This window comes from Panthera uncia (assembly GCF_023721935.1).
Source record: "Panthera uncia isolate 11264 chromosome A1 unlocalized genomic scaffold, Puncia_PCG_1.0 HiC_scaffold_17, whole genome shotgun sequence".
NCBI classification, from domain to species: Eukaryota; Metazoa; Chordata; class Mammalia; order Carnivora; family Felidae; genus Panthera; species Panthera uncia.
In genome coordinates, this window is record NW_026057577.1 from 111,995,323 (window position 1) to 112,127,695 (window position 132,373).

Sequence of the window (132,373 nt, forward strand, 5' to 3'; positions counted from 1 at the left end):
TATTTTATTTTATTTTATTTTATTTTATTTTATTTTATTTTATTTTAGAAGAGCTTAATCACCAATGCCAGGTGGTGCAGTGTTTACATCAGACAGATGCTGAGGAAAGTGTGTTGGTCTTACAATCCCAGAGCTGGTTGGTGGCAGTAGAAAAGCCAGCTCCGAGTCTTAAGAGTTTGGATTTTTTATTTTCTTCCACCTGATCACACTGCTTCCCTTATGTGGTTAAAATTATTCCACAGGTCCTTAAATCTAGTGAGAAAGGTAGCAGAGAGAGGCCGATAGTGAAGGGAGCCATGTCGGCAAATCCAGGGCAGTTATCCCCATGCAGATGTGCGTGTGGTCAGCAGAGGAAGTGTAGGGGTGAGGCGCTGCTTTCCAAGCACAGCTTTGATGTCCGCTGAGAGATATTGAGGCCGAATTACTAACTGTCCCTCCTTGATAGGACTTTCCCTGGAGCCCAGGTGGGAGGCTGTGCAAGAAAAGAGATGATTCTGCAGCCTGAGTTTCCCTCTGTTCCAGACTGTCTTGTTTCTTTAAAGGCTTCGCTAAAGGAACATCATTCTCTCCCACAGTTTGGATCCCCGCATAACCTGCTGGGGAAGAGTAAACAGTAATTAGTTATATAAAGTGACAGAAAAGATACAGATACAAATTAGTGAAGGAAGATGAAGGCACAAATGTATCATTATGCAGGAGGAGCAACCATCCCACCTTTCAGAGCTCTGCTGGGAGGAAAAGTCTGGAAAAGGTGGGTTCAGCCCACCCCATCAGAATCTTGATGATGTTCTGCAAACCCACACCCGCCACCCAGCTCGCTCCCATCCCCAGTGCCTCAAAGCATCCCTGCCCTGTACCAAGCCCATCTGCTGTGATATAACCAAGTTAGAGCTCCTGTCCCACATCCACCACTGCCTTGCTCTGTGACCTGAAACCAGTCACCTGTCTTTTCTAAACTTCAGTTTCCTCATTCTCAAGGGAAAGAAGTAGCACCAGACCATTTCCAGCTTTCTTCTACCTCTGCTATCTTACACAACTATAAATGCCTTTAAGAAGATCTTGCTCTCCATGCCACAAAATCAACTTTGGGTTATTCGCTCACGGTCAAGTATAATCTACTGCTGACAGCTGGGGAAATTACACTTGAGCCATAATGCAAAGATGGCAAACTCCGATGTTTCCAGGGATCAGGGAGGTAGCATAAATTTCTGAAGCAGGCAGGTGTGACATAATAGAGAACAGTGTGGGTGTCGGGGAGCTGGAGAGTGTCTGCTTACCCAAAGGCATTCATGTGCAAATGTTTCATAAACACGGTGCTGAACAAACAAAAAGTTTTCTGGGGCTGGATTTGGGCCAGGAGTCACTAGTGTGGAGCCCCTGAAAAAAGAGAGGGAAAATTAGTGGCGGAATTTCAGGCATCAGTCCCAGGAGGTTTAAGAGGATTGGGGCAGCAGGGAGTGAAGAGGTGAGAGAGGGAAGGGCATACTACAGTCAGTGATCATTTGCTACCTCATCCTGCATTCATCTGACTTTCTAGACAGGTGGCCTCGGATAGATTTTGCCTCCAACTTCACCCCCTGTACGTTGACTGAATCCAGTCAATTTGGATCTTGAAGTCCTGACTTCACTTTCCTCCCGTTTCACAAGAAGGGAGTAGAGCACCTTTGTTCCAAAAATCTCATCTGCATTTTATATTCTATGAAGCTAAATAGTAAATGGCTTCAGGATTCATGCTTTCATTCTATTCAACATAAAGGTCCAAGCATAGCTCACAGATGAAGATTGCTTAGAGACCTCCAATTCTGGAGTTTAACGCATTATTTAATGTTTGGCAAATATTTATTGGGTGCTGGTTCTGGTTCCAGACACCGTTCTGGCCTCTGGAATGCAGCAGAGAGCAAAGCAGACAAGATCTCTACTTTTACCCAGACCAAGCATGTGAGAAGACAAAAAAAAAGTAAGATCATTTCAAAATGGCAGCTTAAGAGCAGTATCTTTAAGGGATGGTCAAAAAAGTGGCATTCACATTGAGACCTAAAGAAGGAAAGAATGCCACCCCAATAAAACTAGGGAGAAAGAGCAACCAGACAGAGGGGCCGGCTAGTGTGAAAGTCCTAAAACAGGAAACAGTTTGACAAGCTTGAGGAATTACAATCAAGACCACAGTTAATGGAACATAGAATGAGAGGGAGTGTAGGCATCGAAGGCAACACAGGGATCAGATTCTGTTTTCCGTCATCGTGGTAGGCAGCAAGCCATGCCTTGTGATGATGTATAAAAGTTTAACTCTGGGAGGATCTGGATATAGACAAAAGATCAACGCAAGTTTAACTCTGAGAGGATCTGGATATAGACAAGAGATGAATGCAAGTTTAACTCTGGGAGGATCTGGATATAGACAAGAGAGCAACGCAAGTTTAACTCTGGGAGGATCTGGATATAGACAAAAGATCAACGCAGTAGGATTCAGCAGACTTGAGTTCTTCTCTGACATCTGCCAGTAACTGCTCTGCGATTAGGTCAGTCTGCCAGTCGCTTTGCCTCTCTGTGCTCCAGTTTTGTCCTCTGCAAAATGACATGGTCATAGCAGATACACTTGGGAAGGAATACCCTCACTGGAATATAAGCACTATGAGAACGGGCATCTCTTTCACTGACATATCTACAGTGACTAGGACTGTAGTTTGACATTCAATAAATATCTGCTGGATAAACGAGCCATTTTTCTGGCTTTAAGACTCTATGGTTTTGAGGCAATCTTTGATGAAAATTGATTGGTCTTGTTTTGATAATTGTACCTTCCACAGCAATCTAAGATATAAAGTTGTGAGTATAATGCATGTTATTGGCTGACCGATTCGATTGGCTCTGCATATACCTTCTGGCTGTACATTGGATAATAATAAAATAATTTCAGAATAGATTCCTGGATTTAACCAGGCTTCCATATACTGAAGGCTTGCAATGTGCCTGGTACCATTATAAGCATGTTATATGCATTATTTTATTTAATCTTAAAATAATCCTGTGAGTTGGGAAGATTGGCATAGAAGGTCAGTAATATCAGGGATCTATGTTCCTTCCAGCTTTCCATTTGTTGTCCTTTATGTCTGGCTGTTATTGCTGCAGACATCATATTCAAGTTCAAGGGCAAGAAAGGAGAAGGGATGAAGCCAATAATGCCCATCGTTTTGTTCAGGAAAGCAAAAACCTTCCTCAGCCCCCTGGCTGACTTCTCTGCTTGTTGGTCAAAATTGTATCTTGATGGGGTGCCTGGGTGGCTCGGTCGGTTGAGCGTCCGACTTCGGCTCAGGTCATGATCTCGTGGTTTGTGAGTTTGAGCCCCACGTTGGGCTCTGTGCTGACAGCTCAGAGCCTGGAACCTGCTTTGGATTCTGTGTCTTCCCTCTCTCTCTGCCCCTCCTCTGCTCACACTCTGTCTCTCTCTGTCTCTCAATAATAAACGTTAAAAATTTTTTTTTAAAAAATTGTATCTTGTCACCCCTAGCAACAGTTGGAAAAGGCAGCAGCCTCATGGAGCAGGGCAGATTGGTACCCCGAAAAAACTGAGGTTCTGCCCACCCAGGAAGGAGAGGTTGACAATAGGGAAGGTGGCTGTCAGTGTCTACAGTCTCTGTGTAGAGCAGCCTGGCCATCAAATTAAGACAGAGAATCTTTGCTTGCTTGCTAGTAATTTTAAGCTCTGATGAGTTATTTTCACTTTGTAATTATTTATTTGGGTTTTTACATAGATGCGCGCGCGCACACACACACACACACACACACACACACACACCCACACACACAATGAAGAACCTAATCAGCAAGCAATGCTTTGAGGACTATAAACCAAATGCCAGGTGGAGCCATTTATTGGAAAGCATGTGCCCCATCTAGTCCTGATTCTGCCACCATCTTATGACTTTAAGAAAATCTTTTCCTCAGTTTTTTCGTTGGTAAAGTGGAGAATTTGAACCAGATGCAATCTAAAGTCTCTTTGAGCACCATCGTCTGCTGACCTTATTTATGTTGATTATGGATTGACATTTGAAAAGAATGAAGGGTGTTCAATAGGCACAAAATGTTTTATATGCTCTTAGAAGATTTGAGAGAGCTTTCAAATACTACTTGTCCCCACTGAAAGTTGGGTACGGTGCGGTGAAAAGCTTTAAAGTAAATAACAAGTAAAATTAGATAAAGGGCATTGTATAACCAGAAAACAAAGATCAAATACAAATGTGAAAAGGGATGCATTTTACTCAAGGAGCACAAGTTCCACCATCAACCTGGTGTTAAGAGACTGAAAGCTTGTAGATTCTGGTGTGGGCAGTCCCAGGACTGGAACTTCAACAACAGCTCTCCCTGGGGTATTAAAAGAGGTAGCCAAAAAAAAAAAAAAAAAAAAAAAAAATGGCCAAGCATCTTCCCAGGGAACAGTGGCTCCTCAGAAATGCTTTGCAAGGTGCTCAGCATCTCCCTGGTCTTTGCGTGGCGCACGTGAAGAGTGGAGGCGTGGCAGGTGCTATAGTAGGCTTTGGGGTTCTCCTTTCTCTTATAAAAGCGACAGCGGTGGTGCTGTATTCATGAATTTTCAGCCTGTGCCAGATCCTGTGACAGCTGCTTTATAGATATCATCTCTAAGCCTCAGTCTCTTCACCTATAAAATGTGGTAATGGTAGCCTTTGCCTCATTTTTCTCATAGAATGAATAATTATTGGGGGCCTAATCAACAGCAGTCACCCAGAGAGTTTCTCTACCAGTCTCATTTCAAAAGGGCTCCTTCTAAAATGAAGTAGTGAAAACATGGAGCCTAATCCTCAGGATAGTCAGTACTTGGAAGCTTTTTATCACTGTTCCTTTGTATCCAACTGATTTTTCTTACCCAGTGAGCACCAGGGTCCCTGATATGCCCGAAGCTCGTGGAGCCAGACTGGGTTGCTGTGAGTGGCAGAATTTTAAGATGCCCTCCGAGATGCCCTGCTCTCTGGAGTACACACTCCTCCTATGTACTCAATGGAACACTTAATCCAGGTGCTTCTGTGAAGGCTTTTGCGGACATGATTATGGTCCCCAGTCAGCTGACCTGGAAATAGGGAGATTACCCAGGGAGGCCTGACCCAAACACATGAGCCCTTTAAATCGGGGTCTAGAGGTAAGAGGCAGGCGAGTTGGAGATTTGAAGCGTTAGAGGACTTTTGATGCGAGAGGGAAAATCCCTGCTGGTTTTGAAGACAGGCGTGGCATGGAGTGTGGGCAGTCTCTAGGAGCTGATGGCAGGGAGGAATGGGGGCCTCGTCCTTCTACTGCAGAGATCTGAATTCTGTTAACAAGCACGGGTGCTTGAAGGAGAACCCAGAGCTCCCAAAGAGACAAGCAGTAAGCACTGCTTACATCCTGCTTTCAGCCTGTGAGATCCTCCTGAGCTGAGAACTCAGTCACACCATGCCTAGATTTCTGATCTGCCAGACTGTGGGCTGAGGAATAGGTGTTTTTAGCCATTCAGTATGAAGTGGTTTGTTACTTTGCTTTGGAAAACTGACACGCTTGTCTTGGGGTGCATGAGTAGCCTGTGGCAAAGCTAGGATTTGAACTCCGGCCTGGGCTAACTTCAAAGCTTTTGTCCTAGGTCTCCCTTATGCCGGGGAATTATGCAATTTCCAAAGTTTTTATTAGGCAAGAAATAGATACCTTAAATTGCTAAGTGCAAGTATAAAATGCACCCAAATGATGTGGTGAATTAGGAGTAAATGCTCAGAACTATGAGAAAATAAATCACTTGAAATATTCGGTAACATAAAATGTTACTAAAATGAACATGAGAAAGGAAGGTTGGCCATGCCCATGCCTCTAGGTTTAAAGAAAGAATGGTGACATACAAATACTTAAGTGTATTTCTCTAGTTGCCAAGTTAACTTGGCCTAGAATCTGGATAAATAGAACTTGGTGTGCAGGAACCAGAAGACTGGACATCACCATGGGTTCTACAGCGTTTTTGAAGGGTCATTGACTTCTTCTTCTTTTTTTAATGTTTGTTTATTTCTGAGAGAGACAGACAGAGTGCAAGTGGGGGGAGGGCAGAGAGAGACAGGGAGACAGAATCTGAAGCAGCTCCAGGCTCTGAGCTGTCAGCACAGAGCCCAACACTGGGCTTAAGCTCATGGACCATGAGATCATGACCTGAGCCAAAGTCAGACGCTTAACCCACTGAGCCACCAGGCACCCCAAAGGGCAAGTGATTTCTAAAGGTTAGCACAATTAGCAGAACTGGGCAAAAGAACAGCATGATTCTTCTATGGAAGGGCCATGAATTGGGCTTGGTGTACAGATGCCTTCATAAAGACCCTTCCTCATAAGGCATAGACTATAGCTATAAATAATAATAACAAAAGGCATAGACTGTAGCTATAAAGAATAATAATTATTATTATTACCAAGGGCTAACTATGTGCCAGAAACCTCTTTAACGGCTTTACAACAATTTCTTTATCAAATAATCCTAAGACGTTGGTCCTTAGGATTATCTCTTTTTCAAAGAGGAGAAACCCAAAACATGGAAAACAGGAATAATTTGCCCGGGGTAAATAGTAAGCATTAACTGGAACTGAGGCATGTCTCAAAAGGCTATTTGCTTAGTTATTATACCTTTCTCCCTGGGGACAAAAATGCTACATTTCTAGGAAAATCTGTTTTTGTTAATTAGGGAGGTACAGTTATGTGGCCAAGATGGGATGTTATATAAAAGTATACACATTATCACTTATATGAAAAGTTCAAACTTGTTCAAACTATGCTCTATATGTTGAGTAGAAAAGAAGTCATAACAGTAGATACTTCTGGAGTGTGCTGGGCATTAGGTGTTGGGTAGTAGTCAAAGTGAGTTTTAGGTTTATTTGAAATGTTTGATTTTTTTTTTTTCTAGAGTACTTACAATGTATTATGAAGTAGGTCAAACCAACAAAATAGCACGTAGTATAATGGAACAAATTTCCATGTACCATCATCCAGCTTAGGAAAAGAGCATGACAAATACAGTTGACTCCTCCAGGTTCACCCCCACAGAAGTAATTGCCTCCCGGGATTTAGAGTCTGTTATCCCCATGCATTTCTTTATACTTTTTAGTACATAAACGTGCATTCCCAAATAATACCAATCATTAATGTGTTAGTAAAACATTAATATGTTTCATGTTTTTAAGTTTACCTAAATTGTATACTTTGTATATTATTTTACAACTTGCTTTTTGAAAACTCAGCGTTATATGTGCACAACGGATCAATAGTGATGTGTTTAGCTTAATTTTTTTCACTCCTGCAGAGTAGGCTACTTTATGACTATAGTTTATTTTTTGATTCTCATGTTGTTGAACACTTAGGTAATTTCCAGTGTTTTGCGATTACAGAATACTATGTTGCCTTGGGTATCTGTACCTATCTAGGTTGCCTTGACGTTCTTTAGGTTCTGTACCTAGGTGTGGTTTGCAGGGCGTAAACACCTTGGCTTTACTAGGTAAGTTCATAAGAAGGCCCAATTGTTCCAGATCTCTGTCAACACATGTCAGGTCAGATATTAATTAGTGCTAATCCAACTTTGTTAACTGAAGAATGTGTTCATGTTTCACCCATGTGATTAGAAAGAGAAAGAAGGAGGAGGAAAGAGAGAGCCAGAGACAGAGGGAGCGAGAAGGGGGGAGAGAGAAGAAAGAAATTGGACATCAGGTACAGGAGAAAAAAGGAATCCAGTTGCTGAACTAGTGCGTAACTTTGGTGTTTGGATAGGGCCAAAGTGGAGTCACGGGCAGACTGAGTTGAGGTTTAGACCTCTGTGTAATTGACCAAGGGTTACTTACCTTTCCTTTTTTTAAGGGCAGTACTAACCCCAGCACTGGAGGTAGAGAAGAGCCTGCCGTGGCTCCAAATTGGTAAGAAGAGACAAATAGAGGCAGGAAATGGAGGAGATGCACCTAGAATCTCTTCTCTTGAGCCACAGTTCCATCAGCCAGTCAGCCATTATATCTACAGATGATTTGGCTCATTTTCTAGGGTGCTTGGTGATTAACTCTCACATGGACAAACTCATTAGTTATCCTATAATGCCTGCTTTCTCTTGGGATGTCGTGATCAGCTCCACTCTGGGGACATTTTAACAGTAGAAACCAGAGACCATTATTTTATCTCACTTGGTGATTTATGAAAAATAAAATGAATTCTGTGGTGGGTGGAAATGTGACTTAATGTAGAATGTCAAAGATAAATAATTTCCGTGAGAACACAAGAAGTTCCATCAATTGCAGGACTCATGGTCTCTCAAGCCCAACATTTCATCATCAGCTCTAGCAATGGGGAAGCGTTGGTGGGATGCTGAGGTGGTTCCTTCCCCATTATGTCAACTTTGATAGATTAGAAAGTCAGCTTGGGGCACATACCCATTCAGGTACTTTCCTGGGCACCACATATATAGATCTACTTAGATAAGAGTGAGCAAATGAAATTAATCTTTTTGAATCTGTGTTTCCTTATCTGAAAGTATTGATTATAATAATAATAATCCCGATCTCTCTGAATTATGTGGATTAAACAAGAATAGCCAGGGAAGCATTTGCCAACTGAAGGCTGAATTCAGTTGTTGATTTAAAAAAAAATTTTTTTTTTAATATTTATTTCTTTTTGAGAGACAGAGAGGGAAAGAGACAGATCATGAGTGGGGGAGGAGCCAAGAGAGAGATAGAGAGAGAGAGAGAGAGAGAGAGAGAGAGAGAGAGAAAGAGGGAGGGAGACACAGAAACCAAAGCAGGCTCCAGGCTCTGAGCTGTCAGCACAGAGCCCAATGGGACTCAAATTTACAAACAGTGAGATCATGACCTCAGCCGAAGTAGGAGGCTCAACAGGCTGAGCCACCCAGGCGCCCCTCAGATGTTGATTTTTGAAATCTATCGTGAGAGAGTGTGTGTGTGTGTGTGTGTGTGTGTGTGTGTGTGTGTGACAGTGTTTAGTGCATATTTGCCTTTTCTCAGATGTTTTATCTATCACTGATAGATAATCAGTGATGCTGATCTGATTAGCATCTGGCTAATGCTAATGAGCTTGGGTGAATAGCAAATCATTTTCCCTCCAACCCTTTGCTGTTCTGTCTGTAGTGGAAGAGGGGGCTGCTAGTCAGGTTCTGGTTTTATAAAGAAATATTGGAAGCTCTACATATCTTGCTCCCGGGTTTCTCCCAGAGGAAATCCTTTGCTTTGCTTTCTGTTTGATTGATCTGATCATTGTCTGTCCTCAGGGAGAGAGATAATGCAATTGACTCTGTGTGTGTGTGTGTGTGTGTGTGTGTGTAAGAGAAGCAGTGATGGAACAGTAACAGTCAGCCCATGTTTTGGTCTGTTTTCTTTGAATAAAATTCACCCTGATGCTTGGCCATTTAACTGGTTTGAGAACTAGTTCTTTCTCTCTAAAATCTGGCTGCACTTAGTGAAGGGTTCCACAGCGCCAAGTTCTGTGTCTTTCGGCTCAGTAAGGGATCCATGTAGAAACTTAGAATTGTGGCTTTCTCACTGTTCCTCTCGTCTCTTAGATAAAGGAATAGCTTTCGTGGTGTCCTTGACCCATAGCCCTCTAACCTTTTCTATTTTTCTTTCTTTTTTTAATGAAAAAATAGGAACTTTATTGGATGTTCTTACACATAATGCTATGTTAGCGTTTTTTTTTTTTTTCTTACTGATGCACAACGTTAGGTTACATTCAGATGTACAACCCAGCGACTCGACAAGTCTTCTAACCTTTCCTTGTACCCCTCTGGGCTTGGGGAGCTCACTCCATCGTGAGGTCTGCAAGGCAGTTCTGGAGCTTCCGGCAGGAATGAAAAGTACCATTTAAATGACACAGTGTCTCAGCTGGATCCATGAGGAATGCCATTGATTACGGTGCTGCTTGTGGTTTTCGTTGTGCTGCTGTCCTCCTTCTGGGCACATTGTAGGTTTAAGTATCCTACCTACCTTATGGCTGGATGGGGCCATGTGACTAATACTGGCTAATGAGTTGTTGAGTGGAAGTGACATCAGTCACTTGAAAGGCAGGAGCATTTCATTCCCAGTTTGTGACATACCTGTGCACCCTCCCCCTCCCCAAGTTCTCTTTCCCTTTGGCCTGGCAACTGGCAACATCTAAAATGGTGGTTACTCAAGACTACACTGTATGTTAAATAGCTTGAAAATAAATTGAAAAATAAAAAAGAAACATACTAACTAATCACCATGCTTGGACTATGTCTATCTTGGTTCAAACAAACTACAAATAAAAGAAGAAGATAATGATGATGTGTAGGCGAATCATGAAAATGCAGACATTGATTGGGTATTTAATGATGGAAAAGAATGTTGATTTGGGGGGCTGTGATGAAGGCATTATAATTACATAGGAGAATGATATTAAAGTATCTGAAGATGAAATAAAAGAAATAAAAGAAATAAATAAGAATAAAACGGTAGCCACTCCATCAGTCTGGGTTCGTGAGTGAACATAATGAGAAGAGCCTCCCTGACTACCCATGATGGATATGCTAAGTGAGTGAGAATAAACCTTTCGTCTCATAAACTACTGAAGATTAGAGGTTGTTTGTTACCAGAGTGTATTCTAGCCCATTCTGACTGACACAATGATGACTGAGAACCCATTCTCAGAAACCTTCTCCATACAGCCTTTCAACTCTACAAGTGGACTGAATTTGTGAAATGAGAAGTAAAGTATTTTGTTATTTTCTTTTTGTTAGAGTTGAATTCTACTTTCCAATATTTCCCTTCAGTCGACCCAGTCACACTCTTAAGAGCTACATGGAGGTGTTTCAAAGATTGGAGTTAGCTATCCCAGCACCTCTGGGCCCCTTAGCCTGTAGGTTGAAATCTCCATTTCCTCAACTGCTCTACTGGTGATGCAGGGATTAATTCAGAGGGCTTTTTTTTATTCTGGTTAACTCTATCTAGATATTTTTGAGTGTTTGTAGATAATCATTATCCAGGACAATTCTCAGGGTATCCTTAGACTTTTAGAAACTTTAGCATCCATATCTTTCAGATCCCATAAACTGGCTAAGGTGTGCCTCGTTAGGGTGCAGGATAGTGGAAAAGGTTTAATTTGGATCAATGGACTGAATATCCTGAGAGAATCAAAGAATTGCTGGGGTCAGAGTGCTCACGAGATGAGTTTTAAAAATAGGAAATGGTTGAAGGCACCTGAGTGGCTCGGCCAGTTGAGCATCCAACTCTTGATTTTGGTTCAGGTCATGATCCCAGGGTTGTGGGATTGAGCCCTGCATCAGGCTCTGTACTGAGCGGGGAGCCTGCTTGGGATTCTCTCTCTCTCTCTCTCTCTCTCTCTCTCTCTCCCCCTCCCTCCCTATGCCCCTCTCCTGCTTGCACGCGCTCTAAAATAATAAATAAATAAACAAATAAATAAATAAAAATAAATAAATAAAATTTTAAAAAAGATAGGAAATGGTTGGAAAGTGAGATATTTGAAAGCACAATTGTTGGGGGTGATAGTTATTGGTAATGAAAAGTTCAAGGAGTCAACCTTGGCGTGAATAACTGAGGAAGTATAGAACACCAGCTCACTGGAGGAGAGCAGGTTTAGGGACCCGTAAGGCCCAAAGGAGTTTTCAGAACATTTTTTCGGAGATAAATATTTATTGTCATCTTTATTCCAGATTACCTGTTTTAACTTTTAGTCTATCCTTATAAGTTATACCACTGGTTATTAAATTTTCTTTCACATCTTAGAACATTCCTCATAGGTACGTTGTACATCACGGGTTCTGGAATGAGGGACACCTTAGTTGAAATCCTGGATTTACTGCTTGCTAGTTATGTGACTTTGGGAATGTCAGTTCAAATCTTTGAGCCTCAGTGTTTTCATCTGAAAATTGGATACAGCAGTAGCACCTGTCTCCATAGGCTCGTTGTGACAACAGAAGGAATGAATGCTTCAAAAACAGTATTCTTTCTGGCACGTGGCAGCACTCAGATAATGACAGCTATTTTTTAGCCCATTATTATTATAGCAGAGAGGCCAAGGAGGCCTGACGGATTGGAAAGCTGCCACAGTCAACCCTAAGGGGATACCCTAATTACATTATATTACATTACATTACATTACCTTACGTATTGCAGCCTAGCATTTATTTTCAAGCTAACCACAACATTAATTTTCTTTCTCAGCAGTTTCTAGGGCATAGAAGCATTTCTACTCCATAAATTATTACGAGAAGGAATAACACGCAAACACAGACACAGACACACACACACACACACACCCAGAATTCCACAAACCCGATTTGCAAACCTTGTCAAATTAGATATTCATAAGATAATGAAATACAGCTTTTCATGGAAGATCTGAATTATAGCTGTTAAAATCCTTCTGGGCTGTGAATGAGAAAAGCTTAAAACTAGAGCAGATCTTTCTAGTTCTCTTGATAGAGTAGTAGTATGCTGCCTCTGCCTCTGCTCAGCTATTTCCAACCTTTGACCTTCACTGATCTTTACCTGTGTATGTCCAGGATTGGTAAATCAGGAGCACTTCAGTGCATTCATCTGAGACAAGACAGCTGAAGTTCAAGAAGAGAAAGCAGCCAAGCTCTTGAAAGTTAACTCTACTTTTTTTAGACCAGTAATTCGCAATCCTATCAGATCAACCACTACCCTGCCCTTTTTAAATAACCATTTTGTCATACCCTTGACTATGCTGAAATGAAATCCACGACTGTATATAATCTATACACAATTTTGCAAATTAACCACATAATGCCTTAACTGGAATACAGAAGAGCAATAAAACAAAAGTGATTTATGATAAGAGAATATGTATTTCATTATGTAAATGCTCAGGCTCGTTTATAGTAGAAAATATAATCAAGCAGTCAGATACCTGCACTTGTGTGTTAAATCACCAAGATTGTAGCAACTACCAACAGAGCCCAGGACAGGCGTGTTGTGTTGGCCATGAGTGGCATTGCTGTTGGTGACATACAGAGAATACTTGTTCTGAACAAAACGAAAGCATAATCTTCCCTTCATTTAGTGTATATAAGTTAACATGCAAGAAAGTATTTGTGTTTATGTGTCAAAGTAGTTAAGTTCTAGATTAGGTGGTCCTAAACAAAATTTTCACTTATACAAATGGCTGGTAGGACATTCTAAAATCATGGAGAATGGAGAATGATTTCTTTTTTTTTTTTTTTTTTAATGTTTATTTATTTTTGACAGAGAGAGAGAGAGCACGAGCAGGGGAGGGGGCAGAGAGAGAGGGAGACACAGAATGCGAAGCAGGCTCCAGGCTCTGAGCTGTCAACCCAGAGCCCGACACGGGGCTTGAACTCACAGACTGCGAGATCATGACCTGAGCCGAAGTCGGACGCTCAACCAGCTGAGCCACCCAGGCACCCCACAATGATTTCTTTTTTAATGAGAGATTGTCCCTCATAATGTCACCCATCCCCCGCCTGAAAGCCTTAGTGCTCCTCAAACAAACCACAGTCTCATGCCCCACAAAATCTCTCCCACGGCTTCTCTGGGGTGGTAACTCTTTTACTGAGAACTATGTTCTAGATAAGTTGACTGAAGCACCTGCAAGGAAAGGCTCTTAAACTCCCACAGCCAAAGGTCATCCTCAAAAACAAACAACAGAGAAACAAACAAGCCCCCTGAACTATAGTTGTCCTTCTACACATCAGACATGTGAAAATTCAACTCCGATCAGGTCACCACCTGTGCCACTGTTCTTAAAACAGTTGTGACACCCCCCCCCCCCCACTGAAGTCATCATGCAGACCTAAATACTTGGCCCAGCCTCCAGCCCCCTCTCAACGTGACCCTTTTGGCCTCATCTACTGGTGCCTCTCTGGGTCCCTACGTTCCAGTCATGTTGGTCTTCCTTCACCTGCTGGAGTCAACGGTGTCACTCTCACTCCTGCACACCCGGCCCAGGGTCCTGACATTCCCTGCCTTGTTTTCAGTCACCTTCCGTTCCTTTTTTAAATCACAGCTCAGTTATCACTCCCCGAGGAAAGCGTCTTCTGATCTCCCACCGGGGTTAACACTGCTGTGTTATAAATATAAATAATGTGTACCTCTTCTTACAGCTTCCACGACAACTGTAATTTTACCTACATGCAGTTACTGAATTCGTGTCGACTCCAGTAGTTTCTGAGCTTCCCTGGGGGAAGGAGCCATGCTTCCTTCCTCTCCCTTCTCAGCGACTGAAATAGGACAGATCCTCAAATATTCTGTTGGAGCGCATACGCAAGTGACTGAGTAGACAGAGGGATGGTTGAACGAACAGGTGAACACACATATGCCTAGAGCTAAGCTGGCATTCCTTGGCAAGGCACCGTTGAGTCAGTGAGTTTATTTGTTTTCTAGTGAGAACGAAGCTCCCACCCAACTGCTGGGAGAAGTTAATGCTCTCATGTATGACCTGCCTGGCAGGAGCAGTGCTTTAACCTTCCAGCGTGAAGCAACAGAGTTGTGAGTTTGTAGGAGTGTAAGAGAAGATCGGGTTCACGGGAGGAGGAGTATCCTTTGTCTTCAGTTGAACCAGTAATACATAAACATGTTATTGTAGTTTAAAATTCCAATAATGCCCCAAGTGGAAAAGTCTCCCGGTACCCTCCCCCTCCCTGCCCAAAGTATTTTTGGTTAACAGTTGGTTGTACACTCTAATGGCCATAATCTCTGAATTTGTATATATGCACACATCTCTCTCCTTCTGTTTTCGTTTTCCTTCAGACTCTTGTGGTATCATATCATATGTATTGGTCTACGAATTTTCACTTAACCACGCATCTGGTAGATACTATTTTGTTGGTATTTCATTTATGATTTCATTGTTTATATGTGAAATGATTTATGAGTGTGTATATATTTTTTATTTTAAAAATAAAATATAACAAATGTAGCAAAAGCTACTGAAAAAAAATAAAAGCACCTGTGTGCCTGTGACCCAACTTAAGGTATAAATTACAATCCAAATGTCCTCCTGATAAAATAGCTACCCCTTCCTGCCCCCACCCCACAGTCATTGCCCTGGTTCCTGAGCGTCAACTCAATACATGTCTTTACTTTTCATTACATGTATGTGCATTCCTTCTTATTCTTTTTAACATCTGCATACACTTAAGGGTATCAAAGTGCTGTGATTGAATTAATCATTCCCAGAATGGTGGACATTTATACTGTTTTCACGTGTTCGTTCTTTATTTTAAATTATTTTTTAAGTTTTTTTTTTTTTTATACTTATTTTGAGAGAGAGAGCAGGCAGGGGAGAGGCAGAGACAGAGGGGAGAGAGAGAATCCCAAGCAGGCTCCACACTGTCAACGCAGAGCCCAATGCAGGGCTCGAACTCTAGAACCATGAGATCATGACCTGAGCCGAAATCAAAAGTTGGATGCTGAACCACCTGAGCCACCCGGACGCCCTCCAAGTGTTCCTTATTCACACACAGTGCAGCAACTCACGTTTTTTCTACACCTAAGCTAGTGTTCAAGCATTTCCCTAGAATAGATACGTGAGAAATGTGTATTCAGAATTTTCAAAGATTTTGCCAGAGTAGCACCCACAAAGCTTTGCCAGTGTATCTTCCCACAGCGAGTCCTGTGAGTGCCCTTTGGACACATCCGTAGCAGCTCAAATGATTGAAAGCTTAGTGTTTTCCCAATCTGATGGGTGAAAATTATGTCTCATCATTTTACATGACATTTTCCTAACAACATATATTTGCTGAATAGAGTTGTCCTCCCTTAACTGGGGGGGGGGGTGCATTCCAAGACCCCAGGTGGATGTCTGAAATCGTGGATAATGCCATACCCTATATAGACTATGTTTTTCCTGTATGTACCTACCTATGATAAAGTTTAATTTATACATTAGGTACAGCCAGAAGTTAATAACAATAACTAAAAATAAAATCGAACAATTACAACAATATACTGTAATAAAATGCATGTGAATGTGGCCTTCCTTTCTCAAAATATCCTATTGTACTGCGCTCGCTCTCCTTATGATGATGCTGAGATGGTAAAACGCCTACACGATGGGATGAAGTCGGGTAAATGACGTCAGCATTGTGATGCAGCATTAGCTACTATTGTCCTATGACCATGTGTCAGAAAGACGGTCATCTGCTCCTAGACTGCCACTGCCTGCAGGTAGCTATAACCACAGAAAGTGAAGCCGTGGGTTAAGAGGGGATGACAGTTCCTACTGTGTGCCAAGAAAACAGATAAAATCTCTGCTTTCATGGTGCTTACAATCTCTTGATGAGGAGGCAGTCAACAGACGTCAAAAAAAAAAAGGGAACATACAATATGTTAGATAAATGCTATGAAGAAAAATAAAGCAGTGGAAGGAATCTGAGAATGCCAGGGTATGTTACGTCAGTTAGGATGGTCAGGAAAGCCCTCTTTGATGAGGCTGCTTTGAGTAGAGACCTAATTGAAGGCAAGGAGGAAACCCAGTGGCTATCTGGGGGTGAGCTTCTGGGAAGAAAACACAGCAGGTGCAAAGTTCAGAGTGCACTTGACATATTTAAGAAATAGCGAGGGGCGCCTGGGTGGCTCAGTAGGTTAAGCGCCCGATTTCAGCTCAGGTCATGGTCTCACTGTTCATGGGTTTGAGCCCCGCATCGGGCTCTGTGCTGATAGCTCAGAGCCCGGAGCCTGCTTCGGATTCTGTGTCTCTCTCTCTCTCTGCCCCTGCCTGGTTCGCACTCTGTCTCTCAAAAATAAATAAATGTTAATAAAATAAAATACACTTAAAAAAAAAAAGAAATAGCGAGAAGGCTCTTATGAGGAGGTCATGGTAGCAACTTCAGCTGTCTTTCATGGGCTGGGAAGCTATTGACGAATTTTGGACTGGGCAGGGAGCACACACCGTCTGCTTAAGTATCAGAGCTATAACTCTGGCTTTTGTGTAGAAAATAGGCCATAGCGGCTGGGGAATCAAAGACGAGAGTGTATTGCAAGAGACTATGTTAAAGATGGTGGTGGCTTGGACTGGATATTAGTGGTACCACTGATGAGAAGTGGTCAGATGCGGGAGGAAATTGTACACACCCAAACATCATGGAAGAGGGGAGGAAAATTCATAAAAAGCATTAAAGTTATTCCTTGTTTATGGCAGCCTCAGGTAGATGGGCAAACGCGGAGAACGAATCTCTTCCTTTAAGGAAAGCTGCACAGCTTATAAACTACATATGCAGTTAATAACTCTTTTTAAATTAAGCACACATTGGTAAGTTTCAGAATTGGCTGGGGAAATAATACTTGTGGAGTCAATTTACTTATCAAGGCAATTTTATGGGCAAAGCTAGTTTACACATTTGGTGTGGAAAACTGAGAAGTCGCAGAAAAGTATAAAGAAGTAATTCAAGTTTTTCTAGAGTGTCATTATCTAGAGATAACTATGTTATATATGTACATAACTTAAACGTACGGGTTATATATAATACGGTATATATTATTACATGTATAAATATTAGGTACTGTATGTGGATCATTTACCTGTACATGTATGTGGCTACATGTGTTTGTATTTCACATCTACTTACCAGGCTTGCATTTGAATGTTACTCCACAGAATTCAGGTGTACAAAATGCCACATTTCTTCGAATCTCTACATTAGTTAACTTTTTTTTTTTTTTTTTTGACGTTTATTCATTTTGAGACAGAGAGAGACAGAGCATGAAGGGGGGAGGGGCAGAGAGAGAAGGAGACACAGAATCGGAAGCAGGCTCCAGGCTCTGAGCCATCAGCCCAGAGCCCGACGCGGGGCTCGAACTCACGGATTGCGAGATCGTGACCTGAGCTGAAGTCGGACGCTTAACCGACTGCGCCACCCAGGCGCCCCTACATTAGTTAACTTTTTAATGAACCCTTCAGGGCGGACCTCAAGGGGAAATTCAATCTCAGACATTTCGTGTACGTCTTCTCTCCGGGCCAAGCTGGGCCTTTCGCATTTCAGTGGGCCTTTCGCATTTCACCACCGCCAGGATAACTGTCTACCTGTACCGGTCCCTGGAAGGCAGAAGGCCTCGTTGCTTCTATGTGAACCTTGACACTGGGGTCTTTGATCCTAGTGGTTTGTCTCCGCGGGTGCTGAGCGGGACTGCTGTGTTCCTTCTTGCTGTTTGGAGTCTGCAAACCTCCCTCTTTCTTAGTTGGCTGTTTCTGCCTTTCGGTCAGGTGATTATGCTCTGGTGCCAGAAGCTTCTGCCTTCAGCCCTGCACCTTGAAAAACCCATAACCAGTGTTGCCAATAAAACACAAATTTTCGTTATCTTACTGGGAGAGAGGAGGAACATAATCGCTCATTCCTACTAGTCTTTTTTTGTGGTTTTAAGAAATCAGTCACAAGTTAATCTCTCAGTAGTTATTTTTCTGGACCCATATGTAAACACATTTTTATAGAAAATTGAACTCGTGCTTTGCTGCTTCATACCTGCTTTTAGCACTGAACAGTGTTTATGAGAGCTTTCCCCTGTCATTAAATATTCTTTTCAAACTCAGATTATCATGGCCATGTAAATACTAAGTAAATAAGAAATTGTTTATGTAACTGATACCTAAATTTAGATGTTTAGGTTGGTTCCAATTTTCCCAATTATAAGCAATATGATCGTGAGTCATAATATACCTATGTCTTTAGGAGCAGCTCTAATAATGTATTTTTTTAGGATGAAATTTTAGAAGTGGGATGATTGGAGCATGAATTTTTTGAGGCTCTTTCTGCATTTGTCTATAAGCATAGTCTGGACGTGTATTTATGAACTGTAGGACAGTTCTCAGGCTTGCCAGCTTAGAATGGCAAGCAGTCGTCTTTAAGCGAACTTACGTTATAGGATTCTGTTCTAGGGATGCCTGCTACCATCCAGGTAGAGAATCCGGGTGACCCCCCAGTTTACTCTCCGCCTGCCTTCCCCTTCCCCATCACTCCCCACCTACTCTTAGGGACTGCCTGACAGGGTGCTTAGGTGTGAGTGGGCGTGCACGTGATGGTGGGCTTGAATGCAGAGTCTTTCTCGCCCGCCAAGATATTAGCTACCCTTGACTCCCTTTACTCTTGTGGCAGCTCGATATGCCCCCAGACTCTTGTATTTGCACACCACCTTCCAAACTCCATCCCCGTTCCTGTGAGCTTTCCGCAGATTTTCTTCCTTCTTTGCCCTATCACATCTGCTTTTCTCCTAGCTGTGTCTGGAAAAATTCCAGTGTATTCTTACTCATTATCACTTTTCTCTGGACTGTATTTTTAGTTGTTATTTCAACAGCCCCCAGCCAAATTACAGCATTTTGTCATAACGATCAGTCATCGACCAGGCCGCGTGTCTGGCTGTGCGGAGTTAGAGGACCCAGATACGTGTGAATGTCATGTGTGTATATTTGAAATAAACAGAAGAGATAAATAATAATAGCGAGCATTTATTGAGCATGTAGTATATGCCAGGCAATATCCTGAGTGTTTTATATGCATTTCCTTAATTAATCCTCAGGGCAACTCCAGTGCCCAGGAGATGACTAGAAAATACATTTAAAAGCTCTGTCAGGGGCGCCTGGGTGGCTCAGTCGGTTAAGCGGCCGACTTCAGCTCAGGTCACAATCTCGCGGTCCCTGAATTCGAGCCCTGCGTTGGGCTCTGGGCTGACGGCTCAGAGCCTGGAGCCTGCTTCCGATTCTGTGTCTCCCTCTCTCTCTGTCCCTCCCCCACTCATGTGCTGTCTCTCTCTGTCTCAAAAATAAATAAACGTTAAAAAAATTTTAAAAAAATAAAATAAAAGCTCTGTCAGCCTTCAGAGTATGTGGGAAAGGCTTCTGATATTCTCTGGGGAAACTAACTATTGGTAGTCTGCATATGATGTCAACAATTATATAAGTTGCAACTCAAAGAAATGATTGGTGACCCTAGTACAACTGACTCAGAGAGTGGTTTAGATAAGATTAAGTAGAAATACTGAGTTGAAGAAAGAAAAACAAAACAAAACACACCTCTATGTTGATTGCTAGGGTTTGAGCATCTTTCAGGCAAGGGTTAACTTGCACATTGTTTTTTACTTGTTTAATATATTTATTAATATAGTTTATTGTTATAATTTATTATTATTATAATGTAATACTTTATTGTGCTAAGGGCTACGGATATCAAAATGAATAAGACAGTATGGTTGAGATGACAGTAAATAATTAAAATATAGTGTGACAAAAGCTATGATATGGAAGCATAGGTGCTGTAAAACATACAGGAAGAGGAAGTTCTTGGAGCTTCCCAGAAAATAGGATGTTTAACAGAGTCCCAAAGGACATGAAGGAGCTTGCCAGGTAAAGAGGGGGAGGGAGAGAAAGGGGCTTAACAAGTGTGTCCCACTTCCTTGAGTGGGCATGTGAGCACTTCTCTGTGGTAGAGTTGGTTATGGAACAGTGTCAGAAATCGAGGTGGAGAGCTCAGTAGGGCCCGGGTTAAATCAGGTCATGTTTGGTATTTTACCAACATGGCAATGGAGGAGGACATTACGGTATTTTGGACCGATAAGGGGAGATGAGTTCATTCCTTCTGGAAAAAAACCAAAGCGAAACATTTTCACTTCAGTGCTGCGAATGGTTGGGAAGAGAAAGAGTCAAGGCAGATGACCAATTAAAATGTGACTCATTCATTCACTCATTCATTCATCCAATCATTCATTCATTCATCCATTCATTCATCTTTTTGAGTACTTGTATGTGCCAAGCACTGCTTTAGGCACTAGAAACACATCAGTGAACATAACAGACCATGTTCCTGCTTTCAGTGTGTTTACATTCAAGACAGTCTAGTGTGTAGGAGGGCATGCTGGCTAACAGCTATGGAAACCGATCATGCAAGGCAGGGGAATAGAAAGTGAGAGAGAGGTCCTGTGCCAAATTTGGTGCCCTGGAAAGTCATCTCCTCAGAGGTAAATCTGAGTGGAGACTTGAATGAAGAAGTGAGTAGTTTCGATCCGAGAGATCCAGCTGGAGGCAGCACCAAATGAGAGACCCTGAGAGGGGAGCCCCAGTTGGCTCCTTTTGGGAATGACGAGGAAGACGTTACAGCTGGAGCAGCATGGGAAAAGGAGAATGTGGTAAAGGCTGAGATCATAGGACAGCCAAGAGCCAGCTTTGTGGAGCCATTTAGGCCACGGTAAGGGTTCTGGGTGTTAACTGTGAGTGTGATTAGGGAAGTGACACATTCCAACCTAAGCATTTTACAGAGCTCACTCTGTCTACTGGGTGAAGAGTGGGGTGTATTACAGAAAACAACGGAAGCAGGAACACCAGTTGTAGGCCTTTGCCATCATCCAGGTGAGGCATGAGGTGGTTTCAACTAGGCTGGTGATGGTCTAAAGAACGGGGAAAGGGTCAGAAGCAGAGGACGTTTTTTTAAGGTAGAGCTACTCGGATTTGTTGATGTATGTGAGACATGAGAAGAAGAGGCTTCCCAAGAATCACTTTAAGATGGTTGGCCCAAGAATGGACAAAGAGGCTGCTTATTGAGATGGGAAGCAGGGTTGAGGTTAGGGAAATGAAGAGTTGAATTTTAGAGGTGTTGAACTGAAGCTGTCTGATAGGCTGATGACTGAAGGCAGAGTAGGCAGTAGGATGTGAACGGCAGTAGTAATCTCTGCAGAGACAACAGAAAGACCCTCATTAGGGTATTGACAGTGGACTAGAGAGGAGTGAAGAGATTTACAAGGTACTCAGAGTAGGTAGAAGCTTAGGGAAAGGAGGAACAATGACGTAAGATGCCGGACTTCTGGCGTGGTCAGGTAGAATGATGCTTTTTTCCACTTAGTGAAAAACTCCAGAGGAATGCAGGACTCCCAGTTAAATAGGTTTCTTTTAGGAGGTTCTTATAGATCTTAAGGACCCCCTGCCCTGTTCTTCTTTAGACCAAACTCATTTCCGGTTCCAGAAGAACAGGGGCCATCTAACTAGTTTCATAAAGGACCAAGATAAATAGTTTTAGCTTTTGCAGTCCATACAGTTTCCATCATAATTATTCAACTCTGCCTTTGCCGTGGAAAGCAGCCGCAGAAGATACAAAAGTGATTGAGTGTGAGCGTGTCCCAGTGAAATTTTACTCACAAATACAGGCAGTGGGCTGGATTTGGCCCTCTGGCCATTGTTTGGTTACCTCTGTAGGAGAACAACCCCAAGCAATTTCTTCTTTCACCTGAGCAGAAAATTTTTACACTGTCAGAGCAGGGGTGAGAAGAGAAATCATAATACTTAGCAACAGCAAGCCTAGACCCTGGCAAAATATGTAGAGCTGGATCCATCAGCAACTGGGCCCAGTGACAGGGGCCAGATGTAGCAGAGGGATAGGGAGCAGGTTGTTATCAGAGTATGGGAAATTCCACTTTTCCTTGGACTCTTATCCTTGGGGTAAATGATTGACTACGGGGAGACGCCTCATGTGGCCCACAGTTTTTTGTTTTTTTTTCCCCCTGGGCTGGATTTCTTAGAAGCACAAGAATAATTTCAAGGCAATGACCAGCCAAATCCTGAAAACATAACACTTGTCTTGTTCCAAAGGAACACAGGTCTGTACCCGGTGAGCATTATGTACCCTAAACAACTGTGGGCAAAGAGGTGTTTGCAAAACAAACCAGAGACCCTACCCTGAATTTGCCTATAGACAAAAAATATGTCATAAAACAATTATCTCTTACACTGTTTGCTCAGTTCTAACTTTGGAAGGTGTAGTCTCGTTGTTGTTTTTTTAAGTTTATTTATTTATTTTGAGAGAGAGGGCATGCACGCTTGGAGGAGGAGCAGAGAGAGAGGGAGAGAAAGAATCCCAGGCAGGCTCTGCATTGACAACGCAGAGCCTGACGCGGGACTCGATCTTACGAACCGTGAGATCCTGGCCTGAGCTGAAATCAAGAGTTGGATGCTTAACCGACTGAGCCACCCAGCCGCCCCAGAAGAATGGATTTTCTTTTTTTAAATTTTTTTTTAACATTTTAATTTATTTTTGAGACAGAGAGAGACAGAGCATGAATGGGGGAGGGGCAGAGAGAGAGGGAGACACAGAATCGGAAGCAGGCTCCAGGCTCTGAGGCATCAGCCCAGAGCCCGACGTGGGGCTCGAACTCACGGACCGCGAGATCGTGACCTGAGCTGAAGTCGGACGCTTAACCGACTGAGCCACCCAGCCGCCCCAGAAGAATGGATTTTCTTAAAGTGAGACTCGCCCCTAAGGTGTAATTTACTGGCATTATCACTTAGCATTTTATTTCCAAAAAGCCCTGGTAGTTAACATACTGTACCGCAGCGAGAATCTTCCCAAATGTAGATCTCACTTTGTCACATGGGTCCTGGCTTGGCTTTGCATTCAGGCTTGGCCTCAGATAACAGTGTCTTCGATCCTGATATCTTTTGAATTGCTTGCAGCTTTGAACTCCCATTATACTCTCTACAGACAGAGCCTCGTTAGGCTTTGAAGTTTTTCTCATGCCCCATATGTGTAATCTCTGAGGCTCTTGAAAAGCCTGTTAAAAGCTTGCCACTAGAATTCTCCACGAGTTTGTGTTTGAAAAATATCTAACCTTCATCAGCTGTGCATCAAACACCGGCACCACCCTCCCACCCTCAAAAACAACGAGAAACAAGGTTTTTTAGGAATTGCATAGAAGCTCTATTTTGAGTAATTTTCTTCCTGTAAAGATGTTGTGATCCCTACCATTTTCTGTAGCCAGCGTATTTTCACAAAGCATATGAAGCTGTCATCATCAGTGTGTTGGATATCAAGTTTGTAGACTACACGTAAAACTTAATCACGTCTTTTTTTTTTTTTTTAAAGGAATGTTATTCAATCTCAAACGAGCACGTTTGAAATTTAGTGGGGAAAGCACTGGGCTTGGAATCAGAATGTGTAGGTTTAAGTCCCAGGTGCCCCACCTGATAGTTGTAGGAGCTTACATTTCCCAGATACGCTGAGCACCGGTCCCTTCAGAAAGAAGACATCATGATATTAGATTACATGGTACTTGAGATGATGAAATGAGGCAGCGGGGAAAATTTTTTTCCCTGGTGCATTGTTTGCCATATAGTAGGTGCTCGATAAAGCCACGTCAGAATCGCCCCACTTCCAAATAGGAAGTTCCAAATGTAGGAGCGAAAGAAAGTGATTTGCAATGGAGGGATGAGGGCTGGGGTAGAGGGCATCCTGTCCAATGCTCTGCTTCGGTGGCCTCCAAAGTGTGGTCCCCAGACCGGCAGCATCAGCATCACCTAGGATCTTGTTAGAAATGTACGGAATTAGAAACTATGTGGGTGGATCCGGAAATCCAAGCCAAGCTTTGATATTCCCTGGTGATTCTGGAGCACCACTGCTCTGATGCTCTTATCATGGAACGGTTTTATATGAATTACCTTATTTAGTTTTTTCTGGAAAAAAAAAAAGGTTTTGTAAGGGAAAAATCATACTTAAAAAAAAAAAAAAGCTGACTGGAAGACCTGAAAACTTACCATTAAGAACCCAAAGTCACATAAAACAAATAAGAAATAGTCCCCCAGCGTATTTGAAAATATAGGATTCCAAGTAAGGATAATACCTAGAACATATCTAGAATGTGGAAAGGAACTAAGACCACGTGAATAGAATAGAGACATTCAACAGAGGCTACAGCAAGGGGGTTGGCCATCACTGCTCTCAGTCTGCAAAGACTCAAAGTCAGGCAAGAGAGCAGAAAAGAGTATAGTGAAAACAGTGGGGCTTCAGCTCTGATCGGAGGTTGTTGGCATAGGGAAGCAAGAGGTGAACTGCAAAGAAGTGAGGGGCTCTCATGTAATTGGTTTGGGGATCATATTTGCCTTTCGGTGGTTGGTCTTCAGGTGGAAGCAGGTAGGAGGGAAGAAAGAGAGCCATTGAATAAGTCCCGACCTTTCTGGACTGGTTGCTGCAAATATTGGCAGTAAGAGTTTTCCTGTTACATAGGATCTGGCCATCGTTTGTACATTAGGCCGTCAAGAAACCCAGGACAAAACCGCGCACGTATTTAAAGGAAATGACGTAAGCTTTGACAAGGTTACAGTTACGACGTTTCTGAAGTTATTGGTATAGAGGAAAACAGTTAACATTCCCAGGGACTCTGCTATTTCCATTTTACCTAAAAAGGCGTTTAAACATTAATTTACATGAACTATTATCAGTGCAAATATTATCTGAGCTTAAGTCTCCTGTGTGTACTCCAAGTGCCATGGATTTTGTTCATGGCAACTAATAAAGGTAATGAAGACAGTACACACACAACATAATTAGTTGTGAAAATGATGTATACTGTCAAAGGAAAAACTGCAGTGGAGAAAATTAAACAGAGAAGGATGACTTTTTCAAGGCTTTGCTATTGGGGAGAGAAACCAGGATGCAGTCTGAACTCAGTTTCACTGAAGCAGAGAACAGGAGAGGTTTCCAGGAGTAGAGTGGGGGTGGGAATCAGACATAGGCCATCTGTGTTTGCTATTTGGCCTTACCCAAAGGAAACAGGGGGGAGTTTTAGAATTTGGAGCAATGTGTCCATTGGAGTTAGGCTCCTACCCTCTCACAGAAACTGGGAGATAGGGACTCTGTCTTCCTTAATGATAACATTTCAAAGGGATGGCTACTAGGTCCGTGAGAAAGACAGTCCTGGCTTGTAAAACTGGGAAGAGGCTTTTAAAGATATTTGTGTCCCAAAAGGCCAGAGACACAATCTACACTTACAAGTTTTCTAAAGTAAATGCTCTAAGATCACACCTGTCAGAACGGCTAGTATCAAAAAGACAAGAAGTCACAAGTGCTGGTGAGCTTGTGGGGAAAAAAGGAACCCTTGTGTTGATGGCAGTGGAAATTAGTGCAGCCACTATTCAAAACAGTATGGAGGATCCTCAAAAAATTGCAAATGGAAATGCCGTATGATCCAGTAACTTCATGTCTGGGTATTTATCCGAAGAAAGTGACCACACTAATTCAAAAAGATACATGTACCTCTCTGTTTATTGCAACATTAGTTACAGGAGCCAAGATACAGAAGCACCCCAAGCTCCCCAAGGATACGTGAATGGATTAAAAAAAGATGTGGGATATGTACAATGGAATATTACTCGGCCATAAAAAAGTATAAAACATTGCCATTTGTGACAACATGGATAGACCTACAAGGTATAATGAAGTACGTCAGACAGAGCAAGACACACACCGTACGATTTCATTTGTATGCGGGATCTAAAGTACCAGACAGAGGAACAAAAAATCGCAAATCAGAAAACAGACTCAGAAGTACAGAGAACAAACTGGTAGTTGCCAGGGTCGGGGGATGGGTGAAATAAGAGAAGAGTATCAAGAGGCACAGACTTCCAGTCATGAAATAAATAAGCCACAGGGATATAAAGTACAGCATAAGGAATATAGCCAATAATACTGTAATAAGTTCGTGTGGTAACAGGTTGAAACTACTCTTATGGTGGTGAACATTTCGTAATGCATATAAATGTTGAATCACTATGTGCTACCCCTAAAACTAATATAATAGTGTATGTTAACTATATTTTGATTTTAATAACTTTTTAAATGTTTATTTTTAAGAGAGAGAGAGAGACAGAGCGAGAGTGGGGGAGGGGCAGAGAGAGAGGCACAGAATCCGAAGCAGGCTCCAGGCTCTGAGCTCTCAGCACAGAGCCCGAGACGGGGCTCGAACTCACGAACCACGAGAGCATGACCTGAGCTGAAGTCGGACGCTTAACCGACTGAGCCACCCAGACACCCCTCCATTTATTTATTTATTTATTTGCTTATTTATTTATGTGCTTATTTATGTTTATTTCTGAGACAGAGACAGAGCATGAGTGGGGGAGGGGCAGAGAGAGAGGGAGACACAGGATCTGAAGCAGGCTCCAGCCTCCAAGCTGTCAGCACAGAGCTCGACGGGCTCGAACTCATGAACTATGAGAGCATGAACAGAGCCGAAGTTGGACGCTTAACCGACTGAGCCACCCAGACACCCCAAGACACCCCTCAATTAAAAAAATAATAAAGCAAATGCTGAAAGAAAAGGGAAGCCAGAACCTAGAGTTAGGGAGAAGTCTATCTAAAGTTTAGTCAAGCCGAACAGAAGGGTATTGACCATCGTGGTCAATACCCAGTCTTTTCTCTTTATTGAGAACACCAGGAACCTTACGGTTAAGGTTATTACAATTCACACCAGAAAAACAATCCAATTTTAGTCAGGGTCTCTCTTTTAAGTCAGAGTACCTTGGCACCCTTTGTGCCAACCTTTGGCAAGAAAATAAATCCTGTCTTCTCTTCTCTCTCACCATCCAGAGGACCGTGCAGCGGTGGACAGGATGGGGGAAGGAAGCCTTGTATGGGGAGTATTTTGAACTTCCAGGCCTCCTGTGTGGATGTGCTATGTGTATTTACGTGAAACATGTCCCCCTTGTGACTGGGACTTACAAGGAATGGGACAGTTGGCACATTCTCCAGAGACCATGGATCTGGTGATGGAGCCTTCTTATCAAACAGAGTTTGATTGGAAAATTCAATACATAAAAAGAAACAGAAGAACTTCTCGAGTTGCCCTGCCTCCTTGGCTCCCCCCTCATTCCCAGAAGTGGCTCTGTGGTATTGCCGGGAGCTATCGAGGGGACACTTCTTTTTTTCCACTGGATGTTTTCTTCGCTCTTGGCTTCCACAATACCATACTCGCCTGAGGTTCCTCAGAAATCCCTGGGCGTTTTTCTCATTCTCCTCTGCTGGTTCCTTCTTCTCTCCTGCATGACTCAGTAGTGGAGTTCATCAAGCCCCTGGCCCTCTTCTTGGGTGATTTCATCCCTCCCCTGAGATCTAAATCCCACCAAATGCTGAAAATCCCAAGTATATATCTCCTTCTCAGCCATCTCTTCTGAACTCCAGACACACATATCCAATTGCCTCCTCGACACATTCACTTGAACGTCTTAAAACAATTTTTCTTAAGTCATCTCTATACCCACCGTGGAGCTTGAACTCACAACCCTGAGATCAAGAGTCTCAGGCTCTTCTGAGTGAGCCAACCGCGCGTCCCTTCATTTAAATGTCTTATAGGCATCTCACACAACATGTTTTTCTCATCTCATTAAATTCCTATCTCATTACTGAGATAAGCAATTCAGAAATGTAATTTCCATTTCTTCTTATCCATCCATCGATCTGTTGTTCTTACCTATCCCTTTACTTCCCAAATATACCTTTATTCCACCCACTGCCACGACCTTACTCCAAGCCACTGCCGTCACTGACCTGAGCTTTGCAAGGGCCCCTGACAGGTTCACTGACTTTCTCTCACATTCACATCCGCAGGGCTACTTTTCTGCTTAAATCACTTCACTGCATTCTCATGTATTGTCTAATAGAACATAAGCTTCTCGGCAGTGCGTACAAAGCCCAAGGGGTGTTCAGAGCCCCCCCCCCCCCCCCCCCCCGGATTCTTTATTCCTTGCTCATTCCCCTCTGACGGTAAACGCAAAATATCTTTCCTGTCCTGGGACCTTTGCATTTGCTCTCCTGGCTCCTCTAACTCATGGATCCTCTGCACGTATCACAGTTCAGCTGAACATCCCTCCCCATGTTCCCTGATTACCTAGCTTCCCTCTAATCCAGTTGCTCTCCATCCACCGTTGTGTCAATGCCCTTGATAGTTTTACTACCCTGAGTGTGATTCATGAACCACCAGCATGAGCATCACCGATGCTCTTCGTGAGCCTAGGAGTTTGTGAGAAATGCAGAGCCCCAGCCCCCACCCCAGATGAAAAGAATCAGAATTTGCATTTTAACAAGATCCCCAGTAGATGCACATGAACATTTTAAGTTTGAGAGTGTCACTTTGAGGTACTGATCGCCAATTATATTTCTTTAGCTGTGCACTTGCTTGGTTTTTTTCATCAATAGTGTGAACTCTGTGAATGTAGGGTCTCTGTCACTTTCTTTACTGCTGCATCCCCGTGCATAGCACAATGCTTGGCATATGGGTGGCAGTCAATACATATTTGATCAACGAGAGTTTTAATCTAACTTTCTTAACGGATCCATGAAGAAACTGAGGCTCAGAGAAGCTACACAGCTGTTACTAACATGGCCAGTGCAAAAAAAAAAAAAAAAAAAAAAAAAAAGAGATAAGTATTCTTGACTCCTAAGAAAGTATAGTATGTGTGTGTGTATGTGTGTGAAACCTTGAAACCAACTGTTCTCGGTGATGTGACAAACAAACCTAAAATTTCCTTAGGCTATTGTCCCTCTGCAGGCTTCTGATACTAATAACTCACCATGATTACTTATTGATATTTTACTTTATCATTTATCATCCTTTTTCACATACACTGACCTATGTGGAAAATTTGCCCAGAATTACTGACCCAGGTTTTCTTTTATCAAGAGCTGAGAAAATGGTACACAGAGCCAACAAGTGTGTGGTGTTTCTTTATCAATAGATCAAGAGATCACTGAAAGAAGCAAAAGAGAAGAGAAAGCAAAATTTACCACAAGCATAAGTGTCAAAGAACCAATTTAGTGGAGTGGACTGCTCTTTGGCCAGATGAGAAGTACCTGGTAGTGGTTGACAGGGAGTGGTTGGAGGAAGTCCAAGGTAACCCAGCGATCTAACGTGGATTTTGCTAGGTGGTTCCTGATTTATCTTAATTACCACTGGACTTACATTTAGTTCAGTGGACAGTTCTGCTTAATTGGAAAAGCTCCTTCCATTGTTAAATTGTGCTTGTCATTCAAAGTTGAGTTTAAAGCTTAGTTATTTCTGGCTCCTAATTGGTGTGCCACAAGTGAACCATAACGTTGACTTGGGAACCTCTGACCCTGATATTCCCATTTGATTTGAAATGTACATTCTCTAGTGCCAGAGGTATTCACCACATACCCTCAATCTGGTCTTTTCTCCGATAAGAGGAAAGGCAGTATAGAGGAGATGGCTCTAATGACAAGGATGTGGTTGATGGAGAATCCGTGTTCTAAGAATATGTTCAGATCACTGTCCATAGATAAGAGAGTGATCTAAAATCAGCCAGACCAATCTGCCTCCAACGCAGGAGCCTGATTCGGTATCCTCTCTGTGGTCATCCATATAAACTTTATTGCGATAAAGTGTGCATAACCTAAAATTTACCATTAATATATAAAATAACCATTTTAAATGTATAACCCAGTGACAGTAAGTACATTCACGATGGTGCACAACCATCACCACTATCCATTTCTAGAATTTTTTCCTCTTCCTCACAGAAACTCCGTACTTCTCATTCCTTGCTCCTCCGTGTCCCTGGTAACCACTATTGTGTTCTGTCTCTATGAATTTGCCTGTTCTAGGCTCTTCTTATAAGCGGAATCATACAATATTTGTCTTTCTGTCGGAATTATTTCATATTTCACTAAGTATAATGTTTTCAAGGTTTATGTCCATTGTAGCATGTTTCAGACCTTCATTTCTTTTCATGGCTGATTAGTATTCCGTAGTATGTGTATACCACATTTTGTTCATCCATTTATCTGTTGATGGACACTTGGGTCATTTCTACCTTTTTACTACTGTGAATAATGTTGCTGTAAACATAGGTAGAAAAGTATTTATGTCCCTGCTTTCAATTCTTTGGGGGTGTATACCTGGGAGTTGAATTACTGACTCCCCTGGTCATTCTATGTTTAGCCTTTTGAGAAACTTCTGCGAAAATTTATTTTGGGACACTGCTTTCCACAGTGAAGGCACTGTTTTACAATTCCACCAGGATGCGCAAGGGTTCCGATGTCTCCACGTGGTTATCGATACGTGTTATTTTTCAGTTTTGTTTGATTTTCTAATAGCCATCTTAACAGGTGTGAAGTGGTATTTTATTGACGTCTAGGTATTCTTAAACATTTCCTGAGCCAAGGAGTTCAAAACAACACCAGGAAGCTGTTGAGGATCATTCTTAGTTGTTAGGAAGTTCTACTACCCGTTACTAAATGTTACCTTTCTCTTGGCAGTGATTCCCCACCTTGGTTGCACATCTGAATCCCTTGAGAGCTTTTAAAAATTCCAATATTTAGGCCACAAAGCCCAGACCAGTTAAATCAGTGTCTTCGAGATTGGAGTCCATGCATCAGCACTTTTTAAAGCTCCTTAGGTGATTTCAGTATGTAACTAAAGTTGAGAACCACTGCTTACAACCCGATCACTGGTCCCCCTTGATTCCACAAGCCTACAGGGCAGAAAGTATGACAACCCTATCACAGAGCGTTCTGTGACAACCCTTATTATATAGCCAGCCCTTCACCCCCTCTGGCAGTCCTGTCCTCCTGTCCCTCCTAGATTTTTTTTTTTTTTTTTGCCATAGCGTGTATTAGAGCCTGACACTTTACATATTTTCTTGTTTAGCTATTCATTGTCTGTTCTCTGTTTGGCTTATCTGCTTCTGCAAGATATACAACAATGCCTAATGCAGAGTAGGTGCTCAGAAAATGCTGTTGAATGAATGAATGCGGGAATCTACTCTCATTTCAGATGGCAGTGCTTCAAGATAGTTAAAAACAGCTTTTGTGTCTTATCTCTGGGTCTTTTCTTCTCTAGGCAAAATCTTCTTTGTACCTTCAATCAGTCTTCAAAGATGTTGAAGCCTAAACCTCACCGTTATGAATGCAGTATGTTTTTTCTTTCACTTAGTTAGCTTAACATAACTGAGCACTTCCTATGTACTACACATACCTGTACGCACATATTCTAGATCAGACGCTGTGCTAGGATCTGGGAGTTGCAGTGAAAAAAGCGAAACAAAGTCATTGTGTGAGGATGGGCCACAGGAATCAACAACAGAAGTCATTTCCGATAACAAGTGGTTCACAGAAACTGCAAAATGTTTGTTGGTTGTGGCACATTCAACAGGGCCTCACTTGAATCTGAGATGTGAGTGACAAGAAGAAGCCAGCCCCGAAGAAGCGTTCCAGGAGGAAGGCAGAGAGCAAGGGCAGAGGCTGTGTGGGGAGAACATGTTTCCGAAGGGCTCTCAGTCAGAGCCTCTGAGAAGAACAAGGGGAAATCCCACTCTCACCTCCTTTGTTGGCCACTTTACTTGCCGTAACATGGCCTGAGATCAGATTAGCTTGGGGTAGCCATATTACCCTGTGGAAGTCTTTTTCCTCCTGAATCACGTCTCCCCCGTTCAATACTTGTAACCTGTCGATAGTTGGAATTTGGATGTGGAAGGGTGGTTTAGATGAACATAACTTGAATTTCTTTTTATGAACCTTAGCCACGATGACTTCAATGAGTCAACACAAACACTTGTCAGCAGAGTGAAGGAGCTTGCTGGCTCTTCAGCCACTATAATACTGGTTCCTTATTCCAGTTGGCACCTTGTCTTCCATGCCGGGCCTAATGGAAAACAATTTGGGGACGAGGCCAGAGCTAGGATCTGGTGGGTTGTTGCCATCTGGGGCCAACAGCCATCTTGGTTTTCAGTCAGAGTAGCTCAGTCAAGACAGCTGTTTCTTGCTGCTTGGGACCCTGTGTTTCCAGGCTCACAGGACAAGCAGCCTCTCCTAGGCCAGACACTAATATACTTTGACAATTCAGTTCTCCACTCTGGGCCTCAGTTTCTCCGTGTTGAAATGTAGGGTTTGGCACTGAGAGTTTTGAGACCCTTTGAAACGTGATTAAAAGAGAAAATTTTATTACTACTCTATTAAAAGCGGAAACCTTTTTTCTGTAGCTTTTTAATAACCTACGGATGTTATGCTTTTATTGATGAAGACACTTGCTTCCAAGTTAATAAAACAAAATGCCGAGTTTACGATAGGAGGGCAGGGTTCACAGGACCAATTCAGATGCTGGAATTGACAAGAACACAAATGTGAGCTATTCAATCGGGCACCAAAAGAAATGTGATTCAGGGCAGTTGAAAGGAGTCCCTGAGCCTATTGATTGGCTGTTATCTTTCCAGTGGAGCTCACAGAATCTGAGATCAGTTTATTCAGGTCCACTTTTTGCTAGAACAGCCTTCAAGCCATGACCTCTCCCCGCAATAGCCCACTTCTACAGGGCAGCTTCTGCATGGGCAGGGGTGGGGTCCTGGAGACAGGGTGGCCTCGTGTTCATGCAGACCCTGCTTCCACTTACCGTCATTCATTCATCCAACACCAACTTTCCTTCATCCAACAACTGTGAGTGATGCACTGAGATTGAACTGATCGGTGGATAAAACAGGCAGGCTCTCCGCCTGGTGGAGCTTACCTCCTGGCTGGGGAGGTGTGCACGACAGGAATCAACCAAATAAGGCTTCTGAGCACAGGCTGAGTGAGGTAAGTGCTCTGAAGGAACGTCACAAGCTCTCTGGCAGAGAGTAACTGCGTAATGGCAGGGTAGTTACTTCACCTCTCTGAGCTGCCGCCTCCTCATTATGTAGGAGGTTAAGTAGGATAATATGTAAAGTGACGAGTACAGACATTGGCATATACCAGGTGTATATAAATATGGATTACGGCTGCTGATGGTGAAGCTACCTTCCTGAAGATAAGTGAGGAAAAAATTAATTTTCTTCCTTGTGTCTCAGAGTTTCCTTCAATTCTGTGTGTGTGTGTGTGTGTGTGTGTGTGTGTGCATGCGTGTGTCTTCCAGTTCCAAGGAGGGTTTTGGGTCGGTGGAGAAGGTCGTGCTGCTCACGTTTCTCTCGGCGGTTATCCTGATGGCCATCCTGGGGAACCTGCTGGTGATGGTGGCTGTGTGCAGGGACAGGCAGCTCAGGTGAGTAGCAGGAGGAAACCGGAGGAGGCTCTCCCTGGAGAGCTGGGGTCTGAACTATGATTCCCATTACAATTCAAATTATGAGAGGGAAATGATGTTGGTAAAACAGAGCAGGGAAGAGATCACACGTGATTTCCCCATGATGACATAGCCGGTGTAAGCACTTACACGGATCTCCGTCCCGTCTTTTTTTCCCGTGTTCAGCTTTGGGAGGGGTTGGGGGGAGGTGTTTGGTAACAGTTGTGATCACTATAAATGTACAATTGTTGAGAGCATGTCTAGTCTAACCTCCCCACTGGTTCAGAGAGGGGTGGGTGCTCAGTGACTGATCTGGATTTAGACCTGTATCTTCTGCTCTTTCCACTTCATCAGTCTCAACCCAGCTGCAGTTCAAGTCACCTGAAGACCTTTTGAAAATTGCTAGTGTGTAGCATAAGTATGTCCCATGCAGTGTCTGGAACATACTTATAGTAAATAGTTATTCATTGTTTACCTGAAATTGACATTTAACTCGGAGGCCTATTTTATAACTCGGAGGTCATATTTTATCTGACAATCCTTGTGGGGGTGGGGGAGGGTTTAACCACCCAAAGTCTCTGAACTAATTGATCTGGGGAGAGACCTGGGCATCAATATTTATAAAAACTCACCCGGTGATTCTGGTGTTGAGCCTGGGTCGAGAGCCACCAGGCCATAATATGGGATAAAAGATACAATCCTGGCTCACCTACGGCCTTCCTCTCTAAGCAAGGCATGCACTAATCCACTTACAATGCAAAGGAAATGTAAAAGCGCGGTTCTGGCCCATGTCACAAATGTGAGGCACACAGCAGTCAGTCTAAGCGTGGAAAACAGTGGAATTTGACACCGTTTGTGAGGAGGGTGCCTTGGGAGGGTTCCCTGAGAATAACCAAACAAGGCCTGAAGGGAAGGGCGGGTGGGGAGAGAGAGAAGCCTGTGTAGAGGCCATGCTTCATGCACCAGGGCTCAAATCAGGCCAGTGTGGCCGCAGGGAAGAAGATGAGAAGGATTTGGGTGCAGGAGGTCAGGGGTGGCTGGACCACACACGCTGCATGACAGAGGGGGGAAGGGAATTTCACAGAATTCATTGCATGTCTCACTTTTCTTTCCTCTGTCTCTCTCCCTTCTTTCTTTGTTTCCCTCTCCTCTTTTTTCTGTCCTGCCCCTTTCTCCCACCTTTTCCTTTGTCTCTCCCCCTGCCTTCTTCCTTATACATTCTTCTCACAGGAAGATAAAGACCAATTATTTCATCGTATCCCTCGCCTTTGCGGATCTGCTGGTCTCGGTGCTGGTGATGCCCTTTGGTGCCATCGAGCTGGTTCAGGACATCTGGATTTATGGGGAGATGTTTTGCCTGGTCCGGACATCGCTAGACGTCCTGCTCACGACGGCGTCGATTTTTCACCTGTGCTGCATTTCTCTGGACAGGTGAGGACAGAGCAGTGTGACAGCAGAGCTCCGTGCTGGGGACAAGGACCTGATTGGCTATGGGGCCACGCCTGTCTTCCTTTCCCTAATTCATCAGAAGTGATGAATCTCAGAGAGATAAATTCTGGGTACTCACGGATTCCCCCACTCTCCAGTCTTTGCAGAGGGCTCCCTTTCAGTCAGGCCCTCCCTAAGGTCCTCCAGACACAGAGGTGGTTAAGGCTTAGAACCGGCCTGTAGGAAGTTCACGATCTAGAGAGTGATAAGTATTGGCAATCAGTTTATGGTAGAGCTCTAAATTTATACTGATGGCACGAACAAACTCTGAGGGAGCAGGAAGTAATATGCCTTCCCCAATAGGCAGCTAGGGTGGTTCAGAAGGATAGTTTGATGTTCCGACATGACCTCCTCTCCCAAAATGTGTCCACGTCAGAATTTTATATGCATATTTAGGTATGTGCATGCAACTGTGGAGAATCTTTTCCAGAAAGTTAAAGATGATTTTAAAATCCCCAGTAATGATTCGTTTGGGGGACGCACGGCTAGCATTTAATTCCTTTGCATAATTTTATTCTTTTGCTTCACATTTGACTTCAGGAGGCCTGACGATTTCCGTCGTGGCCTTATTTATTTGAGGTGTACGTTAATCAGTGGTATTTGGACTTTTTATTTTCCAATTCCTGCCTGTTTGTATTCAGTCATAAAAGCAGAATGCAGTCTAAAGGTCAGACGATTACAGGATCGCAAACCGCCATCACAGTACTCGTATCGTAGGGTTAGTTCCCAAATTCTGATAACATATGCCAGTAATATGTTACCAGAATTCCCATGGGACAAGCCTTTCCTATCTCCGGAGGAGTCCAACAGACCCAGTCATTCTTCCAGTCTAGAGATAGGTCACTGTTTCTTTAACTGGGGGACAGGAAAAGCATTTGACTAAAATTAGAGATTGTGATGTGTCTAAAATATGTCTTTAAACACTCAAATAAGAGTCTGTCCAGAGAATTTCTGACACTGGGGAAGGTCCTGAGGGCCTGAAACCAGCTGCGGGAACAGTGGATTCATCTCCTGTCCCATGGGATGGTGCTTATTGATTGGAATGGCAGGTGTAATGGCCTGCTCTATTTAAATTGTGTGAATTCTTTCTCTCTCTTGCTGTACCAGGAACATAGAGTCAAATGTGCTTAAATTAAATGCACGTCTAATGAGACTCTCTCGCTACAGATAGCGACATTGGTAAAACTGAACTGTTGGTTGGCGAGCAGACCCAAAGCACGTCATGGTTTGAAACTTGTGTTCATCTGCTTGTTTCCAGCAGTCCGACTTCAGTACATGAAACACTTTAAGCCAGTCACTATATACTGTATGAAAGTTCACATGAGAAGAAATAAAATATAAGGGGGTAGAAAATACATGGAAGTCTTGAGGGGTAGCCCACATGGGGTCATTGCCAAATTGAGTGCTGAGACTGAAAGTATCATATGGACTTGGAGGGGGCAGAGCTGAGGTGATCGTGGCACCTGGAGGTAACCTTGAGTTTTGGGTAAAAGCAAGGGGAAGAAAATGAGCTGAGTAGGGAGTGTAGATTGGGGGGGACATATAGAATCATCTTCCTAGTGTGGAAAATTGACTCGGAGCAGCCCTGAGAAGGGGGCTGAAGGTTCCCTAGGAAGATTTGGCTTCAGAGTTCCAGATGAATTATCAGGGGCTTTAGAAATCATGGAATTTTCCCCGCGAAGGCGGGCATTCGTTGTCTTGAAGCAGTATGGTCTGGTCATGAAGAACCATCTGCTTTAGAACTGAAGAGGGTGAGATTCAAACTCTCTCAAACTGCCAGTGTTTAACTCTGAGGATGGTCTTAAGTTATTAAGCTTTTCTGAGTCTCTGTCTTCTCGTCTCTAAAATTGGGGGCAATAGCACCTGTTCTATAGGATTGCAGTTAGGATTGAGTTAGATAGTCCGGCGGAGGCATTGCGTTGGCCCAGCTTGGCACAGTACACAGTGCTGGTGGATGTTCATTTCAGTTTCCTGCAACTGTCCATGCACCCTCCATGGGTAAGATTTTTCTTACCGAACTTGGACCTCATCAGTGAATAGCTGCTCCAGCCGCTGCATCATCCAGAAATCAGGTAGTTACGCTACATGCGGTCTTTCCTTATCCCCTGCGTTTAATCAATAAGTCCTACTGATTTTCTTTCCTAAACAGATCCTACTGTTTCTCTCCAACTTTTATCATGCTGGCCCAGACTAATGCCATCTCTTGCATAAGCCGCTTCAGCAGCCTCCTAATTGTTCTCCCCACATCTACTTTATCTTCCTCCAATCTGCTCACGTCTTATAAGATCTCATAGCCAGAGTCATGGTTAAAACCCTTCAATGGCTATGCAGTGCACTGAAGATCGAGACCAGACTCCTGGGCCCGTAGGGTCTTGTGCCATCTGTTTCCTGTCTGTGTCCCCAACCTCCCTTGATGCCCTTCACCAGCCTTACTCCCGGGGCTGCAAGCTGTCTTTGCCTTCTTTCTGTCTCCAGTGCTCTGGGCCCAGCCATCCCAGGGCCTTGGCTCCTCCCTGTACCTGGAAACTCCTTTGCCCCCTCCTCTCTTGTGTATCTTTCAGACTTAGGCTCAATCCTTGCCTCCTTCTGGAAGCTCTCCCTGACCCCATCAAACTGATTCTTCTTTGTAAAAGTTAGTGCAGTGGTGATTAAAATCTATCGTGTATTTTTTTTTGCATTTATACTCTTTTATTAAAGTATAATTAACATGCTGTGTTATATTACTTTCATGTGTACACATAATGCTTCAACAATTCTATGTATTATTTAATGCTCACTGTGATAAGTATAGTGACCATCTGTCACCACACGACGTTATTACAATCTTATTGGCTGTATTCCCTATGCTGTACTTTTCATCTCTGTGATTTATTCATTTTGTCACTGGAAGTTTTTACCTCTTATTCCTCTCTATCTATTTCACCCATTCCCCCCACCTCCCCTCAGGCAACCCCAGTTTGCTCTCTGTATTTAAGAATGGGGGCGTGCCTCTTTTATTTTCCTTTGCTCATTTGTTTCTTATAGAACACATTCGAGTGGAATCATATGTCTCTATCACCCCCGAGAGGAGAAAGTGCAAAGATATGAGTAAGGAGGGGCACCTGGGTGGCTAGGTCGGTGAAGCGTCCGTCTTCGGCTCAGGTCACGATCTCATGGCTCATGGGTTTGAGCCCCGCATCGGGCTCTGCACGGGCAGCATGGAGCCTGCTTGGGATTCTCTCTCTCTTTCTCTCTCTCTCTCTGTCCCTCCCCTGCTCGCACGCTCTCTCTCTCTCAAAACATAAACATTAAAAAAAAAAAAAGATATGAGTAAGGACAATGTCCTCGCCCTCATGGAACTTACCTTTTAATGGGGAAACTAGCAATTAACCAATAAGGGCAACCAACCTACTGATGTAGGCACTTGGTAAACGCTGTTCAACAAATGGAGTGTTCAGTGTACCCTGTTTTTGAGGGAATTCTCTCAAAACTTTTTGGCTGCCATTAGTTCCATTTCCTTCTCGGATAGTGGACATCAAAACCTCTGATACCATAAATAAGATGGAGTCAGATGGTTTCGTTTGGCCGGTTTTCCTCAGGGAGCCTGGGAAGGTTGCCAATTGTTTCTAGCATCTCCTGTCCCAAGAATGATATTCTCATTGGGATGGAAGGTTCACCCTGAACATGACAACACTACATCTTAGTCTGGAAGTGTAAGCTTTTATTTATCAGTTAGCTTCTGTTTTTGCTCTGTGGGGGAGCTTGTCAGTGGGGTGCGGTGCCCATTGTTCATCATGTGATTCCTGTTAAGATGTTTGTCTTTGTTTCTGGAGCTACCATGACTCTACAGGGATTAGTGATCTCCGGTCATGCTTCCCAGGCAAAAACGCTCACTGTGATTCTTAATTCCTCCCGGATGGCAGACCCTTGGATCAAAGCAAGAAGCAGGACTCCACTAATATTATAAAATGCTTTTTCCCAACTACAGTGCTCCATCCACTGTGCTTCCTGGTGCTTTGAGAATTGAATCCAATTAATGAAAGCTTATTGCCTCATTAGAAGTAATTTCCAAAGCATAATTAAGCTACATGCATCATATAGTATGTATGGGTCATGGGAGACCAGAAAAGTGGATTAAAAGCACTATAGTACAGTTGACTATTTTGAATCAAAGGTTCTGTGGTGAATGAAAACCAACTAAGTATCTGTGATAGAGTACTGAGTTTTAATCTGGCCACTAAAACCCATGAGAAATAGTTATGTGTGTTGCCCTAGAAAGATATCACTGCTGTGTTAATTGGGGGGGAAAGCAAGTGTCAGATTTCAATGTTTAGAATAATTCTACTTTTGTAAAATAAATATAGAGGTATTACATTTAGGTATAGGTGAGTGAGTGAGTGAGTGAGTGAGTGAGTGACAGAGAGAGAATATGAATGAAATTGCATCAAACTATTAACAACGGTTATATGGAGGGTAGTTGAAAATGGTCCTGGCTAGACTAGGTGACCAGATAGATTGGGGTTGGGAGCCATCACTTTTACTAACCTCTAAAATATATGTTTGAAACTTGAATCTTCCCTGTGCTAGAAACTGACACTTCTTGAGCGCAGAAGTATCCAGGATCGCCTTTGGCCAAAAGTGCTCCTAGACCAGCACATTCTCCAGTCACTGAAAACATTCTAACTTTAGTGTTAGGAGTTCCCTCTGAGATCTGAGCGAGGCAGAGAGCGCAGAAGTCTTTCTGACCAACGTGTTCTCTCTGCTTTCTCACAAAATGCCCTGGATTCTCCCCCCTTTGGAGCCCTGGCTGTCTCCTGTCAGCAGATCCTTCCTCCCACTCACTCCCATATTCGTCTTCCTTGGTCCCACCACCCTCATTCATGACCTTGTGTCTCATCCATTTCAACAGTCTCTTTTCTAATCATTGCAGTTTCTTTTTAATTTTTAATGTTTATTTTTGAAAGAGAGAGAGAGAGAGAGCTAGCAGGTGAGGGGCAGAGAGAGAAGGAGACAAACACTCTGAAGCAGGCTCCAGACTCTGAACTCTTGTCAGCACAGAGCCCGTTGCAGGGCTTGAATCACGAACCATGAGATGGTGACCTGAGCCCAAGCATAACGCTTAACTCACTGAGCAACCCAGGCGCCGCCCTCCCCATCACAGTTTTTAATGAGCATGACAATAATACCTGAGCATTGTGAAAAAAAAGTGCCTCTGGCTTATGAGTAGAACATAAAAATGTCTCTCTTCTCCCTCTGCACCTCCACAGCTATATACCCTAGAGGTTACCACTGTACACAGTAGCTGTCTGCAAATTCCAGTCATTTGATATGCAAGAAGCAGACTTCTGTGAATATATTTTTAGTTTGCTCAAATGGCTTTATATTTAAAATAAGCTTTTGAAAAGGGCTTTCCCAGTATCCCAATGAATTGCCTGAATGTAGTGTTTTGACCAACTCACTTCTCAGATGATATGTTAGTAAGATCTTTTTCAGCAACACATGATGGAAAATAAATCGATTGGTTGAATCAGCTGAAAAGTCTGACCTTAGACATGGCCGTCTACAGGGTTTGAACAATGCCATCGAGGCTCACTCTCTCCTTCTGTCTCTGTCTCTCTCTCCTCCTTGACTCTATCTTTTCTTTTTTCTTCTCTTTCTCTTCCATCTCTGTCAGTCTCCCTCTCTGCCTCTGTCCCTCTCTGTATATCTGTCTTTTGTGTCCCTTTGCTGTTTTCTTGTTGGATTGAGTCTCAGGCTGGGCTTAGACCAGTGAGTCTTAAACCATCCTGATTAACTTGTGAATCCACAGGAGGAGAAGCCTAAATGCTCTTTCTCATGGAAGAATTTTGGCTGGCTTTGCTTGAATCACTCTTTCATTGACCATTCACACATTATGGTGGCTGGGCAGAGGTGAGGCACCATGACGGTCAGCTTTACCAAAGGTGTATGGCGTGGGAGAATGGCAGTTCCTTCTGGAAGAAGGATGTTGGGCAGACAAGAATAGCAGACATCAACTTCTTTTAGGCTGCCCAAGGGACCTTCAGATCTCTTTATTGAGCCTCCACAACAAGACAAAGGTTTGCCCTTCCCAACTCTTCTTGTATTAGGCCAAACATCCCTAGATCCTTCCACTGGCTTCATATGCCATACTTTTTAGACTTGTAACCATTCTGATCCCCTTCCCCCAATCAATGCTATACTTTGTCCTGTATTTGGCATCAAATGCGATTCCCCTTGAAATGTTTCACTTCACTGAGGATGCCATTCTCTACGGGATTGCAAGATGTCCTCACTGACATGTTCAACCAAATTGCCTACCCTTTCTCTTGGCAACACAAGAACTTGATGTATATTATCTGCAAAACTCTTCCGACGATTTGTCAGTCACAGATTTTCTTTTAAAACAGGTTTACTTGTTAAACATATGATTCTGACTCAAAGGTTGCATATTTCATCCTGTGCCAGAGATAAGCGTGTCTGCATTTCTTAATGATCTCCCTGCGGCACCACTCAGTTTTGTAATGTATACCTAAAAGGTGTCTGTCATTGTGAACTTGTGTCACACAGTTACATCTGTTTTCCCAATGGGATTGAAATGTGTTTCTGAAAGGAAGGCGTACTGTTTCCCTTTCTCACATACGCTTTGAGGCTAAGTTCATACTTTGTACATAATGGTAATACTTGTTGAGTTGAATCTCATGCTATGGGATATGAACTCTTATTTTTATATTCATTTCATTAAATATGCATTGAGTACTTAACTAATTGCCAGGAGCTGAGCAGAGCAGTGGAAGTGCAGAGGTGAACAACCAGAGAAAGCTCTGAATCACAGAGCTTTTAGTCTAGTGGCAAACAGGTAGTAAATAGGTAATTATAATGAAATCGGTGGCTATTGAAGTCAAATAAGGAGAAGTCAAAGAAGCTATTGGAGCATGTGGCCTCCAAAGCAGTGTAAGCACTGGGAGGAAGTAACAGGGAAGCTGGGATCTGTGGATTATGCAAATGTCAGTAGGTAAAGGGGAAGAAGAGGAGGCATCTCCTGGAAGGAAGGTTCGAGAAAATGGCATGTGCAAAGCCCCGAATTTTTTTCAGTGATACCTTATCAACCACAGGCTAAATTCTTCCCTTGTCTTTCAGTGCTTTTCCCAGCGTGTCCTTGGTCTGTTTTTTCTAACTCAGCTCCAACCCATGAGTGATCTGTTATTCATAGCCTGAGTCTGATATGTTTCCTCATAACCCCATGTTCTGCCTTGCCTCGAGTTCCTTTTCTTTTCCCGATGAACACTCACCCTTCAGTATTCTGACAGAATGTGTCACTGTCTCTACCCACTGGCCAGGCTTCATTCCCCATGATTTGTTGTTTCTTCTGAGTGCCCATAGAATGTTAAATATAAGCATAGCAGTGGGGCGCCTGGGTGGCTCAGTCAGTTAAGCGTCCAACTTCGGCTCAGGTCACGATCTCACGGTTTGAGAGTTCGAGCCCCGTGTCGGGCTCTGTGCTGACAGCTCAGAGCCTGGAGCCTGCTTCGGATTCTGTAATTTATAATAATAAATAAAACGTTAAAAAAATTAAAAAATGTATAAGCATAGCAGTTATCATCCATCTTGTTTTTAAAATTTTTAATGTTTTTTTTTATTTTTAATTTTTGTGAGAGAGAGAGAGAGAGAGAAAGCGCACGTGCGCACACAAGCAGGGGAGGGGCAGAGAGAGAGGGGACGCAGAATTTGAAGCAGGCTCCAGGTTCCACGTTGTCAGCACGGAGCCCGACGCAGGGCTTGAACCCACGCATCGTGAGATCGTGACCCAAGCTGAAGTCGGATGCTGAACCGACTGAGCCACCCAGGTGCCCCAGTTATCACTCATCTTAATCATTGGTTTATCTCCTTCTCATCCTGGATGATAAGCTCCTTGAGAGTCAGCCTCAAGGCAAATGAGAGTTCACCTGTCCTCGTGCTATTCTGATTGGTCCAAGGCAGCTGCTCCAGGCACATTTAGCTGATGCTCCAAGATGTGACTTGTGGTTGCTTGGTCTGACTTTGGTGTTCATTTTTCTACCCTTCTCGAATAGCCAGTATAGCAAGTAGTTAAGAATGACTAGACTGCCTGGATTCAATCCCAGCTTGACCGGTTACCAATTGTGTAATCTTGAGAAGTTATTTAAATTTTCTGGGTTTTACCTTCTCAGCTCTAACATTGTGTTAATAGTAACTTCCTTTTGGAGTTCGTGAAGAATATAACTGAGTGCATGCAGGAGAACATAAATCAGTGCATGGTACATAATAAGCATTCAATAAATGTTAGCCACAAGTATTATTCCATTATTGTTCTCCTTTCCAAATGTGAATTTCTACTGGTTGTTGTGGGTGACTTCCCAGACACCAGTTGCTGTGTTTTTCTTCCTGTTGTACGGCCGAGTATCCTTCGAGGTTAGACCCTCGGCCTTCCAGCACTAGGGATCTCCTTCTTTCCTTTGGAGAGCTCACCCATCCCATGGCTTCACCTGAACCTCTGTTCTCACCCCTCCTGCAGTCCTGTCCCATCTCTGGGCTCTGGGGTCCTATCTCTACCCACCTGTTCAATATCTCGCCTTAAGCTTCTTTCTGTTTTCTTGAATCCAGTGTGCCCAAGGTGGAAATTTCCGTTATAAACTAATATCCTCTTCTACTTTGTATGTAAAAGGCACATCTGTTAGTCATCTTTTAGTCATTTAAATGCAATTCTTTGAGGTCATCTTTTCCTTATCCACCATGACCAGCTGGAAGCCAAATCGTAGATTCATTTTTATAAATATCTCTCAAACCCATCTTCCTCCTCTTCGCTCCTTTTCTCCCATCCCACTTCTTGATTGTTGCAGTAGGTTTTTAGTTTTTATTCCTGTATATTATTTATCATATGCATCTTTAAATTTATTTAAATATGTTCACATTTTTTCCATGTGTCCTCAGCTCAGAAAGCTTATAAGGCACTCATGTTCTCTGTCTTCTTCCTGAAGAGGGTTGCTTTGGTCTCACCCTGACCATTCACCAGCATTACCAGGGCACGGACTTTGCCAGATGTGGGTTTAATTCCCAGTTTTACTGTATCCTGGCCGTAGGATATTAGGCAAGTGGATTGAACTCCCTGGGCCTCAGTTTCCTCATATTTAAAACGTGGAGAATGAGAGCTGCCTTGCAGCGTTGCTATAGGAGAGTGAGATATGTTATAGAATACACCTCTTGCTGCATAATGTGCCTTCGGTAAATGGGCAACACGTATAGTGTGAATAGTAGTAGCTATAGCAGAGACAAGAAACAGACAGTTATAATACGATTGGAGATGTGCTGTGTCACAGACATAAACAAAATACTTGAAGAACCAGGGCAGAGATGCGGAAACAATTCAGATCTCTGACAGAAAGGAGTCTCCCCCCAAACCCTCACCCCCACAGTTTTTTCTTCCTGGAACCCGAAGTTCCCCCTCGGCTCTTGGCGACATTCTGAGCCCCACTTTGTGCTCCTGGCTCCTGATGAATATCCCTGCTGGGGTCATCTTCCTTGATTCTCAAAGCGACTGGCAGCTTGCCAAACCCCTTGGGAAGCAGAAGCGGAGCGCTTTAGCTTTCTCTTGAAGCCGCTGCTGTTTCTACACCACTTCAGAGGGGAACCAGAGCAACTGAAGTGTAACAAAACCAGTTACCATGAGGAGAAAGATAAATCTCTCCATCCAGAGCTCTGCCACAAAATGTGGCTAGATCCCCTACTGGAGGGAGGACTACTGTCCAGCCAGGGAACTGCCACGGTCACACTAGACTGTATATTACCTGTTTATTTCAGTTGTAGTTATCTGTTGCCATATAACATCTACCCCAAAACTTAATGGCTGAAAAAACAATGTACTATTCCCAGACTTCACAGTTCTGCGCGTCAGGAATCTGGGCTTGGCTAAAGTCACTTGATGGTGTTTAGCTGGAGACTGGACAAGCCTGAAGGGTCCAAGACAATTTATCATACACATTGATGGCACTTTGGTGGCGTCATCTGGAAAGCTGGGCTCAGCTGGGCCCCTGTCCCTGTCCATGTGGTCCCAGCTCTCTATATGTGATCTCATGTTCATACATGTTCGATTTCTTACATGACAGATCATGGCCTTGAGAAACCAAGAGCCCTCTTAAAAATGAGTCTCAAGACCGGCATACAACACTTCTAATGTATTCTCGGTCAGGGCAGTCACAAGGCAGTCACAAGGGAAGGAGCAGACTCCCCACCTCTGGATGGGAAGCATGTCAAAGAATTTGTGGCCATCTTTAATCCAACACAACTACAACCTCTTACAAAAGCTGAGATGTAATTAATCCCCCTTTACACATAAGAAACAGAGACCCAAAGACATCACGTGATTTGTTAAATGTTGGAAAGAATATCCATGAAAGGATTGACACTAGAACTGATTGTCTTGCTAAAGACAAAATGCCCCTTGTAACTAATAAATTTATTGATTCTGCAGAGCTCTTTATCCCCCTAGTCCTAAATCCTGAAGACCACTGGCTTGTGCTTTATAAATTCGGAGTTGGGGGTGGGGGGTGAGGGGACTGTGATGAAAGGTTTGTTTTCCTGATTCCATTTCAATATTTGGGTCTTAGCAGCCAGATGCGACTTCATGTGTTCTCTCCTGCGGTTGGCATTTCTTTCTTTAGTTAATCTTGACTAGAGATCTGGTCTCGCGGACCATCTAGGATGTCACTTTCAATTATTTCAGTTAGGACAGCAGGGCCTGGATTAAGTCCATAAGAAGATACTACACAAGATCTACTTCATTGCTTGCAACCAATAGGGTCTCACTGCTTCCGTTCACCTTTAGGGACCAACTCATTCACCACGTCATTACTAGGAGAGATGTTGAACCAGGTGGCCTCCATTTTATTTGTTAAATAATTTAGAGCGCCTGGTTCCAGAATGTATTTGAATCTATTTGAATTCATATGTATAATATATATATATTCCCTTTGATCTTGTACTTATATGTAAGAAAAGATAGTAACTACTATTTATGAAGCATTATGTACCCAAAACTTCCTGTATTGAACACTAGCTCATCATTTCTCACCGCGAGTCAGTGAGGTGGACATAATGATACCCACACTTCAGATGAGTAAACTGGATCCTGGAGAAGTCACATAACTAATCCTGAGACCACAGAGCTAATAACTGGTTAAGGCAGGAAGACGAGATGCTCAGATAAAGACATAAAGTTGACTGCTAACATCTCCTCTAAGTCTGAGAATCTAAGATTCCACGTTATTCTCCTTGCTCCTCTGCCTTCCCTGTGGTGGGATGGCAGGAAGTGAGGAGGAAGAATTTTCTTTAATTGTAGGACGGGTGGGGTAGAGATTAGCATGGAGCTTAAAATACATGACTGACTTCTAAGAGTTGTCAAAGTAAATTGTGTCCCCAGAGACATTTAAAAGCAATTTAATCACACTTTTCCACATGGCTGCATTTGGGGAAGCTGGTGGCTGGTCTACCAAAGGGGATTTTAATGGAGTTTTACGAACAGTAGTTTGAAATGTTTTGCGTAGACATTTCTTTGCAAATACCCATGCCACGTGTTAGTTAATCCTGGCCACCTGGAACCTCGCTTGTCACCTGAACATTCATTTAACCACTTTGTATAAGTTTTTTAGTGAAAGAAGAATGGGCCTTGTCCAGTGGAAGTCTAGGGAACAGACCTTGCAGATAAATCCATTCCTGAGATGAGACCAAACCGCATTCCCTCATGAACCCTGTTCACCTGGCAGGGGAACCAACGATCCTTTTTCTTGAATTTGTTGTAATTCAGCTTCTTTAGTAGAGCATGCAGCAGTGTTGATTGCAGTGGACATTTTCCAGTTCAAAGAACTTTTGGACGTTTTCCAGTTCAAAAAACTTTTGCTAGACTCATCCTAGCATAGCATTCAAAAAGGTTCTCAGGAGTTCCCAAACCACCAGCATCATTTATCAGTTATTATGTTATCAGTTATCAGTTATTGCCAACCAATAACAATAACAGAAACGTGAATTCTTGGACGCCATAACCAGATCTTCCAGGAACCTATATTTCAGCAACCCCTCCAGGTGACTCCCTTGTATGCTACAGTTTGAGAACCACTGCCCCTGAGCTGGCCTTTTGAGACAGATTTTGTTCTATTTTCTTCCAAATACTCTATGTCCCAGTTAACTTGTACTCTCTTTATGTTTGTATGCCTATGTGGATGCATGGATACAGGTTTATGGATTTATTTTCTATAGATAATCTCTGTCTCCTGGCCTTTGTCCATACTATTTATAGTACATGGATTGCACTTTCTTCTCCACCATCCTTAAAAGACACTTGCTGGAGAAAACCTTCCCATCCCTCTACTAAATGTGACCTTTACATCCCCAGAACTTGGTCCCACAATGTAAAGTAGAATTTATTTTATTATTGATTCAACCTATTCTGTGAGCATCCACTCTGTCTAGCATTGTACGAGACCTTAGGGATACAGTGGTAAAAAGGGAAACATTGCTGGAACTTACAAATCAGGTAAGGTAGACTTTTCTCATCCCCTGTCCTAGATTGTAGCTCTTTGAGGGGGCACACGTGTCCTATACTGCTGGGAGTCCCCCAGGCTGTATTAAGTTATGGTGAGCAGGGTGGAAGGCAATGTAATTGTCTTTTCTGGTCCATATAGAAGACACTGGAGTATTGTGCTCTCTTTGTGACATCCATAGTTAAGACATAATGGCACACTATGGCATATGCAGAGGACATGAAGCCCTGGCTGTTGGTGTATATCACCTCCTCTAAACCAGGGTTTCTCAACTCCACCACTATGGATGTTGTAGTTAGATGATTCTTTATTGGGGAGTGGGGGGGTTGTCTTGTCCATTTTAAGACATTTAGCATCTCTGACCTCTACCCACTGAATGCCCAAAGCATGACCATTCCCAGTTGTGACAACAGATGTCTCCAGCCATTGCCAAATATCCCTTGGTGAGTGAGATCAACCTGGGTTGAATACAACTGGGAATATTTTTCCTGCACAAAGTAGGATTTCAGAAGAAGGGGAAAGCTCTTTTCAGTTGTCTGTAGGACCGTGATGCAGAGAACGAATTAGAGATAGAAATTTTTAACTGATCGAGAGGGTAAAACTGGAAGTTACAGGGAATCAATTTTGGAATAAACTTCCCTAACTTTAGAGCAGCCTGAAGTTTAGAGAGTAGTTCAGTGGTTTTTGGTGAATTCCCAGTCCCTGGTGCATTCAGGATGGCCTGGATACACTTCACTTTTTAGAGAGGATTTAGGGATTTCAGGATTCTGCAAGTTGTGAGATCCAGTGTTTTGACTGTTTCCAAAGTGGCTTTTAAAGAATTAGAATAATTCCTTGGGGGCTTAGGGAAGGTGGCAGAGTGAAGTGATAGTGGTGAAGTTGACATCCTGTCCCTTGAATCAAATGGCCTGAGCTAGATCCCAGCTCAGCTCTTACCTTGAACAAATCCTGACACTTCTGTGTGTTTGTGTCCTCGAAAGCCTTTATAGTTCCTGTCCCATGAATAGTTGTGGGGACTAAATGAGATAATACTGGTAGAGCCCTTGGTAAGTAGATGAATAGAACCTACTAACTCAACTGGTGCACTTTGATCTCCAAAGAACTTGCAAATTTAGCTACTTCTGCCTGGTGGTATTTATATGTGTGTTTTGGGGGCAGTTCACAATAGGATACATATTTTTGTGATTTTGCAGGAGTAGTATAATCCAAATATAGGAATTAAACAGTAACCATGACAGGTGACAATCAACTTATCAGATTCCTGTCTAGTCCCTGATCTGTAGACAGAGGTTAGAATTTTTAAGGAAGCTCCATTAGTCAAATAACACTCAAACTCAGTTTTTTAAAGCTTATTTATTGATTTTGAGAGAGAGAGAACAGGGGAGAGGCAGAGAAAGAAAAAGAGAGAGAGAACAGCAGGGGAGAGGCAGAGAAAGAAAAAGAGAGAGAGAGAGAGACAGAGAGAGAGAGACAGAGAGAGAGACAGAGAATCCCAGGCAAGCTCCGTGCAGTGCAGAGTCCGACTTGGGGCTTGAACCTGCGAACTGTGAGATCGTGACCTGAGCCGAAATCAAGACTCAGACGCTGAACTGACTGAGCCACCCAGGCGCCCCCAAACTCAATTTTTATTTTAATCATTTTATTCAGGGATGTTTGTTTTCACCTACCTAATTTAGACTCTTGAATGCAGACTTCGAAAGGATTTTTATTTTTCTTGATTCGTTGCTAGAAAGCAAAGATTAGAAAGTTATTGGGAAAGATAGAAGGATATGTGGTGGCTTATTCAGGGAAGCTGCCTCAACAGGGCCAAAGCTTTGGTAAGAATCTTGAACCCATCAGTCAAGTGGGTGCTGTCATCTGAGCTCCAAATACAAATCTCATGTTTTTTACACCACATGCTACTCAAAAAATCAAAGTATGTCTATGGTAAGGTAGCGTCAGGCTAAAAATGATGTAGAGGGAAAGATTCAAGTCAAACACATACCTAAGACACAATGTTCTTATTCATCCTGATCTATCACTTGCAACTCGGCCAGTGCAATCTAAGTAAAATTAAAATTTTTTTTTCCTTTTACTCATCACTGATTTTTAAAGTAGGAGATAAAGGATTTTTTCTCAGGCTTACCCAACCACCCCACATCGTGCAAGAGTCAATTTCTACAACAGTCTGTGCGTCTTTCACATAGATGTATCCCACCTGAGCCCCTATGGAATGAGCTGTCCAAGCAACTTTCTTTCAGGAATTCACTGGCCAGGGCACTGACTATCTAGATCAAATGTGTAAAAGATTGGTAAAATGTGCACGACATTCACAGTATCCCTCTTGAAGTTGAACTTCAAAAGGAAATCGGTCACCACTATTGACTCCTCTGTGGCAGGAGCTTCTAGTAACCTGGGGTAATGCGAATTAAAGTGAGGACATTGGGCAGCAGACCATGGACATGGACACCGGACAGCAGACCATTTCATTTTTTAAAAATGCATAAGCATGGCTCAGTTGGTTAAGTATCCAACTCTCGACTTCGGCTCAGGTCATGATCTCGTGGTTCATGAGTTCGAGCCCCACATCAGGTGCTGCACTAACATCGGGGAACCTGCTTGTGATTTTTTGTCTCCTCTCCCTCTGCCCCTCCCCCACCTGTACTCCGCCCCCCCCAAGATAAACTTAAAAAAATAAAATTAAATCTAACTATTTTTAGTGAAGTATAATTGACATACAATATTATATAGCTTTCAGATGTACAACATAGTGATATGACACTTACATAGATTATGAAATGATCACCACAGTAAGCCTAGTTACCACTGGTCACCATATATGGTTATTACAATACTACTGACCATATTCCCTCAGCTGTACTTAACATCACCATGACTTATTTATTTTATAATTGGAAGTTGGTACCCCTTAATCTTCTGTACCTATTTTTCCCATCCTCCCACCCACATCAAACATGAGGAGATCTTCTTATGCACAGGATATTCATCATACCATGGGAATCAGACAATCATCTTGGCCAAGCAAGACTTAGAAAGAGAGACTTCCACAAAAGTGTTCTGAGCACCAATATAACATATATTATGAAGTCCTCTTCTGTAAATTCTACTGTCTTCCCCACATGACCCTCTGAATATCTGTGTCCACATATGGAAGCTTAAAGACTCTTCTCAGGTGAGATATCCTGCTTCCTCAAACTTACCTTTTGGCCCACAGGGTATTTAATTTTGGCTTGTCTTTTTGAATTTTGGGATTTCTGTGACACTGGAGATCCAACCGAAATTCGTGAAATGTTGCCTTTATTCAACATCTATTCCACACGTCAAGAATCATAAATTATACAGCAAAGATAGGGCAATATCTGTTCTACACTTAGCCCTCGATTGCCTTCTTTGATATGGTAGATGAAGGGATGTTATAACTTTGAGCTATGATATGGAAGTGTATTGAATGAAACAAGACATTCTTACTTAAAGTATCTGTGGAGGACATGTCTAACATTCGAAACCATTTTTACTGATGCAGGAAACTTTGGTGGCAAGAGACTAACTTTAGCCAACTTTATTAGTTTGTTAGAGCTGTCATAACAAGTACCATAAACTGGGTTCTTGGAACAAGAAATGTATTGTCTCATGGTTCTAGAGGCTAGAAGTCTGAAACCAAGATGTCAACAGGGCCACACTACCTCTGAAACCTAGAGGGGAAGGATTTTTCCTTGGCCCTTCTTAGCTTCAGATCATTCCAATCTGCTGTCTCTGAGCATATCTGAATCTGTGTCCAAATTTCCCTTTTTATAAGGACATTAGCCATATTGGATCAGGGCCCACACTAATGGCCTCATTTTAATCTTATGACCTCTGTGAAGATTCGATTTCCAAATAAGGTCCTATTCTAAGGTACTGAGGGTTAGGACTTCAACATACTTTTTTAGGAAAGGAAGAGGGGACAAACTCAATCCATAACACTAGCTTAAGCAAAGGAAAAAAAAAAGGGAGTTTATTGGAAAGATACTCGGTAGCTTATTTAATCGAAGGAGGAGCTAAAGAAAGAGGACCTGACAGGCAAGATCATGGCTGCCCAACAATCCAAGGAGTAAGAGTTACTCCTAGCCCCACCAGGAGGCTGCTGTAGTATAGAGAGACCTTCGCTGACTTCCCCATCTCTGCATTACTCCACGTGGCATTCAGAGTCCCAGGAAAAAGTCTGACTGGGTCACTCCCTGGCCAGAAAAGTCAGGAGCACCATCATTTGCTCTCCCAACAACATGAAAGTGACAGAGAAGAGGTAATTCCCAATGGCTTTGGGATGTTATTATCAAAAGAAAGGAGGAAGGATGCTAAATGGATAAAACCAAATGTCTAATCTAGACCCTCCAGTGCATGAGGAAAGGAGCAGAATTTGTAAAAAAAAAAAATAAAAAAAAATAAAAAAAAAGTAGGGGTGCCTGGGTGGCTCAGTCAGTTAAGCATCTGACTCTTGATCTCAGTTCAGGTCATGATCTCACAGTTTGTGAGTTTGAGCCCCACGTCAGGCTCCCTGCTGACGGTGCAGAACCTGCTTGGGATTCTCTCTTTCTCCCTCTCTCTCTCTCTGCCCCTCCTCCGTTGATGCTCTCTTTCTCTCTCTCTCTCAAAATAAATAAATACATCTTAAAAGTGTTTTAAAAAATATTTTCATATACCCCAAATTCATGATTAATTCTATGTTAATAATAAATCTGTATGACTGTTAATACCGCCATTCAGAAAAACCTGTCGTTCTGATAATGATTGGCCTTTCTCATAAGTCAAGATCATGGGGGGAATTCTAACCAATCATGATTCTTTCCACTGCTGAGCTATCTTTAGCCAGATTTTGTCACCATGTCAGTTTTATAGAGAAAATGAGTTCCTGAGTTCCCTTTCTCCCATTCTTTGGTCGGTCGTTTCTTGCACTCTGGGGCAGGTCAGGACACCCACTGTGTTACTGGCTACAGGAAGCTTGCTGGCACAGTGTGGTCAGCTGCTCCCTGACGCCTTGGAGGGAAAGGTGTAATTCTGCCCTCAGTTCCTGAGGCCCCCACGTCTCATGTTCCAACACAGGACAAGCTTTCCTTCTTATGCCACCCTCTTTCCCAACTCGTCCTACCACCACCTCTTCAAAGAATATAGCCATTGTTACGTTAGTTAGGCTTTGAATTAAGAAAAGAAAAGAAGAGGTGGGAAAAATTAAAGCAAATTGCATAAAATGAGGGGTATAAGGGGGTGTCTCATCGTTAAATGGTATCAAACCTTAAAGAACAGGCTTAGCCCCCAGGCTTTCTGTTTGCGCTTATTCTGTGACTCTTCCAAAGACAAATAGCCGATAGACCTACTGGGGTATTGTGCCTCTTGTCAAATTCCCACAGTTGCCTGGGTGTGGAAGTGGTGATTTCCAAGACTGGAATAGCATGCAAGAAGCAGTCTGGGAGTTAGAGCCCAGATCAGAGTAGAGTAGGTTGCATCTCTGTCCGGAGGAAAGAAGGAGGCTAGTACATTGGCAGAATATGGACTCAAAAAGCCATGAGCAGTGAGTTCCATGAGGAAGAGCAGACCCTGCTAAATAGGGGCGACGTGGTGTCCACCAGTAGGTAGGAGATGATGGAGTAGGGAAAATTTGAACTTTTACCTCTGGGCATCAGAGAAACACTTAAATGGGCTGGTCCAGAGGTAATGCACGTCAGTTCTGTTTCCAACTCCTTGACCAGACCAATCACTTGGCCTCAGCCAACCACAAGGAAGCCAGGAAGCTCATGTGCCCAGAAGGGCTGGACGTTTTTAGCAAACAGCAGTTACGACTTCCATTTGTCATATGGAAGGAGGCAAACTCCGTCAACAGACTGTGATGCAGGAGATGCTTGGAATTTGCATTAAATGGGCCTCCTCAGGTGCGTCTGATGTAGGGGAGGAGTGGGATCTCTGGAACACTGACTTAGAATTTCACTGCAAGATAGCCAGGTAATTCAGAGTATGGGGACAAATCTGAGATACAGTTCTTAGAGCTCAGATGCAGGGCCAAGCCTGGGAGACGTCACCTTGTTATCGAAGACGCTACAGTTGCCTTGGGCACTACAGTCCAGAGGGCTGGACAGAATCTTCTGAAATGCCCAGGCACGAAGGTAAGTTTCGGAAGCACGCCTGAGAAAGAGCAGACCGTCAGGTGAGGGAGTGTCAGGCTTTTCATATACGGGGAGAGGAAGAGGGATGTGGGGCCAACTCCAGATAGTGACTCTCAGATGTGATCTGAAGTTTATATTTTTGTTAGCAGAAACTCATGGGGCGATACCACATCTCATTGTGTAATTGCCTTTTTCGTTCCTCTGTTCTTTTCTCATTGCATCTTCCCTTTCTCTACTACCCACTTCCTCTTTTTTTTCCCATTATTTTCTCTTTTCTTTCTTATTTTATGCTCTACTTGCCCCTCTAATTTCCCACTTTCCCGATGTTTCGTCTTCTTGTCCCCCTTCTCCTCTCTGCTCCTTCTCTCCTCTTCTTTCTCTTCAATTATTCTTCCCTCCTTTTCCCTCTCGTTCTTCCTTTCCCATGGCACCCACACCTTCTATTCTCTCTCCAGGTATTATGCCATCTGCTGCCAGCCTCTGGTCTATAGGAACAAGATGACCCCTCTGCGCATTGCGTTAATGCTGGGAGGCTGCTGGGTCATCCCCACGTTTATCTCTTTTCTCCCTATAATGCAAGGCTGGAATAATATTGGCATAATTGATCTGGTGAGTACCTATGCAGAGATTGCCTGCTGTTTTACTGTCTGATTTACTTTATTTGCCTGAGATTCTAAATAAATAAACAATATCAGGTTGGGTGGATATTCTAAGAAAGATTCTTTTTTTTATATATGTACATGTTTATTGATTTTGGGGAGGGAGAGAGAGGGAGAGCACATGCACGCACGCATGCATTGGGGAGGGGCAGAGAGAGAGAGAATCTCAAGCAGGCTCTGCACTGTCCACATAGAACCTGATGCCAGGCTCAGTCACACAAATCATGAGATCGTGACCTGAGCCGAAACCAAGAGTCGAGCGCTCAACCGACTGAGCCACCCAGGCATCCCAGAAAGATTCTGATCGTGATCTAAGTGACAACAACAAAAAAAGGCAAGCTAACATTTTCGAATATTTGTTGGATGCCAGAAAATATGCTCAGACTTTAACATAGAATCCTAATGACATCCTTCCGTCATCTCATCCAGATGAGAAATACCAGGCTCAAAAAGGTAAAGTAACATGCCTGGTCAGATAGCACAACGGGTACTCAAAGCTTGGTGTTCAGACCAGAGAGCCTGAGACATGTGATGTGCCCCAAGAGGCCTTCGTCCCATTTCATGGCTGCCAGTGACCAGCAGAAAACATGTCATGTGGGCAGAGGCTTCCAGAGAATGAAGAGAAGCCTGGGTCAGGAGTCGAGAGAACTGGACCCTGAGTCCAGCTCTGTCCCTGACCTTGAAGGACTGCAGTGAGAAGGTGCATTGGTCTTCAGTGGGGAAGTGTCTCCCAGAGAGTAGGAGAGCAGAGTGTGGCACACGAGCCAGGCATTTGCCAGCCCCTGTCCGGATGATCTTCCAGAGATTTCCAGCTCTGACCCAGTATGCTCCTAGTGCCAAACTCGCAACGAGGATCAAAAGTTATGGTGCGTGTTCACTAGCAGCGATACATGTTCCCTAAGGAACTTGTCAGGCGGTCACTCTAACCTTCGGTCCAGGACCGTGTTGAGGTAGGAAGGGGACTGGAGAGGAAAGATCGAGAGCAAGCTCCAGCCCCACAAGACCAGTTAGAGTAGAAGCTGCTTGTTCTTCTCTCCACCACGTCCCTAGCCCCTAATCTTGCCTTGTTCTTTGTCCAGGAAAGGATATCCAAGCCAAGGCTGGGCCAGGATTTGCATGTGGTATGTCAGAACAAGAGTTCCTTGGGCTTCCGAAAGAAATGCTGGGGACAAAGGAGTGGAGAAGTAAAAGGGGATTCATACAAGGGAGACTGTATGGATATTTTCTTGAATCCTATCCTTCTTCTCTCAAACTTTCAGCCTCGCCAATCTCAAGGGAAATGAAATTCAAGTTTCCAACAACCAGTAGAGTAGTAACAACGGCCAACAAATGTTGAACGCTTACTGTTTGCCGAGCCCCGTGTTCACTTAATCGTTATTACTGTGAACCTCTCACAAGCCTCACGACAGTGCTATTAAGTCGATCCTATCATTGTCCTCAGGAAACTGAGCATCAGAGAGGTGCAGTTATTAGCTAACGTCAGATTGGCAGGGAGTAGTGGTGACTCTAGCTAAGTTCAAGCTTCCTGCACTCCAGAGTCCGTGCTCTTGATCTCTGTGCTAAACTTCCTCCCTAATGGAGAAGACCTTTGGAAGCATAAACTTCTGTGAATCAGAACTTTTAAAAGAGGGTGCCGCACTCTTACCTTCGGATATAGAATTTCTAAGGGAAAGAATCTAGAGAACCGCTGTTCATTTCAAGAGTGAGAGGGGGGCATCCCCCATTTACCTCCCGCAGCTGGGGAATGGGGGCACCTGCTTGCTATGAACATGCCTCGTATTCGCTCCATGGTGCCGTGATTGCATTTCATATCTTTCCACTCATCTACACATTGAATTGGCCTAGGGAGACGCTAACACAACCCGCATGTTCATAGTACAGGTACAGTTGATTCTCATCATTCACAGTAATTAGGTTCTATAAAGTTGCCACAAATACTAAATTAGCAAATACTGAATATCTTTGCCCCTAGGAGGAATACAGAGTTAGGTTCCTGCAAGTTCTGGTCTGAATATTTTCATCAACCAATCAATACATAGTATATGCTGCCTGTAAGAGAGGCCCATGAAATGTAAGGTGACAGTAGGTTGATATAAAATAATGGAAAACTATAATATGCAAATACTAATCAAAAGAAAGGTGGTGTAGCTGTGATGAAATAAATCTAAGGCACATCATCTTACCTGAGATAAAGAGATTTCGTTATAAGAAAAATGTCAATTCAATAGGGAGTTCTACTATAACCTTAGAATATACCATGAGACACGACACTAAATGTGCACACAGATAAAATTGCTTATGTGTGTATCATATATAATTGTTATCCATACGTTTGTTCGTGTGTATATTCACACTGTATACAGGCTGACCTCAGGCAGGAAGTGTCATTGGATTATACAGCTCTTTTCAGCCAAGGGCTATTCCTAGACAAGGCTGAGAACTCAGAGCTGTCAGCAGACAGAGTTTATAGTAGGGAGAAAAGACTTTCAACCTTTTAAAGAGATCCAGTCTGTCATTGTATCTAATACAAGTGAAGTTTATTCCAGGAATGTAACACAATCGCTGTAATTCACCATATTAATACAAGAGAGAAGGAAAGCCCACGTGATCATCTCTTTATTGCCAGAAATTCATTGACAAAATTCAGTATCTGTTCATGATTTAAAAAAATTGTCATCAAACTGAAAATAGAAGCGAGCATCCATAAAAAACTTCTAGCAAGTATCATACTTAATAGTAAAAAATTGAAACTCCCTTCCTAAAACTGGGAGTGTAAAATGGCATCCACTATTACCTAATTCTATTGAAAATTACGCTGGAGGTCTTATCAAGGTCAATAATGCAAGAAAAGTGGTGTTAAGATTGGAAAGGAAGAAATGAAATTTTTATTATTTGCAGGTCACATGGGTACTTATGGAGAAAATCCCTAAGAATCTAGAAATGAAATATTAATAATGAGTTTAACAAAGTTGCTAGATACAGAGCCATACAAAAAAAGTCTTCACTGAATTCTACATACTAGCAACAAACAATTAAGATTAAGGACTTTAACGTGGTACCATTTGCAATAGACTAACAGTCAGATACTTAGGAATAAATCTGACAAAAGACATGCAAGACATTTACACACAAAAACATTGTAAAATATTACTGAAATAAATTTCAAAAGATGTAAGTAATGGAAAGACTTACCATGTTTGTGAATTGGAAAGCTGACCATGGGAAAGAAGTCCATTTCCCTCAGTCATTCTACTCTGACACCAGTCAAAATCCTCAAAGATTTGTATGGAGATTGATAAGCTAATTCTAAATTTTATATGGGAAATGCCGAGATGTAAGGACAGCCTGAGGAAGATGAGCCTGAGTTCAAAGCCCTTTTCTACCAGATATATTGTGTGCAGACAGAAGAGAAAGGGAGAGGCTAACTGCTATCGGCTGGGTAAAGGGAATGAAGGATGATTTTGTCTCTGTCTTATTTCCGCTCTTTCCTGGAGCCTTCAGCCCCTGGTGCTCAGACAATGCCTCTGCGCCCCGGGATGCAATCATGTTTCTCTTCTATCATTGTGATTCTAGGTGCTATAGGCTAATAAGAAAAAGAGAATTTTGCTGATAAACCTTCTCTTTTTCCCTCCTCCTTTTCCTCTTGTATTTTCCTCTTCCTTCTCTGCCCTTCTCTGTTCCCCTCCTTTTCTCTCTCCCTTCCAACTCCTCGTTTTCTCTTCTTTTCCATCTTTTTTTCTTTTCTTAACAATTTTCATCTTTCCCCTCCTGCTTCTTTCTCTTCACTTTTCCTTCCCTTTTCTCCCTTCTTCCCTCATTATTCTCTCTCTCCAACTCTCAGATAGAAAAAAGGAAGTTCAACCAGAACTCTAACTCTACATATTGTATCTTCATGGTCAACAAGCCCTATGCCATCACCTGCTCTGTGGTGGCCTTCTACATCCCGTTTCTCCTCATGGTGCTGGCCTATTATCGCATCTATGTCACAGCGAAGGAACATGCCCACCAGATCCAGATGTTACAACGGGCAGGGGCCCCCTCAGAGGGCAGGCCCCAGCCGGCCGACCAGCACAGCACTCATCGCATGAGGACAGAGACCAAAGCCGCCAAGACCCTGTGCATCATCATGGGTTGTTTCTGCCTCTGCTGGGCTCCATTCTTTGTCACCAATATTGTGGATCCATTCATAGACTACACTGTTCCCGGGCAGGTGTGGACCGCTTTCCTCTGGCTCGGCTACATCAATTCTGGGTTGAACCCCTTTCTCTACGCCTTCTTGAATAAGTCTTTTAGACGTGCCTTCCTCATCATCCTCTGCTGTGATGATGAGCGCTACCGAAGACCCTCCATTCTGGGCCAGGCTGTGCCCTGTTCAACCACAACCATTAATGGATCCACACATGTGCTAAGGTGAGTGTCAGGGGCTCGATAGATTTTGTTGGCTTGCGTGACTCGGAAGGGCTACCTCTCCAGTTTTTTGTTTCCAGAAGGATTATTCTTAAAAACCTGGGCAATGTTTATAAGGATTAAAGAAAATTCTACCATCTGGTCATGAAGTAGAATAGTGGGTAAGGACTCAGGCTCTGGGAGAGACTGGCCTGTGTTCAGATTCACTCTCCACAGTTCTCTGACCTTGGGCAAGTCATTTAAACGTTGTGAAATTTCGTTTCATTTAAAAAAAAATGAGATCATATTCACAATATCTACATCACGGGGTTTTTATGAAGATCAAATTAGCTGATGTGTGTGGATCACATAGTATAGAGCCTGATACCTAGTGAGCAGTTAGTAAATATTATCTACTGTTATTTATTAGGTAGTGTTTTACAGCCATGGTTAGCAGCATGGGATTTAAAGTAAAATAGACTTTATTTTGACTCAATGCCACTACTAATCATTTGTATAATCTCCCTTGGTTTTATTTTACTCCACTATAAAAACATAGTAATAATCATAATATCCACTTCATAGGGCCATTGTGACAATTAGAAATAATGTATTCATATGGGGACTGACACATAGTAAGCACTCATGATATTACTAACAATATTATTAATGTCAGTAGGAGCAGTAGTAGTAACATATTGCTTGATATCCTAAGATGGCCACAAAATAACGTGATAAACAAAATAAATAGAAGGATAAATATGCAACAGTAACACCATGTGATAACTGATGTAATGGAGGTGGAGATAATCTAGAAGGGGGATTTGAGGAGGAAAGAAGCTGATTTGGCTTAAGAAAATCAGGAAAAGCTTCAGAGGACAGCATTTTTTAAGAATTGGAGACTTGGGGGAGAAATCAAGGAAGTCATTCTAGCAGATAGAACAGCATGAGGAAGGAAATGGCACGTGAAAGAGCATGGGAAGGTCAAGTGGTTTACCCAAGGTCGCGTAGGTTGATGGAGATGGGGGTCACTGTGGAGTTGAATGTTCAATGACTAGTCATGATGCTTCTAAACCCTGAAAATTTTCTGGCTCCCCCGGGCTAGAGTTTTTCTCAGCCATGAAAAACCGTATGTAAAAGTACATTCATCCTATGGCAAAGACGAATGAATTGTCAACGGCATTCGCTTTCCTTTGCCCCAAGATGCATAGGAATTTCTAAAAAAGCAGCTCCTTCTTTGACACAAGCATTTAATTTTTTCTGATGACAGTATTCAGCTGTCCTGGCAACCAAAAACTGAGGAACTTTCATTTGCATGTGTAAGAAAAGAAGAAAGCAAAATAGGGATTGCAAGTGAAATATAAGCACTTTGCCTCCGAGACTGCTCAGAAGCCTGAATTCAATTTCCTGCTACGAGTGTGGTCTGACTTGTAGTGAAAGCCTAGCATGGTGATGCCAGCTGCTCCAAGAGCCTCAAAGGCTGCGCCTGTAGGCTCACCTTCTTCCCTGATTATTATGCCTTGAGCAAGTGTCATGGGAAGAATCCAACCATGTAGTAAAGTGTGTGTACAGGAACTTCTGTGGGGGGCGCCTAAAAGCTATTTAAGTCAGCAGCTGCCTCAGTACAGGCACCCAACGACTTACACTTGTATGTTCTAGCAGTTGGATTTGTGTCAGTTGTTTATGACTGGGTGGGGGGGGGGGTGGCTTTTCCAGGACAGCCCAAGAAACCCACCTGACTGATAACGGTGTTTCGTCCCTGCCGCATTTGGAAACCTGCCGTGTGGTTGTAAAACAGAGATGACAGTTTAGAGGTGGCTGGTGGATGATTTCTTAGTGAGGTAATGAAAACTGCAGGAAACTGGTCTGAGATACTCCTCTGTGGGGGTGAGGAATCTTCTAAGAGCGGGGAAGCCTATGCAGAGACGACTGTTGGAACCCACTGCTCCCCAGCTTGCTTTGAGCCCCCAGCTTGCTAAGGACAGGAATACTGCCTGTATTGTTCACTGGTCCGTACCAAATACCCAATATGCTGCCCGACATACACTAGGAACTTAAACTCTTGATGAATAAATTCATACATCGTGCAGTGAGTTCTCTAGATCAATTGTATCAATACGCCTTAGGAAAAAGTTATATTTTTCTTAAAAATCCTATAAGCAGGACACCAACAAATTCCGATGGACTCAAGAAGTATAAAACCTAAATAATCAAAAGTACAATCGGCTTTTGTCCTGGTTTTATCCTTCACCTCAAAGACAATTGAAACTAACCCAGTGATTTTTTAAATGCATTTACAAACCTGCATAAAACATACAAATTCATAGATTCCTCCCCTTTTTTTATTTTATTTTATCTTACTTTACTTTTTTATTTTATTCTTTTTCATCATGATAAGTGCACTCCCTAATCTCCATCCCCTATCCACATCCCCACCCGCCACCCTCCCCTCTGGTAACCATCAGCTTGTTCTCCATAGTTAACAGTCCGTTTCTTGGTTTGTCTCTCTCTTTGTTTTTCCCTTTGCTCATTTGCCCTGTTTCTTAAAGTCCACATATAAGGGAGATCTTAGGGTATTTGTCTTTCTCTGACTGATTTCGCTTAGCATTGTACTCTCTAGTTCCAGCCGTGTCATTGCAAATGGCAAGATTTCATTCTTTTTTATGGCTGAATAATATTCCAGTATACATACCATTTCTTCTTTATCCATGCATCTATTGATGGATACTTGGACTGCTTCCATAGTTTGGCTATTGTAAATAATGTTTCAGTAAATGTAAGGGTGCGTGGATCCCTTTGAATTAGTGTTTTTGTATTTTGGGGGTAAATACCCCGTAGTGCAATTACTGGATCATCGGGTAGGGGGAGTTCTGTTTTTAATTTTTTGAGCAACCTCCATACTATTTTCCAAAGTGGCCGCACCAGTTTGCATTCCCACCAACAGTGCACACGAGGGTTCCTTTTTCTTTACATCATCACCAACACTTGCTGTCTCTTGTGTTTTTTTTTTTTTTTTTTTTTTTTTAGCCATTCTGACAGGCGTGATAGCTCATTGTAGTTTTGATTTGCATTTCCCTGATTGTAAGTGATGATGAACATCGTTTCATGTGTCTGTTGGTCATCTGAATGTCTTCTTTGGAGAGATGTCTGTTCGTGTCTTCTGCCAATTTTTTAATTGGATCGTTTGTCTTTTGGGTGTTGCGTTGCATCAGTGCTTTATGGATTTTGTATACTCACCCTTTATTGGATATGTCAGTTGCCAATATCTTCTCCCATTCAGTAGGTTGCCTTTTAGGTTTTTTGGTGGTTTCTTTCACTGGGCAGTAACTTTGTATTTTGATTTAGTCCCAATAGTGTATTTTTGCTTTTATTTCCCTTGCCTCAGGAGACATATCTGGAAAAATGTTGCTATGGCCAGTGTCAGAGAAATTTACTGCCTGTGCTCTCTTCAAGGACTTTTATGGTTTCAGGTGTCACGTTTAGGTCTTTACTCCATTTTGGGTTTATCTTCAACAAAGGAGGAATGAATATACAGTGGGGAAAAGACCGTGTCTTCAACAAATGGCGTCGGGAAAATTGAACAGCCACATGCAAAAGTATGAAACTGTACCACTTTCTTATCACTTTTATTTTACATAAATGGGGTCATTTTATATGTACTTTTTTGCACCTTGCTTTCTGTCCCTTAAGAATGTATTTTAGAGATCCTTGCATCTCAGAACATTTAGATCTAAATCATTCTTTTTAACTGTTCCGTAGGCTTCTGTACTAAAAATACACACTAAAATTGACTTATTTCCCATTATTGGATATGTAGATGTTTCCATTCTTTTGCTGTATCTAACTGTACTGTTTTTAATGCCCTTGAACACATTTCTTTGTGCATATGGATTCCTTTTAGATATCTACCCAAAATAAAATTGCTCTATTGATGTATATGTGCATTTACAAATGTTAGGTTTACTTTAAGGTTGACCTTCTAGAATGCCGTAGAGATTTGTAGTCTCATTAGCAGCGTCTGAGAGTAGCCTCTACTCCTTCCCTTCACCAACACTGTACATTACTCGTCTTTTACTATTTTGCTGATTACAGAAATGTTCTTTCACTGAATTTGCATTTTCCAGGTGGTTTGATAGGTTGAACCTCTTCTAAGTTAATTGCTGACTAATTTCAAAGTTGTTGACAAATATTTATCCTTATGTGAACTGCATTTTCACATACATCGTGCTTTGTGTGACAACTTTGTTGTATTTTTCTTATGAATTTCTGAACGTTCTTTATTACCATCTAAATGTTAATCCTTGTTACATAGTTTGCAAACACTTTCCCTTCTCTTCCGCTTGCTTTTGAACTTTGGTTGACTTTTGTCATATAAAAATTCCAAAGTTCAAAAGCGCTATTTATTTGGCCTCTTGCAGTTAACCTGTCTTCCTTCTTGAAATATTTTTGACATTAATTTTCCCGGACAGTATACGTCCCTGCTTTGCCTCCTGACTCACCAGCAACTCTTTCTTAGTATCTTTTATAGGTTCTTCCTTCTCTATCTGGCCTCTAAATGTTAGAGTTCTTCAGGGCTCGGTTCTTCACTGTCTTCTCAAATGACATTCTCGCTTTAAATGTGATTTGACCATCCATAGCTTTAAATACCATCTTTGTGCCATTAATCTCTTTTTAATTAGTAGCTCTAGATCAGAGCTGTCCTCTGAGCTCCAGACCACAAAATCCAATTTACTTCCTTGACAGCCTCACATAGGTGCCTCTCAGGAATCTCACATTTAATGTCCCTTAAACAGAACTCTCCTATATACCTGCCCACCTGCCCACCCCAGACTTCCTGAGTCTCCTCTGTCTCCAAAAGTACAACTGTCATCTACCATGTTACTAAATCTGGACACTTTCTGTGGCCCTCAAGGAGAACTAACATATAAGCGACAGATGGGAAGCTTTAAGAAAGAAAAACCCATCAGCTGATATTGAAAATATGGAGTTCGATCTAAAATAAATGCAAAATTGGGGCGCCTGGGTGGCTCAGTCGGTTGAGCGTCCGACTTCGGCTCAGGTCATGATCTCGCGGTCCGTGAGTTCGAGCCCCGCATCGGGCTCTGTGCTGACAGCTCGGAGCCTGGAGCCTGTTTCAGATTCTGTGTCTCCCTCTCTCATGGTCATGAGTTCGAGCCCCGCATCAGGCTCTGTGCTGACAGCTCAGAGCCTGGAGCCTGCTTCAGATTCTGTGTCTCCCTCTCTCTCTGACCCTCCCCCCATTCATGCTGTGTCTCTCTCTGTCTCAAAAATAAATAAATATTAAAATTTTTTTTTTAAATAAATGCAAAATCTAATCATAGTGACAACGTGTAAATCACAGAAATGTAGATGATGCCTGAACCTCCTGCTGCATGTTTAAAATTTGGAATTTCAGGGGTGCCTGGCTGGCTCAGTCCAAAGAGCACATGACTCTTGATCTTAGGGTCATTGAGTTTCGAGTCCCATGTTGAGTAGGAGATTAGTTAAAAATAAAACAAAATAAAAATTGGAATTTGATAAGTGCAACTTCATTTCCTCACACAAAGCATCCATTGACAAATTCATGTCATTCTGTGTTATTAGTAACGATTATGATGCCGAGCATAACTCAAAAAAAAATGTGCCAGTTACTGAATTTAAGAACTTTGAATGCATTACTGCATTTAATTTTTTACAACAACCGAGTAGGCTGCTATTGTAATTATCGTGATTTTAACAATGAGAAAATCCAGGGTTTAAAGAGAGTATCTAACTGGCCCAAGATCACACAAAGTCTTCATGATTGTCTTCAGGCTAATGAAATATTAAAACACTCAAAATTGAAAATCATCTTGCCTTTCCTGAGAATCTATAAGGTATAGAGGAGTTAGTCTGTGACCTAAGAATCACACTGGGGAGAGCCAGGTCATGACAACACTCTGAAACTGTGGGGCCTTTTTCTCTTAAAGTCTTTTTGAGAAAATGGAATTCTGCTTTTCCAGGTTGAATTAAAGACAGGCCAGTCTGCCTCAGTGGTTTGGAATAGTAGGTCTAGCCACGTAGTCCTTTGACTTGTATTACATTTTGTTATTGAACAAACACATGGGCAACCAAAGAAATAAAATAAGCTTTTGCAAGACAGTCTTAGAGGACTTTGCCCACTCAAATTGAATGAAATAATGTACCATGTAGCAGAGATGTCTGCTGTTGTGTTTGGTGTTCTGTGAGATAAGCATCTTCTTTGGAATATCCAACTCATGATCAAAATAGAAGTGAAAATGCTATTGATTGGCTCCTGAAGTAGTTTGTCTAGACATGTAGGTTACATAGCCTTTTAAAAATAGTTTCCAAACATGAATTATTGTCATATATATGTTTCTTGGGGCAGTTTTAACTTGTATGCCCACATATATTAGAAAGAGGCATAGGGGCACCTGGGTGGCTCAGTCCGTTAAACATTTGACTCTCGATTTCAGCTCAGGTCATGATCTCACAGTTCATGGGATCAAGCCCCGTGTTGGGCTCTGCACTGACAGTGTGGAGCCTGCCTGGGATTCTCTGTCTCCCTCTCTCTTCCCCTTCCCCCCACCTCTCAAATAAATAAATAAACATTAAAAAAAAAAAAGGAGGAGAAGGAGGCATAATGCCAGTGTATGGGCAATGGATTCTAAGAGGTTCGTCATTTGTATGAACTGATTCTTAGTGGATTTGGGGCCAGCTTCTCTCTCCTTGTCACTTCTTTAACTTGGCTCTATAGTTGTTCTCCCCATCCACCAGTCTGCCTTAGTCTTATACAAGAGTCACTTTGCCCACTCTACGAAACTCCCATCAGACATAATGGCAGAGAAGGAAGAAATCACCCAGTGAGAAGACATTGACTCCATTCCTACTCAAGTCAGGGACAAGACAGGTTGCCTCATCACCTGTGCTGTTCAACATTGCATACAAAATCCAAATGACAGAAAGGAGAAATAAGAAGTATAAAACTTAGGAAAAAGAGCAAAGCTGTGGCTATTTATAAACAATATGGTTATTTAGCGGGAAAATCCCACAGTAAACTGAAAATGAAGACATGTCACAAGGATGTCCAGATACTGTATAACTAACTCAACATTCAGCGATTCTTACATACTAGAAATCACCAGTTAAAATGTGGATCAGGAAAAATACCACCATCCACAGGAGCAGTCACTAAAGTTACTTAAAAAAAAAAAGTGCAAAATAAAAATGTAAGATCTTTATCGAAGGGAACTTAAATACTTTCCTAAAGGAGAAGTCAAAGATACTGTGAAGGGTTCACGGCGGAGAGCAGAAGAAAAAAAAAATCCAGATTTTTCTTTTGAAACTACAGGAAACTCGTCAGAAGCCTAGGTTTGCAGACTCTGAAAGGTGAGTTATTAGGTTCCAAGTAGGTTATTAGGTTTGATTCACTGTAACTGTGCACGGGGCATCGACTTGCCATGCACTGTGTAAGGGGGTGGTAGAGAAAGAAAAATGAGACTCGGTATCTCACAGAGCTCACAGCCTCACTGAAGAAAGAGACACACAAGCAAATAATCACAGCACAGTGGACATCACCGGGATCGTGCGCAAGGTTTACTGGGAGCTGGAGGGATTGCTACCTAGCCAACAGTTTCATCGTCGTCACTGATGAGGGTCCCCTGATCTCTGCTTGAATTCCTGCAGTGGGAGGATTGCTACTTGAAGGGCCTGCTCAATGGTTAGGCAGCTCTAGAATCTAAAAGGTCTCGTTCCATTGAGTTGAAATCTTCATCCCTGTGACATCTACCTGCGGGCCCTAGTTCTGCCGTGAGCAAGAGAAAACAAGGCTACATCGTTTTGCTGAAATGACTCCTCCTGTATGCTTTGCATTAGAATCCCCTGGAAACGGAGTCAAAACACACATTCCTGGGCCCCATTCACTGAATTGGGGCACGTTAAGGAAAATGACATTTTTGCCAAGGTGATTCTCACCTGTGTTAAACTTTGAGAACCACAGTCTCTGATCCTCATGGATTGGAATGGCCCAGTGTATGCTGACTTTGGTTGTGCTTCAGGGTTATGACACATACCATATAATTCTTCGGTCCTTTCAGAGTCATAGTTTCATGTGATGTTAACTAGTGAAATTCCTTTCGAAGTGGCCTCAGCTCAGCCATTTTCAAGCCAAGTGACTCTGGCCACTTGGGAGGCAAAGTGTGATCCTATAGATTGTGACCACGTACCGGGACAGGAGATGGGAACCAGCCCTACTGATGTGATTTGGAGTTCATTGGGGGTTCGATTCTGGAGTTCTCTTTCCATTGGATGAATGTCAAGGATCTTGCCAGTGCTGTTCACTGCTGCCTGAGGAGTCTCCTCTCTGAGGAGAGCCTAGTAAAGGGCCTGGCACGTTGTGAGGCTTGACAAGGGGTAAGGGAATGTTTCTGCCCCTTTCCACAGGCTCGCTTCTCTTCTGTTTGACTGTCTTTATGGAGAGTAGCCCTCGATGGTCCAAGGCAGAGTAAGGATTTGTGGCATTGAGTGTAACCTTAGAACAGAAATTTTTCTCTACATGAAATCCACTGAGGATTCCATTGTTGGCTTCTTGGGTAAATAATCCCTGGCCTGCCTGTCTCACTACCTCATTGTGAAAATCAAACGAGGTAATGGAGGTGAAATTGCTTTGCTAACTGCAAAGCTCTGTCCTCAGGGGAGAGATAATGATGTGATGAGAACAGACTATTTATAAGTTAGGTAAATAGCTAAGACTGCATGCTTAGCAATGCAGAGATGGCATGCAGAATTTAGCTTTGGGGATGGATTTCTCTGCTCCCAGGCCAGGCTGAGATGACTCCCTGGTTCTCCAGGTTCAGACCTCACCCAAAGCTGGGACACTCACCTGGCTCCTCAGAAGGCTGAGAATTTCGGCCAGCATTTCCCAAAGAACTTCTTGTTTGTCTGACTTGGCTCTTGGCTGCTGTCCTCCATTACCCACCGTCAATCTGCCTGATAAACAGGGGTTTTTTGTTGACTTGGGGAATCTCTAGGGCTGTGTTGTCCTATAGGGTAACCATTGACATTCCAAACACTCAGTAGCCGTATGTTATAAATAGAATACTTTCATTATTGTAGAAAGTTCTACTGGAGAAAACAACTCTAGAGCTCTGTGAGCCTTCTGTCTGGAATAAGGCAGCATATGCTTTCCTTCGGACTTATGAAGTGTTATCAACCAAAGCTCAATAATAAATAAGGCAATTCTGACGGATGCGCCATATAAGTCTTTGACATTTCCACGCACAATATATTCAGGTTTAAATAGGGAATCAATAGGGGAGGAAAATATGAAGATAGAGAGAAAAAGAAAGTGAGAAAGAGGCAAAGAAAACTAAAAACCAGTAGGAGAAAAGCATTTTTTTTCCGGGCTATTACTTTTTGTTGTTTCCTTGATAAATAACAATGGTCAGAAGTTATCCTTGTATTTAGTTGCTGTTTAATTATCTACTACCTGTGCCCCCAGCTGGACTGTCAGTACATAAGGGCAGGTAACATGTCTATTTTATTTCCGAAAGTTCCCCGAGGGTATAGCCCTTTGCTCAGTTAATACCCTTATTGGTTGAATGGATGGACGCTCTTATCAAATCCCGTTAACCACCTGGAATAGGTATACTCAAATAAGTTTTCACCACTTAAAAAAAAATATTTATGAATCCCACAACCGGAGTCCTTGTTTTTTTTTTCACTGTGCTGCTGCTTCCCAACTTTCAATCTCAACACACCAGAATTCCCCTTTTAAACAGAGGTTTTCACACCGCAGTCTAGATTACCCATGGATGAGCCAATAATTTAGGTGTGCTCTTACTTTGGATCCTGAGAGGTTTCGGCTAATGTTGGAAAGCTGTTTGACATTTAACAGCCATTTTGTGGCCTTTACCTTGAACTCCGGAGGTTACAATTGGATTCAACAGTTAGCTCATTGTTTTGAGCCAGTGCAGACTGAATCTGGGTGAATTGAAGATGGTTTGAGGATGACCTTGCCTCATATCCTGCAGCCTCCACCAGGGCTAGCTGCATAATTTGCAGGGTCCCTTGGTCAAAGGCAGATAAGGCTTCCACTGAAAGTATTAATATGTAAAGCCTTTTTTTTTTTTTTTTTTTTTTTAATCTGCAGTTTCTCTCTTAACTCGTCATGGCATATTTTCTTTGCTATTTACCTGTCCTCTAGTAGGAAAGTAAAATTTAATTTTAAATTGTTAGCAAAGATTTACCATTTATAGTACCCAAAGCCAGTTTTAAATGCAAACATGAGAGCATTTCACTTGTATGGAATCACCAAAATGACACGAACCATGCAAATCGTATTTGACAATTCAAGGGTGCTTACGGACTTTGTTTTTACCAGCCAGTGCACAAAACTCATGCAAGTGTTTGTACCTCACTTCTTGAGAGTACACACATTCATTCCGCTAACACGCTACCTTCAGCTAACTGATGAGTAAAGAAGGACTAAAAGGGAAAAGAGCCGTGGTTGGCCATATCTCATCCTTTCTTTCTCTGTTGATATTTTCAGCAGATGTGGTTGGCAAATACAAGATGATAGAGGGTTTTTTGGTGGTTCCCCCTCCTTCTTCGAGCAGCACTGCCTTCCTCCTGCATTTGCCAAGTTCTGGTCAGATGGAAACCGTGACCTTCAGGGCTGTCTGTGTTCCCAGTTAGTCAGTCGTACACGTGTTGATATGAAGCATGAGCGAAGGATTCTAGTGGACCTGTGATCTGTGGGAATTCAGTAAGACTCCCTGGTAAACATATTGTAGAAGTTGCTGACCAAGAGACGATGGAAAACAGGAAAAACACTTTCTATACATGATGTGTTCACCTTGTATTTGCTCTGAGGCATACTTTAGGCATGGCGAGTCTACCAGAATCCTGTGCTCATGGGGTATCATTAACGTTTTGAGGCAGCAAGGAACTATGGTGGACACACACATGCACCTATAGCCTGTGCTCGCCAGTGCCCCAGATATCACTGGTGCATGTTCCGTTGTCCCTCCGACTTCGTAGGTTCAAAGATAAACTTACTAAGAATTTCATTATGGCAGCAAACAGAGCATTAAACCAAGACCTGGGTTTCTGTCTGGCTGCACTGCTCACACAGCCAGGAAGCTGGCCTGTCCCTCGTCCTTCCCAATCACAACCTAAAGCAACCTCTCAGGAAACATTGCTCTTGTTGAGAGAACACCAGGAAAACAGAATAACAACATCAGAAGAGCTCCCCTTAACCTGAAGTTTAGTAATCAAGTGGCTTAAACTGCCCTCCAGGATGCCCTCTTTCGGGCCGAAGTGCTGAGGCCTAAGCATTATTCCTTCCACGGAGACATTTTTCAAGGAAAAGTTCCCACCTCTGACTTAGAGGGAGGTGAACTTGAGTTATGAAACCAAAAGCATAATGGCTGTCGTGCGGGGGGTTGGCACACCTGGGTTTTAGTCCTGAGACTTGTCATTTGCTATTGATACAAATATTAACATGTGACCAGACATTTCTGGGTCTCTGTTCCTTCATCTGTAAAATGGGAATACTATGAGAACCCATCTCCTAGGGCTTTTGTTAAGGTTAAATACAAGACTGTATGTGCAGAGCTGAGCCCAGCTCCTCTTACACAGAAAGTGCTCAATAAACGGAAGCTGGTGTAACTGCTGTTATTATAATTGTATATATAACATCATTCATATCTTGGTTAAACAAACTTCTCCAGTTATTTTTTCAGCTTCCTGATAAGCATTTCGTAAGAAATGAGTCAATAGAAATCTCTGTGCTCTCTAAACACTGCTCCCACGCAAGGAATGCCGCCCTCCCTCGACTGGAAGAAAAACCAGGGATGAATTAAATTAAATTAATCACACTGTTTATAAATAATTGTTTAAGCAACAGGAGACAAGACTTGTTTCCTGGGTACATTATGCCTCGTGCTGAACAGTCGGGACTGTTATTTTGAATATGCCTTCTGGCTTTTAAATTACCTGTCGGCATTTCTCTGACCCAATCTAAAACGTGCTAACCATGCCGAACAAGCTGCGTACATTGTCTGTGCCTTTGGTGTTCCTCTTTTGCTCTGCAGGTGCTGGACTTGGTGCTACGGTGTTGAGGTTCCGTGTACCAGCCCTCTGAGACTGGCGCCCACAATAAAGAGGGGTCAGGCATGCCACTCTGCAGGGCAGACTTCAAAACCACACCCAGCTCCAGAGACGCCCAGAGTGGTCCGGGGTCACGAATGGAGGCAGGGTGGTGTGGGGTTCCGACCCTTGACCCTGGATCACACTAGAGCTGCTTGAGAGCTGTTAGTACCTGAGCCTGGGCTCCACTGGTAGAGATTCTATATAAAGGGTCCAGTTGGGGACCAGAAATGCTTCTGTTTTAGGAGGTCAGGAGTACTGCAGTATTGAGATCCCTTGGTTCGGTGGCCAGAGTAGGGAGCCTGTGTCGATCACCAAGGAGTCATTGTTTCTTTCAGCACCAATAGAACAGGGAAGTGCCTTCAAGTTTAGGCCTCGTTCCACGTCTTAAATACTGAGCTAGTGCGGGCATAACCCATTAGTTCTCAAATGGGGACAATTTTGTAACCCAGGGGACATTTGGCGATGTCCGAAAGCATGTTTGGTGCTCCTGACTGGCGGGGGCTACTGACATCAGTGGATTTCGGCCAGAGATGCTGCCAAAGCTTCCAACTGTGCATAGGGCAGCCCCCGACCCCATTGCAACAAAGAATTGTCTGGCTCAAATTGCAACATAGTGCTGAGGTTGAGAAACCCTGCTTGAAACGGATTCTCTGGGCTTCGCAACATAGACTCTCCTTACCACTGACAGGCGACACAAGAGGGGTCTTTTACCAGCGCCAGGAGACAATGTATGCTTTTACCTGCCCACTGCAGTGCCCTGCACCATGCGACTCCTCTTTGTTTTTCGTTTTTTTGTTTTGTTTTGTTTCTTTATTTGGAGAGAGACCGAGAGTGCAAGCGGGGGAGGGGCAGAGAGAGAGAGGGAACCAGAGAATCCCCAGCAGGCTCCGTGCTGTCAGTGCACAGAGCCCGATGTGGGGCTGGAACTCATGAAACCGTGAGACCATGACCTGAGCCAAAATCAACAGTCGGACGCTTCACCGAACTGAGCCGCCCAGACACCCCGCCACGTGGCTTCTCTTAACTCACATCCATTCCCAAGATGAGACAAGTTGAAAAAAAACCCGAAGCCCTGTAGAACACGATAACTGGTGTCAGTTCTGCGAAGCAGGGCCCGGAATTTCTGTGGTTACGGTGCCGGCAGTAACCTTGCTGAAAAGCCCTTTCCACCAGGCAGGCTCTGTGAGCTTGTTCTCTTACAGCATGTACTTGGCAGGGACACAGCCCTCCCGATTTAGTCGGAGCAGCTGTTCAGGAAGGAATTGCCTCCAGAACACTCTAAGAGACCCACCAGAAACCCATACTCCTTGGAAACGTGTGTTCGGTCCACGGTGTCAGGATGCAGGTCCCTGGCCCATAGAGGCGGTAAAGTTCCATCTTATACTGAGTGTCGACAGACTGGAGTGTGTCCAGAAAAGGGTAAACACCATGATTTCCCTTGCAGAATTCAGGACCTAGGAGCAACAACGTCAGGCACAGGGGAGGCTGAGCTTAGAGCTTAAAGGAAATCATGGTCATCAGCATTTTTTTTTTATTTATTTATCTGAGGACCGTTACACGAAAAGGGGATCTGGCTTGTTCTTCAAGGTTGCAGGGAGAGAAGTAGGGACAAAAGACTGAAGTTTTACGAGTACGTATCTCAGCACAACATGGCATGGACTGCCTTTCTAGGGTGTTCCTAATAAGGGGATTAAAGTAGACAAGAAGTAGAATAAAATAGGAGAAATTGGGACAACCACCAGTCACTTAGAAGTGGTGATCAAGGGGTGCCTGGGTGGCTCAGCCAGCTGAGCGCCCAACTCTTGATTTTGGCTGAGGTCATGATCGCATGGTTCATGACATTGAGCCCCACATTGGGCTCTGCACACTGACCGCATGGAGCCTGCTTGCGATTCTCTCTGTCTCTCTCTGCCCCTTCTTGGCGCTCTCTCTCTCTCTCTCTCTCTCCCTAAATAAATAAATAAACATTTAAAAAAAGAAGTGGTGGTCAACATTGGTCACTGGAAGCGTTGACTTGAATGAGCATGGCGGAGAAAGGGGCGGGAGGTCTAAGGAAACGCCCTCAGATCCCTCCTTTGTGGCTGCGTGAGTTACGGAACCGCAAGAAATCCTCCCACAGTGCAGCTACACTCGAGAGGGAGCAAGACCTACCTCAGTCATTTTATTTCATTTGGTTGGAGCTGGAGACTTTCTGGAAAGACGGCCAGTGGGAAGAAATGTGCCAGAGGTAGTAGTGTTAATGCCAAGGGCCATTCTGTTTTGGTTTAGGATTCTTCCGGGAGGAAGTTTAGACGTATCTAAGGAAGAAATTTATCCCCAGGCTGTATAGATGCTCCGTGCTACATAGCTGATTCAATGCCTGTGATTCCATGTGAGGGAAATATTGTCCCATCCACCCATCACGATAAATTTCTATCACTTGAGCCCTTAATATGAACATAGTTACTATTTAAATATGTTTAGGGAGAAGGAGCCCTAGGCTGAGATTAGAGAAACATCCCCCTCAATCTGGTATTCATGTTCTTCATTTCTCGTATGTCAGGGCCAGGACTTCAGGCTCTGGAAACAGCAAGGCAATATCCCAACCTGGGAGGAGCCAGAGTACTGTAGAGCAGTTTAATATCATGACCAAATGCATAGGACTTGGTATTTGACAGACCTCAGTTTGACTTCAGGTCCTGCCACCTTGAAGCTATGTGACCCTGGGCAAGTTACTGGCCCTTTCTGTGCCTCAACTTCTTCCTGTTCTAAATGGCCCTTGCTCATAAAAGTGTTGTGAGGCTTGTGTGAGATACTGTACATACGGATCCTGGAACACAGCAGCTATTGATAAACTGAGTTCTCATTGTCAGCATCAGCATCTTTCGAGGCGAAAAGTCAGAGACGCAGGTTAGCAGAACGAGCCTCCTGTCACGCGAACGCTGGTTCGTTGTCAGAACAGGTGGTGGAGGGAAGCACTTGGGTGCCAAAATCACCATAATAGCCTCCTGACAAGGGGCAGGATGGTTCCTGAGCAGCAGGCTCAGAAGTACTTCACCTTCAAGTATATGGGAGCCGCGGCGAAAGGAGGCATGCAGCAGGTTCTAGCTGCCGTTCTTCTAGAAGCACTGTGACGTCGTCTCCAACCCCTGCGCGAGGAGACCCAGTGAATAGCTTCTGGTTATAGAAACAAACAACTGTGTGTGTGCTCTGGGTTAGATTCAAGCCAAGAGCCAAGAACCTCCTTTTCAGAAAATGATCTCTGAACGTCTTGTCTTGTTTCCATGCCTATGTTAGGTTATTTTTAACAAGATTCTTAGAAACACTTCACAGTTAGAATTGTTCTTGGAGAGCCTTTTATTCTCTAAGAAACGAGCGAATCTGTGTTTTGATCAACATGACAAACAAATATATTTGGAGCCTGCTCCTCTTCCTTTTATTCTTTTCAGACTTTCGTTTCCTTCGCTGGCTGGTATAATGTAATTTGTTCCTGTGTTTGTGAATTGGCCTTGCGTGCTTTAAGTTTCTGCCTCTGGAGAAAGGAGTGTGTGTGTGTGTGTGTGTGTGTGTGTGTGTGTCCATGTGTATACACATACATCCTGGGCACACACACCTATACATATGTGATTGTCACATATAATAATATATGTCATATATTGTAATATAATATATTGTCACGTATAATAGCCAGTTGCGTTAGGAATAATTTGGTTTCCTAGTCTGGACGTTCCCCCTCGGTTTCTCCTCCTCCTCCTCCTCCTTCTCTATCATTGTCATCGTAAGATCTACCATTTACTGAGCACTGGTTTGTATGCGAGGCATCTATGCGGAGTGTATCACATGCACCATCTTACTGAATCTTTAATATACTCTATGGAGCAGGTATTATTATTTCCATTTCACTGATGAGGAAACTGAGACTCAGATTAATTTGGCAAGCGTCTTACAGCTGGTGAGGGTTAGGACCAGGATTCTCATGCATGTTCATCTGATTTCGAAGCCCTTGCTGGAAACCACCAAACTGTGCTCCTTACTAGTGAACGGAAAACCCTTGAAAGAATATAGAATTTTTGGTTCTTGGACGTCAGAAGGGCTTGAGAAGTGATCTGACCAAATATTCCAGCTAATGCAGTGGTCTCTTCTATAGCTTATCTGATAAGTAGTTTTCAATCGCCCCCCTCATGAGAGGCAGCTCATTATTATTCAAAGCAAGGCATTTTATTGTTGGAACAGCCCTAGTGGTTGCAGATTTGGGTCAAATTTTACTTCTCTATATCATAGCGTCTTCAAAGCTTCGAGTTTTATAGCTGGAAGTGATAACAGAGCTCGAGCAGTCCAGTAGTTTTTAAACACGTTTTTGCAGATGTGGAAATCTTTTGTTCAAATGGAATCTTCCTTGGACGTGTGAGCAATAAAGTATAACTGCTTTGATCACAACAGATGCTTATATGGGGATGTGTGTGCACAGAGCCGTGACCATCGACCCCATTCCTTCAGTGTCTCCTGTGGCCACTCCATGGGGTTGTTAGTCTTGTTAAGAGATGCCTGAAATAGACTAGCGAACCCAATATTTTACAGAGAAGAAAATGAGGCTCCAAGATGTAAGATGTTTAAGACGATTCTGCTGTATGAGCAGAACAAAGATCTGAATCCAGGTCTCAGAACTCTGAGTCCTTCTCCCTGATTCATTCATCTCTTGCCTTTTTATTACATGCCTAATGTGGGTCAGGCACTGTTTCAGGCAGTAGGGACACAGCAGATTTCTAGATAGGCAGGATCCCTGCCATGAAGGAACTCACAATTGAGATTTTATCATCCCATTTCTTTTTGATGGTTTGAGCCCTTGGAAGCAGACACACACACACACACACACACACACACACACACACATAATCAAGCCATCCTGGGCAACTTTCTCTGCATTCAGGCCAGTTTGCCCATGACTTGCCAAAAGAATGGACTCTAGAACTGAACTCAAGGCTATTCACGTATTTGGTGATTTGAGGGTGACCTTTTCTTGACACTATTGCAAATTCTAATTTATTTTTTCTGCCTCTGATTTTCTTTGGGGACAATGTGTAGAATATAACCAGAGAGAGACAACCTATTTCATATGTAGCATTCAAGACGATGGAAAGGCCATTCAGACCTGTGGGATTTGAAACTGTAAATGCCAGCTGGGTTGAGTTCTAATAGAACAACCTTGAGCAACATAGTGGGACTTGTAGTGGACAGATAGTGAAGGGCATAGAAAGCCCTCCTGGCCTCACCCAACCTGGTTGTCCAGCTCATTTCCCTCAACTCTTCCCCAGCCTAACTCCCTGGGTAATAAGCGTGCAAGATCGATCAGTTTTCTGCAGATAGTGAGTTCTCCCACCTCTGGATTATTTCTGCTGCCTTGAATGCTCTCTCTCTCTCTCGCTTTCCTGCCTGGGACAAGCCTACTCATTCTTCAAGGCAGCGTTCCAACACGAGCTCTCTAAACTTTCCTGGTCCCCACCCCCTCAATCTCTGAGCAATAACTAATCACTTCCCCCTCTGGGCTCTCTTACCACCTGCTTCTCCTCTTGAAGCTTAGTTCACCCCGAGGGATCGGAAGTACTCTTATGCACCTGACACATTCTCTACTCACCTGGGCAGCCTCCCAAGAGCAGGCCATTTTCTTACCCGCAGGGGCTAGGACCCGAGGGTGCCTGTTGACGGAAGGTGCACGTTCAAGGTGCATGCTGGTGCAGTGAGACGCCAGTTAGATCGCCCGGTTCCGATCCTGGCTCCACCTGGTGACAGATGTTTGACTTGGAACAAGTTACTCGGCCTCATTCCAGTCAACCAGAACCTGCAAATAGTAGCACCTGTGTCAGGAGATTGCTGTGAAAGTTATGTAAGGTAACCCACGATGTGTTTAGCACAGTAAATGGCACATAATAAATAAATTTTGGCTGTTTTTCTTGTGGGTCCGCACTTTTAAAGCATTTTCTCCTAGATATTTTCAGGTTCAGCCACATTGAAATAGTTCAGCAGAAAAAAGCTGTCAGTCTGATCCCCCAAAGACTCAACGTTCCGATCCTTTTGTTGGTCATTTAGGAACTGTGGTAGGCAAGGAGGGGGGATAAAGGTCTCACCAGGAGAATGGTTTGACCTCAGTCATCTGCGCATATGAGAGGTAGGGCGAGAGGTGCCTCAGGATTGGAACAAGCCGTGCCCACTGATTGACCTTGCACTTTGGCATACTGAAACACAGACACATCTGAGGCCAGGGGTGGGGTTAAAAAGCTCTGGGAATACATTGTGTCCAGAGGCAAAAGTTAGTTAGGCATTTCAAACTGTGCAAACTCAGCTATTTGGGTCTTTTCGACAAGTAGCAGAAAATAGCAGGAGTGCTGGCCTGTGGTTTTAGAGCCATCACCCTGCAGACGCATCACTTTATGTCCTTGCCAAGACTCTGTGTTCACTGCAAGTCAGTTTTCCCATCTGTCTGATAAGAACTTTCGTCCCTTGCCTGCTACTTTCACAACTTCTACTGTATCGGCATTCTACCCATGCTACTATTTATTTATATTTACCTTTAAATACATTTTTTTTTAATGCGTACTTATTTATTTTGAGAGAGAGAGAGAAAGAGAGTGTGATCAGAGAAGGGGCAGAGAGAATCCCAAGCAGGCTCTGCACTGTCAGCACAGAGCCCTACGTGGGGCTCAATCTCACGAACCGTGAAATCGTGACCGGAGCCAAAATCAAGAGTCAGATGCTTACCCAACTGAACCACTACCTTTAAATACATTTTTAATCTGAATAAATGTATTTGTAAAGGAAGCTATCATGACCTCGAATGCAAAACCATATAGAGAAGATTGTTTTAAATATAGTGCAATGAAAACAAAACCAGTTATTATTTGTATAAATTATGGTCACTAAAATTTGACTTGATCCCATTGCTTGCCAAAGACTGTGAGCCTAAGGCCTGCTCTCCATGTGTTAGGTATTAGAAACTTGTTAAAGCCAGAGGGGGCACCAACTGAGTCTTTTTCTTTAAAATAGGCAGAATGATCTCCCCCCCCCCACTCTCAAAAATAAAAATAAATAAATATAAAAAATATGTATTTAAAGGGGGTGCCTGGGTGGCTGAGTTGGTTAACTGTCCAACTCTTACTTTCAGCTCAGGTCATGTTCTTACGGTTCGGGGGTTCGAGCCCCACATCTGGCTGGACACTGTCAGTGCAGAGCCTGCTTGGGATTCTCTCTCTCTTCCTCTCCCTCTGCCCCTCCCCTGCTTGTGCATTCAAGCATGTGTGTGTTCTCCCTCTCTCAAAAATAAAAGAAATAAATACTAAAAATGTATGTTTTAAAAATAAATAAATAAAAATAAGCAGAATAAGTTAAAGAGATATCAGGCACCCTTACTATGATTCAGATTATTTAATTCTGTGCCCACTGTTTGACACATCCCCTGTGGATCACACCCCATGTTTGGAAAATACTGGCTCTTCCATAGTCAAGATTCTATTGTGGTTGATAATGAATCTAAAGACAAATGAAGAAATTGACCTAGGGCATTGCCTTTTGAGCAATCAAACTTACTGATAACATAGTGCAAGCCTGTGTGTTCGCTGTTTATAGACAATTCAATTAGTTTCAATAAGCTAATTGTACCCAAGGATTTTATTTTTCCATCACATAAAGAACACATTCCAAACTTCGCTCTTTGCATATTTTTTTAAGTTTATTTATTTCGATAGAGAGTCGGGAAGGAGCAGAGAGAGAGAGAGAGAGAGAGAGAGAGAGAGAATCCCAAGCAGGCTCCACCCTGCCAGCTCAGAGCCCACCTCAGGGCTGGAACTCATACACCATGAGATCATGACCTGAGCTGAAATCAAGAGTCAGATGCTTAACCCACTGAGCCATCCAGGTGCCCCTCCTTTGCGTTTTTAACTTCTCATTTTTATGATTCATTGCCAAGTCTTATTTCATCATCAGTGTCATAAAAAGCCAGAAGTGCCCCCTGATCCACTTGGCTAAAATGCACTGCTGTGTGCATTTCAGTGCTTCCATTCCGATCTCTTGTGGACCACCACTGAATGCCTCATGTTGTAGCTCTGACCCTTCCCACTCACCTGTACTTTCCCTTTGAAGCCCCCTAAGTGTCTGGCCCAAAGCACGGCCTCAGGTGTGAGTACAATACTGGATATCCACCTGCTCAGAGAATCTTCTACTCCTATGTGCATAGGAATTAGCTGAGAGCATTTTTTTTAAGAAATGAAGATGCTTGCTCTCCCCACCCAACCCCTGACCTCTCACCCCTGCTGACAGAGGTCAGGAGTGGATCCCGGGACTCTGTATTTATTGTAGGTTCCCAAGATAATTCTGATACACATAACCTCTGGACACCACCTTGCGAAAGATGACTTCGCCAGTCTCCTTCTTCTGGAACACAAGTAATTGTAGGTCTGTTTCATCAACTGTTCGCGTTCAACTTCGCCACAAAACTCTTCCCTGCACACAAATGACTTCCACATTCCCCGGTGGACAGGGTTCCTAGTTTGGGAGGCAGAATGCTCGATTTGTAGTCCTGGATCCCCCTCTCCCATCCATCAGCCCATGCCCCTACATTGACCTTCTTCCTCTTCTCACATTGAAATGATAACCCCATACCCTCCTATCTTAATGGATTTGTGTAAACGATTAAGTATGGAAAAAGATACGAAAATGCTTTGTACATCGTAGGCGATTTTACTAAAACCACCAAAACAAGAAATGGCACTTGAGGAACTCGTGTGTTAAAATGTCGGAGGTTCTTTCTTAATGAGGTTTTCCATCAGGGATTTTGAGCGGCTCTGCCAATGTTTTGTCTAAGCATATGTTTGAGGAGAGACAGTTGTGGTCTCGCTGCATTCTAAGTTGTGGCATGTCGGCTGTCCTAGCCCATCCTCCCCAGATACATTTAACAGCTTTGCAGGGTGATTTCACAGATTCAGAAATTGAGGTCTTTCAGCTTCTTTAATACAAACCAAAAATTAGCCTCCCCGTGTTTCCAGCGAAACCTCTTCCCTCCATACGGAATATAAAGTATCAGATACTAACAATAGGATATGAAAAGCCAAATTCAAGCAATTAGCCACAGCTTTGGAGAGCAGTCCCACACGCAGCTGGTGCCCAATCAGAAGGTCTGGATCTGTCACCCACCATCTCTGCCTCTCATAGAATCAGAATGTCAGAGCCACAGAGGATCTTCTAGATGATCCTCCTCCTCATTTAGCGAATGGGGAAAGTGAGGCACACGAAAGGGAGTAAGTCATGAGAGGAGGCACGTGCGGATGAGCGGTAAAAAGGCGTTAGTTCCCAGGTCCCTGCGTTCTGGCTTCCATTCACCTTGCAATACTCTGTGCATTCATGTAGCCTGAAGAGGAATGCAGACATCCAACAGTGGTTCCATGGTCATCTCGATCTTTATTTCTGACGCTCTGGAAGGATTGTATGAGAGAGCCAGTGTAACCTTGAGAAACGCTTCTCGGAGAACCTCCTCCATTCTCCCTGACTACTCTGGAGCCTTCCGCATACCCGACTCCGTAGCTCTTGTTAGCCCGTATCTTCTGCACGTTGTCCGTCCTCTGTCCTCGTTCTGTGCTGTCTCCTCACCCAGCTCCTCTCTTTGACTATGCCCTCCTGACTTTTCTCCTGCCTTTTGCAGGACTTTTTTCCTTTTGAGCTTTGTATCCCCAGTTCCCCATCACAGAATATACATGTGCCACTTGGCAAAGATTCTCTTTTAGGGGGCAGGAGGGGTCTCCAGGAACGAGTCCTGTGTTAACATCCCAGTCGCACTGTGTTTCAGTAAAAGGAGGAGCCACATCACCCTGCAGGCTTCCCACAGGTGGAATAGATACAATACAAACCCCTGCACATGCTCCTTTTACCTTGGAATCTGTCACAGTGGGACAAGGAAATGCTAGGGCAGCAGCACATGAACACTAGACTTAGCTATGACAGTTCTCGAGACAACGAGTAACAATATATCAGGACAATTAAGAGCACAGACTTTGGTATCAAAAATGGCCTAAATGTAAGGTCTGATCCTACCATTTATTAACTGAGTAAATTTGGGGAAATTATTTAAACTCTGTGAAACTCGGTTTCCTCGTGTGTTAAATGGGCACAAAATACACAGATTAATACACATATAACACGCTTAGCCTAATGCCTGGCTTGGTTTTATTGTTGCTGATGGTGGAAATAAAAAGTGTGATAAAAAAGGAAATGTGGCTAGTGGGAAATGAGAAACCCTTCCTTCCTTCCTTCCTTCCTTCCTCCTTCCTTCCTTCCTTCCTTCCTTCCTTCCTTCTTTCTTCCCTTGTCTCCTTCCTTCCTTCCTTCCTTCCTTCCTTCCTTGTCTCCTTCCTTTGTCCTTCCTTCCTCCCTTCCTTCCTTCCTTCCTATTCGTTTTTTTTTCTTTTAATAGATATGTTTAGTGATCAAGACATAAAAATGGAGGGAGGTATATGAAGACTTGAGGTTGCATCTTGAGTTATCTAGAGAGCTTTTACTTGAAAATAGCATAGAAGAAGGAATATATAGCCAAGGCTGAATCAAAGCTATGTTCAGAGCAAGTAGCAAATCCAGAAATAGTTAGATCTCAATATTTAGGGAAGAAATCTTGCATATTCTATTGAAATAAGAATAGTCTTCCATCCGGAAAGATGAGAATATTATAGGGAGAAGGTTGCCGTCCAGGATTCATGAAAAATATTTAACTGTCTCTGAGCCAAGATGTATTCTATCTCAGGGGATTAAAGGAGCTAGTTGATAAGATCTCTGACTGGTGCTCTTTTGAGGGCGGGGGAAATGAGGGCAACCTGGAGGGAGACTAGTAAATATTGCCCCAGTTCTTAAAAAAAGACTAAAGCTAGACTCCAGAAACGGTAGACTCATAGCTTGAAATAGACCTTACCAAAATGCTAAGACAGCTATTACACAAATGATTTGTGAGCAAGGGTCAGCGTTGTTTCATTAAAAAAACAATTCATGCCAACTAATTTCATTATGAGGACAGATTTACCGCGGGGCAGATTCATTTCTGCAAAGCCCTGGATAAAGCCTTCCATGGGTGGGTTTATTCTCAGGCCCAATGATTGTGAGCTGTTCCCGGGGAAGGCAGTCTGTGCCCGAAACAAGTCTGTTTCAGCCCTGCCCTAATCAACGGGGTCGTTTTGTTTTTGTTTTTGATCCTCCCTGAAGACCAAAGAGCTAGAAGGCAAAATGACACTAAACTGAAAGGTCTAGGTAGCAATAAATTATCTGATCTTCCGTGTGCTTGTGAAATCCTTAAAGTCTAGTTGGAACAGGTGCTAAATGGTCGCATCTTGAATGTTGCGATTGTTATGATTTAGAATGACCTCAATTGACTAAAATGATACCAAACCTATAAAATGAAATTTATCTGAGACTAATGTAATGGCCTGTATTTTGGCATAAATAGAATAAAATAATAAATAAATAAATAAACACTCTGCACCCATTTAATAAAGAACCACAGGAATTGACAGCTCTTTGTGTCAAAAAGATACAAATTGTTAACAAGCTCCCTGTAAGCCTAGAGCAAGTTGCCATTGTTAGTGTTGACTACATTCATACAGAAGTAAACTGATGATGAAAAGTGCATGATATATACAAGTCAGGCTCCCTGTGTAGATTTGTGCTGGTTCTGGGTACCGTATGTCAAGAGAGATCATCATGATAGGGATTGTTTTCAGAGAACGGTGCTCATTATGAGCAATAATCTGGAAACCATAATATATAATGAACTATTAAAGAAAATGGGAATGTGTAGCCTGGAGAAGAGAAAATTTGGAGGATATAATTAGTAGAGGGAAGAATTTTGAGTGGGCCCCAGAAGGCACAGCAGTTCCACTGGGTGGAAATTGTACGAAGGCAGATTTTGGCTGAACGTTAATAAGTTCTTTGTAAAAACTAAAGTTGTTCAAAAATAATAATGGCCTGGCCGGTCAGTGGAGATTCCCGAGTAGGGGGTAAATGACTTGTGTGGCACAAGGGGCACTCCTGCAGAGATCATCGGGGATGTCCGTTCCAACTCTGAGGTGCTATGATCTCCCCTCTCCAGGGATGCGGTGGAGTGTGGTGGCCAATGGGAGAGTCACTGTCACCCTCCAGCAACTTCTTCCTTGGTGGCTGCTCAGCCCAGTGACACTTAAGCCCCGGGGCAGTGACTCAGAAGACAGCCATCCCTCGGAGAAAGGGCAGATTCTAAACTGCTGCTTGTGTGGGACTGCACCTGCCATTCTCTCCACCGTGTCTTACGCCAAGCAGCCCACGGCCACCAGGGATTTCCTCTGGGGCTTCAGCAGGTGGCGCTGGAGGGAGTCAGGGGACAGGACAACCTCCTTGTTGCCTGGGGTTTCTCCTCCAGAGATCCCCTGTGAAGGGATTTTTTTTTTTTCATTCCCCAGCACTCCCTCTTCCTGGCGTCTCGCCCGTGCCTCACACTCTCTGTTGTCCCCAGTATGTCCCCTTACTGTTCCTGGTTTGTCTCTCTCATGTTCCAAACACGATCGCTCGCTGTGTCCTATCTCAGTCATAGATGTCTCCAAATAAGCCTTCTTTGCTGTGTCTGCTCACAGACGTTGTCAGAACACATCCTCCCCACGCCTGTCTTGGTCAGAGCCATGTTCCAAAAGCACGCGTTACTTGCTTGTTCACATCTGTTACGGCCACGTTCAAAGTGCTTGCTGTCTCTTCCCCGTCCTGTGCTGTGCCAGATACCAATACACTTTCTTTCCGGTGTCTGGGTCCAAGCGTGCATCCTCCTGGCCAGCCCCCATGTCAGCTGCAGACTTCCCCTCCCTCTTCCTTAAGTCTGGTGTCCATTTATGTACCGTGGAAGAGACGGGAGCAGAGGGCTCTCAGAGGAGAACGGTCTCTGTGGCACCCTTGCAGCTTGGCCGAAGACGGCTTCCTCCCGTGCCGTGGCCTCGGGCCCTGCAGCTCTGAGATGCTTGCTTCCCTCTTGGACTAGAACCGGGCATCTTCTTCTAAAGAGCCTTGTGTAGGGCCACCAACATCGCAGTGTGTATTAAAGACTTTGGAATCTTTCCCATAGACCTGTGGCGAAGCCCACGGTAGCAGCTCAAAAGCCTTGAATCTGGCCTTGTTCCCAGAGAAGACTGTGGGCAGCTCGCACTGCACAGGAGCGACACTCACCGCATCTCCCCAAGTGCAGGAGGGCAGGACTGAGCAGTGCTGGGGTGGGAAAACAGTGCTTGACTTGGAACCGGGGACCCCAGTTCCAGCCCTGGCTCTCTGCTCCTAACACGCTGTGAGATCTTGACCCCCGCCCTTCCATTCCCGGGCCTCACTTTCTACGTCCGTGAACTGAAGTTTGAACTCGGGGATCGCCAAGATCCCTCTCCATTTCTAGGACCACAGGATGCTGCTACAGCCGTCAGCTACCTCGAAAAGCCATGGCTTGCCTGCCTTTTGACTCTGTTTCAAAGGAGCTACCCTCTTCATCTGGGCCTTCTAGACCCATGGTCTTGCCAACTTTGCCCTTCAGATTAACCTGGATGTCTTTTCTTCAGAGCTGAGTCCTTGGCTCTTGCCAACTGCCCCAGAGGAAAGGTCCCAGGGCAATAAACCCAACTGTGTCACATGAGCCGTGTGAGGTTTTAACATTGATCTTGGCTGTGATTTGATAGCACCCCAGGACTTTATCCTACACGTTGATCCTGCTGCTTAAGACGTGTCAGTTATCATTTCCATTGATGTTGACTTTAGTTCTGGAATTGAACCAGACAAGAAAGAGCCTGGAATAAGGAAGACAAAGAGACTGGAATAAGGAATAATGAAGAGAATAAGGAAGAGAAGATTGCCCCCAAACCACCCAGATGCCAAAAAAAAATATTTCTCTGTCCGGTGAAGGCTTATATCGGGGAGAAAGTCTTGCCTTAGGGAAAGGGAAAACACATCTAAAGAGCAGTGTCCTTTAGATAGAATTCCTGAATGCTGTTGAGAAATATCGCACCAATGCTGAAATGTTCCGTCTGTAGACCAGAACTCCTGCTGATCAGTGGAGATCAGATTGAACTGGAGATCTCATCCCATCCAGTAGGAAGACAGTTTATGTAAAGTCATGACTGGCACCTTGACTCTGGCCGGACCAACCCCCTTTCCTTTTGTAAGTCCCTGTTCTCTGCTGACTACATTCAGGACTTGGGGGGCAACCACCCTCTTGAGGATGCTGGTTTCTTACAATACAAAGGAGGGAGCAGCAAGGTTCTGAGTCCCAAGGTCCCGAAGCCACGATGATATAGCCAAAGTCTCTGCTCTGACTGCTGCGCGTGCTGCCCGTCGCCTCTGTGAGCACGGATGTGTGGATGGGTGTAGCCTAGAAGTGCCATGGGCGCTGAATTGTTGCTGACTCGCCTCAACCTCGCTGGCCTCTGAAAGAAACTCTCTCGCCTGCTTCGCAACGTTGTTGTGGAGATAAGTAAGATCTTTTTTGTGGAAACATTTCATACGTCATCAAATGCCATTTTGTATGTTCACAATTCCTTTGGATTACTTTGGATGCTCCTGGGCTCTCAAGGACTAAGAATTTCTTCATCAAAATGTGAACCAATCTAGAGAAGGAGCTTCCCATGGTGAAACACAATACCGAGGGAACACCTTTCGGGGGTTCTTCCTTCCGCGTCTATCCCTCCTCCTTTGGTTACCGCACACACCCACACTGCAACTGTGTACATTACAAGCACTTCTCATTGGAAGGAGTATTGTTGTTCTCGAAGTGGAGGAGTCAGTGGAGAGGGATGGTGACCACAGACTAATTTTGGTAAAAATGAGCCTCACTTTCATGGAACCTCAAAGTCACATGAAATTAAATTCAAATGCCTTTTTGCCTTGAAAGCATTCATTTGGAGAAAAAAACGACCTGGGGTCACGGAAATAATCCCCATCCTGTAAATGCTATTTATATATATATATATATATATATATATATATATATATAAATTCTGTGAAAATAAAAACCTCAAACATGGACTGATTATGAATGAGCAGCTGAAAAGACTGTTATATAAAGTATATACTGAGCTACTGAACCAGATAACTGAGATTTTATTTCTAATCTGATAGTCTATGTAAATTATTGTGAATTATGGTTTAATGCTATTTAGTAACCACCTAAATTTTGTTTACATTTTGAAGAAAGAATTACAAGTGGGGCCACTCTTATAGTTTATAATGCACTGAGTGGTCTGTGTAATCAACATGTAACGTATATGTGGGCCTGTTATATAGAACATGGAACTTAATTTTATAATTTCAAAGGATTATAAATTTTAATGATGGTTGTATCTTTGGTTTTATGAAATTATTAGTTATACCTATGATTTATTTGAACAAAAGCTTTGAAGGTACTGGGCTCTCTCTAATCTGTTTCTATGGAAAGCATCATCGACTTTATGAGGATCTACTCTTTGATGCTGTTCCCAGGAATGCATTCTTGGAAAAACAGGAACCTACATAGACTTGTTTTTGTAATAGATAAATTCTATTTATTAATAAATATTGATAAATTACACATATGTTTATACTTATGCATTCTGTACATGTCTAGATAAATTATACATTGAGGGAAATCTTAAGTCTCAAAACTAATAACTGAATTTTGAATCTATAATAAAATGCCGAAGTCAATCCCATGACTCACTTCTGTGGAGCTTCTCTGTCACTTTGGTAGCCCAGCCCGTCTCTTAGAAGCTTTGGGTGTTTGAAGCTGGAGAATTTTCCATCTCTAATATCGGGTTCTCTGAAGGTAAAACCAGGAGCCCAGGACCCTTAGATAATGTGCTTCTACCTTACTGCACCTTTGTCAAGGCCTCATGCACTAGGACAGATTCCTCTGACATGATCATCCCAAGAGCAGACAATCGGGAAAAATCCAACCCAGCCACCCTCTGGGCATACGCTATAGAAGCCATTGAAGGCAGCGTGACACCTGTATATCCAGAGGTCGTGGATTGAGGTTATTAAGCATGTGCTTCCTTACTGAAACTGTCCTTGATGTCACAAATCATCCAAGAGTCTGGAGTCTAGCTCCCTTTCCCTGGAGCCACTAGGATGTCAGGCCTAGAGCCGGTGTCTATGAAATCCGGGCTCAATCTCTTCTGAGTATGGGCAATGGAGAGACTGCCATAAGCATTCAGGGGCAGGGTACTCATCTCAACTCTTCTGTTTAATCCTTGGGGCCTCCATCATCTTACATATAAAATGCAGAGGGTGGACAAGAATTAGGGTTTCAAATCAGAATCCTTTTGTCATACACAAGTTTACTGGGAACCCCACTGCACATAGGTCAAAGTAGAATGGGGAACATAGTAGGTAGATTTCAATCCCTCATCTCTACCCATTAATATTGTAACATAATCATTATTATAGAATGATTATAATATACAGTATTATATCTATTCTATAATAGAATGATATCCCTGGCAGGAGCCTTCTTTGCAGCCTAAAACCCTAAGCAGCTGAGTCAGGCTTTTTGTTCTAAAATCCGTGATGATACTTGGTTTCCCCCCAGCCTAAGTTTTTGTAAAGCATTTGTAAGACTCCCGTGAACTATTTCTCCAGACAATTTTCCTCGGAATCACACCTGTCTACCTACTTTCAAAACCTCTTTCTCCATACAGGAAATGCCCCATTTCCTGAAATTTGTATCCTAAAAGGAAAATCTGAGACTCCACCCCCTGTGAAGCATCCCCTGTGTCCAGGCAAAGAACGAGACCTCAGAAACCCGACTGACTTAGCCTTGGATGACTGTCTCCTTCCTTGCTTTCCTTCCAAATTTTCTTTCTTCACTTTGGAGCCAGCCATTCTCTGGCCCTACACAAGGAGGAGGAACTGACATGGATTTAGTACTTACTGTATTTTATCTGCCAACTACGCTACACTCTTTAGAGAAACAGAAATTTCTCAAAAACCTACTATGTCCCAGGGGTCTGTTGCCAGATGCCTATTAATAAATAATACTGACAATGTCTGCTTTTTTGTCGAAAGCCAGAAAATAACCAAGGAGACACATGTGGGTGCATTAGACAAGTTTAGATACTCACCAGTGCTATAAAGAACATAAAAAATCGAGATGGGGCAGGGGTGGGTATGTTATCTGGAGTAGTCCAGGAAAGCTTCAAGGAGGTCAGCCCTGTGACCTGGGACAAGAATGCCAAAGAGGCGTCTGTCATGTGTTGATTTGGGGGAATATCATGTCAGCCAAAGGGAAATGCAATACAAAGACTGAGACAGAAGGGAGCTTAGCATGTGTGGCTGGTGTGTAGTGAACGTGGGGAATGTGGCAGAAGATGGGGTAAGAGAAGTCAGTAAAAGCTGATAGCAATTCAGTAGTGTTAGATACCATTCATCAGCTACTTACTCTGTACTGGCTCGGTGGGAAGCATTTTATATTAAACCCTGAAGGGTGGGGCGCCTGGGTGGCTCAATCGGCTGGGCGACCAACTTCGGCTCAGGTCATGATCTCACGGTCCTTGAGTTCAAGCCCCATGTCGGGTTCTGTGCTGACAGCTCAGAGCCTGGAGCCTGCTTCGAATTCTGTGTCTCCCCCTCTCTCTGCCCCTCCCCTGCTCATGCTCTCTGTCTCTCTGTCTCTCAATAATAAATAAATGTTAAAAAAAAAAAATTTAAACCCTGAAAGGTAAGTATCATTTTCCCATCCCACATGAGCTGACAAATTAACCAGAAAATTTCCCAAAGGACACAGAGATTGCCTGGAGCCAGAAATGGGTCCCAACCCCTGCCAAGGCTAGCCTTTCTCCCCCAAGTCACTTGTTGAGGGAGCCTGACCCCCCTGAGGCCTTTTCTCTTTTGCAGCAAGAACCGTTCTTGAAATAGATGAATCTTCCTCTTGTACATCTTTCCCCTTTTGCCTCCCTTCTTTCTCCATGGAGTGTAGGCTGTCCAAACAAATAAAGATGCATTTATACAGTGGTTCCTCATTGATTTTAAGTAAACTAATTCCAAATACCATCTAATTAGAAGTAAAGTCCATTCTTGGCCAGCCAGAAAGTGGTTTCCTATGAAAACTATTCATTGTATCAGAAATAAGAGGAAATTCGATCTGGTTATATAATCAGATTTTTTTTTCTCATACATTTCCTTCTCTCCATCGTTCCTGACATCATCCTACACCCTCCTTCTACAACTGATGTTATCTTCATCTGGACCGGGGCGTTTGGCTCTGAAACACAACCGGGAGCATGTTCTTTCCCTGATCAGATCCCCTCAAGGATTCTCCATCGCCTACCAAATTCTGGGCTCTGCATAGTTTTTCCAAACCTACTGTTCAGTTTTACCTCCAGTTATTCCTCTGTATTCCTACAAAGCAAACAGTATGTTCTGCGTTCCCCTTACTTTTTTTTTTGTTAGAGAGCATGAGCAGTGGAGAGGGGCAGAGAGAGAGAGAGAGAGGGAGGGAGAGAGGGAGAGAATCCCAAGCAGGCTCCACACTGAGCGCAGAGCCCAGCACAGGGCTCGATCCCCCAACCTTGGGATCATGACCTGAGCCACAATCAGGAGTTGGACATTCAACCGACTGAGCCACCCAGGTGCCCCTCCCTTTACTCTTGCTTTGCATTTCACCGTCAGGCTGTTGGTCCCGCTGTTCTGTCCATTGGGCATCCCCTCCCAACCTCCCTTACGTGGTACTTCTCAGATAACACCTTCTACCTGAAATCTTTCCCAGCCTCTAGAACAGCATGAGGTTTTGACCTGTTCCAACCCCAGAGCATTTTATTTGCTCGTCTGTGTTTTTCCTGTGGGGTTCATTAATTATATACATTCCAAGCTTCCCTACCAGATTCCTGAGCTCCCTTAAGACAGTGGCCAATTCTTACCGATCGTGTTTTGTTTTTCCTCGCACCCAACACAGGTTTTTATGCACTGGAGCTGTCCAATCAATTCATTGAATTTACTCATTTGGAAGAATTTGGAGCTTTTCATCGTTTGCAGCATCGGCAGTGCCGTCCAAATCCCTCTGCTGCTCTACCATTTAATGCTCCACCCACTGCAAAAGCTGCAGCCTCCTGATAAGAGGAAAATTTTTCTGTGACAGTTTTGAGCAAAATCAAGATGTTTGTCGTATTTCTTGCAAGTAGCAAAAGGATTAGAGTTTTAAAATACCATTATTTCCCTGATGTATGGCAAGGTGTTTTTTTTTGTTTGTTTGTTTTTTGTTGTTTTTTTTTGTTTGTTTTTTTGTTTTTTTGTTTTTTTTGGCTCAGGTCTGTCTATTGAAAAAGAAATTAAGCTTAAAGCTTTGTCTTTGTGGAATGTGTGGGGAATCAGACTGAAGTTGCTTGAATTATTTGACATACCAGAGAACCCTGGGCACCACCGTTTCACCATTTACTGAGACAGCCCAGAGGACAGAGTGCATGATGGGTGGGCCAGACCTTGGATGTGGAATGGGCACGGGGAGATTGCTCAGGCTAAGGCGTGATACAGCATGCTCAAGAGATGTCAGAAAATGTGGCCTGTTGTCTCCACTTTGTCACTAACTGGCTGTATGGCTCTGCACACGTCCCTGCCCCTTTCTGGCTTAAGTTTTGCCATCTATAAATTGAGAAGCGTTGGCTTTGTCCAGTAGGTGGACATGGGTTTACATTCAGTCTCTACCAGTTGCCAACTGTGTGGGACTTTGGCCAAGTTCCTGCCTCTCTGAGCCTCCGTTGCTTCCTCTCACGGGGATAATGATGATGCATCGCCCAGAGTGTTGCTGCGAGCTCGTAAATAGTGAAGCATGGTCACTGGCTTATAGGAAGCGCTCCCTGAGGTGTAGCTGTTACTGTTATTACTCTGGATTCCATGGAATTTGAAATTCCGAAACCACATGGAGAGTCCTATGGAAAAGGTGTTGAGAAACCGGGCGTGGGGTAGTGGGGAGTGTGGCAGGAGGTGGTTGTGTCTCTGTCGGTCGTCTAATCTGGAAAGAGGGCGGGCAGGTTGTGGCCACCGTGCAGGAGAAGATGTGGATGGTGTGGGGAATTGGTTGCAGGGACAGAGAAGATGTAACGTGATGAGCAGAGACAGAAAGTGGAGTTGTCTTTCGGTTGTCTTACCGCAGAATACCTAAGTGTCTCTAGCTTACCCAATTCAGGAGTTTCCTAAGCAATAGTCACACTTTACCTGCCAAGAGGTAAGGGGACTCGACTTTGTTGAGCACCTGGCATATGGAAGTATTTCCTTGTCCCTTTGCATATCTTATTTAACCTTCCAAAAGGGTATTGACTGGTGCACCTGGGTGGCTCCGTCGGTCAAGCGTCCGACTCTTGATTTCACTCAGGTCATGATCTCACAGTCTGTGGGGTCGAGCGTTGCGTTCACAGTGCGGAACCTGTTTGGGGTTCTGTCTCTCCCTCTCTCCTGCCTCTCCCTGCCCCTCAAAATAAAAAGAAAAAAGAAAAAGTATGGACTGAATACTGGATTGAATCTTGACGTCCCAACTTGCCAGCTTGTTTGGGCAAGCTAATTAACTTCTCTGAGTTTCAGCCTCATGAGTAAAATAGAGGTGTTAATGTTACCTAACTTATGAGGTTGTGTAATTTAAATCAGACTGTGTATATGGTAGCAATTAAAACAGCACCGAGCAGATAACTGGCAGTTTTTATTAATACTTTCATGGTTACTTTATATGATAATCCCCATTTTATGGATAAGTAAAATGAGGCTTAAAGACACTAAGTTCTGGAACCAAGGTCGGACAAGTAATAATGAGCAGAGCCAGGATACAAACCCAGATTTGCCTATCTTGAGAATCATTACTCTGTTTTCCTGCCTGTGTAGAAGGAAAGGGACAGAAGCAAGGCCATCAGATTTAAAGAGATACTCCCTCTGAAATTAGAAGATATTTTGTAACGTGTGTGGGTAACCTGTAGCCTGGATGGATGGTTGTTTAAATTGGTCTGGAGCCTTGGATGAAAGGTCAGACATTATTGTGTTTTTTAAAAAAACTTGGTTGAGACCAGATAATTTCATTTCAATTGAGTCTTTCTCAGTATTCAATGACATTAGGGGGTTATGTCATTTCATTCCAGCCTTGGTCCCCTGAATTAGCATGATAATCTTTAGGATATGGTCTTCTTGTCAACAAGGTCCAGCTGGGGGCCCGTATGCCATTGCTTAATGATGAAATTCTCGGCCAGAACACAGACCATCCCCCTCTTCACCCCACGTTCTTCCTCCAAAGCCTGTAGCAATATCTCTTTATCATCCTCAGGAACTTGCCACGGACGAGACTGAATCATCCATTCCCAAGGCTTTTGTGAAAGGGAAGTTGAGCCACAGGGCTTTATCATTTCAAGTGAAAACCCCTGGCTGGTTGAGCCAAGACACCATTTCTGGTGGGACCTCTTTTCCCAGCCAGCCAGTGAGTGGGCAGTTGGTCCAGGGGATATGAGTCAATGGAAGGAACCAGGAAAGGGGAATCTTATCAGGGTCAACCTCATTACTGCATCTCCTCTCCTCAACACAGAGCCTTCCGGAAACATTGAGCTTATAAAAGTAAAAGGCCAAAGTCATTCCAGAATTCTGTCTCATCTAATAGTAGCTTTCTCAGTGGAGAGCAGTCTCTATTTATTTTCTAATTTCCTGGCATTTATTTGCTATTCAAACCTTCCTATTGCCGCTGATGGTTTCACTTGCGGTCGCCTGTGTGATGGAACAAAAACATGGATTCTGATTTCACCTGGAATTCTGCCACCAGCTGAGTGACTTCTGGCAAGCCACTTACCCCTCTGAACCTCAAGTTTCTCATGAAACAAGTGTCCCAGCCTATTTGACAGGTGCCACATATTTTTCATTCACTTGACAAAAGGTTTTCGTGCTTCTAGAGGGGAGAGAAATAAATCAATTTTGTTCATTGGCCTTTGATGGCTTCCATGTTACTTGGTGGGAAAAGGTAATGGTCCCCAAAACTATAAAGCCAGGGGAAAAGTGTTAAGTCCAGTGAGCTTAATGAAGAAACTGTACGCTAAAATGTATAGGACAGGGCAACAAATGCTAAATATCATCATCATTATTATTAATTATTATCTTAATTATTATCTAGTCTTTTCTCTTTAGTGTTGCTGCCACTTCTCAGAGCTCACTCCCCATTATCTCGTACTAGGTAACTACACTATATTCTGATTCTTTTCCCTTTGCATCTGTCTAGGTCAATGTAGTTTTTAAATAACACATATATACACGATAACTAACAAACATAAAACAATAAAGCAACATCCTCCCCAATTTTCCATATGCTGAAAATGTGCCCTATTCAGCAACATTTCTGAAAAACTCAAAGTGGTTCACAGTTGCTCACCAATATGTCATCTGTGCCCACAACACGGTGCCCACCTTGGGCAGAACGAGTACAAGTGGGCCAAGGCCCACGGCCTTCTCCGACAGTCAGGCCCAGATGTGGCTGTTCACTGCTCTGCTGCAACCCACTGTGCTTTTCTCCCACCACTTATCAGTCAAAGCCAAGGCCTAGTTCACGGGGAAGCCTTGTCTGTGAAGCCTAAGGGGGTTAGGCTGGTCTTGGTCCACAGTACCTAATTCCCTGGGACTACAACCACAGTCTCCCAGGAAGGATGCTGTCAGTCCCACAAACAAAACAGCCATCTCGGTGTAAAACCACCACCAGCAATAATCTTTAGGATTATTGTATTTGTATAATACAATTTGTACAATTATTGTATTTGTAAACAATACAAAGCGTTCTGCTAGGCGCTACTAATGGGGGAAAAAGCCTCAGGGCTTGTCATGGCAGTCTCTGTGGGCCCCACTGTGGGGCTGAATAGAAAATGGAAGAGACTCTTGTCCTACTGGGCCTGCTCTATCCTGCTGGCTTTCCTGAGTGCTGGTCACTGCAGCCAGCCTGGACTGGTGATTAATCTTCTGGATGGATGTGCAGACCCAGACACCAGTGCCAGTGGGGAACTGGCGAGTTGCTTAGGGTAGGACCCTAAGTGGGTATCTTGAGAACTTAATGAAGCATCATACTGACAAGGGACTCTGGAAAACCTACTACTGATCACTATATACCACAACACTTCATCTTTCCCTTTCCCTCGTCACGTGTAAGCCACACTGCAAAAATTTATGGTAGTTCTAACATTGAAGGCATAATAAAACTCTTTGAGAGCCAAGTAAAATCTATGGCCTTTCCCCTAAAAATCTGGACGTATGCACAGATTTTTAGATACGTTCCCAAGAAACTCATTTATTCTCTGAGGGAGAAACCCAAGGTTAAAACGAAGATCCCTGTTTAATGGGAGGTTATATTGGTGGATACGATGATATTGATGAAGTCACAGTTTTTTCCCCTGTCCTGCCTCCAGTCAGTGAGGTATTTATTTCACATACAACCTCTAGTGCCATTGCTGTCTATACAGCAATTTGTTGTAAACATCGTATTTCTTCTTGTAACATCTTTCTTTCCCCCAAATAGTTCTGTGGCAACTATCTCATAAATTGTTACAGATTCCCCAAAAGCTAGATAAAGGAATATGTCACTGCCTTCACTTACAGACTCCAGTGCAAGGTCTGGAAGAGTCTGAGAAAATGGCTGAGATCTTGGTGAGTCGCTGAATCCAGTTGGAAATCAGAATGATTTCACTCAGTGGCAATTTGTATGTCAGGCACTGTACTAGGCTCTGGGTCTGCTACATCTCTGACTGCTGGCATGTCCCCAAATCTGTTCCAAGAGGGAAAAAAAGCCTGTTCTCTTTTTTTAAAAATATTTTTAAATATTTTTTTGGTTTATTTATTTTTGAGAGATAGAGACAGCACGTGAGTAGGGGAGGGGCAGAGAGAGAGAGAGAGAGAGAGAGAGAGAGAGAATCCAAAGCAGGCTCCAGGCTCTGAGCTGTCAGCACAGAGCCTAATGCGGGGTTCAAACTCACGAACCACGAGATCATGACCTGAGGCAAAGTCGGGACATGTGACTGACTGAGCCACCCAGGCACCCCCAAAAGCCTGTTCTGTTTGGAAATTGGGATAAGTACAGCATCCCTAACTCAGTGATAGTACCTTACATTTTAATAGCACACATGAAAGCTGTTGGCAGTTTCTGGGGGCAGACAAACTAGATTAGCTTCCTAACTTCAGTAACTTAAAGACGTGAGCTTTAGTTTTTGCACTTGGAAAAGTAAAATTATTTCTAAAGCAAGGGTCAGCAAAGAGTACCGTGGGCCAAATCCAGCCATCGGCTTATTTCTGCACAACGCTTGAGCTAAGAATGGGGTTTACATTTGCAAAGGGTATAAAAACAAGCAAAAATCAACAACAAAAAACTAGACAGGAAAAAAAAAAAGGAAAAAGAAAAGAAGAGGGATAAGCAACAGAGGCTGTTTGAGGAGGATATGACGTCCCTGCCCAAGGAAGTCAGCCCTGTAATACTAAAATGACCTAAAATACTTACATCTAGCCCTGCATAGAAAACGTTGACGACTCCTGTTCTAGAATAAGGATGCCTGTGTTTGATTCCTTGTGGCCTCTTACTGGAGCATGATCTTGAGCAAATTAGTCACCTTCTGTCTCTAGTTTTCCTCACGTCAGGAAAGGATAATAGTACTTACTGCACACGAGGCAAGGATTACACGTGTTAATACGAATACTAAGCTGAGACTGGAGGCTGGTCCATGATAAACACTTCAGAAATGTTAGCCTTTGCTATTGAAATCATTACTGTCATCACCAACTCTCCAAGAGATGTTTGCAGGTATTAAATGAGACAGCGTCTATTAGAGACCTGGCACGGTGCCCTTCTCACAGTAGACCCTCGATAAATGTCGGCTCACCTCGTTACTACCATCACCTTCACCGTTAGAATTTTCAAAGCTCTCTTACATACATCATCTTACCAGAAGCTCCCAACAACCCAGTGGTTGGTGTTACGATCCCCCTCTAACAAATGAGACTGAAGCTCAGAGAAGCAAAAGGATGGACACTGAGCCGGGAGGAGGCAGAATAAGGATCAGGTACATTTTTGCATCCTGGACCGGCCCTTCCTCTTTCCACGCCACATTCATTCCCCCTTAAAACATCTGATGGTCTGTTGTTTGTTGATTTTCTCCAAATGATATACTTTGAATCCTGGGAGCCTGACAAGACAGGCAAACAGGACTGTGTTCTTCCCTGGCGGGACTCTGCAGACAGGAAGCTGGGGTAATTGGATTCCAGCCATTTGATCTTAGGACTGCGTATGTAACCAGCCAACTGCCGATGACCAAGCCTAATGGAAAAAGCCCTGACCAAACGAACACAACCCCCCCCCCCCCGCCCCCGGCAGGACCTCATTGTTGGTGCTGCAGAGAGTGAAATTCAGCAGCAGCAGCCAACACCCTCCTAACGGTTCCATCCAGGACAGAGATGGCTTCAGAATGTGCCAGACTTCAGTCTGCCGCGAGGGACCAGCGGTAATACCCTGCCGTGAGGAAGTGTGAGATGAGCCAGGACATTTTTGACAACAGAGCTGGTGCGGTCAGATTGGAGCCGTATTTTATTTAGTTTTGGCCAGAGGCCAAAGCACATTTGAACAAAGTGCACACTCAAAGCGGGGTTTAAAGCAGGTTGTGAGGCTCATAGCGGTACAGCGTTAGAGTGAGTTCGTAACTATAAAAATAGGTAACATTTCAAAGTTCGTTCATGAGAAGAGTCTCTGTCATTTCCGACCAACTTTAGCTGTAAATCAGCCATGGCTCAGATTCTCTTTAAGGCAATAGATTCAAATAGACTCTTGTTGGACAGCGTGTAGAGTTGTGCTTCCTGATACTGTCTCTGCAAGAGTCATGAAAATGACTTTTTAAAAAAAATTTTTTAGTGACTATTTATTTTTGAGACAGAGAGAGACAGAGCATGAGCGGGGAAGGGGCAGAGAGAGAGTGAGGGGACGCAGAATCCCAAGCAGGCTCCAGGCTCTGAGCTGTCAGCACAGAGCCAGATGCGGGGTGTGAACTCACGAACCGCGAGATCATGACCTGAGCCGAAGTCGGACGCTTAACCGACTGAGCCATCCAGGCGCCCCCATGAAAGTGACTCTTAAGAAGCTTCAGCATTGCCCCTGATACATAGGGCAGAGTAACTGGAAGTGCGTTTTGTAGAGAAGGAGTTGCCACACCAGCGAAAGCTAACGATCTGCCTCTGATTGTGGCAGTCAGCGTTGCTTTAGAAAGAGCTGGGTGACTTCCTCTGCACCTGTTGTCCAGGAGACCTAGAACTGTCAGTCTGAGGACGAGGACAATATGACCTCCCTGCCCGGGGAAGTCAGCCCTGGGGGTCGCTATGTTGAGCCAGATGCAGTCTTCCCTTATGAGTCTATGGCAATGATTTTAAGGTATTAACTCAATATTTGTGGAGAAGAGCCTTTTAAGTAACTGAGTTCCTCTAAGGGTAACAGGAGTGGAGCTAATCAGAAAAGGCCAGGGTTCTTAGAATGTCACAGCAGGTTGTGGGAGCTATCCAGGTGTTGTAAAGCACCCTGAGTCATTATTCCAGGGTCCCAGCTCCCTGCCAGGCCTCTTTGCCTGCCACCAAGCCTTGTCTTCTTGGCTTTGAGTGTCCTAACACCAACTGCCAGGCAGCTGGCTAACCACCAACCAATCCCTACCCCGTCACATCACCATCCAAATAGCAGCTCACATTGTGTTCCTTCCTGGGTCTGTTCCAGGCTGCCAGGCTAATGCCCTGTCTGGACCCAACATGCTTGGACTTAAGAAAGGTAAGACTGACCAATTAGCATAGTCTAGTGTGATCATCTAAAGTCTCCCACCCTGGGGGCACCTGGGTGACTCAGTCGGTTAAGCATCCGACTTCCGCTCAGGTCATGATCTCACGGTTCGTGAGCCCCGCGTCGGGCTCTGTGCTGCCAGCTCAGAGCCCAGAGCCTCTTCAGATTCTGTGTCTTTCTCTCTCTCTGCCCCTCCCCTGTTCACACTCTGCCTCTGTCTGTCTCTCAAAAATAAATAAAAATATTTTTAAAAAAAATTTAAAAAAATAATAAAGTCTCCCACCCTGTCTGGGCAGAGGAAGAGGGTGTGTGACTTCTTCTTCCTTCACATCTTCACACAACCTCGTGGGTCTGGGGTGAATAAAAAATAAAACGATGGATGTCAAAGGACTTTGTAAGACCATGGTCTGCAATACAAATGTAAGGAACAATCTCTGTACATAAAAACACGGATTCAAGTGGACGTGGTTTTATGTGATCCCTCCATCTAGTGAAAATGGCAAACAGCAAGAGGTCACAGGAAGACTGTACTGTTAATTCGGCAAGGTTGACATGGACAGGGGCAGTCGAGAAGGTCTTCAAAAAACAAATTCAAAAATTTCTGAAAATCTAAATTTTTATCTCACATTAAAAGTGCTTGTAAGAATTCTATTCTATTCTGAGATTTTTCACAAGGAAAGGTTTTGGCTTGGGGTTTGGGGTTTGGTTTTTTTTTGGTTGGTTTGTTTGTTTGTGTTTGGCCAGAATTGGCTCAATATGTTCAGATACGTCTATAAACTTACCTACACGTTGCACTCTCGAAAGTTCACTCACTGGACTCATTAAGGGTTATATCCAAGAAAAGCAATGTTGTCACTTGCACTTAAAAAAAGGAAAAGTTATGAATAAATGTGTAAGAGTACTTAAAATTTAATTATTGAGGATATATAGATGTATATATACACAATATATGTACACACACACCTCAAATATTAGTTATTTGCAATAGTTTACAGTTCTCTTGTCCTTTTGTGTAATCCCAGCCCTACACCAATATTTGGAAGCACAGCATTGTGGCTGGAAGACCCAGAGTGAAGGAGGAGTGTCAACGCTTGCTTAAAATGCACCATGGCTTCCAGTATGTGAGCCACTGGGTTCTGATGGTCTGATTTCCGGGAAAGCACATCTGGCCAACAGCTACCCAGACACCTAAGTCTTCAGCTGATTGTTGATGGCCCAATGAACGTTTCTGAGTTTCTTCAATTTTCATGGCAGCATCTGCCTTATTGACATTGAAGAATTTCACAGAATATTCCATATATTCCGCCGGTAAACGTTTAGGGAGCTTTGTCAGTGCAGGATACCAAGGCACGTGATTGCACTAACGAAGGGCTAGAGAGAACCAGTTGAAGGAAGAAAAAGTTGGGGGTCTGAGTTACCATTTAATCACGTCATTCGCTTAAAGTTTGCCTCGAGTAGCGCCGGCTAATGTTTAAGGCGCGCCATGCCGGGCGCAAGGAGCGCACAAGGGGCATGCGCCCCTTCAGTTACCACTCATCGTAATTTGCTCAGCGAGGTGCTTTGCTTATTTCTATGTTACAGATGAGGGAATTGAGGCCTAGGGAGGTCTAAGGTTGAGATGCCACTAATTAGTGGAACTGAAATTAGAATTAGAATTCTGGACGTTTGCCTCTCAACCAGCAGTGCCTGGTTAATAATGGTCAGTAAAATGCTGGACGGTGCTAGAGAAATGAGGTGTGGTTTCTCTCCCCAAAAGGCTTGCAATTTATCTAGAAACATTCCACTTAAATGCACGTACAGGTTGCACTTAATAATAAGCTACATCAAGGCTGTCAGAGGGCAGATTATATTGTCAAATAAATTACAGAAGCAGGAAGTGTGATGTTTTTTCACAAGAAGGAAAGGGATTACCATATTGAGATGGTCAGAGACACCTGTATGGAGGCAGTGGCCATATATATGCAACCATATTGTCAAAGATTCTTCATCATAGACAATCACAGGAGATGAGCTAAAGAAGAGACAAGAGAGCCCAAGAGGGTATGTTCTGTGCTTTTTTTAAACTTATGGTGAATTATTTTAATCAGATTGCCCTTAAAAGTCCTAATCGCAGGACCCTGGTTTCTGCTTGGCCTCCTGTCTCATTAGAAGTGGAATGTGATGTTTGCTAAGGGAAGATGTGGATAGAGTCGAGAGAGCCTCTTAGAGCCTAGAGCCCTGACGGGGATTAGATATTTGCATGGGGTTTCCCAGTACCCGGCTTTGGGATGTCTCTGGGAACCAGGAGGGAGCCATGGATGGCTCTTCCTTCTTGGAATGGGACCCAGAATTCAATTGCAAAAAGAACCTCATTGCTTCCCTGGCCCAGAATCTGACTGAGGGGTGGGGACCCAGGCAACCCAGGATTTTGGAAGCAAGAGCTAATGAGTCAGGGGGCCTTGGGGTCAGTCACGTTTGCCACCCTACGAGCCCGATTGTCTTGGTCACAATGCATCTAAGTGTCAGGCTCCTCGTCAGAAAATAGGGGTTGTACTGTCTGCCTCCCAAGGTTGTGGGGAATATCACACAGGGTCATTCACGTAAAGGGTGCAGGATGAGATCCGGCCCACGTAGGTACTCAATAAATGGCAGCCAATGAGGAGGAGGAGGAAGGCGAGGAGGAGCATTTCTGCACATCCCTTAGCCACGGCACCATGAAAGGTAACTCAGAACACTTGGCTTTCAGTCTGTCTTAGCTGTTAACTAGTTGGGTACCTTACCTGGGTAACTTACCTCTCTGTGCCCGTGTCCTTGCTTTGGTAAACTGAGGAACTAACTTGCATAGTGACCCTCCCAGGCTGTCGTGAGACCCACATGAGGTGCCAGCTGTAAAAGTGCCTTTTAGACAAACAGTGGGACATAACCAGCTTGTGCAATAATTATGCTCCCCTCTTTATCCTCCCCTAAGGGCACTTCGAGGCTACTAGAATTCTCCTTGAGGCTAAGATCACCAACCAGTCCACTAACTTCTGTGTTTTCTTTTCTTCCTCTGCGACTTCTGCTTGGCTCTCCCTCATCTGTGGCCGTTTTCTGTTTCCACTAAAAGTGGCTGTTGCTCTGTCTCCAGCTTCCTCCTGCTCTCCTGCCATAGACCAGTTCCTGTCTAACGTGCTCTGTAAGTCTGTCACTGTGTGTGTTGTGAGTCTGTCTCTGTGTCTCTCTGTTCACTTCCTCCTCCAAGATGGCCTTGGTCTCTGCTTATTTCTTCTGTCTTCCACTGAGCCCGGAGTTCCTCCTGGACCTTGATTGCTATGGATCTGAAGGCCAAAGATAATATATGGTTTGGGAGTTTTATTTCATTTTACATCCTTTCATTTTTTAATTTTGGTTGGAGCTTCTTCCCCGTTCTGGGAGCACAGCCTTCCCAAGGCCGGCGGGAGAGGAACACCCGACAGAGCTGGGTTCAGCCCATGAAATCACGGTCCTGGGAGGTTCTGTCTTCCCAGGTCCACATTCATCCTGCATCCCCGTGGCTGCAAGTGGTGAACTCCTTCATCTTTCCTAAACAAATGATGGTCACTAAATCAGGATGAGAGGGTTTTTTGGTAGTACTTTATTAACATTTTATTTGGAAACACATTTATATCCATAGAATAGTCCAGAGCACTCCCATATACCTCTCACGCAGCTTCCCCTAATGCTAGCGTTTTATATAACCCTAGAGCGTTCATCAGAGCCGGGAAATTAGCATCTTCCCAATACTCTCAACTGAACCACAGACTTTATTTGGATTCCCCCAGTATCAATTTTGAGCCACTTTATTCAAAGTTGTGATTTTGACTTTCCTTTATTACATTAGCCTACTACACTAATGGCCTAGAGAGACGATTGAAACGTTTTCCTCTGCACTAAATGGCCCCTGTGGGTTGTGCTGTGTTGACGTCTGTCGACTTTCTTGTGTTTCTTTTCTCGTTGCACACATCCACTGTTGTTTTGTCATGCAATCGGTCTGCCGCCGCTAACATAGCGAATCCCACCCCAGTCCCCCAAGCTCTGCTCTGCCCTGTATGGAAGAAGCTTTCTAGAGTTACATACACACTAAGTTGAAATATTCTGAGTGAAAAACCAAGGAAGACTAAGAAAAGTCCACACATTTGTGATAACTATGCTGAGGATTCAGAAGCCCTTAAAAAGAACAAACAAACAAATAAAAGCTGCTCAGTCAGGTGTCTGGACAGTTAAGGTCCCCGGAGGCCAGGGATAAATGAAGCGTTGTTAGTAAAAGATTCACAGAATCACATGGTAGTTCGCGCCCCTCTGGTAGTTCATTTTCTCCTGAGGCCTCAGGTTTTTCTGAATTAATGACTTAAAGGCAAAAGGTCATATCTCTTCAACCGGTCCTGTTTCTTTGTCCCTCTATGCGCATTCTTTCCTTGGCTCCGTGAGATCTCCTGCACTAGTCTGCTCAGGCTGCTGTAACAAAATACCACAGATTGGGTGGCTTACCCAACACTCTTTCCTCATGGTTTTGGGGGGTGGAAAGTTCTAGATCAAGGTGCCAGCAGTTTCATTTCCCAGCGAGAATCCTCTTCCTGTCTTGCAGGCAGCTATTTTCTTACAAGTCCTCCCATGGCAGAGAGAGGGTCGGGGGAGGGAGAGGGGGGGGAGAGGGAAGGAGAGGAAGTGCTCTGGTCCCTGTCCCCCTCTTATGAGGGCACTAACCCCATCATGGTGGCCCCACTCTTGCGACCTCATCTAAACCTAATTATCTCCACCTCCAAATACTATCATGTTGGGGTTGGGACACATTTAGTCCATAACACCTTCTGTCCTCCGCCAGCTGGAAAATACCCGTTTTCGTCTTCAGATTCCCACCTCCTCTGCCCGGGGTGTTTCCATGGGAATGACCCCAGCCCATGTGGTGATTTTCATGCCAAGGGGCTTTCTCAGTGTCCTTCCCATAGACTGAGAACCAGAACTACCCACAGCAGGTCTGTGTCCAAATGGGGAGGGGATTCCCCCCTCTCCCAGAAGCTATGGCACTGAACATTAAAAAAAAAAAAAAATGGAGGGGCACCTGGGTGGCTCAGTCGGTTGGGTGTCCGACTTCGGCTCAGGTCATGATCTCGCGGTCTGTGAGTTCGAGCCCCACATCGGGCTCTGGGCTGACAGCTCAGAGCCTGGAGCCTGTTTCAGATTCTGTGTCTCCCTCTCTCTCTGACCCTCCCCTGCTCATGCTGTGTCTCTCTCTGTCTCAAAAATAAATAAATGTTAAAAAAAAAAAAAAAAAAAAAAGGAAAGTAGCATCACAAATGTGGTGCATCACACGGGGCCACCGTGAGGATCAGGGACAGAATAGTTGCCAGCATGCTTTGTAATCAATACAAATGCCAGGCAACATTGGGGAGGACGGTCTCCTTTATAGCCCATTCATTCCATCCCATTTCTATAGATTTCATGATGTTCTGCCCGCTCCGTGAGGTGTTGTGAGGTATATAGCAAATATTAAAAAGGGCTCAGGACTCTAACACGTGTAGATTTGAATCCTGGCTTTGTGCATTGTTGGCTGAGTGACCTGTGGCCAATCTTAAGCTCCCTGAGTTTCAGTTTCCTCATCCGTGGAGTGGAGATATATAAAATAATAGCACTGACATCGTAGTCATTGTAAGCATTAAATACAACAATATTTTAAACGCACTTAGTGCAGGGTCTGGTACAGAGGGCTGAAAGACTGTTGCTTCTTATAATAAGATATAGACCCTCCCTTTCACGAGTGTCAGGAGGCCAGACATATGTCCAATCAGACACCATCAGATAATTTGTATTCCTACAGACAATAAATGCTGATGGATGGTGTAGAAAGCTTCCGGAAGGAAGGTTTTGGATATTGAACTGGGTCTTTAAGGGTGGGTAGGATTTGAATGTGGCAGAATATGGGAAGTGACTATAGACATGGAAGACAGGCAGCGTGGACATTACATCATTTAGAACACTTTGGCCTGCAAGGACATTCTAGAATGCCTGACTAAAATCAACCTAAGCGAGGAGGTCATTTATCCTTTACAAGCTAGAAAGTCCAGAGTTGGGTAGTTTCGGGGTTGGTTAATCCACTGATTCGACAACAGCATACAGGACCCAGATGCTTTTTATCTTTCTACTCTACCATTCTCAACCTGATAGCTTTCATTTTAGGATGATTTCCTCACAGTCACAAAATAGCTACAACAGCTCCAAACATTGCATCCTCCTCCCCAAACCATGACCATAACCAAATGCTAGAAGATAAGGCAGACTCTCCTTGTACTTGTCTTTCATTCAGGAGAGAAACATTTTTCAGGAGACTCCCCTAACAGACCATCAGGTCCTATCAACCAGGAGAAGATCACAGGCCACGCCCTTCACTGCAATGCATCTAGCGTTTTTGCCTCTACTAACAGATGTGCTCTGTCAGAAAGAAAGAAGCATGTGCTTTAAAATATGGGATTCTGAGGGTCTACCACAGGCTGTAAATCCACTCACGCCTCCTGAAGACAAATGAAGAGAGATCTATCGGAAAGATACAGGGACACGTCACAGGTCTCCAGAGCAGGAAGTTGACCAGCCTTCGCTGGGGCTCAAACAAGGAATGGGATGCTTGCAGGGATTAGCACTCCTCTTTCCGTCTCTCCAAGGCCATCGTCTCCGGCCTGCCTGCCTTGCACATCGACTTCATTCTTTTCGCTTCGCGGACCACCTTCCTCTGTTTCTGTGGGCCACACCTGCCTCCCCCAGGCAGTACCCATTGTCAGTTCAGGCAGTAAGAGCCTGACAGCGTCTTGCGGTCCCCAGTCACATCTTCCCTGGAGATGGGAGGGGAGCGCTCTAGCGTTGGCCTCCGCTCCGACCAGGGAGAGCCCGCTGCAGGGATGGGGATCATCCCCCAGATTGTGGGAGACAGGGGCTGCTGCCACAGCTGGTCCTAGGGTGAGGAAGTGCATTTAGGAGGTTGTGAGCCCCTGACGGTATGGGGTGGGGGGCCACGAGGGGGACACAAAGGAAACACTCCCCGTTTGGGAACAGTTATAAATGCCGGTATAAACATGGACACCTGGGCCATAAATGTGGATTTTGATCCTGACTCTACTGATAACCAAGGGGAGGGAGGGCCTGAGGCCAAGGTCCCTTAGTCCCCCCTGATATCTGTTTTCAAGTGACAAAGATAAGCTAGTCCAGAGTGGGGCAACCAAGGAGCCGGAGAGAGTAGAAACCCTGATCCGTGACGAGTGTTGAGGAACCGGAGGGGTCTCTACCGGAGAAGAGAAGGCTCAGGGTGGTTGGGGCGTCCTCATTAGCGGCATCGGCGCCTGCTTCGTTGCCCAGTCTAAACTCAGGCTCGCTAGGGACTCTTCTCAGTGGGTCCTCACGTGCAATCCATGGTGACGTCCTTCCCATCGCTCTCTGCAAGATCCTCTCTCTCCTTTCACTGCTACTGTCCTTGCCCATGCCTCGTCTTTCCCAGAGGAAAGGGCTTCCACACTGGTCTCCGTGGCTGATCATCCGTCCCATTTCCCACGGTGAAGCCCGTGTTCATTTCAGTCTCCGTCACCTAAGGATTCAGCCCAACCTCCTTAGCCCAGCTTTTAAGACCCCCAATAATGCTACCTCAACTTCCTCTTATGCCTCGTTTCCCAGCACCCCCACCTCACCCCGTGGGATATATTCTTAGAACATCCTCCATTCCTCAAACAAAGCATACCACTCTGTCCTGCCTCCACACCTTTTGCCTCACCCTTGCTGTGCCTCGAATGTCCCTGTCGCCCCCACGTCCCATGCATCAGTGGATCCTGTCAGCTCTGCCTTCAAGATACATACCGAATCTGACTTCTCAATACCCCCGCTGGCCCCATCCTGCATCTCTGAGCCACCAACACCCTGGACACCTTGAAAATCATCTGTGGCATATAAAATAATGGCTGTCCAAGGAGGACTACCTCTTCACCCCCAAATCCTGGGAATATATTACCCTGCGTGGCAGAAGGCACTCTGTAGATGTGATTGAGTTCTGCATCTTGAGATGGGGAGATTATCCTGGATTGTCTGGTGGGCCCACTGCTCCCATAGGCAGCCTTCGCCAAGGCCAGGGATGGGATCCTCCTCTAGAGCCTCTAGAAAGAACGCAGCTCACCCCATACTTTGATGTTAGCCCAGCGAGACCCATTTCAGGCTTCTGACCGCCAGAACCGTAAGATAATTAATTTGTGTTCTTTTAAGTCAATGAGTTTGTGGCGATTTGTACAAAAGCACTAGGAAGCTAACATACCTCCTAATTTACCTCTGGGTTCCCACTCCAAACTCATTCTAGTCCATTCTATACACCACAGCTAGACTGTTCTTGCAAACATCAAGTCCTCCTGCACCTGCTCTGCTTGCAGCCGCGGCCAGCTTCCCGCTGCTGTGGGCTGAGCACAGACGTCCACGGGCTGCGGAGCCTCCCCGAGTCTTCGTGCTCGTCTTGGACTGACGCTCAGCCTGTTCTACTCTTGTGACGCCCACCTGCTCCCCTGGCAGTGGGCCTCCCCGCTCCCCTGCCGGCCTCCCCCTCCCCTTGCCCGCTTAACCCCTACCCACCCTTCAGTCCTCGTCTCCACTGTTTCCTGGGCCACACTACCCTGACGTACAACCTCGCCTGTCACCCCGTGACATGCTCTCATAGCAAGCCCCAATACCTCCCACTGCAACACCTCCTTGTGGCTGTGACTTTGCAGCCACCTGTGGGGCTCCTGCACCTCACTGTGAGCTCCGGGAGGACAGGGACTGTGCAGATGTCCTCACCGCCCTCGTGTCTCCAGGGCATGGTACAGTTCCTGGGCTGTGGTGGACGTTTAGCGTATGTCCTTAAATCAGTAAGTGGCGGGGGTGCCTGGGCGGCTCAGTCGATTGAGCATCTGACTTCGGCTCAGGTCACGAAATCATGGTTCATGAGTTCGAGTTCCGCTTCAGGTGAGCTCAAGCCCTGCTTCGGGTGAGTCCTGCTTCTGTCTCTCTCTCTCTCAAAATAAATAAAAAAAACAAATAAGTAGATGAATGAATAAATGCCTACGATTTGAAGGTCTCATTGCTCCCAACATTAAGAAAACACCAAATATGAGGTCTTTGTTCCCAGGTGATGGGGCTCCAGCCTTTGGGAAACTGTGCTTTAAAGTTGAATATCTTGAAACCCATGTACCTTATATTTTAATAATTAAAACATCTTGCAGGCACCCCATCTGAACACTGCCTTGTGGGGGAGGGCTGGGGTAATGTGTAATAAAGCCTAATCATTTCCTTATACTGCCAGGCTGGGCGGGCAGAGGGGGCTATTATTATGCAGCTAATTATTGCATCCAGGCTGCTCTAAGTGCGAGGCTAATTGCTCAGTGAATGAATTGTAGACTCAGGTAATTACCAAACCTAATGTGGCTCCCATCATGTTTGAGTAAATTAATGCTAAGGGGGGAAGCAACCCAGCTTGAAGGGAGCTGCCTCCTGCCTTGCTGTTGCTTGGGAAACGGCAGCGAGTTTTTTCATCTGGACTTGAAACTGCCCAGGTACACCCACACCTCTGGGGTTTGCTTTCCATCAGCACAGCTGCAAAAATGGCGAGTAAGATCTTACAGCAAACAGAACTGACAGACATTTACCACTCTGACAGATGCGTGGTAATGGTTGGTGGTAATTTGTACAAAAGCACTAGGAAGCTGATATAAAGTCTTCATGAAGGTTTCTTTCAGCCCCGTGATCAGTTGCGAAGTGAACAAATGTCTGATCAATTACTAAAGGATGGATTTCTGCACCAAATTGGCAATCCAGTACTGGGTTCAAGTTCTACGTCCAACATCAAGTAGCACCAGTACTAATAAACATTTATAAAGTGCTTATTACTTGACTGTCACCGTTCTAATAAGCATTTTGTGTGCGTTATCTCATCTCACGCAACAACCCAGAACATTTACAGTAATTCACAGAGTTAGTGAGTGTCAGAGCCAGGATTTAGCCTGGCATTAAGAGTCTGCATTCTTAACCATTCCGTATATAACTACTTCTCTGACCCTGGGAAAGTCACACTTTCTGAGCCTCAGTTTCCTTAACAGTGGATCTTCTGTGGGTAGAGCCCTTTGCTAAGCCCGTTATAGATGTTGATGTTATTACCACAAAGAAGCTGTGGAGTAGATGGAATTGATCTAAGTGACCGGGTCACAGAACCAGTAGATGGTAGAGTCAGGGTTTGAACGCTGTTCTGTTTGTCTGCAGTATCGTGTGTTTCCTTTTCCCCGGTATTCCTCAAGTCGAGGATGCGTCGATCCCCCTGAAGGTGCTTATAGACTGCTGGGAGCTCATGCATCCTCCTCAGAAACACTGTATAAAGCTGGCCCCTGTCACCGTGACATCTGGGTGGACCTGATGTAAATGACCTGAATTCACAAAGCGGTGTGAGTTTATAAGGTGGCCATTCAGGTGAACCCAGATCTGCTTAAATACCTGCTATTTACTAGGAAAGTGAAAAACACCGAGGTGAAGATACCTAAGCCCAGGAATGCACACCCAACCTCTGCAGGCCAGACTCCATGGGAGACCCAGTGCCTCTCCTAGAGTCCTGCCACCGAGATCTCAGACCAGTTCCTCCATCCTGTGTGTACCAGCCACCATAGCATGGTAAACGATACCCCCCACCATGTGTTGTAACTAGAGAGCGTGCCCTTCTGCCTCCTCCCATGTCTGATACAAGCTGCTGGCTTGCAGCTATGCTCCGGATAAAGGGAATCTCCGCTCAGAGTATCCACTCCAGTTCCACACCTCTTTTCTGGTCATTCCTGAACAACTTGCTCATTAGCACGCGAGACACAGACACTGAGGAGAGGTGTGTGAAAGGCTGCCGCAGACGTGTGCCTGTGTTCCCTGAAAGCACGTTTGCTAACACGGTCAGATGTATCAGTTTGGCTTTTCAACCAGGACACTTTCTTCATGTGAACTTGGTGTAGGAGGAGGTGCCATGGATCGCCTGTGAAAGCGACCCATTGGCCGCAAATAGGGCAGGGGTTCAGGAGTGTGTTTTGAGGTGAAGAGTGTGGGCCTCGCGGACACTGGGGGCCTCGTATCAATTGCTTACCTTCTCTGAGTCTCAGTTGTCTCATCCATAAAATAGGCTTGAGGACAGAGGGTACCGCTCGGGGCTGTGAAGAGCGAAGGATACAAATGGAACAATGCGTGTGATTATAGAAAATGGTGCTTGGTGCACATCTTGCTCACTGATGTGAGCTCTGTCCGAAGCAACTTCTAGGGCTGAGAGAACAAGGCAACCAACAAACAAACACACAAAACATAGGAACGCAGAGGAGGGACCTCACAGAACAGAGATGTAGACCGACCTCCAAGGAGGAGACGCCAGCCCGCTGGGGCTCATGTCTCTGCGGGCGCTGCCGCAAAGCCGGTTATGCAGGAGTTGGAAAGACTGAGAACAGGGATGGAGGCCACAGGAGGGGCGGCGGCCCTTTTCCTTGTTTCCAACCCCCATCCTCCTGCAGCGCCCCCTGCTGGAGAAGCCTGATTGGAGCCAGCGTAGGAAACTGATTCTCCGTTTGCAGCATTCTTCCGAAGCCAAGCATAGAGGAGTGGTTTCTAGGCTGAGCATTAATGACTCAGTAGCCGGAACACTAACTTCCCTGAAGTCTCTAGTCACATACCTCTCTCCGGGACCTTCCCTGCTCACCCTCATTAAGACTGCACGATCTTCCTTTCTGTAGTCTTTTCCACTTTGTTCTTCTCCACACTCCTCTAGCAGGTGCTTGTGGTTTTCAAGCCGCATCCCCTCCACTCGCTTTCAAGACCAGCAGCAGCCACAGTGGACAATTCTGTGAGATCTCGGACTCGTGCTTTCACCTTGTCTGTGTCCCTCCGCTAACATGTGCTTTTTAGCCAGCTAAGAAGACTTTTTTTCTTCTAGATCACGGTTTCTCAGTCTTGGCACTGTTGACATTTGGGGCCAGGTAACGGCTGTGGGACACTGTGCTATGGGTTGCACAACGTGTAGCAGCACCTCGGTCTCTACCTACTAGGTGCCCCAGCCATGACAACGAAAAATGGCTCCAAATTGTCCCGGTGGGGACCCACTATTCTGAATTCATACCTGGTCCACGGGCTGTGTGAGAACGTGGGGGTTGGCATCAGACAGACAGAAATTTGATTGACTTTCTCTTCACATGTTACCTTTATTCTCTTGGGCAAGTCACTGGATCTCTGTGTCATTTGCTCAACCGAAAAACGAGTGCAATACTATCTTCTGTTGTAAAGATTGAAAAAGGTAATGCACGGAGAGGGTTTAGTACGGTACCAGTCCATCCGTGCAGGTCAGCCACAATTTATTACGATTCAAAGCAAACTCAGAATTAATGCAATTCATCAGAAGCCACTACCACGTTGATCATCAGCATATGCCAAATGACTGACCGGTGTGTTTATTTGTCCCGCTGAATAGGCCTAACGTTGGCCTTAGGGAAGCAAGTGGTGGTAGTGCTCCGAAACTCTCCGGAAATTTCATAAGAATAACTGCCAGAGGCTGGGATCTGGGTTACTGATGATATGACCCACTTGCAATTGAGATTGATTTAAAGGCAATTAACAGATGCGTGCAATTGTGAGATACGGCAGTGTAAATTTTGCCGTGATGCTTACAGTCAACCTGCTGTTTGATTCATCCAGCTGATTGACTCTTCCAAAGGTCACCAAAAGGAATCAAAGAAACAAATAACGGGTATAGTGTCTTTCAGACTGAGTGGTTTACAAATCTCAGCGCTTTGAACCCTCCCTGGTGGAGGAAACTTGGCGTATTCACACAGAGTCCATTTTGATGAGTAACAAGAGACTTAGGCTTTGTTGGGAGGAAAGAAAACTGGGTTCCAGTCCAAGACCTGCCACTCACTCTTTAGGTAATCCTGGGCCTGTCATTTCCTCCAGGCCTCCAGTTCCTCACTTTTGGATGAAGTTCTTTGGACTTCCCGCCTACTGAAGTACCCCCATGCCCAGCCCTACCTCACCATGCTCTCAGAACCGTGCAGTAGAAAGGGAGTCACAGTGGTGAGAGTACTCTCTTTGGTGCCTTTGAAGGATGCCTGTTGAATTCTCATGCTTTCCTTCCTTCCTCCCTAGGTACACAGTTCTGCACAGTGGACACCACCAGGAACTTGAGAAATTGCCCATACACAATGACCCAGAATCCTTGGAATCATGCTTCTGATTGAGAACGTGGCTCATGACTAAGCCATTCATTCCCATTCGTGTCTGCATGAACAGGACACCCTGGCATCTCTCCTGACCCTCATCACCACCAGTGAGGCACGAAGCAGTAGGGCTGAGGGCCCAGGGAAGGTACATGGAGCACAGTGTTGGACAGGCCCCAAAGCCAGAGTATGGAGAATCTCAGAGCTGAGAAGGGACTTCAGGCATCCTCAGATCCAGCCTCCAGTCCAACACAAGAGTAGCCTCTTCCAGCAGGCATCATCAGATCTGGCCTCCAATCCAACACAGGAGTAGCACCTTCCATAGTATCCCTGGACGTTGGTCAGAACTCTGCTTGCACACCTTCAGGGATGGGAGCTCACTACCTCCTAATGCAGTTCCTTCTATTACAGGGAAGTTTTAATTATAAGGAAGTTTTCCCCTTTGTTGGAACGCAATCTTGTCTCTGCTCTATCTTCCATCTGGGCCCATGCAGCTTAGCTCCCTGTTCGCCTCGAGAGCCCTTGGATATTGGAAGATACTGATCTGCCATCCACCCACCCTTTCAAGTCTTCTCTCTAAGCTAAGCAGCTCCCAATTTCTTCTCCACTGTGACCATCTTCTGGACATGCTTTGGTGGGTGAATTAATCAAGGCTTTTGTAATGAAGCCAAGTTGGTATCAAGGCCAAGATGCCTGTCTGGAAGCACTGTTTCAAGTGCTGACAATTGAAACATCAGTGTTTTCTGGTGGGGAGACATGCACATTTCTCTTTACTTTTTTCTTGGGGAGAGATTTGGAAACTGCTCAGGTGTTGATTTTGGATCCATTACCCAAAGGCATCTTTACAGCTGGTCTAATTTATATGTGTGCTTCAAGATGACATTTTCTCATTGGCATACTGGCTTTGAGGTCACATGGAATGAATCTTGATTCTCTTTCCTTCCATGACAATGGGGAAAAGCACTGCACCTTTACCAAGAATGCCGATTGAGGATGGTCTTACAACTCAGATTTTGCAAGGAAACAAAGTTGTTCCAATAAGACACCTGTTAGGGGCGCTCAAGACCCTGTGCTGAGGCAGTGCTTGGTCTCTGGCTGGGCACTTTGGGCCAAGACATAATCACAGACCAGCTTACTTTCTTGGGAAAACTCACTGACCCCCCTGCCTGGGAGGCTGCTGGGACTACATTTTTCTACATCTTTTTCAGTGTCTCACTTCCTCCAAGCTCCTAAAGAGATGATGACCCTGATGTCAAAGCTACCAGCAAATCATTTTATCTTGGGGTGAATTATCCCCCCAGATTGAGACTCTGGAGGGCAAACTTTTTCCAGTTGCCTTTCTTTTGACTGCTGATAACAATTCTATTGAAAGGATCCCCTGCCGGTCCTTAGGGAACCAACCCAGGAAGAGGCAATGCGGGTGGGGGTGGCAGCTGTGGGGGTGGGGGTGGCAGGAGGGAGTTTACAAGATAAAGGTGTGCCCGAAGTTTCTAGCCTCACCAGTTCTCCTTGCCCTTGTGCTTGGTCTCTTGACCCTACTTTCCTTCCTAAGTGATCCCACAATTGCCTCCTTATCACCTATTTTATCCACGAAAGCAGAACATACCTGATATTCCTCTTTTCTTTGGGCCCAGATATGGTGGGAAGGATGGCTTTTGCACTACAAGTCCCATATCCCAGGAGATCCCTCAGTTCCAGGTAAAGTAGGCTGGCTGGTCACCCCACTTACGGGACCCTCCCAGAGAGGACTAACAGACCTTCTTGCAGTTGCATATTCTTTCTGTACTTTTTCAATGAAAAGGCAGAGCTGAGTGAATTCGGGGGTCCAGAGGGCTTCAGATGCTCTCTGGATGAGGTCTCTGATCTCAAAGCACAAAGAACTTCTTAGGGAAAGACTAAGAGATCATCAGGAGGAGGGATAGGCTTAGTGCTTTGAGGCAGCTGGTAAGCTTTGTTTAATGCCCCCGAAGTTGATAGTATCTACTATTTAATACATTTGCTCTGTCCGGGAGCCAGTTGCTGTCGGCCTGGGAAATGAGGGGTGGGCATAGGGTGGGTGAGGGAAGGCCTCCGGGAGGGGCTACAACTAAATTGCCTTTCATGTCATCTTGGAGTAAGAACAAAAGTAACGTCTTCTTGGTGCTGTGTTGTGCCTCTTTCTGGGGAGAGATCAGTGCTGATTTTCTGTTTATTACTCTACTTTGGTCAGTGTTCTTCCTTGTAACAGCTAGGTTTGGGGGGAAAGGACTCATGAATGCATTTACCTTTTCTAGCCGCACTCTGCAATCTCTTTTCCATTCAGTCTAGAAAACTGAGGCCGAGTATCTGGCTTAAATTTAAACAAATCAGGGATGGATTTCAAGGCCTGGGTTTGGGACAGCGTGCTGCTTTGGGCTTTAACCAGCTCTTGCCTCACTGGTCTCATCCACAAAATGGCGAAACTCTCAGAGCTGCTAGGATTGTTGGGAGCGTTCCAACATGGGTCATCCAAGGGCCACTGTTAGGATTCTCCCCAAATATGTGTCCTGCCTGTACTGCGATTTGCTTAATATTTTCCTTTAAGTCAATTCAAGTGTTCACTTAGATAAACTCATTTCAGAAGAAACGTATCAGTCCCAGACTAGAAAACCAGTATGACTTGCCCTAAATAGAAAGCAGGCATAGAGATAGAGAAATGAAAACAAAGCAAAGTTTTAAGTTCTAACTTAAGCCAAGTGCTTTCCTTGTTTGAAAGGACCTGACTGAGCACTGGAGGGTGGGTGGGCCCACCCTACCAGGGACTCTTGCAGCTGGGAAGGACTGTGAGAGAAGTCCCCAGAGGGCAACTTCCAAACTTTACGAGTGGATGTCGCTAATCACGAGTGGCATTCGATACCTTTTGGAACCATAGAGAGAAGTGAAACTGATGATATTAAAAAAAATTTTTTTATTAAGTTTATCTATTTTGAGAGAGAGAGAGAGAGAGAGTGGGCGAGGGGCAGAGAGAGAGGGAGAGAATCTCAAGCAGGCTCCATGCTGCCAACGCAGAGCCCAACACGGGGCTTGAACTCATGAAACCATGAGACCGTGACCTGAGCCGAAACCAAGAATGGGACACTTAACCGACGGAGCCACCTAGGCGCCCCATGAAACTGACGATACTTTTAATGGCTATTATATGTGATTCAGTTTCTCCTTTCCCTTCCCCTCTTTTTTTAGCTCACCCCAGAAAATAATAATAATAATGTAGCAATAAGAGAAGCTAACATTTACTGAGCTCCTTTCTGCTAGGCTCTGTGTTAAGTGCTTTATGGGGATTATCTCAATCCTCATAAAATCCTTTCAAGAAGTACCCAAAATTCTCCGGCTTTGCAGCAGAGCGACCTCAGCCGAGGTCTGGTGAATAGCCCGGGCCGAAAGTGTGCGTCTGGGGAGCGCCCCCCGGGCTGCGTGATGGTCAGCCCACAGTCCCAACCACAGGCCCCCTGTCCCTTACCGGGGTGAACTCACTCCACTGTCCCCTGCCGGCCGGATGCTGGAAGAGGAGTGAGCAAGCAAGGGTGGCCCCTGCCTTCCTGTTGATGGGAAGTTCCTTTGAGCCTCAGCCTGGGGCCTGGAGAGGCATCGGGACTTACTGTTCCTGTGTGCCGCCCTGCCTGGCACTCGCTCTGGTGTCTTCTTTGGTTCCCTTTCACTCTCTGAGCCTCAATTTCTGTCTTTAAACCTGGGAGGGATCTGGCAGACCGCTGGTCGGGGAGGAAAGGCCCTCCTGCGCTGATCTCTCCCCCTCTTTGCGGTAACTCCCCTGCCGCCCGGGCTACGGAAAAGCCAGCAGCGGGCCCTGAGAACGAGGTAAGTGAGCCAAAGAGAGCATTTGGCTTTTGTATCTCAGACCCTCCAGGCGTGGCTCCGGCGGAAGGCAGCTTGACGTTGCCAAATCTGTAGTTGGAGCCTGGAACGCTATCTGGACAGGCTTCTCTGTCCCCGGAGCTCACCACTGCAGGCACTTTACAAGTTTCTCGGCATTTTCCCAGCGAGGTCCCTGGGCCTCTCACAGCAACCAGCGGGGAGGGATTTTATAGAAAAGGAAACCGTCTGTCAGGGAAGGTGATTTGCCCAAGGACACAGGAGTCAGGGCTGAAACACTTTGGACCACTCCATTCTAAAAGAGTGCTTTCTTCCTCCCCTTCTTCACGTGTGTTTCTAAATATACAAATTATATATTTTTAGACAACATAAATGATGGGTTGCACACATAATGTATTTATGCAGTCCATTCCCATTATAAGGAGTTCTAACTACAGATACAGCAAAATGCCCCTGGACTCCAGCTCAATCCCCCTCCCCTCCCAAGAAGTAACCGCTCTTCTATCTGGCTTATGTAACTCACGGACGTGTCCTGTGTATCCACATATGTATAAATGTACAGATAAAAATCTATGGTCTTGTTTTGTTCTTATACATAAATAATGCTTGTGTATCATGATCTGCAACTCGGCTTTTCTTTCGGGACACGGGAAGCGTCGTTTCACATCAACACATGTGATTCTTGGTTCTTTTTAGTTGCTGTGTGCGTGCCATACGGATGCCACAGGGCCTGCGGTGTTGATTCCGTCACCACCTGGCCGCATCCCGTGTCTGAGTGGAACATCTGAGGCCCGCATCAAAATCAGCAGCCTCTGTTTTCCTGGGACTGTGCTAACGATATGAAGGTCAGCCGGAATGGGTTCAAGTTTAAGGGGCAGCTTGCCTGCGGGAGGAAGCCAGCCCCTGCCTGGGCTTTAGCCAAGCCTCCCTTCCAGGGACTGAGACACTCTGCCCAAGTTGCACAGACTTTGGAGGCAGACTGACAGCATCCTGCTTTCACCACTTCCTAGACGCGTGCCTTTGAGCAAGGCACTAAACCCACTAAACCCTAATTTCCCCAACAGTAAAGCAGGGGACATAATGATCAGCCACACTGAAAGTCAGAATGAGGACGCACGGAAAGCCCTTGGTAAATGCTCTTAAAAATGCTTTCATAGGACCAGTATTGCCTTAATGGCCTCACCAGTTCTGTTTCCTATCACCCTGGAATATGGTCGAAGGAACAGAAGGTGAAGATCACTAAAAAAAGAACCCCTTTCATAATAAAGGGAATTACAGTGGAAGCGATACTATGTCCACTTGCCTCACACTTTGCGGTTTCTGGAAGCTCTCGCTGCACCTTCACAGGTGCCCTGGGGGTGGGCGCGTTTATCCGAGGCTCCAGGGTAGAGGCTGTGACCATCTCCAGGTCACTTGGCGGTCATTTGAGGGGGTTAGAATTTGCATCCACATCCTTGGATCCCCCGGTGAAGTCCCCGTAAGAGCTGTGTGCCAGCTGTGATTTACAGAGACCGTTAGGGCCTGCATCCGGCCGCACTGGAGGAGAGACACGATGGTCTCGGACACCAACATTAATGCAGTCATCCGTCCAAGAAACGTTTCTTAAAGCCTTTTAAAGCTGTGCCAAGACACTGCACCACAAGCTGGTGACAAGCAATTGAATGGATGGGGGGGCAGCTCAGTTGTCTATGGCAGGTGGGTGGCCCGGGGGCCAGATGCTCCGGTCTGTAAACTAAGAATGGCTTTTACTCTGTAAAGTGGTCGGCAGACAGAAGGTATCTCGTGACACGTGAAAATTGTGGGAAATTCAAATCCGTGTCCGCAAATAAAGTTTCACTGTAGCACAGCCATGCCCACTGGTTGACACAGGCTCTGTGGCTGCTTTCATGCTCCAACACCAGGGTAACTGCCATGTGGGGCCTCAGGTAATTACTATCTGGCCCTGTGCGAAAAGCGTGCCGACCCCTGCTCTAGGGCAATTGCTACCCAGCCATTCATTCCATAGACACTGACCAAATGTCACTATCGTCGTCTTCTCCCAAGACTGCTGCTTTTTTTATTTGTTCCAATCTGGGTATCTTGAGAAGGATTTTAGCGCTTCCCGCTGCACTTGCTCTAACAGCGGGCGAGGAGAGGAGCCGGTAAGAAACCACTAAGTTAGAAAGCAGCGGCCTCTAGCGGCTCATCTAAGCATTGTTTCCGTGATTTGGTGATTATGGTTACACCTGAAAAAACAGGGTAGCTGGGAGTCTAAGTGTTGGGGGTTTTGTAGTAGTTTGAAATATCTAGATTGTTTTGTAATTTGTTTCCTGCTTTTTGCTGGTCACACCTCTAACCTGCAGAGTACAACACTCTCTTTTAGTTAAAAGGGAGATTAGTGGAGTTAAATACAAGGTCATAAAAAGCTGACTCAATGGCGTACTGGACATTCTTCCCAGCGTTAACAGAATTTTGTCTTCAAAAAAGAACTCTGGCGAAAGACACTGATTACCATTCCCACTATTTTAGTGTGTGAATTTCTGGCGTCCCTACATATTTCTGTGGACATTAATGATAGATAGGGAGGCAGCCCAATGGGAATGACCCTTGAAGTGCCTTAACCGTGTCTCAACCATTAAGTGAGAAAATTTCCCTCTCCGCACTTCAATTAATCTCCTGTAAGTGAAAAGGTTGGCCTCGGCAGTCTCTAAGAGCCCTCACACCTCATACACACCCGAAGCACGTATGGCCACTCGGAGAGGGTGGGCAACACTTTTCCACAGAATTTCAGTTTAAACGTTTTGTTGAGGTCACTCAGCTAGCCAGTGGCAACACTGTCCCTCGAACGTAGGTATCGCTTTAAAGCTTTTCGTGCTCCTGACCCCTGGCCCTACACATAATATTGCATGTATCACTGCCAAATTAGGGTAATTTCTCCCCCTGCGAAAGGAGAAAGGCCATCTCATGGTGACCAGGTATTTGGGGGAAATTCTGCTCTTCTCACTGTTCCGTCACGTAAGAGTTCGAGTTGGACATCTTGCAGCCACTGAATTTTAGAAAAAAAGAGATGAGAAACTGGATTACACTGAAATCTTAGACACAAATCTACACGTTCCTTTTCTGTACAGTAGTTGCTACTCTTCTTTGAAAAGAGGGATTCAGATCCAAGGCCAGAAAAAAGTTTTTAATAAACTTTTATTTTTATATTCAAGATAAAGCATATACACAATTGAATGTGGAAATAAATAACTAGAAATGCTTTGGAAACTTCCATTTCCCCCCTCAAACTCAGTTTGTTTTTTTTTTTTAAACTCATGAATCTTTTTATTTCATTTTAAGAAATACGGCAACTATAATACTAAGGGGGAAAAAAAACACCATTTTGTACACAAACATAAAGTTGCCTCTGACTATTGGGTTTAGTTGGTTTTAATCATAACACAAAAAAAGCACACAAGACACAAAAAGACTCTTCAACAGATTTACTCAAACAGCTTTGCTCGAGAAGAAAAAGGCACAGATTTAAGGGGATGACAATGATTATCAAGAATATAGTAAATTGGGGGCTCAGCCAAAAAGTGACACTTTATGAACTAAGTCAGGAAAAATGAACGAAAATGAACGAAATGAACTCTTTCCAATTATCTGCCTTCATTAAAATGAATTCTTAAATTAAATTGTATAAACATATGATATAAAGTTGGTACTCAGGAACTGTCTTTGTATGTTTTCTTTATGTACAAATCTTTGTATACAACTTCAGTGTTCCTTGTACATTTCCTATATACCAAAATGTGCCAGGGCTTCCAAACTGCATGCCCTGAATCCCTGTGGCACTCGCCGGCAGCTGAGCGACCCCAGCGGCTTTCCGCCAGAATACCTGGAGAGTAGGAGGGACCAGTCAAATGTAGTCATCTTCAACCGGCTCCCCATTGACGTCACAATAGTGGATAAAAATTGCCACTACTCGCTGAAACACACCCTTCTTCATTTGACGCATCTCCGAGATTTCCTCTCCTATTGTTTCCATACAGATGTCTGCAGACAGCTGCCCTTTCCTTCGAGGAGCATAGATGGTGCCTTGGAAATTAGAAAGTAAAGGGGAAACACGTATGATTACCAGAATCATTTGGAAAGGCCCTGATTAAGCCGGTCCATGAGATATGCCTATATCCTGTAATGCGATGGGACGGAAATACGTTCAGCTCTTGAAATGGGTCCCCTTATTACAGACATGCCATGTCTGGTGCCCAAGACAGCATGCATGATTAAAGGCCCAAGCTGACAACGCACCAGACAGGTAAGTCATGTATACATGTACGTGTAGTTTTTCAAATCTATTTCTTCATCTCATATGTATATATATATATATATATATATATATATATATATATATATTTTCTTCAATGTTTATTTGAAACACATTGAAGATGTGAGAGAGAGACACAGAGGGCGAGCAGGGGAGGGGCAGAGAGAGAGGGAGACACAGAATTCAAAGTAGGCTCCAGGCTCTGAGCTGTCAGCACAGAGCCCGATGCAGGGCTCAAACCCACAAGCCATGGGTTCATGACCTGAGCCGAAGTCGGACGCTTAACCGACTGAGCCACCCAGGCGCCCCTCCTCCTAAAATGGTTTTTAAAAACTTCCTACAAATGGGTACTCAAGAGTGCTAACACTCAGAGAAGAACTATACTCAAAAGATCCTTTCATATAATTAGCATAAATGGAACAATTTCAAAATAATATAGTTGACAAACTCTTAATAAAGAGCAAGAAAATTATAAACATTTAGGTAATAAAAATATCTAGCTAGAAAAATGTGTCTCAAGGACTCCTGCCCGCCAACCTTCATATATCCCTAGTAAATCAACTGATGACTGTACAAATTTAGAGCTGCTGTTTGCAGGGGGAGAAGCGAACGCTAACAAAAAGCAAATAAAAATAATTATACGGGAAGCAGTTACAGGCTACACTGCTTTTAACTCAAACGAAGTATGAAGCATCTAACACAGCAGGATATACTCAAACTGGAGAATACAAATCAAGGCAGGTCATAATTACTTTCTTCATCGTCTTCAAAGTCATATCTGGCGAAGCTGTTGGGTTCTGCTGCCCGCAATGATCTTAACCAAGGGAAGTCAGAGATCATGGAATACGGAGCTCCATCCACAACCCCTGAAAGAAGACGACACGTTAACAGCACTGCGGCTGGGGCAGTAAGGACGGGGCCAAACACGGTAGTGTCCTGTAAGCACAATGTAAAATGTGCTTTCATTCACGATGAGCAAAAAAGGGCTGGACCAGGAAGGGTCCATTCTAATTCTAGCTCTGCTGCTATTCGGTCATGTGACCTTTGGTCACCCTCTGGTTCCAGGAAAAGCCTCCGTTTTTCCCTCTCTTTATATAAAATGAAGAAGTTGAGACAGGTGCCCTAAAGTCACTTCCAACTCTCAGACTATACAGCAAGTTTAATTTTCTTCTACCTTTTGTGTTTCCACACTGCTTCTGATTAGGTGGGGGATGGCAAAGACTCACACAGGGAGAGCAGGATTTATCTGGCCCCTGCTACCTGCAGACAGTCAAAATACCCATCACCTTGACAAACTGTAAGGCTCCCACTCCTCTCTTCCTTAAGACCTGTCTCTCCATCTAGTTAGTTAACCAGCTAGTTAATTTAGCTTCCCAGCCATCTGTAAATGCTCACCTTCTAAAGTATAGATTTCTCTCCCCCACGGGTACTTGGGGTATTTCTTTAAATCATCCTCACTTCGCGTAGCTTCAGGGAAGAATTCGTACTTAATGAGCTCTCTGGAGGCAACAACAAAAAAAAAAATTAAAAATTACAAAACCGGAAATAATGTTAGGGTGTGGGGTAGAAAGGACTGTCAAAATTGTATCAGGCCTAGATTCTAGGGAGCATCTCAAACAAAGTATTAAATAACTAACAGAAGCAGAAGACTAGAAGAGGATAACATATCTAGTCAGTTCAAAGTTACTTTCTTCACTACCTTCAAAATCCTATCGGGGAAAGAGAGAAAGCCACTCTCTAATCAAATGTCGTTTGTGTAAGGTGCTTAATAAAACATTTATATAACAAAGGCATAAAAAGTCTAATTTTCTGATGATACAAAATGTCACAGTTTTAAGATCTTTAATTTTATCTCTTTTCCATGCCCTAAGGCTAAAGGAATGAAGTCAAATGTGTACGTACAGTCTGTTCCTGCAATTTTTCTCTAAGTTCAGAAATAAAGTTACAAATACGCATGCATGCTTTTCACTTTAAGTCCCCATTTCCCTCAGGTTTTTTTACATGTTATATTTCATATGTTTCGGTGCCTGAAAAGCCCAGACAAGTATCATTTACAATAAAGAACAACTAGGTTGTGTTTCTGGGAACCCCTCCCATAGGCAATGACTGAAAAGGCCTCCAGGGACCACAGATTACTTACTGATTGATGTTTGCTATGGTATCCATCCAGCTGCGGATACGCACTTTGTTCCGGACATTGGGAGGGTTACTGAACTCGTGGATAATACAGATGTGATAGGGGTAGGGACCACTAAAGAGCTTCTGTTCCAATGTTAGTGTGTCCACCTGGGGAAGACATCACAGAGAGGGCTTTGGACAAAGGAAGTGAATGCCTTAGAAATCTAGCTCCTTAGAGCATGAACAATCTTTCTTCAGGACCTCAGTTTTAATATCTTGGGCAGATCTGAAAGTCAAATAGTCACATTCAGTCCTGAGCACAGCTGGCCATGTGGGGAGTGGGGCTCAGCAAAATTTTTCTACCTGGCAATCGCCCTGATTTCCATCTCATGGTCATATTAATATAAATGCCCACTAAAGCAAGGAATCCAGATGCAGGTAAGTGACCCCAGGAATCCACTTCGGAGTATGTCTTTCACAGGTGTAGGTACTGGCTGTGTCAGAGCTGCGAATGTGTAGTGCTCTATACTCTATCCAAACTGGCCCACTGCCAATCCTAATGGCAGAACACATTTCCTTGCCCCCCTTGTGGCCTTTACTCACTTGCTTTCTTCTCATGGAGCGCCCTCTTCCCCATCTCTCTTCTGCAATCCCATCTTACCATCTTAGTGGCATACGTGTCTACCTCCTACCAGAAAGGCAAACTTCTCGAGAGAAGGATGATGCCCTGTGGATTTTTCAGCCCCCAAAAATTATAAACAAAGGATGTGTTTGTTGAAATGAGTCTTTTGGGGCCAGGCTCAAACAGTGACTACAACAATTATATACTATTTCCTTTAAACTTTATTTTGGCATCACACCAAGCAGAGTCTTACGTATGTTTGCACTTTTTATCTCCCTCAGTGTTACTGAGAAGTAATTGACATACATCACTGTATAATGTAAGACATACAGCAGGACAGTCTGATTTACCTGTACTGTGAAATGTTAACATAATAGGTTCAACTAACATCCATCTTCTCATAGAGATACAATAAAAAGAAAAAATAAGGAGGATAGGAGCTATCAAAGGATTGCTTACTATATGCAACTGTTCTAACACTACGTATATTAATTTAACTATCACAGTAAGTGTAGGTTTTTAGTCTAATTGTATAGCTGAAAAAACTAAGGCAAAGCAGCTAAGTAATCCGCTCCCTGTCAGTGAATGAGACTGTGAATCAGGCGGTCTGAAACCAGAGTCTGTGTTCTAAACGGGCAACTTTTAATAAGTATAAAAACTTCAACGACTGCCCTCATCCTGTCATTTGGTAAGAACCCACAAAAATCTAACAGAGAAACGTTAATGAGGAAGACTGGCAAGGTGGTCTAGTATGGCTAAAAGAACTGTGTAGAATCTAAAGAATCATGACCACGGGTTGAGCCAATGACTAAATCCCAAGTCCAAAAAGGTGGGAGACTTAAAAAAAAAAAAAAAAAAAAAAAAAAATCACTGCAACATCCCTCAGAAAAGAGCAGAGCTCGTTACCTGCTGCATCGGGCGGAGGTATATGATGCGGTTTCTCTCAGGAGGCATCCGTAGGATCTGGTCTAGTACTTGATCCATATTCAGTTTCTTGCACTGTGCGTAGTCAAATCGATTTACGATTGGTGCATTTTCTACTTTTAAATGTTTCAGTACCCTGCACCTGGTAGCTACAAAATGGAAACGATAAGCTCCGTGAATAGGTCGGACAAAGTAATACAGCAGTCAGTGTACCGCCCACTTGAGAATGATCTTTGGAGGACCGGGCCGACTTATATTAGCAAAAGATGCCGCAGACATGAACATCTTTAACACAGGTTAAGTACTGTCATAAAGTACAACTAACAGTTATCAAAGTGATTTGAAAACGTGATTCTGCCCTGTTCAAAAGAAGGTGGTCACCCCCTCCCACTGAAGGAACTTTTTCCTAAGATTTTACTTTGAGGAGTCCACATTCCAGAGAATGACTTTGCTTAACCATACAAATTGTTTAGAAAAGATTTACTGAAAAGAATGAATGATGGTAACGGTTAAATTTTATGGGTAATGTTCAAATAAACCTAGAATAATTTGCATATATTATTTTACATTCACCCACAGGAAATGAGCCGAGTCGATTTCAATTCCTATCATAAGTATAAACAGAAAACCTTAAAAGACCCAAAACTATTTGGATACTTTGGTCTGAAGCTGTATAGTTCGATGTGGTAGCCACTAGCCACCTGTAGCTTTTTAAATTTCTATTAACTAAAATGCAGTAAGATTAACAATTTAGTTCATCAGGCATTAGCCACAGTTTGAATGTTCAATAGTCACATGTGGCCAGTGGTTATCATATCAAACAGTACAGACACAGAATATTTCCATCACTGCAGAGAGTTCTATTAAAAATGCTGGCCTGAGGGATGTCTGGGTGGCTCAGTCGGTTCAACGTCCGACTTTGGCTCAGGTCACGATCTCACAGTCTGTGAGTTCAAGCCCCACACCAGGCTCTGTGCTGACAGCTGAAAGCCTGGAGCCTGCTTAGGATTCTGTGTCTCCCTCTCTCTGTTCCTCCCCCACTCATGCTGTCTCTCTCCTCTCTCTCAAAAATAAACATTAAAAAAATATATTTAAAAAAATGCTGGCCTGAAAACACGATTAAATATTCTCCCCGTTTAACATATAAAGTGTAGGATTAAAAGAAAAATAACTTATATAATAAATGCATTTAACTGCAACAGTATGCTCAACTTCAGAAAAATATCCCTTTCCTCTATTTTTAACCTTAAAGTTCATTCTAATCCAATTTTTACTATGGATTTCAACTTAGTCCAATTCAAGAGACAATCAGATGCAAGAGATAAAACCGTAATCAAACTGATACGCTTGATTTCTTTAATAAGACACCTCATGATGTCCTTGACCCAAATGTCCCCACCTCCCTGTAACCAGCTTGAGGTCAGAGGGCTGAGCCAAGTCTCTGCCTTTCTGGCTTATTTTCTCCTTCTGTGACCTGGCAGGAAGAAGGGCAAGCAGGGCTGGGGACAGGAAAGGAGGAAAAGAGAGTGGACGAGATGGGATACAGGTTTCAACGTGCACCTTTAGAGAAGATATGGGGTGAATGAACCATCAGAGTCAGGCGCCAGCCAGATTCTCCAAGAGCTGAACAGAGAAACGAATGAGAGGTCAAAAAGCAGCAGAGTCCAAAGGCTGAGAGGAAGATTCTCAGACCTCAGAGCGGGGAGCACTGCCGGGGCTGCCCTGCTGTTATGACCCCTGAGCTTTTGATGTGCCCCTACTGTGTTTTACGAGGAAAGTCCAAGAGGAGATGGCTGTTCAGTAGACAGTCTAAAACTTCATCGGCTGGAATGGAGTAAAGTACCACTCTTAAGGGTGAACATAGGGTCTAGAGTTTTCTAGAATCCAGGAGAGAGGTAGTGTTTATTTCTTAGTTTTATCTCTTCTTTCTGGGATTCTCCTCGTTTATGACAAACTGGTTAAGGATTACCTAGCTTTGTTTACTACCAGTAACATAAAAATGCAAAAAAAAAAAAAAAAAAAGGAAGCCCATAATACTGCAATACTAATAGAATACAAATTAACATCTGGTAAGCTTTTAGAGGTCAGACCCTCTACTATGTGTACGTGTACATACACACACACACACACATGTGCACACACATCATTGCACTTAATCCTCACAATTATGTGTTTACAGGGTAAGCGTAATTATGCACACTTTACAGACTGAAAAAGATGAACACAGAGAATATAGAACTCGTCCAAGGCAACAAACATGTCATAGCTTCATAATTCTACACGGACAGATATCAAAACTATAATTTTGAGTGAAAATGGAAAAATGGACATACTATATATCTGAAATTATAAAAGCTCACACAAGTTAACACCCTGTTATTCGTTCAGAGGTGAATATGTACATAAGTAAAGATGGACTGGAAACACGCGGACTGAGAAGAAAAGTGGGGCCTGGACTAAAGATATTATGCCAGAAACTGAGGTGATGATCGACCACGTCGATCAAATCTAGAGCCGTTAAGCACCTCAGGCCCAGTCACCAGTGCCCACAGAACATGAACACAAAAGCTGTCCAACGTCCTACAGCTTGGCAAATGGTAGGGACAGGACTCAAGCTGAGATCTACCGGACCCCGAAGCCCATACATGTTGTTAATCTACTCTGTTAGATCAAGTAACAATTACCATTTGGAGGAAAGCAGAGGAGAGGCTATTTTATAAGAAGAAGCCTCTGCACACGGTCCCTCACAAATACTATGGAGTAACTGAGAATGACAACAAGGACAGAATGAGAACCCGATGTAATGATTCCTTGGAAAAAATAAAGAAATGTTCTTGTAGTATTTATGAGTCCTTAATTCTTTAAACTCATTCTTGACGCTCTCGTATGACCCAGGCCTTAAGACATACCGTGGATGAACATCATCTTGGGACAGTCTTTTAGCACTAGATCTGTGATTCCACAGTTGGTCATGGTGACTCCAACAAGATTTTTGGATTTTAATACGAGGACCTACAAAGAGAGAAACTTTAAATGATGTATCTTTCTGCAGATGTTTTTTTAAAGCTTAAATGTTTTCACTGGCACAAGCTACGAAGCAGCTGTTACCAATTTCTTCTCTTTTAGGGCAAAAAAAATTATATGTATAAAGATGGAATCTGGAGTCATTATTCAGGACCTTGGCTAGACTGAAAGTTAAGCGAGGGTTTTTTTCTTCACCTGCACATGGTCATCCTCAATCACAGGGTCGCTGGTACTGGTGGACTTATCTGCTGTCCGTTTCCGCTTCATGGCATGCCGTGGCTTTGTTTTGGCAACCTCTAGAAAAGGCAAGAGGAAAATCCAAACTTTAGCTTTTAGCTTTCTTTCCTCCAAGAGAATGCGCTCAACTGCATATGTATGAACTCTGTCAATGTGACTCTCAAATCTAGGACTTGGTTCCCAATAGAATATAATCGGATTATATCCCAATAGAACATAACTGCTATTTCCAACTGACTATTCCAAAACAACATCACCCTCCAGGATCTCAGACTTCCTGACATCAAATAGGATATCCCTTTTCATGCCTCGGCAATCTAGTTAACATTCCCATCTTTAGTCACTCAACTCATCCTAAAATACTGTTGGTGAATTAAACTCCCCACTTTCCTGCTAAACACTTTAAATTACTAATTTAGTAAATTACTAACAGTAAATATGTTTCACGGGCTGACACCTGTTCTTAATTTTATCCCACTCCATGTCCTGGTCATCTGCCATTGCCAATGCATCTGAAGCCAAAAGTCATTCTAGCTCCTTCTGCCCAGAACACCTTTTCCTGACCTCACTTTCTGAAATTCGATCCATTCCTGAAAGGTCTAGCTTAAATACCACCTGCTCTAACAAATCACCTGGGTCCCCAAACCTTATAAATGGTTCTGTAATTCCCTGTACACTTATTTCTCAACTTAAACTGAAAGCTCCTTGAAGGCAACAAGACCGCTTTATTTCACCTTTGAGTCAATGTCAGCCACTAGCAGTGATCTAAAATGAACATTTATTGAATCAACGTTCACCGAAATGCATGACGGATACGTAAATGGAATAACAATAATGGCAAATATTTACTGAGCACTTACTGTGTGTCAGGCACTTTTCTAAGCGTTTTACTTGTATTAACTAATTTAATCCTTAAAACAGCCCTCTGAGAGAGATTATTCTCCCTGTTTTACACACGAGGAAATAGAGACATGGGACACCAGAAGAGCCTGCCACCGTGGAAGGGTGGAAGCAGGAGGCAATGCCAGGCCATCTAGTGCTCGTCACTACGCTACAAAACTTGTGGTCTCATTTATCTACCAGATCCTTCTTAGTAAGGCCCTGACTCATTTACTAGTGTTGTTGTAACACATGATAGTTTAATTACGAAAGCAAGTGTTATCTTGATTTTATCTTGATTTTATCTAAATGCAAGGTCTAAATTCATCTCTAAAACTTTAACAAGCACATATACATTCTAAGACAAGACACTAAAAAAAAAAATCACCGTCCTCATTTTTGATAAGCATTCTGTAGCAGAGCATTTACTGCATGCAATTAGGTTGATCTTCATGAATTAAATCTCACCACACTGCTTTCATCCTACTTGGTACTTCTGTAACCTTAAACGTCAACGGTTAGCAAGAAAGACAGGGAAACAACGTGCAAATACTGCAAATTCCCAGAGGCTTGGGTTAGAGACGACTCTAGAGATCTAATCTAAGTGCTTTTCTTTTTACACACCAGAACCTTTCCTCCACCATCTGAAATCTTTGGGAAATCTTACTATGCAAACCCACTGGAAGCAGCTGCTCTTGGTGAAACCTAAAAGGGAGCCTCAGAGTTCTACCCATCAATCTTCCGCTAAAGACCCTGAACCCAAACAAAACCCTGGGGTTTCAGAAAAAAGATGAGGACTACTGATCTAATCCACCAAAGGCCTTCTTCCACAGTATTCTTGAAGGAACGTCACGTAAAATCTCATCATCTTTATTGACAAGATTTTGTCTGCTATGTGACGTGTCACACAGCACGTGTCACATAGCAGACAAAATTCATAACCAATAATAGGAACTGGTTTGTCTCCCAGTACCCCAAAAATGAAAACAAAAAACAAAAAAAAGTCTGTTTCCATTCCTTCAGGACAATTTTGAAAGTAGAATCTTCTCTTAGCATTCTCTTTTCATGATCTGATTTTCAAACTTTTCACCTTCCTGGATTGCTCTCTTTCCTCTCCCCTTTAATTGATCAGAACATGGGGTTCAAGGTTAAATTTCCTGCTCTCCAGAGTGCCCAAATTGGCAGTTCATATTTTCTAAGAAAAGTTATAAAACTGAGTCACACTTTATATGTAGATAAGCATCAAAAACAAAGGCTTCCTTCCAATGGTAAAAGAAAAAAAGAATTTGTCATTTTTTTTTTTCTTCTTCTCATGCTTCCCTCTTTGTTTAGGAACGATTCATAGTGATTTCATACATCCACCAGCATCAACATACCTCATATGTTGGTTCCTACCACTTATTAAGTTGACAATTATTCACTGAGCCCCAAACCATGTAACACACCATGCCAGAAATTGGGAATAAAATTGCAAACAAGAAGACACTCTCCCTGCCCTCATGGAGCTCAGTCTATTGGAAAGACAGACAGTAAAACACAGAATTATGACACAGTATAGTTAACATTGGCGTAGAAGATGCTACGGAAATACAGAAAACAAACCAATTCAGTCTTGGGATGTCAGGAAAAGAGGTTAGTATTTATGAGAACCATACCATATTAACCTTAAATGCTATTCTTTGACAATCCAATTAGTTATTTTTGTGATATTTATTTTATAAAGTATACAGTGAGGATACAAAGAGCAACTTACAGTCATTTATTCCGAAAATAAGAATTCATGACATAACTACGTTAGCTTCTAACAGAGTTTTAACACTACATAAGAAAACCAAAGTAAAAGCTCAAACATTTTCTTTGATAAAGTGATATTAAAAAATCCATAACACTCAATCAAGTTTGTTCTTTTATTAGTCTGTATTTTTCTCCTTAAAACTCTGAAGAGCAGAATGGCCAACAGATATCAAAAACATGCTGGATCAAAAATAGCAAGTTGAAAGCCACTCAAATAACTTGTTCTTTCCAAATGAGATCCAGATAATACTAAAATTAGCACTTTGACATTTCTCCAGAAAAGCTGTTACTGAACGTAAATGGACATTTGTACTGTTTAAAAAATATGAGGAAACCATATATCTACTGTACGATCAGCTACACACACATTAGAAGCTTTCTCAAATTGAAAAAAAATCACACAAGAAAACAGATGTAATTTACCTAAAAAAGTAAAAATGAGATTTTTTTTTTTTATTTCTAGAGAATTATTTCAGCTAAGACAAGTTCCAGTCCTGAAACAAGTCCGAAGGAAATGGTAAAGAGGGTAACAGAACATACATGATTTACATTAAAAATAAAAACAAAACAAAACCCCTCAAAACAGCAGCAACTGAAAAGTTTACTGAGGGACAAAAGACAAAATGGGAGACAGAACAGTCCCTAAGTGGGAAGACTCCATGCTGTAAAAATGACAATTATCTTTTCAGTAGATCGATGTAATGGAATTCTAAACAAAAACCAAGATTTGCTTGTGGAGCCTGACAAAATCATTATAAAATACAACCATAAAAATGAATGAGACATGCATGACTAGCCAAAGAAATTTTGAAGAAGAATGAAAGAGGACAGAACACGGGAACAGAACAGAATGGCCAGAGATAAACCTAAGTATATGTAAAGTACATGATAAAAAAGCATCTCAAAAGAATGAGAATGGAGGTCAATGAATAGTACTGAAATAAAAATAACTTAATGACAATTTGGAATAAAAAAATAAAGCTCACTGCCTGCAGGTTAAAATAAAGAGCTAAAATAAACAAATGAAAAACAAATCAGATGTAAACAATGACTGGAGGCATATTCAAGGAAGGTCTTCCACAGCAAAAAAATAAAGAAATCAGAAAGGGGAAACTTGTAGATGTGACTTTACAACCATGAAAAACCATGCAACAAAAGGCATCGTCATGGGAAGTTTCCGTTTAATGGGCACACAGTTTCCACTTGGGAGGATGAAAACGTTCAGATACATGGTGGTGATGGTTGCAAAACAATGTGAATGTATTTAACGCCAAAGAAATGTATACTTCAAAATGGTTAAAATGGTGAATTTTACGTTATGCATTAAAAAAAAAAAAAAAAAAACTGATATAATAAAACACTTAAAATTCCAGCTTGGGGAAGTATTTTCGTCGTACGCCAGAACTAGTGTCTGTAAACCGTAGTGAAATGTTGAAGTAGAACTTATATTTAATGATGAGTTTATGCTACTATGATGATTAGCACATAGTGAAGGAAGATCTCACATTTATCTTATGAAAGCTTTTTTTTTTTTTTTTTTTTAGTTTAGCTCCACATGATTTGATAAGCTCAGTTCTATTTGGTAAACAAAAACACCCTAACTACATTCCGGAGCAGATTTTAAGATTTTAAAAGTGAGGGAGACCTGGAAAAAATTAAAATATATTATTATTCATTGATAGCTATTCATGACTTAATAAAAGCAGGAGAGATTACTTAAAAATAAGGTCAGAAATAAAAACTATGGTTGAGAAATGTGCTTACCCCACCCAACCCAATGCCTTGACATATACATCATAAATATTAATGAAATTACACACATACATACATATATATATATATATATGTTTTCAGTGTATTTTCACCAAAAAGAATTCTCAGCTACATTACCCACTTACCTGCTCATCTCTCGGCAAACCTACCTGGAAGCAAAACTAGATTTCAGGAAAAACTTACTAAGTACTGCAGAGGCAGACAGAGGGGCAAACCCCTATGTTACGTTCCCCAGCCTCGGCAACTTGAGGTCCTCACCCTTTGGCTAAGGTTTAAAGCTTCACTGAGGGTTACGACTCCCCTCAGTGTGGGATGGGAGCAGAGTTAACACGGGACTTAGACATCAGCATCGGTACTGTATTTAGGGTCAATATACACACAATTATATCTCTCTTAGCGGCTTGACTATTTGAGTTTTCCTGGGGTGGATGTTTTACAAGCTCTTTTACACACCTCCCTCCGCCCCCGCCCCCACCCCCCACCACTGAAAATTAGATCAAACTCTGCATGATTGATCACAGATCCCCCAACACACAATTCAATCCGCCAAAGTGGCTTTAGGCAAGAAAACGTATAGAATGAGCTCATGCCCTTGTCAAGGCCTAACCTGCAGTCGCTAATCCTGGCAGCATTGTCATACCTGACTCAGATACCAGCGGTACATGGGAGAGTCTGCTCCTCGCCCTTGTTAGGGGCCTCCGAGGGTAGTCTTCATTAGACTGCACGTCACAGCTCTCAGGCTGGGAGCTCCCCCTCCTGTCCTCACCTGTAGCCCCAGAGCCACTCCCATTAGTCCTCTCATCATGTGCTGGGCCTGAAGACCCCCCTTGTGGCAGAGTCCTAAAGGAAAAGGCGGATCTCGTACCATCCGGGCCATTCACAACACAGGCTCGGCTGGTTGAAGGACGTTCCTCATCAGAACACCTGCTAGTTCTCCTTTGGGGTTCCTGGGGCCTGTGACAGCAGCATCTGGGGCAGACAGAACTCTCTGCATCTCCCTCCTCCATGGCCTCAGAGTCCTCTGACCCACCGGGGGAGCAGACACACTGCCTGGACACATCCACTTCGGAAGGGCTAGGCTCGGAAGAGCCGCCGCTGTTCACCGTCCTTACAAAGTCGGGGCTTTGAGAAGCAGTGCTGTGTGAGCTGGAGGCTCCCGCTGTGCTGGCGGTGGCGCTGCTGCAGCTGGGATACACATCCTTGTTTTTTTTCTTTTCAGGAATATCCCTAGCTGCTTTCATATCGGCTTTGATCTGCTCACTGGTGACCTGACAGCCTTTCTCACAGCTGCTTTCCTCGAGGGGACACTGCTTCGACTGGCCCATCTGATGGGAGCTGTACCTCTTTCGAAGTGGAGTCTTGCCTTTTCCACTTACTGCTTACAGAAAAAGAAGAATGGCCCGAGGAAAAGAAAAGATTTCAGTACAAATTCTGGACAAAAGGCAAGAGTAAATCTGGAACAGGAAACAACGTACACTAGTTTTCCTAGAGCATAATGGTGACATCACCCAGCTGCTCAAAAAACTCCCTGTGGTCTCTACTGCCTACCTGGTTTATTCTCCTCAGTTCAGCCTCCAAGGCCCATCATGATCTAATGCCAAACTACCCTTCTGGTTTCATCCCCCCTGTATACACTCTACACGCTATAGCCCAAACCTGTCTCTCAACCTACCCTGCCTTGCTACCTCAGGGCCTTTGTTCTCACCAATTCTTCAGCCTTCACCTCTGTCCAAT

At 43.7% G+C, this 132,373-nt stretch overlaps 2 protein-coding genes across 12 annotated transcripts in view; one reads left to right on the forward strand and one right to left on the reverse strand.

Annotated features, from left to right (window-relative positions):
• The first annotated feature begins 33,422 nt into the window (after positions 1-33,422).
• Positions 33,423-111,316, forward strand: HTR4 (5-hydroxytryptamine receptor 4). Of its 2 annotated transcripts, none has more exons than XM_049648067.1 (5): positions 33,423-33,791; positions 35,040-35,240; positions 54,414-54,567; positions 58,459-59,027; positions 111,064-111,316. In XM_049648067.1, exons 1-5 carry the CDS (start codon positions 33,649-33,651, stop codon positions 111,149-111,151), a joined length of 1,155 nt encoding a protein of 384 aa, XP_049504024.1. In that variant the 5' UTR covers positions 33,423-33,648; the 3' UTR covers positions 111,152-111,316. The 2 variants fall into 2 exon arrangements, with proteins under 2 accessions (XP_049504024.1, XP_049504023.1); XM_049648066.1 differs by lacking the exon at positions 111,064-111,316 and adding an exon at positions 83,248-83,455.
• A 7,110-nt stretch (positions 111,317-118,426) lies between these two features.
• The window catches only part of FBXO38 (F-box protein 38), a 56,007-nt gene continuing 42,060 nt past the window's right edge, over positions 118,427-132,373 (reverse strand). For 6 of the 10 annotated variants that reach the window (XM_049648057.1, XM_049648055.1, XM_049648058.1 and 3 more), the window contains 8 exons: positions 131,280-132,017; positions 126,152-126,252; positions 125,842-125,944; positions 122,915-123,081; positions 121,409-121,554; positions 120,664-120,767; positions 120,021-120,134; positions 118,427-119,039 (listed from right to left, as the gene is read on the reverse strand). In XM_049648057.1, the coding sequence (XP_049504014.1) occupies positions 118,861-119,039; positions 120,021-120,134; positions 120,664-120,767; positions 121,409-121,554; positions 122,915-123,081; positions 125,842-125,944; positions 126,152-126,252; positions 131,280-132,017 (1,652 nt within the window). In that variant the 3' untranslated portion in view covers positions 118,427-118,860. The remainder of the gene's footprint in view (positions 119,040-120,020; positions 120,135-120,663; positions 120,768-121,408; positions 121,555-122,914; positions 123,082-125,841; positions 125,945-126,151; positions 126,253-131,279; positions 132,018-132,373) is intronic. The other 4 variants (XM_049648056.1, XM_049648061.1, XM_049648062.1 and 1 more) reach the window with 4 other exon arrangements.

Excerpts from the sequence above, each read along its gene's own strand:
- HTR4 (XM_049648066.1), top strand. The coding sequence starts at position 33,649 with ATGCGTGTGTCTTCCAGTTCCAAGGAGGGTTTTGGGTCGGTGGAGAAG. Across the intron at positions 35,241-54,413 it reads TGCTGCATTTCTCTGGACAG|GTATTATGCCATCTGCTGCC; the intron begins GTGAGGACAGAG and ends TTCTCTCTCCAG. Across the intron at positions 54,568-58,458 it reads ATATTGGCATAATTGATCTG|ATAGAAAAAAGGAAGTTCAA; the intron begins GTGAGTACCTAT and ends TCCAACTCTCAG.